Source organism: Haemaphysalis longicornis, unplaced genomic scaffold, assembly GCF_048455015.1.
Source record: "Haemaphysalis longicornis isolate Haplotype H1 unplaced genomic scaffold, Haemaphysalis longicornis Haplotype H1 scaffold_5, whole genome shotgun sequence".
Lineage (NCBI taxonomy): Eukaryota > Metazoa > Arthropoda > Arachnida > Ixodida > Ixodidae > Haemaphysalis > Haemaphysalis longicornis.
In genome coordinates, this window is record NW_027526385.1 from 151,122,076 (window position 1) to 151,224,410 (window position 102,335).

At 48.5% G+C, this 102,335-nt stretch overlaps 2 protein-coding genes across 2 annotated transcripts; both read left to right on the forward strand.

Moving 5' to 3' along the window:
- Positions 1–19,722: 19,722 nt before the first annotated feature.
- LOC144138743 (putative cytochrome P450 49a1) lies at positions 19,723–97,607 on the forward strand. The gene is made up of 9 exons (XM_077671159.1): positions 19,723–20,000; positions 40,052–40,289; positions 49,854–50,044; positions 59,011–59,212; positions 63,588–63,744; positions 79,096–79,265; positions 87,901–87,979; positions 94,296–94,538; positions 97,320–97,607. The coding sequence occupies exons 1-9, from the start codon at positions 19,817–19,819 to the stop codon at positions 97,431–97,433; spliced, it is 1,578 nt and encodes a 525-aa protein (XP_077527285.1). The 5' UTR covers positions 19,723–19,816; the 3' UTR covers positions 97,434–97,607.
- LOC144138958 (uncharacterized) lies at positions 74,281–75,641 on the forward strand. Its single transcript, XM_077671465.1, has 2 exons — positions 74,281–75,217; positions 75,409–75,641. Exons 1-2 carry the CDS (start codon positions 74,281–74,283, stop codon positions 75,639–75,641), a joined length of 1,170 nt encoding a protein of 389 aa, XP_077527591.1.
- Positions 97,608–102,335: the final 4,728 nt, after the last annotated feature.

The window sequence follows — 102,335 nt, forward strand, 5'->3', positions numbered from 1 at the left end:
GATATCTCACCCGCAACCTCACTGATGTCAAAAAGACCCTCACACGGGAAGGCAAACAACGCATAAGCTTTTCGGAAACGTTACATGGGTCCCCATTTCCTTTCTGTACCAAGCAGCAGCACCAATGCAGCAGGAATGCATTCTCCCTTTTTCACAGCGCTCTGTCATACATACATACACTGGAGGCAAGAACTGATGGTTGTAGCCTCATCCCCTCTTATCATTTTTTCAGATACACTCATTCACAAAGGTCAAGTATTTTGCAAAATCAAAAGAAAATAAAGCCTGCCACATAAGTAACAACCGGCTGTTTATTTGATATGCTCACTATGCTGGCAAAAGCACTTCCAAAATGGTGGATTGCAGGCAGAACGCAACCATGTCCTATGCCCAACAAGTCAGTGTCATTTTCTGTAGAACTGCTGGCCGCAGCAACAGCAGATTTATGAATGCAATGATACCTGTCAATCAGTTGATAAAGCGTCAAAGATATTGGCACAAGGTACGACGCGAGAAAGAATTTGCGAAACGTGGCCATGATCGATTTAGGCTGCGCAAAGGCGACTATGGCGTGTGCGTTGACTATTGCAATGCATCAACTACGATACCTTCCAGGTTTCTTCTGCGGTTAAAAAAGTTTTATCACCCAACCACAACTAAAGAGCAACGACACCGGAAAGGCTGGAGTTCTGCCGTAAGCGGTGGACTCCCAAGCACTGCCTGATGCGAATCTCATACCCCTGTCACACGGCAAACGTCATGCCGTTCAAAGTGAATGACATTAGATGTCACTGATACTCGTTTTGACCGTGCGGGTCTACACAGCGAAACAAATATCACTTGATAGCAATAGTGGTGACGATTAGCGAGCTCACTTGACAGCGATAGTGGTGACGATTAGCGAGCTCGCAAAACCGTGAAATTATATTTCAAGTGCATCTAGAATGTTGTCACAAAATATTTTTTTCGAAACATAAAGGAATATTTTTGTACGTAAAAGTAAGAAAATCACCTGTTTACATGACATCAATAGACATCACAAGCCGACACAAGTCGGTGAAAAATTCGTATGAGGGTAGCGCACAATAGTGTGCACATTGGGGACGACATTTTTTTTTTTTGCTTGTTTGCTTTTATTTCAAAAACAACATGACGGGGAAAATATAAGTTTATGAACAGTTTTTAAAAACAGTATTCTTTGGACTATTACTGAACTTTCTTCGCTAGTGACACGCCACTGCTGTCAAGGCTACTGATTTGGCTGAGGAATGAGCTCCCGAATCTCAGCCGCTAAATGTCACTCGCTTCAAATGTAATTCGGTACTCTCGTGTAGCACCGAATTAATGACGTTTAGAGTGAATGACATTTGCTCTAAATGTCACTCAATCTGCCATGTGACACGGGTATTAGCCCACACCATGACAAGAGTCACGAATGCAAGCAAAGCGCTACTCACTTGGGCGCATCCAATTCTTCGCACATTTCATGTGCAGGTCAGCCAGCCCAAGAACCTCGGCATGCAACCTGTGAAAGTGGTAACATTTGCATAAGGAATGCAGTCATTTGTGGTCGCGCTCTTTTATCTAGAGCCCGTAGCGCACACACGGGCAATGAAACCGTGCTTTCCGCCTCATGTTTGCTGAGCACGAGGTCGCGGGTTCGATTCCCAGCCGCGGCGGCCGCTTTTCTGATGGAGGCAAAAAGCAACAACGCCCGTGTGAACGAGATTTCGGCGCACGTTAAAGATCCCCAGGTGTCAAAATTAATCCGGAGCCCTCCACTACGGCGCGCCTCATCACCTGCATTGCGTCGGCACGTTAAACACTACAATCAATCAATCACCGCCTCATGTTCACCTGTTCAGGGCTCAACCTATCCACAACATGAACTTTTCATTATCAGCAGTAAAGGGTTCCCTTGTTTGTGGTTTGAGGGAAAGGAAAAGGAAAGGAGACGCACTGGGGATATTATTGAGTTCAGCAGGGAGCTCAACTGCGTACAACACAGTGTGGGGGAGGAGGAGAGAAACAATAGAGCAGTGTGTTAAAGAGATACAGAAAGAGAGGAGAAAGAACAGAAGATGGGGCTAAGTCAGTCCGTAGCACATACTATATAGCCGCTGCGTGAGGCCAGTAGTTTCCAGCTACTGCAGCAGCTGGCCGAAGACTTCCCATAGACTACGGGACTACGAGTTTGTGCATTGACAATCGAAAATCGTCGGCACATAGTTATCTTTGCCCCAGAACAAAATCCTGGCTGGTTACAATAAGCGTGGTCATAGTAATTAGTGCCGGTCTGAACTAGTAGTGATTTGTTTACATTTGTTATGGCAATCGTGAATGAATTTATTTCAAGTAGCCTTACGGCCCAGATGGTATCAGCGAGGGTAGTGGGAACGGCACCTATCAACACTAAAAAAACAAACGCATGCAGCATTATTCAGGTATTGCATTGGCACCCGCAATACCGAATGAAGTATTGAAATGCCACTCAGGTGACCAAACAAAGAAATCGGAAACGTTTCCGATGAAACGAAACGCGCTGAAACGGGTATCACGTGTGTTTTTTTTTTTTTTTTTTTGGCTGTGGCGTTAACGTTTTCCGGCCGCAATCGCGAACAGATAGCGCCTCGTTTGGGAGGGTTATCCCCCGTGCCAAACACAACTTTCTTCAGGCAGCGTTCCCGGACCCACCCGCTCGTGAGGCTCTCCGGACAAAGCTTGTTCGACAACAAACAAAAAAAAGAAAAAACAGGATGGCAAAAATTCAAACACGTAGCAGGGCAGACTTGCGCCGCCGCACAAAGTCCCGCCCCCGCAATCCCATTCTATCTTGTATGGATAGCGTGTAGCGTTGCCGGCGTCCCACCATGACGCTGCTGCCGGCGATACCCTTGCATTCTCGGCATTCGTATTCGCCGTTACAAGCCCAGCTCTTTGCACACTTTCGTGCTCTTTAAATTTGCGCCGAAACCTCACACACACAGCCGTTTTTTTGTTTTTCGCTTCCGTGAGGAAAACTGCCTGCAGTCGGAAACGCAATCCGCGTCTCTCGAGGATACGCATCCGCTGCAGTGGCCGCTGGCAACGTTCGACGCTTTCGCACAGCGAAGAAGTAACCGGAAAAACGTTCGACTCGCGCGTTGCTCAGATAAGACAGCCGAACCGCCGAACCAAGACACACTTCGAAACGAACGTGGTCGCTCGTAGGCAAAACGCGCTCGTTCCAATTTGGGCAAGGACACGTTCCAAGCTCTCCGCACACGTACGCTGCGCATAGACGCTCTCAATGAGCGAATGATGCGTTCACATCTTATTCAACGTTTAGAGGCTTCATGCGGCCTCAGAGCGAACCAACAGCCCATGACAAAACACGTGAATATCGCCGTATTACCTGATAACGTCCGCTTGCACGTCATTTCCCGAGGACTCTATCCGTTGCGGATTTGGGTCTCCGTTGCGAGAAACACGGTAGATGCAAGCACTTATCGTCGTTGTTGCGCGTTCTACGCATGAATCTCTTCTATTTGTTGCGTCTGTTTCCACTGGCAGTGTTTAAAAACGATTATCAACGCGTTAACGCTGTCACTCCGGTCACACGGCATCATCATCTTGCCGCCGGCGACCTGCTGCCATATCCTCACAGAACAGGGAGTGATATCCTGCTGCTGCTGCTGCGTCGTTGTCGTTGCTGTCGTTGCTTCCCAAAGGACTCGCTGTGGGGCGTGTGTGTTTGTTGTTCCGGGAAAAGCATGACTCACTTTTTGTCATTGTATATTATTAACATTCTTTTTTTTTATCCCAGGGAGAAAAAAAATTAAGAACAAGGTATCCCCCAAAAGAGCGGTGTTGTGTTTTTGCTTTAAGAAAAACGTGACGTCACAGCGCGCAACATTTAAAACGAGGCCTCCCTGGCGTCTGAGATGTCGTGCGACGTTGCGATTATGGGCTCTGGTGCAGGTCCAGTAAGTGTGGGTGAGTGTGGGTATCCAGCCGCACACTTTGCGATGCGGTCTGTTTGGAGACTCGAGTGTTCTGTATTCGGTGTAGAGTGGTGTCGTTTGGTAGGGAGCACGGAGTGGTAGGGACTGTGTTTGCGCTCGCACCAACGAATCGAGCGGCCGTGGCGCTTGTATTAGGAGTGGTGTGTATACTTCCTGGGTTGCCCTCCTGGGCAAGACAACTTCGTCCTGGGCAACCCTTTTCGACTACTTTCTCACCATCACGGGGAGATCGTTTGATCTCAACCCCATGGAGCGCCGACCCGGAATTGGGTTGTGAAATCAATGTTTACTCTCTCTCTCTCTCTCTCTCTCTATATATATATATATATATATATATATATATATATATAGATTTCGATTAGTTTTGCAACGGGCCAGAAAAAACGATCAGGTAAAAGATAAGAACAACTTTGCGGTTAACTTGTTTATTATAAATTAGTCCGACAGTTTCGGAAGTGGAACTTCCTTCCTCAGGGAGTCCGACAGTCTCGGAAGTGGAACTTCCTTTCTCAGGGACAATCCCTGAGGAAGGAAGTTCCACTTCCGAAACTGTCGGACTAATTTATAATAAACAAGTTAACCGCAAAGTTGTTCTTATATATATATATCAGGGTGTCGAACCGAAAAAAATACCGGTTCGGTTACGGTTCGGGTTCAGGTGAAATAATTTCGTTCCGGTTCAGTTCCGGTTCGACAAAATCACGTACCGAACCGGTTCGCGAACCGGTTCGGGAGCTTGAACCGGTTCGCGAACCGGTTCGATTAGTTGAATTATCACTAAAATTAGAAAAAAAAACATTTACTAGTTTAAAACGACCGTCAAATCAAAACACAAACTGACATTCAAAATGGTGCTGCTCCCCAAGGGCAGTGGCGCAATTGCAAAGGAAACTTTAAACAATTAGGAGATATTAGAAAAACACATGAAGTGGCGACGATTTACCACCTTCTTTATCGCTCAGACTTTCTGTTGTCCTAGCAACTATTCATAAAGCCAACGCCAAGAGATATGATGGTGGGATATATTTTCTGTCCTTTCCTTTTTTGTTGAAATCGCAATTGTCGCTATGCAATCGCCCATCACGCTAACCTTGAGGCCTTAAATTTAATCCTGCGTACGGGCGTGTTCAAATACCAGCGCTTAATAACAATGGCGCACATTTTTTATATTTGTAACAAAACAGAAAAATTCTACAACAGGCACATAAATACTACCAATGAATTAGATTATTTGGTAACCCTGAATAATTTGTTAGCTGTCACCTTATCGAATGTGTTAGCCACACTTTTGTTAAAAGTAAGCTTTAGTTACGCTCAGTCACTGCATTATTGCTCTGACCACTGCAATTCCTTTTGCAATACCGAAAGTGTGCATTACAATCAGTATGTCATCGTACCGCCTGAACCCCTACCATCGTTCCGTGTGCTACATTGCGGAATCTTATAACAGATAATGCGGTTACAAAATGAAAGGGAAATTTGACACGTGGAGCATGAGATGGGACTTTTTGGGTAGACGCTCTTTAATTCGTCCACAGCAGTACTCCCCTCCGGAACGAGTAGCAGTAGAAGCAATGTAGCGAGTTGGGCAAACGGCTTAGCAAACAGCTTAGCCACTGAGCAGCTCCTGCGGTCACACTTGTCAAGTATTAATAATTTGCAGGTGTCGGACCTTTTCAACAAATTATGAAATGCAAAAAGTTTGCACACATCGGGTGTGAGCTTTCGCTGTTGCGCAGTGGAGCACTCCTGCAGCCTGATTTCTCCAATGAAGTCGCAGCTAGGGAAGGGCAAAGTCGTTTTATATCACCTGCAAGCTGCCGAGAATGACATTTCGTTTGGTCAGCTTGCACTACGCTCGCGCCTCCAGCAGCAACAGACCAATGCTACATTGGTGCTCATTCATTTCCCCTGTTGTTACATAAAGCGTGATAGTGTTCAATTGTCTGGAGGGGAAAGTGCGCGAGCAAGTACGAAGTTGATGGTACGGGAAAGAAAAAAAGGCCTGAATTGCATTGACTGTGCAATATCAACAACAGAGGGTCGAACCGTTTCGGCATGAACCGGTAACCGTTATTTCTTTTTCCGGTTCAGTTCCGGTTCGGGTTCGGGTTCAGTTCCGGAAAAAATACCGGTTCGGTTCCGGTTTTCGGTTCGGTTCGGTTCCGGTTCGACACCCTGATATATATATATATATATATATATATATATATATATATATATATATATATATATATATATATATATATATATATATATATATATATATATCTGCCGGAATGGAACAAGAATCAGCCATGACAGGTGCACGTGACGGCATGTGCCTAGAACCGGTGCACGCGGAGGAGAGCTTGACTATAAGGAAGCTGCCGTATGAACTTCGGCCAGTGGGTTTTTTTTTTTGAGGGGGGGGGGGGGCGATACTCACGCCAAAAGACGAAGAAACGAAAGGGAAACCGATACGCACATGTGATGTAGCACTAAAAAGTGTTTTAAGATCTCTAGGCTTCAGTGGCGTCGCAAGGGGGGGAGGGGGGGAAACGGGGAGCCTGGTCCTCGGGTACTAACCCCTCGGTAAAGGGAGGGGGTGCCACTTGTGCCCTTACAATGTGTAATGCGGACGACGACTGTAACGAAACCACAGCTTTGGCCTGTTCAATTTACGTCCCCACCAGTCTATTGAAATTTGTTTCCTGGTACAATGGAAGAAAGCGAGTAGAATTTTGGCATCCAGAAATACCGTGGTAGTCGAGGATGAGCGCGGCTTGAGGAGTTAATTGGCTGCAGGGTGAGCGGAGGCAAACAAGGAACGATTCCTGGTGAGAGGGTGCCTGTGGTATGACTGCCTGCGACGCTCGGAGGGGTGTTGCGAGCGAGCTTGTTTTTCAATGGTACGACAGGGGGCTAACAAAGCCCCTTCATAACGTCCAGGACCAGGTGGCGGACGAAATCAGTACGGGGTTGCGAGGCATCATGGCCAACGAGGCTTTGGTCATGTGTCCTCGGCGGCTTTCCACGTGGCCTTATTTACGCACATGAGATGTTGTGTACGGGGTCATGGTGAACGTTGAGCATTTGCTGGAGCCTTCGTGGTGACGCGTCGGAAACCGTGTACCCCGGTCCACTGGTCATACTTTCAGAAGGAAACCAAGGGGAAAATGACTTGAAAAATAAAATATGGGGAAGATTGAATCTTGAGGAAGCGAGAAACGTAATTAAAGGAAGTCTGAAACATGCAATGAAGGTTGGTGCGGAGGAGCTAATTGTACAAATTAAGCCTGTGTTGCGAGGAGGAGCGCAAGTGGAAGAGGGGGGGGGGAGCTTTAGTATAATACCATGGGCGAGGCAAATGGGACGTCGCGATTTCTCTTGATTGCACCAGATCCCTTCCGTGCTTGTACTAACCAACCAATTCGCGATCCAAGCAATCGCGAAGGATCTGAAGTCGGCTGTTGATAGCTTATATTTTTTTAAGTCATTGTCTCGTTCATCGCGCCCAGCGGCGCCGCCAACACATGGCGATTGCACGAAAATGGCGATATATGGAAGGGGCGCATCGTGTATAAAATTAAACTAAAAGAACAACGGACGAGTAGCTTGTCGAACAAATAATGCAAGAAATGGAACAGTTATGTAGGAATTTATTTTATTTACCTAACTGTAAATCAGGTAAATCTACGTTATTTTTATTTAATTCTCCTGTAAGTTAAAACCAATATGAATGAGTATTTGCGTTGCGCACTTAAATAGAGCGGATAGCCTTGTGTTCATTTTCTTTCTATTTTATCATGGTTTTCGTGTGGGCGTCCAACGGGGTTTTAGGTGAAGAAATATTTGAAGCTGATGACCTAAATATTTTGCTTTGGTAGAGGATGAGTAGGGGATTTGCTTTGGTAGAGGATTTTTCAAGGTGAAGGATGAGTAAAAAAAAGGACAGGGCAACAAAATTAACTGCATAACAAAAAGATAAACACCTGGTACGTCACCCACTTTCTATCATTAGGCATTCGATCCGCTGGGTGCTCCCATCCCGGAAGATGGTCGGGGGATCACACGATAATTGAGGTGGACGAGAGGGGCAGTTTCTGTGGTAGTGAAAGCGTTCTGCTGAGTGCTTCGTGAACATTACTAGAAAAAAAAATGTCAAAGACTGTGCGACAAAGGACAGGACGCCCGGTGTCGTATACAAGATATTTTAGCTGAGTGCCCCTCCCCAGGCATTGTGAAGAGGAAAAATCTACTGGAACGAGTCAGGCAGCGCAACAATGACGTCCGGCTGCAAAACCGTCGCGCAGTACTGCGAAACATCAGACCGCAAAACAGACTTCGGTGAAACGTTCCGGAAGCGTGACCAACTGGGGGAAAAAGATGTAAAGAACATAAATCCTTTCCTCCGACCCCTCCCACTTGTGTACACGCGGGCACCGCGCTCCACAGCGAGGCGCTTTGTGAGTGACCGGCGCTACAACGTGACCCCAGTCACCCCTGAAGAGGGAATCGAGCTGGTTCCCAAATGTCTTGTTCTTGGTTATTACTTTTGGTTGGAGAGGGCGATATTATTTCCTCAGCTACTTGGAAAAGGTTTATTCATCTATAGGGCTACCCAAGCAACCACCGGGCGTCCGTCGGCCGTCCGCCGTACGTCCGGCTCTAGCGGACGTTCGTATGACGTCCGTTTCAGGGCCGATAGACGTATCATGTACGTCCGTTGGACGTCCGGTTTTAACACTTCCGTACCTCCAGGCGGACGTCCGAAATCGGCTGTATCTTGGATGTTCAGTAAAAATTTCTAGGATCACATACCGACAAGCTAATGTTCTTACAACAAACAGAACACTGACAGTACACCGCGCAAGGCTAGTGCACTACCGGGCCGACGGCACACACGAACACAGTGAACTTGCTTCACGTTCCGCGAGCGGTTCAATTCTTATATATCCTTCTCCAAAGAGATCGTCGTAGGAGTTGAAGTGCTTCAAAACAATAAAAAAATTACGCTTAATATTTGAAATATTCAGATGAAACTTGCAACCCACAAGCCAGGGTGTTGATGTACAAAATCTTTTTAATTGAAAAGCCCACTAGCTTTTTATTTGTTTGCTTTTATATCCAATTTACGCCATTATATGATGCTTAATAGTAACTTTTTACATCCGTTGGCGGATGTCATTCGGACTTGTACATCCGTTTCTGGATGTCCACTGTACGCCCGAAATGTACGTCCAAAAATGGGCGTACAGTGGCCGTCCGAACTGGGCCTTGGATGTTCGGTTGTGTTTCGGACGTCCCACGGACGTCCGTGGTTGCTTGGGTAGGACTTGAGCTAGTAGACTGCACAGCGACGTGAATAATATCGTTGTCACCAACATATCGGGATGGGCGCGAAGCGAACGTTTGTGAGCCAGCGTGTGACGGCGATACACTCAGGCCCGTACGAATGTGATATTTTACTCAAGAGTTACTACTTTATCGCTTCGTAACCTCCTTCGATTCGGATTTGCTCCATTGGCTGGTGGCTGCTTCACTGGTAATCCCGAACATCACATTTTATACTGTGTTCATTTTCCCAAGACTCCAATGTCAATTAACGTATTTGGAAATGTGTGACGGAATATTTTTTACAACGTACGAAAGGGAACGACGACATCGTCGCTGGCAAACATACACAAGACCAGCCGGGCACTGGCCGCGTAGACGACTCGTGTACTACCAGTCGTCTCTTTCCCCGCTAAATGTCCCCTTTCTATCTGCGTCCATTCTCAGTAACTGGACAACCATTGGAATAAAGAGACCCTACAATGTAGCTATTTCAAACGTACTGAAATGCTCACCTAGAGAAATTTCCACCGTGCAGTTACTGCCACAGTGGCTGCTTTAGTGACAAACCGGTAGGCGCAGGCGGTTTTTCCGAATTTCTGGGGCGGTCATTTTCTTTCACATTTTATACCACTTTTCCTGCACAATATTCGGAAATAGCTGTTTTTAAAGCCAGTCCGACTTTTGTTTATTTGCTGGGACAACGTCTATTTCTCCCCCAGCATTCTTTCACCAGGCTCCGCTTGTGGTCCTTCAAGCTTCATTTGTTTAAGGTGTGTTCCTGGACACACGAAAGTTGATCTAAATGAAGCGACTATTTGTCTTGCATTTGTTGCTTTTAAACAGCCCCATCATTGCTGGCCACCCTCCTCCAGGCCCGCGTGACGTCTGCACGATTTAGTCGGCACAGCGTGCTGCTAAAAAGCTTTCCGAACGCCTCTGCGACCACTTTAGTGTCGTTTTCTGACGAGGCCTGAGAGTCTCTCACACCTTTAGTGCTCTTGCAGCCATTCATTCACTTGGCATCGACTGTAAGATGTGGTATTCTCACGCTGCACCGTATCAGCCTTCACTTTTCCCCTACCCCACTTTGGTTTGGCGCATATTACACCACCCTGTGCTGCCGCAAGTAACTCTTGGCCACTTTTTTCTCGGTTGGTTACGGTGTTTTCGCGCGCACGAGCGACACACCCCGATGCTCCTTACTGTGAGGATTTTTATCCATGCCTAATTCACTGAAAAGGTCGGTGTTGTGTATTCGAGATCTGCACCCGAGTCGGCGACTGGGGTTCTCTAAACCAAGCTCGTGTAGCTATTATGGCTTATGTTTGTCTTAATAACACACGGCTTCTTATCTTGCTGCTTACTTTTCTGATATATTGACCTTTCTTTATAAACAACTACACATCAATTATCCTGTGGCTTCATTTCGCATCGCATGTTGCATATTATGCATGCTTGCATCGACATTTCGAAGACCACGCATTCAGTATCTGTGAAAAGTTTTTTTTTTACATCGGTACCTAAATTAAAGGTACAAAATTTGTCTAGACCAATCGCTCTTGTCACCAGACGAGAGCGATGCCGAGCGACAAGAGCGACAGAAATCGCTTTTGCTACCTCCGGTCGCAAGTGTAAACGAGCCTTAATGTAACAATGAAAGACATTACGTATTAACAATAACAATAACACTAGTTTTATTTTTACTAATTCGTTCGTATATGTTAGGGGGTGACAAATTTTCTGGGCCCCGGGTGCAAGTTTACCCAGAAACGCCACTGCTAGGCTTTTGCTTTCAATGCAGTAAGCCGACTCTTTTCTCGTCTTATGTAATTGCTTGTCTCTTCCCTTTTCTGCTCGTGTATACCAGCTCCCTCTGCGTCCCACCTGGCGACGCGAAGAAATCACGTCGGAGTAGGGGAATCCACGTTCCCTATATTCGGGAACAAGTTAAGAACGGCAATAGCTCATGTACGGTATCACTCCGCCCAATCGACGGACCCGGATGTCAACGGGCGCGCGCGTTTTGAAAGGAGATTGCTATGAATGCGTGACGTCGTCCGCTTTTCTCACGTAGTTTCTTTGTCGTCGTTGAAGTATTTTATAGGCATATTAAGTCCGAGAAATCACGAAAACGGCTCGTGACATGTTCAATATCCTCCCAGTAACGCACTAACTGCGCCGCGCGGAGTAACATCCGGCCGCGGTGATGAGGCACAGCGGCACAGCGGTAAGATGAGATTGAGGGCAATGGATCAACGAAGGTGGGCAGCTAAGGTTTTTAGGTACCTATACTTGAAAAGCGTGGACACGCAGTGGTTAAGAAAGACTAGAAGGCTAACGATGAAATACGGAAAGAACAGTGGGGAATCCAAAACAGCCAAGGTAACCAAAAAAGAGGCAAGGCAGATTGAAACGAATAAATGGAGGGAAAAAATGGAAGCCAAAACGTCGTTAGAGATGTACAGGGCTGAGAAGATGAACATCAGAAAGGAAAATTTCTACGATAATTCCCAGGGCAGTGCTTTGCTTTTTGAGGCTAGAGCAGGTTGCCTGCGAACTAAGAGTTTTGTGGGGAAGTATTCACAAAATGATGGGGTATGCGTGGTCTGCGGAAAAGAAACAGAAACTATGCGGCACATCGTGCTAGAATGTGAGGGTATCCATCCAAATCTACATGAAGGGAATATTGGGCTGTCAGAAGCCCTAGGATTTAAAGGTATCACAGAGGAAGTTAACTTCAAGGCTGTCGAGGGGACGAAAAGAAGATTAGAATGCTGGTGGACGAAAAGCAGAGAGGGGAATATTGCCTAGGACAGTTACCACGTGTAACAGGAAAAAAAAAAAGTATTTTGTGCCTAATCAGCTTTTTGTGCCTGCCCTAAGCAGCGCTAGTATTGAACCAAAAGTGTAAAACATAGGTATATTAGTCTTTTTTGGTAAGATGACATGTCATCACCCCGATACAAAGGGGAAACCAATAGAAATCATCATCATCATCATCATCGTCCATTTAGAAGGAGAGCACGCGTTGGCGCATATTCATCGAGTGATTAGTGAGAAGTTTAGGACAATAAAGGTAGGGAAACCTGCACCGATAACATTAGCGCCACAAAAGACTGCGGAAAGGGAAATAAGTTTGAGCAACTTTGATTGGAAAAAAGCAGAGCAAACGGTTTCCCCCCAGACAGCAGTGGGCCCGGACGGAATACCAATGCAACTGATAAACCTACTTGGACCTAAAAGTAAGGAATCGTTTATGAGGGCAATAGATAAGGTGATAAAAACCGAACAAATACCAGAGGACTGGTTAGCAAGCAGGATGAATTTAATATATAAAGGCAGAGGAGACAAAGCCAGTATTGATTCATACAGACCACTCACAGTAACGTCAGTGGTGTATAGATTCGTAATGCAGGCGATAAAATCAGAAATTCAAGCATGGATGGAAGAAAATGAAATACTTGGGGAACTGCAAAATGGATTCAGACAAGACAGGCGACTGGATGACAATCTGTTCGTGACAACGCAATGCATTGAAATTGTGAAAGCACAGAATAGAGTCCCAGTGATTTCCCTACCCCCCCCCCCCCCCTAGGGGGTGTGTAGACCCCCCCCCTAGTTTTTCTGGACACCCCCCCTTGAATCCCCAAATTTCACTCTTGTCAGTCCTTGTATGGACCTTTTTCAGTATCGATCTTTTGTCAGGATGCAGGCCTCCTCCTAGAGCACGTTTCTTTTTTTCGAGTTGTACCTTTGTGTATGTGCTATGTTTTTTTAGGGTTTCCTGTGTGTCTGGTATTCTTTTTTAATACGTGCTGGTGTTCCTCGCGTAGTTAACACCGTGCATTAGCCGCCCAGCGCGCACGTGGTCCCTTTGTCCTGCGCTTAGTGGCTGCGCTCACGGATGGCGATGTCGGCGCAAGGTTTTCTTTCTCTTTTTTGTGTGTTGTTTTTTTTTCTTTGTGTAGAGTTGTCTGTCCTTATGTCATCTCGTTCGTGTTTAAAAAAAGTATGGTTTCACCCAAGTAGTGAACACATGGGAACTTTCGTGAACTCCAGCGACTTCGGCGCACGTGCGCACGCACAGGCCGGCCACGCTGTAAAAAAAAAGTTTGTCGCACCTGCTTGTTTGCGTGAGCAGGCAAGGGGGTCGTAACAGCGAGAAACGACGAAGTGGCGTTCAGCTTGAAAGGGGCACCGAACACGTCGGTCTCCGCCGAATGCACGTGCAGATCTTGTTGTCTAGATCGCCCTGGTAACAAGTTCGAAAATTTCCTTATACGTTAAAAAATGGCGAGAAATTAAAAAAAAAAAACTGAATGGTAAAAAATAAATTTCTCTAACTTTGTTTTTTTTTCTTATATTGAATAGAAAGAACCGCCTCTAAAATGTGTATATATATATATATATATATATATATATATATATATATATATATATATATATATATATATATATATATATATATATATATATATATATATAGAAAATGAAAAACGACGTCACGGGGATGAGCGTTTGGTTAACAGACGTCTATTATTTAACTAGTGGGATAAAAAAACAGCTTTTCTAGTTTATGACCCCCCCCGAGCTATTGAGATACCCCCCCTTGATTCGATGCCTGGGGAAACGCCAGGAATAGACCACTATGGATTACGTTCTTGGACATTAAAGGGGCATATGACAACGTAAACAGAGAACAGCTGTGGAGAATGCTGAAACTCCAGGGATTAGATGACGAGTTAGTACAGTTCCTTATAGCAATCTATACAGACAACAGAGTGCACCTTACTTGGGAAGGACAGAAATGCGCCCAGCAGGTCAACATCCATCGGGGACTGAAACAGGGGTGCCCTTTGAGCCCAATACTGTTCATGCTTTACATGGCAGGGTTAGAAAAGAAACTGGAAGAAAGTCAAGTAGGGTTTAGCCTAACCCATATGCTGCAAGGCGAAGGGGTACGACAACATATTCCGGGAATGTTTCACGCAGACGACATTGTTCTTTTAGCTGATAACCAAAACGATATGCAGCGGCTAATAAATATTAGCGGCCAGGAAGCCCCTGACCTCGGGCTAAATTTCAGTGCAGAAAAATCAGGAATAATGGTTTTCAATGACGCTACCACCGCCGTAGTGTCAATCCAGCAAGGCGAATTACCTAGAGTGAAGGAATATAAATATTTGGGAGTGTGGATAAACGAAGGGGATAACTACTTAAGTACTCACGAGGAGCAACTTAAGGTTAAGGGAAAGCGAAACGCAGCTATAATGAAGCATAGAGCTCTGTGGGGGTATAACAAATATGAAGTAGTAAGAGGAATGTGGAAAGGAGTAATGGTTCCGGGTCTCACGTTTGCGAATGCTGTACTCTGCTTAAAATCAGACGTTCTATCAGGCCTTGAAGTAAACCAGAGAACGGTAGGACGTTTGGCCTTAGGCGCGCATGGAAAAACAACTAACGAAGCAGTTCAGGGAGATATGGGCTGCGCGTCGTTTGAAGTTAGAAAAGCTCAGAGTGAAATATGCTTTGAGATGAAGTTGAGGGCAATGGATCAACGAAGGTGGGCAGCTAAGGTTTTTAGGTACCTATACTTGAAAAGCGTGGACACACAGTGGTTAAGAAAGACTAGAAGGCTAACGATTAAATACGGAAAGAACAGTGGAGAATCCAAAACAGCCAAGGTAACCAAAAAAGAGGCAAGGCAGATTGAAACGAAAAAATGGAGGGGAAAAATGGAAGATAAAACGTCGTTAGAGATGTACAGGGCTGAGAAAATGAACATCAGGAAGGAAAATTTCTACGATAATTCACAGGGCAGTGCTTTGCTTTTTGAGGCTAGAGCAGGTTGCCTGTGAACTAAGAGTTTTGTGGGGAAGTAATCACAAAATGATGGGGTATGTGTGGTCTGCGGAAAAGAAATAGAAACTATGCGGCACATAGTGTTAGAATGTGAGGGTATCCATCCAAATCTACATGAAGGGAATATTGGGCTTCCAGAAGCCCTAGGATTTAAGGGTATCAGAGAGGAAGTTAACTTCAAGGCTGTCAAGGGGACGAAAAGAAGATTAGAATGCTGGTGGACGAAAAGCAGAGAGGGGAATATTGCCTGGGACAGTTACCACCTATAACAGGGAAAAGAAAGCATTTCGGTTCTAATAAGCTTTAGTGCCTGCCCTAAGCAGCGCTAGTATTAAACCAAGAGTGTAAAACATGGTTATATTAGTCCTTTCTGGTAAGATGACATGTCATCACGCCGCTTCAAAGGGGAAACCAATAGCAATCATCATCATCATCATCAACAACGTTGCTGTTGTAACCGAGTATAGTAAAACCCGTGAACTGAACGCACGCCCCTCAAATTCCACAGGAAGGTGCACACACGCAGCAAGCGCAGCCGGAGTGTCACCGGTAAATGCCGATTGAGGATATTGGTTGCAGGTTCGTGCTGTTGGGATTTTTGTTGACGTCGACGCTTACGAATTTCGCGCCTCCTCCAAGCGCTGTTCCCGCTACCCCTCCGATTTGAGGTTGACTTGGGCACGGCACTGGGGAGTCAGGAAGCTCGTCGTGGCGTGTATAGTCTGCAGCTGAATTCTCTTCGTGGGGTCCCCTCGACACGCCTACCGCGAACGTATTTTCGGGGACGTCTAGCCAGGGCTTGGCGTTGAGCTGCACATGCTAACTAAAAGCGCAGAAAAAAACGCGGGACAAAGAGAAGAACTATACACAGGACAAGCGCTTACTAACAACTGAGTTTAATGGAACCAAACCAAAGGCATGTTAGCATATGTCTCCATACCAAACTTGAGCTGCACGCCGTCAGTGAGGGTAGAGCATTTGCGCACCCAAGACGTCGGCACTTTTCGCAGGTTTTGCACTTATACAATTCCTCCACACACCAGCTTTGCATAATTGGCGCACCCAAGACGCCGGAAATTTCCTGAGGTTTAAACTTATGCAATTCCTCTACACACAGCTCTGCATAAATGGAGCACCCAAAAAGAATATATAGGAGGCGAAACGGCCCATTGCGACAAGCGCTGGCGAGCGACCAGATATTGTCCCAATGAAAACCAAGGCGGACTGCAATGCTTCGTAGCTGCGGCGGCGAAGGAGAGGGTAGCGGCACTTGATGGACGAAGTGATAGCGGCCTCACTTACCCCCGAATTCATAGACCTATCTTAAACTTAAGCAGCGAGCGTACTTCATGAAGTCCGCTCCAAGACAGCAGGCGGCTTGAACGGGTCTAAGACGACCTCCGCGTTTCATAGACGTTGGAGCGAGCTTGCTTCATCAAGTCAGGGGGTGACTTGAGCGGGGCGGCGACGGACGCGGCTGGGATCGAGAGTAACCGGGAATTATTTCGTTTGAAATGCCGATTGCGGTGGCCGCGCAGTTTCTTTAACCCTCGGCAGATGACGCTATCTAAACGTATGACGAGCGCTTGTGACATTATCTGGCCGCGCTTGGAAGCCTAGTTTCGCCTCCTATCTTATTCTTGCTCGGTGACCCAAGTTTTACACTTATACAATTTTTCCACAGACCCGCTCTGCATTAAGCAAACGAACTGGGGTTGCCCGCTAATCGCCTTTTATCTTACCATCACGTTGTGGGATTTTTAGCACTCATTTCCTAACGCGGGAACTCCTGAGTCCCTTGGGAACAAAGGTGATTCTGGTGGTTGCCTGGTATGCGCCAGGACATTCCCTTACTTTTCTAATGCAAGAGACATGTTTTATACCTACTCCCGTCTCGAATGCCTTTTCGAGCTTTCAGCTGTCATCGAAACCATAGTGCAACACGGCGGATTTTAAATGGAATTCGAAGCCCTCACCTGAGTCGACTGACATTCGGTTCGAAGGCATTCGAGATGCCAGTGTATAGCAAGAGTATTTGCACTCTTTACGCCTTGATGTCATCATCATTTTCATCCCTCATTGTGATCATCGTCACGTTTTAGACTGAGGGCCCCGCTTTTTTCCAAACGCTTCGCTTCACAGAGCACCCACGCGACATGTCTGTTCGCCTGATGCAGAACGGTAATTAAATGTCGTCATTGGCTGCGCCCCAAACCTAGAGCGACCTAAAGCATACCAAATCAATATTATTAACCAAACCATCACTTAGACCTGTGTTTAGAAAAAAAGTACATTTGAAAAAAAAAAGCTATGGAGGAAAAAAATAATAAATTGAGGCAGACCAGCTGCGGCTCAAACCCAAGCCCTCACGGCTACTACTCATTACTTTACATCGAGGCCACTGAGCCCGAACGTTGGAAGTGTTTTAGCAGGCGCTCAAAAGAATAGCGCACGCAGTGACATCACACATGTCATGCGGGTGCTCAGCGCAGCGAAGCGTTTGGAAACACGCCTGAGGGCCTTTTGCACCCACATAGCAATTTATGTTTTTACCAACTTCACATTCATCCCACCAGATTTTATCCACCGACAGACCACCCAACTAGAAGTGGCGCTCTTTGGCTTCGACGCCCTTGCGCCGTAAACAGCATTCATACAGCAACGACTTGATGATAGGGGGACTCTTGACGGCGCTTCCGTTGAAACTCGTCCTTCGACAGCTGGCCGTTAAGCTGCAATGCCACGAGGAGGACCTGTTGAGTCCATACTACTCCACAGCGATGAAGCACCGACTGTCATTTCCAAAAGTTGATACAGAACTGATAACGTCTCCGCACAGCTCTACCGATGGCCCGATAACCTATCCTGGTGTAGGTCATACATCAGCAGCCTTGGCAGATGCGCCGCTGCCCTTCTTCTGAGCGCTGGGTCAACTTTTATCGCCGAGATGCATACACCCGCGACATGAATCCTGATAGTTAGGACGTGTGAGTCAGTAGGGTGTTTTGGTGTGGAAATTTCGGTGCACGGACTTTTCAGTGCATCGAGATTTCAGTGCATGAACTCTTCCGTGCACAAATTTTTCGGTGCCAGGACATTGCGGTGCGCAAACTTTTAAGTGTGCAAACGTTTCTGCAAAAGGATTTGTGCTCCCGGTTGGTTGAAACTATCGGTTTCTGTATACCATGATTATTGCGGATCGTAGGTTGTGGATAACTATTTACTAACTGAGCTTTCTGTAATAATGCCGTGTCTTTAGAGTTTACCTTTAAAATTGCAGCATGTTTTTTTTATACCGCTTGACGGCAATACTCGTTATTATATGTGTAGCAAATTGACTGATTCTACGCGTTGGCAGATATTTTTATTGCTTGTGTTTATCTAGAATTACACTTTGTAGTGTTTCAGAACACAAAAAAGAGCACTTTCTTGTCGTGTTCTGGCAAGTCCTTTGATTAACTGGCAAAGGTTCACAACACAGCGGCATTATCGAGGCCATCTTTCCCAATTTTGCGCTTTGTCAGACCTGCGTCGCACCTGCGTTTCGATGGGACGTTGCCCTCGCCTCCCTGTTTATGACAGGTCGAACACAGCATATACACACCTGGCCTTATAGCCATAGACGGCTATCATCCGACGCTGCTGCCTCACCGCCGCCGGAGGCCTTAAAAATAAGAGTGGATAGCAAATCAGAATGTTTGGCTTGCACTAAAAACAACAAAAAGGCGCCTGGCTTCCGTTCCACCAAACGTAAATGTAACGAGGTACAAATAGTTGCGTGACATCGCTATGTGCTCGTTATAAAGTAAATGATATAACAACAGAGTTACAAATGCGTTTTTCAGGTGTATCTCGATACAACCGAGCTACAAATGCTTTTTTCAGATGTATCTCGATACAGAAATGCAGATGCTAAAAAAAAAAATTCTGAGGTACTATCGCGATATTCTAGTGTCGCGATATCAGTGCCCAGACCTGCATTTTGTAGCAACAATGGGGGAATTTGAGCTTAAAGTGTACAAGCTATACGCAGCCTTGAAAAGTTCGTGCTTCGTTCAGGAACGCATGGAATGCACAGGAGGGCATTGATAGGTGTTGAGAGAAAGAGAGAGAGAGCAATTTTAACGTATGTAGAAAAAACCCAGAGAGGTCGGCGGGATCATGTAGACTCTGGCCTGCTAGTCTGTTGGAGTAATGGAAGAAAAAAAAATGCAGATACAGGTGACAGGTACGATGATTTTGACATAAGGGTGAGGGTATACCTATATACAAAAAAGTGCCTATACGCAGTACACTCCATGTTCATCACAGTGGGGTCGAAGCTACAGTCTAGCTGTCAAACCCCTGCTTTTCAAAAATGCTATAGCAATGAAGCGAGTAAGTCAAGGACAGAGGAAAAAAATACCGCGCCCCCTGATCCTCTTGTCTGTGCACGTGTTTCTAACGCGAACGAGCCGTCACGACGAAGAGGAAAACAAGACGTTAATTAGATTTTTTTTATTGATCCGTTCGGGACCGAGCGTAAATACCAGGATGTAAGGCTCTGTCATGTTCTCTCGCCGTGAAACTGCGCGCTTGTGTCGAGTCCGGCAACCCAGTCGTTAACGGTGCTCGGGTAACAGCGGGAAGTCATGATTACAGCCGCTGCAGCACGGCGCATTCCGCTCAAGTCAACGATCTTCCAGGCAGCGCGAATCACTGCGAGTGCTTCCAGCCATGGCGATAGTCTGTCTTACGCAAAACCATTCTCAGAAGTTCCCAAGATTCCATCCTTGCCGTTAGTGGGAAGCTCGTGGATATATTTTCCTATCATAGGTGAGCAAAGAGGTCTCCTTTTCTTATTGATTTTCAAGAAAATATTGCCCGTGTTTTGACTTTTAATGCGAAGCTGTATACTGCTATGCTCCGGAGGTGGTCGATACATGTCCGTCCGTCTACGCGTCGCGTCACATCGAAACGAAGGAAATGGTGTCTCCATTTACTCGCGAATGCAATGCTCGGTTGCTCTCAATCGAATACTGGTATCTCCAAAAAAATTACACTCAAATTGTCAGCCAAGGCGACTGTATCATTGCGCCGAGTTTAATTTGTTTGTCATCATTGGTTCAGTCACAGTGAAGTTGTGAAAATTACAGAATTCCCGCCTGTCAATACATGCCGTCTGCAGAGGGAGTACGGTTATGGTTCGACCAAACGGCTGCAACTCTTGTTTTATCAAAAGGGACCTGAAACAAATTTTACGAAAATTTATCGCTATAAATACGCCAAGTTTCATTTAATTTACACAGCTCACAGTGAAGTTGTGAATATTGTGCAATCCCCTTCTGCGGAACGGAACGAACGGAGGGAGGGGGAACCGACAGCCCCACGTTTTTAAGTGCGAATGCACTTTATAAGCGACCCCGAACCTTCCGCCGTCCGCATAGCAACAGCTGCGGGTGCGCGCGCTTTTCGTCTTCCTTAGCAACGGGGGGAGATGGGCGCGCGCTGCCAGGCCGCTGACATGGCACATACCCACGTGGGAGATTGGCCAGGAATAAGTGCGAATGCACTTCTTAAGCGAGCCTGAATCGTCCGCCGGGGAGGTGGGGGCAAGTGCGAATGCACTTTATAAGCGACCCCGAACCTTCCGCCGTCCGCATTGCTCCTGCCCCCGCGTACTCGAAACTCGAAATAATACTTCGTATATAAATGTGTGTGTGTGTGTGTGTGTGTGTGTGTGTGTGCAAAATGCATCATGACAAACAACACTTTAAATCATTAATTACACTTCAATCATCATCATCAGTAATAAAACTCCCAGGCATTTCCCCGAGGGTGACCATGGTTAAGTGCGAATGCACGGGGTGATGCTATGAGGGGGGTAAAGTTAAAATCCGTTGGCATTCGCCAGTGAGTTAACGTAAACTCCCCCGTGTGATCACATTGCGATTCCCAGGAACCATTAGACTGTAAGGCACCATACAGTGAATTAATAAATAATTTAAGTGCGATGCACTTTATAAGCGACCCTGAATCCGCCGTCCGCATTGCTCCTCCTCCTCTCCCCTAGCAACGGCGCGAGGAGCGGAGAGGAGCGTCTGTAGCAACGGCGCAGCGACGTCACACCCCACGTGACCCGCGCGCGCTCCGCCTCCCGCGCCGTGGCTGCGCGCGCCCGCGCCGGCTCCCGCACCGCTCCTCGCGCCGTGACGTCACACTCCCACGTGACCGCGCGCTGGCGCCTTTGCGTCTGCTCCCCCTCTCCTCGCGCCGTGACGTCACATGCTCTGCAGCTGGCGCGCCTCTCCCCCCGTTAGGTTTGCACTCACCCTCTGCGCGCGCCTCTCCCCTCGCCTGACAGCTCCCCCTCGCCGGTACTGCGCCTCTCAAGGCGATGGCACAATTACTACGCCGTGTACTCTCGGCGCAAGAAATGCATTCGCACTTCCTCACGATTCCCTTCGGGGAGGTGGGGGCAATTTTTTTTTTAAATAAAGCTCTTGCCCTTCTAAGTTTTATCCAGCTAATTAACTACGAAGTCTGCCCAATCGTGCAAATGACGAGCAAACATGTTTGTTCCGCGCATATAGATGCGTCGATTGAGGTAAAACACACCACAGCTGCGCGGCTCGTCCTTCACAGAGTAGAAGGGCTGATGAACCTTTTGAAGTTTCTGTCATAGTATTCTGTGAACCTCCTGTTATGTTCAGATTTTCTGTATGAACTAAGGGCCGCGATGAACAGAAAGCGTTGTTACAGATATTCGCCGTGCCGTTTGATGCACCATCACAGCTGTCCGCAATGTAGGACAAAATTCGTAGATTTCAAGCACACTGTCTGAAGGACGTTCGCAGTTTCAAGAAAAAAAAAATGCAGGGCAACATAGGCTCTGGCAATTGTAATACTTTCCCAAATTTCAGCATAGTTTCTCGTATATGCGTCCACATTTCAAAAAAGACGAAAAATTTTCAACAGTTTTTCTTTTGTGTTAAATATGAAGATTTTCACTGCTGTTTTACATTACTATTATACGAGCTTGATAGCTGCGCTTAATGAGTGGTCGGTATTTTTTTTAGACATGTTCCAGATTTATTCGTGAGGAGCAGGAGGAATCACAATACTGCTCGTGATATTTTTTATTCCTTCCGTGAAGCCCACAAGGTTGACTCATCGCACTATCATCGCCGTAATAATCATGCATGCATTACTTTTAAATTATCGGTTGTTCTACAGGGAGAATTCTGCTAAATGTATTTTTTATCATAGATCAAACATTCGCCTGCGGTGGTAACTACATGAAGGAAATTTGGCGAGCAACGCGCGAGAGCTTTTCTATAAATATAAGTAGTCATGCGCATGCGGATGTGGTTGTTGGCATCCGCGTTTTGGAGGGAACCTATCTCGATCACATTGCGCACGAGAGCTTTATAGCAAACAAGACATGTACCGTTAATATTAGCGTTGTCCAAAAAAAAAAAACTTTATAGCAATAAATAGGAATTCCTCACTTGTAATTAATGTTCAAGGGTTCTTTTTATAGACGAAGTTCTTTTTATAGACGCCTCACGCTTCTAGGCAATGTACGTTGGCGTCCTATACTGGTAAATAACTGGTTAAAAAGCCAGCGAGAGTCACCCACGCACGCGAGTACGAACAAGTTACGTACGTTAATGACCACCGTTTTTATTTCTTGTCCATCTTCCTTGCCTCATCACCCCAACCCCCATATGCACATTTCTTCAGTAAAAGGCACGCAAATGTAGCGAAATGTTCCACATCCGATATATGAAAATGTTTACTGTTTTGTGCAGCATTCCGCACTGTAATATTGCCCACTGCGTGTTACGTAAACCGACAGCTCTATCATTTCTGACTGTTTTACGTGCCAGCAATGTTTATGCGAAACCACCTCTATGCGGCTAAATTATACTCTTCTTTTCTTATCACGCGACTTGAATTTATCGCCTTTGTGCGGCGTATACAACAAAACGAGTGTAAAGCACCGTAGGTAACACGTGAATTCCGCACACGACTAAAGAATTAAACGGCGCGTATTATGTTCAATATAACTGCAATAATGGGCTACACTTCGAAAATAAAGGCGTGTGCGTTGCTAGGCACTTCCACAGCTACAGCTGTCCGTAGTTATTACCGGAATGCCTTTTTTCAGCGTGTGTCCTTTGCCGTGGTGCGTCACGCGAGTTCACGGCCGTGCTTCAGCAGTTGTGCCGCGGTGAACGGACTTGGAAAACAATATACTGTTGCCTTTCTGGAAGGTCCCGGGTTCTAACCCGCGCTCTTTTGCTTCTGAAGCCGAAGCCACAACCTCACGGTCACGAGCCATTTTCCTTTCTTTAAGATGAAAACACATTGCAAACAGATCCCGTATGAATAACAGCGGGCACAAAGCAAAAGTCAGGTTGAAGTTAAAGGGACCCTGCAACACTTGCGATAAACGCTTTCAATCTTTCCTTCGCGTGTGGAAGCACTGCGAAAGCTAGAGTTATCGTCAGCAACGAGCAGCACTGCGTGATTTGCTCGTCGCACCAGATACGCCTTCCGTTTCTGCTTTGTTTTTGTGGCTTTATTTTTAAAGTTGCTATCGTAAAGCGTTCATTTCTGCAACTGAAAGAAAACCGGCCAATAGCCGCTACATGGCCTCAGTGACGTAATTCGAGCGGTGGAAAAACGTCAAGACCGGGAAAAAGAGAGAAATCTTTGAGCGAGTTTCCAAGTTAACTAGCGGGCATAGAGCAGTAATTGTAGGGGCGAAGCTCCTCTTGCTCGGGCCCTGTCCCGGCCGTACACGGCACATTGTACACGCCACATTGATGATGATTGTGGCAGGACCCCCTAGGCATTGGCCAACCAAAGATTGGCCGAAGGGTCATTACGTTCAACGCGTTCGTTGCTACCCAACAAGGAGGAGAGGAAGAAGAAGAGGTTGTCATTCGTCGCCTGCGAGCTGAAGACAAGTACCTGGGGTACGCTACACAAGATGCTCTGCAGAAGGTGACTGCCAAGGTGGCTAAAATGTCACACACCGAATTCGCCAACTTACCCATGGAGATTATCATCGTCCCAAAAAAGCCCTACATAATCACCACAAACATTGACGTCGTCGACGGGCTTATCAACGGAGCGGTGGAAAGCTTGACGTGTCGAGACTTTATATGATGTGTGGGCGAATGTTTCACGGTTTCACCAATAAGCATTTTAGCTTCGCCCCTCTCATCATCATTCACTTCGTGCAGATGGCAGGATTTTTTGGTTGAGGTACTTTGCGACCCCCAAATGTAAGTGCTGGGTGTGTTGGGTGACTACATTCTGCAAGCATTTATGATTTCAAAATAGTTGAAGAAAGTGTTGCAGGGCCCGTTTAAATACCAGGGACGGAGACACACCTGTCAAAAATGGAAATCCAGACGGGCTTGGTCAGCTCCGGCGATCAGAGTGCGCACCAAATGCAAATTCTTCGCGAAAGAGGGCCGTGATGCTGATCTGCAAGGCATGCACCATTTCCCCGACTACTGAAGTCCAATTAGCATGAGCAGATCCCACGGGAAGAGCCGTTCAAGCTGGAGGAAACGGACCCCGTGAGATGCGATGGATAGCCCTGTTAAACGGTCGACAAGCCAGTAATAAATGACATCGCGACTGCAAAGAATAGATCAGCTCTATGCTTTCAGATTTGTTGCATATATAGTTGGCTCTTAACTAACCATGTTTTTGCGAGTAAATTAGATCCGTATAGCTGCAGGAAAAATGTTTTCAAGGAGGCCAGACGTTTGAACGCGTTGCAATACGTCATGACCAAGTTGTGACGAATATGTCTCTGCAGAGAGAACAGTGGGAAGAGATGCAGCATTGCGATCAGTGAACAAGTATTCAAGAGAAAAGTGTGCTTTTGAGGCAGGCGAGAGAGAAAAAGAGAGAAAGAGAGAGAAGAGAGAGAGAGAGAGAGAGAGAGAGAGAGAGAGAGAGAGAGAGAGAGAGAGAGAGAGAGAGAGAGAGAGAGAGAGAGAGAGAGAACACTGTATTGTTGAGACATCAGGTACAGCTTGGGGGGGCGTCTCAGCCTAGATGGCTGAATGGGCCGGCCTATAGCGCCGGTTTCGTCACGGTTCATGTTGGTCAACGAGTCAAGAGCTACCCAAGGCCCACTCCCAGTGGGTGGGTTGAGAAAAGGTGGCGGAGTCCGCGTGGCACTCGCAGAAGGCGTGTTAAGGCGTGTCGAGGTCGTGGCATCTCGGACCCTCTACGGCAGGGAAGAGGTGTGGGTGGGGGTGCTGGAGTAGCGTGCTATGTGGGAAGGAGTGGGTTTGTAGAGTGCACTACAGCCGTGCTTCTTCTAGCGTAAGTTAGGCGTTGGGTAGGGGTAGTGTTCTGCGGGTGAGGCGTTAGTGTTGTGTGATGTCGCGGTTTGTGGCGAGGGTGTACCCAGTGTTACATGGCCGAAGGCGCACAAGAATGACCTCAGTCATGCCATGGTAACGTGGTGAACGAGTGCCTTGCAAGGGAGTTGCCTCCGTTTCGACATTGACGAGCCGAAACCAAACTTAACTTGTTTAATGCATAGCGAGTAGAGAACAGCGGAGATACAGGAAGCACCACACTGGCGTACTTACAACATGACAGCTCGAACGGGCAGATAAACGTCCTCCGCAATGGCTGAGCACGCACTGCTTCGTCGTCGGGAATGAGGGACTACAGCAGCCGACCAATTTTTTGGACCTGGAGGGGAACGAAAAATTGTCCGAATAAAAGAGCAGCCCGAAAAATCCGTGAGCCATTATTCCTATGGGACAACGGGCAGTTCGTCGAGGAAGTCCGGAATATCCAGCAAGTCGGAATTTTCGGAGTCCTAAAAATGGGCGACTTCTCTATTTATATTTTTCAAAGCAACGTTCAAAAAGAGCGTCAACACGTTAGAGTCACACGCACGCACAAGCAACACCACTCTCGCAGAGCCGGAGAGGTGATGGGTTAGAAGCCTCTGCCGTCAACGGCCGCTCGGGCAGTCTCCTGCATGCTAAAGAAGGTTCTGGCTGCGCCGTATTCGCGAAGTCGCATGAGCGCCGCAAGTTGTCTTTCTCTCCCATTGCCAGTGCTTTTTTCTGGTGATATTATCTTTGTCTCCCGTCACACACACACACACACACACACACACACACACACACACACACACACACACACACACACACACACACACACACACACACACACACACACACACACACACACTCACTCTCACACACGCACACACACACACACCCACACAGACATACACACACTCTCACATATGCACACACTCTTTCACCCCCGCAGGGGGCACCTTGTGTACTCAAGGTGTTTTGGTGAGTAGCGCCACCACGGTCCCGAGCTCTGCAGGGGTGCCTACTTTCGTAGGCATTTGGTGTCTTGCAACACCACGGACCCGAGCACATGTGGGTTGGACCCACCCACTTCCCGGCTGTGCGTGGCTTTGCCGTGTCCGGGGAAAAGGGCATCCTGGTGGTTGAGCCAAAGCCAGGGTTGTTTTGGACCTTCATGGCCCCCTGGCAGAGGCAACACACCACTTCGGCCCCCGCTTCCCGTAGACGGTGCCCCCAGTCTGACCCGACCTGGGGGGAATCAGCCAGTCGCCTTTTCCTGTCCTCTTCTTCATTCTTTTGCTTTCCTATCGTCTTTCCTAACCCTGTCCTGTCATCTTCTCTCTTCCTTATTTCTCGGTTTTTTCTCCAGGCGGCGAGGGTTAACCCTGTGCGAAGGCTTCACCCTAGACCCCGAGCATAGGGTTATAGTGGCGAGGTACAGTTAACGTGCGCTTCAAAGCCACGTTCCCTTGTTGGGCTCGGTGGTGGGCGACTGGTCTTGCCACCGAATTGATTTCATTTTCTATGGCTATCTTCTCAGCTCCCGCAAAACACCCTGATCGACCTCCTAAAAGGGGTCGCACCGAAGCACTCCGCACCCAATCACCTCAGGCAGCTTTCAGCAAATACCTTGTTGTACACTCGACCGACGAAAAACCTATCACCGACCTGTCAGTCTTCTTGATTGCCAAGTGTATTGAAAACATTGTTGGAAAAGACTACAATGCCAAAAAGATGCCCTCTGGAGACCTTCTTGTTGAAGTTATGCGAAAAAACCAAAGTGAGAACCTCCTGAAGCAACAAAAAATTGCCAACTTGACTGTCACAGTTACGCCACACCACACGCTAAACACTGTACAAGGCGTTATCTCTGACAAAGAACTCCTCCATGAGACAGATGATGATCTCCTTGAGGGACTGCATGACCAAGGTGTTGTTGGTGTCCGTAGAATTATTATGAGAAGAGATGGAGCAGAGATCAAGACCCGACACATCATCCTAACATTTGCTAGCTCTACCCTGCCAGAGACAGTGAAGGCAGCTTTCCTTAGCTGTCGTGTACGCGCCTACATTCCAAACCCGAGGTGATGCTTTAAATGTCAACACTACGGTCATGGAACTCTAGCTTGCCGTGGCAAGCTCACCTGTGCGAAATGTGGCGAGAATGATCACTCTTCTGATGACTGCAAAAACACAATCATGAAATGTCCGAACCGCAGTGGTTCACACGCTGCATACTCACGATCTTGTCCGTCTTTAAAGAAAGAAAAAGAGATCATTCAGATCAAAGTAACCTAAAATATCAGTTTCCCTGAAGCACGCCAAAAGCACAAGATGTTTTCGGCTGCATCCTGCGACACTGCGACACAACGCAGCTTAGCTGATGTGTCGCTGTCGTTAACCCCCTCCGAGCAACCACCAGCTCCTGCCTCTACAGCAGAGGCCTTGGTGGTTCCTCCTCCTGCTGGGCTGCCGTCCACAGCCGAGCACCCCGCCACTACGTCTGCGGAGCCCGTGGAGAATGTGGTGACGGGCGCTATCGGGACTGTTCCGGCCTCTTCCAGTCCAGCTCCATTGGCCCGCACGACACCCGAGGACATTGAGAGCATGAACTCAGGTGGCCCCACACGTACTCCTTCCCTTCCCGCACCGCAGGTTCCAACCAAGAAGCCTGCGGCCACCTCAGGAACCAATCCGCGAGGTGGATGTCGGATGGACACCATGTCGGTGCCTCCTGATTTGTCAGACGAGGACATGGACACCTCGGCATCTCAACCTGCCCAGCAGGCGCAAAATGAGCGCCGCAGCACTTTTGGCCGTGGGAAAAAACCACCACATCGTACAACAGGCCCTAAACAAGACTCACTGACATGAACCAAAATAGGCAACTTCTCAACTACATCTTTATTATCGTTAATCCATAATAGCTGTTGAAAACATAGTTCAATGGAACTGTAGGGGTCTCATAAAAAACTTGGATGATGTGTATGAACTTCTTTATAAACATCAATCCAGTATTATTTGCCTCCAAGAGACACACCTGAATCCCAAGCAAAGTAACTTTCTTAAACAATACACTGTCTTCAGGAAAGATAGAGATGCCTTTGCTCGTTCATCTGGTGGGGTTGCCATTGTGACGCGAAAATCCATTCCATCCCAGTCCATTAGACTACTCACCAGCCTTGAGGCAGTTGCTGTCCGCGTGATCATTTTTGGTCGGCTGATTACAATATGTTCCTTATACATTCCCCCGGATCATCAATTGTCTACCTCAGAATTTGAGTCGTTGGTAAATGAGCTTCCTGAACCATTTATCTTAGTTGGAGACCTAAATGCACACAACAAACTCTGGGGTTCTGGGCGAACTGACGCTCGCGGCCGCTTGATTGAACATTTCCTAGTATCATCTGGTGCGTGTTTGTTCAACAAAAACAAAAAACAGCCCACATATTATAACATTACACACAACACGTACTCACACATAGACTTGGCCATCGGTTCTGCTGTTCTTTTTCCACTCGTTGAGTGGCAGGTGGAGAAAAAGCCGCTTGGAAGTGACCATTTCCCAGTATTCCTGAGATGCCTGGACAGAGACCCTTACACTCCCACCTCAACTAAAAGGTTTAAAGAAACCGCTGCAGACTGGGAGAAATTTAGGCAGAAATCTCAACTCACATACAGTTCCATAGAACACTTGGGTATTGATGAAGCTTGTAGCCTTGTCACGGCACATATCCTTGACGCTGCAGAGAACTTCATTCCCCAGACTTCTGGTAACACAAGTAACCTAAGGCGGCCCTGGTGGAATGAAGAGTGTCGACAAGCACACCAGGCACAAAACAAGGCGTGGGGCATTCTTCGCAGGTACCCCACTGCGGACAACCTTGTAGCGTTCAAGCGCACCAAAGCCATGGGAAGGCGCATTCGCCGTCAGGCCAAAAGCAATAGCTGGAGGTCCTTCTTAACTTCAATAAATTCTTTCACCGTCACAAGAAAGGTTTGGAACAGGATAAGAAAACTAAATGGACAAAGCACACATGGCTTACCCCTTGTTGACACCACTGGTGGCACCGTAGAGGACCAGGCAAACGCGTTGGCACAATACTTCGAACACGTCTCAAGCTCTTCACATTACACAAGCACATTTATACACTACAAAAAGTCAGCTGAGCGGAAGTCCATGCGTGACCACAAGCAATCAAACGACTCCTATAACTCTCCATTCTCCCTTCACGAGCTCATGACTGCGTTGGCTGGTTGCAAGCCTTCGGCGCCAGGTGCAGATACCATTACGTACGGCATGATCAAACACCTTCATACAGACACAATCAATACTCTCCTTTTTTATTTAACAGAATATGGCGTGCTGGGCACTTTCCTAAGGCATGGAAACAGGCTATTGTTGTGCCACTGCTGAAAGAGGGAAAGGATGCATCCTGTGTTTCAAGTTATCGTCCAATTGCCCTGACCAGCTGCTTGTGCAAGCTATTCGAAAAAATGATCAACAGAAGGTTACTATACTTCCTGGAATACAATGGTATTCTGGACAGCTGCCAGGCAGGTTTTCGGTCGGGCAGATCAACAACAGACCAACTTGTCGCTTTTGAATCCTATGTGAAAAATGCCTTTGTTAACAAACAGTTTTTTATGTCCATATTTTTTGATCTAGAAAAAGCATATGACACTGCCTGGCGCTACGGCATCCTGCAAGACCTGAAATCTTTTGGAATTTGTGGGAATATGCTTAATGCCCTTGAAAGCTATTTGTCTGAACGAACATTCAGAGTGAGGGTCGGGGCTGCAGTATCCGCGCTGTATATGCAAGAAAATGGCGTTCCTCAGGGTGGAGTACTTAGTTGCACACTTTTTATAGCTAAGATGAACACACTTGGGAAAGCTCTGCCCCGTACCATTTTTTACTCCATTTACGTGGATGATGTTCATATCAGTTTCCGGTCCTGTAACCTGTCTATCTGTGAACGGCAGTTACAACTTGCCACAAACAGGCTTGTAAAATGGGCCGACGAAAATGGCTTTAAGCTAAATCCTCAAAAGAGCACATGTGTCTTATTTTCCAAGAGGCGTGGTATTCACCCTGAGCCCACCGTCCAGCTCAGTGGAGTGGCTGTGCCTGTGAAGAAGGAACACAAGTTTTTAGGGATTGTGCTAGATGAAAAGCTGTCATTTATTCCACATATAAAGCTACTCAAAATAAAATGTATAAAGGCAATGAATATCCTAAAAGTCCTATCCCACCACTCCTACGGCACAGATAAGATGTGCCTGCTGCGTCTCTACAACAGTTTAGTGAAGTCGCGGCTGGACTATGGGAGCGTAGTATACGGGTCAGCTTCGAAAACCGCTTTAAAAATGCTTGACCCTGTTCTGCACGTTGGGCTTCGCCTTTCGTCAGGAGCCTTCCGAACGAGTCCTGCACAAAGCCTATATGTGGAATGTGACCAGTGGTGCCTGGAAGACCAGCGCTTATACACAGATCTATTGTATGCCATGAAGGCAACATCCATAAAAAATCACCCTTCTTCGATCACAGACCTTGTTGCTCCCTGGGAAATGTCCCCGATTTCTTGTGATTTATCTTTTAGAGCCATTAACAAAAGAACTGCACCAAGAGAACTCATCTTGCAGCACTTCCTACATCTACGACACAAATATCCCTACACAACGTTTTACACAGATGTCTCCAAGTCCGCCCATTCTGTGTCATGCGCTGCACATGGCCCAAACTTTGCTATCACAAAGACAATGAACAAAAATACCAGTATTTTTACAGCTGAGGCACACGGCATTTTAACCACTGTGGAACACATTACAGATACCAGAATACACAGTTCCATTATTTTTGCAGACTCCCTGAGTGTAGTATTAGCTCTCCATTCAGGAAAACCAGCGAGAAACATTATTTTAAACCATCTTATCAAATCCACAATGTCTGCTTACGCTCTAAAATTGACTGTAGTAGTGTGCTGGGTACCTGGGCACAGCGGAATTTCGGGCAATGAAATTGCTGACCAGAATGCTGCTGTGGCGGCTCTCCACAGTGTTGTAGATATCCCACATGTGCCCTACCTAGACATGAAACCACTAGTTCGGAGTATGCTTCGGAGGCGCTGGCAGGTACAGTGGGACACACAAATCGAAAACAAACTGCACATTATAAAACCACACATAGGGAAATACAACACAGAGAAACGGAACAGGTTCACAGGAATATCAATATGCAGATTAAGAATAGGTCACACACACGCTACACACTCATATCTTTTAAACGGAACCCCACCACCATCTTGTGAGAAATGCGGACGAAGACTTACAGTTCTCCATGTATTGATTGAATGCTTGGCATACCATGACTCAAGGAAACGACACTTCCCAGAACTATACACCTACGATACCCTTACACCCATCCTTGTTTTTATCTGATCAACCCCCGATTAAAAGTGAACGCCTTTTAGCCTATCTCGCTGACATTGGATTTTTAGCACTCATCTCATACCATGTGTGACATCAGGGCCACCCAATGCAAATAGTGAGGGTGGTTCCGAGCGTTTTCATAACGTGCCAGGGACGTCACCGCCATCCCTGTTATGTTATGGCGCTCCCAGAACACACATAAACATCGTCACTGTTACCTCTCATCTTATTCATCTTCGCTTCTTAGAATAAGGGCCCTTTACACCCATATATACACTATTTTTATCAAGTACATCACAATCATCGCCATGGCATTTTAACAAATGTGACAAAACAAACATTGTCTTGGCGCTCTTTGGCCTCAGACGCCCTTGCGCCAATAAAATATACATAGTAGTAGTAGAACTCTCTCACACACATGCACGCACCCATGCACAGTCGATTCGTAACACCAGAGACCCCGAGTGCTCCGTGTGTAAAACCAAGATAAGTGATCAGTGTTGGCCCAAAATATTAGTATTAAAGCTTCGGTGCGCTGGTTAGCAACCTCGTTGGTTTCTATGACGCTGTGCGCCCTCATCCACACCACCATCACGGGCTTGTGGGGAGGTTCTCTTCGGATAACTTACTGCGGCGGGCTGAGATGCTTTCCTTCTCACAGTTTCGTAGCGCCTGCTGTGAGTCTGACAGGACAGTGGTTTGTGTTGGCGTCTTGGTTATTTTTGGAGCCAGGGATGTTTCTTCTGCAATGGTAGGGTTGGCCGCGCGTACTGAGGCTTTGATAGTTGGTTGCGTTTCTGTGGCGGAGGCGATGCCTGCGATGGCGAAGGCCGCTCTGTCGGGGTACCGTGCCGCATTCACATGTACGGTGTTCGTCTGGTGGGTTTTGCTGCCAGTGGAACTGTGCGCGTGCCCCTCTTCTTCCCGCGTGGAAGGTCGGGTGAATGTTTCTGGAGCGGACTATAACCTTGATTAGGGCTCGGATAATTCTAGGTGTCCTGGCCGAAGTGGAGTCGGTGTTGGGCAGTTCTATCTGTATCCATTGCAGCACAGAACTCCCCGTCATCATCTGCGCCAGCCTGTGTATCTGTGCCGTGCGACGGCCATCGATTACCTCGTCTGAGGTGTTATGAATGCCCAAGTGTACAAGTCTGTTTGTCGAAGCAGAGTGGGGAATCTGCAGGGCCCTGTGATGGGCTCTGCGAAGTAGAGCGTCGAAGGAATTTTTGCACGATTGGGTTCGGTTCACATAAGGCAGGTGATAACTCAATTTTCTGACTACGAAGCCATGTCAGATCCCTAGACTTTCTTCCTCTGTGAGCTCGTGTTGCCTTGAGGTGATTCTTCTTAGCATGACAATTGTTTGTAGCGTGTGTGACAGTAGGACGCGCACTGTCTCGGTTGTCCCTGCATTGGTCTGTATTCTCAGTCCTACTATTTTCAAGCACGACACGCTGGGCATGTTTTGTTCTCCGATGCCGACTTTGATGGGTGGTTAGGTGGCACGTTTCGTCCTTGGCTGAAGGATCATTACTTCGGATTTGGTAGTTCAGTATAGTGAGGCCCGCCTTGGTTGTGAGTTCCGCGACCATTTCGGCGCCCTTCTTTGCGTTTGACGTCGGCATCACTGCCCCGGTCGACCCAGAAGAATATCGTCTGCGTATATCGTTGATCTTAGTTTTGGGATGCTGTAGGATGCGCTGGCCATTAGGTTGAAGAGTAAAGGCGAGATTACGGCTCCCTGGGGGGGGTGGGGCGGGGGGGGGGTGGTCCCCTTGTCTGGCATCTTGAAGGTTTGTGTTTGGGACGTTTCCAGCTTCATCCTGGCCGCCTCGCCTGTGAGGAAGGATTTCACGTAGGCGAATCTACTTTTTCGTAGCCCCAGCATGGAGATTTCTGTATTGCCTCGTGCAAAACGTTATTAAAGGCTTTGTGGCGGTCGATGGCTAATATGGCCGCCTTGTATTTTTTTGGTGGGTTTTCCAATAAGGGGTGTTGGGTCTGTATGAGTTCTTCCTGATTGGGGAGGCTTGGTCTAAAGCCGACTTGACTGTGTGGTGGTATGTTGTTTGTCCTGGGGCACTATGGTATGAGGCCGTTCATAACTTGCTCCATGAGTTTCCCCACGCACCACGTCAGCGATATATCTCGGAGATTTGCGATTTTTATTGGCTTGCCTGGCTTAGGAATGTGGCGGGAGGAGGAAGTGGCCCCCCTGGGAGCATGCTTTTGACGACACAATAGCATTAGCTACTACTTCTAAACAGCTCCATACTGGCGTCTCACTGCTGCGATAACTTGAAAACGGACGTTCTGTAGAATTCCCGTCGTGCAGCTTCACCACAATGCACCCGAGTGACTGATCCGTGCCGCCAACAATGAAATTTCGGGGAACGACGATGTACAGCATACGATTTGACTAAAACGTTCCGTCTGCGCTTTGGCATGACGCAATGCAAAAGTGACTTCCTGCATTTCGCAGTGCGACAGCGCAATAGCATTTTTCACTCCAGTGAAAAATGTTATCTGCACGTCACTGTCATTCACGGAATTTGAATTTTTGGCTGCAAGAGTTACGGTGAAGCTGAACTACTGGGTTGCATTTGAGTGTCAGAAAAAGCAAATGGCTTGCAAGACGGTATACCTGAACACACGAGTCGGGAAAAGGCGCTCGATGTTTTGTTAAAGAAAACAAAAAGCGAGATACTGACCCGCAGATGAAAAGTTACAATTTAGGGTTCTTGTTTAAAAAGTTTTCCAGTGCACCTCTGTGGATATGTGCTACTCAGTGGGTATGGTCGTCGGCAGGATTTTGTGCTGAGGAAGGCAAACCCGTTGTATTGCGGGGGAAAGAGAGAGGGCGGGGGAAAGGGGCAAATTGTTCTGGTGTGGCTTGGGGGTGGAGGGGGAGCGCCCCTCTTGCACCCCCTGCCGACACCCATGCCTGTGGGTATTGTTACAAAGACTAAGGCGTACGAGTACGGGCCCCCGTCGTGTCGAGGTAGCGTGGTTGGAGAGCGGCTTGAGGGAGTGGACTCCCTTCCGACGGCGAAATGCCAAAGGGCAACCTTTAATGTTCAACACATGGTGTAGAGAAAAGCGATGGTACAGGTAGCAGCGCACTTGAGTACGTCAAACGTGACAACTCGAACGAGCAGAGAGACGTTCTTCGAGGAGAAGAAACACGTATTCTGGTGGGGGAGAGCTATTTATAGTATTCACTGCAACGGTAAAAAACGGCGTCGAACGCGTTTCAAGACGAAGAGAAAATAGGAGCACAAACAAGCAAAATCACTTTTATCAAGTGAGAGAGGTGACAAGTCAGCCATAGCGACCAGCCACCTTGTTGAGACTGCGCGTACGCAAGAGGATTTTTGCCGCGCCGCAATATCGATGTCGCACGAGTGGCGGTGCATTTACGGACGTCCAGTTTTTGTCGGAATTTTCTAGGCCAAGCTGGAAACGCGCGCGCCGCAAAAAAAAAATTCAGTGTACAAGCTTACGTCCCGAGGGAGGATGAAACGTTTTACGCCTGAAAGCTAGAGAAAACATCTTTTTTTCTTACTGTCATAAAATATTCTTTTTACATTTAAAGGTAAAGCTTATTCTTTGAAATCTTTGTGATCGAAAAAATTGGGCCCATCTCCCCGCGAGGGGGACTCGGGTAAATGCGTCGCATAGGGGGTGGGTGTATTGCGTTAAAGGGGTCCTGAAATACCTTCCGCCGATGCGTGGATGTACATGTAACCAAATAAAGCAATGTATTAGCAATCTCCTCCCGCAAGAATTTTGTTGAAGCGATGAGTATTAGCTGAGAAATCGTAAATCAAAAACCGCGCATTATCGTCGCGCCGCGTTTCCTCCTCCTTTCAACTTACTCTCCGCTGTTGACGGCGAGCGAGCCTTCCCTCCCATGATGCTGCGCTCCTCGGCGGTGACGTACTTCCGCTATTGCGCTGCTCATACAGCCGTCTGCTACGGGCAAGCTTTGTTGACACCATGAATTCCGCACTCCGCTCAAGGCTGGAAAAGCGAACGAAAAATCTGGCCCCATGTGTGCGGCGGCCTGGCCTTGCCCTATCGCGGTGTACGTTGCTGCAGAACTTTGCTATCGGCGGCACGCGACTTTTTATCGGCGGCGAACTCGCAGCCGCACGGGGAGGATCCTGCGCTCGCTCCCTTGGATGCACAGCGCACTGTTTATCCAAAAAGCGCCGTATCGGATGTGGCCCCGCTGGTGCCGGGTCTTATTTTGTGGCGGTGGTAATTCCTGCCGGCGGCATGTGAAAAAGACATTTTGAACCGATACAGAACCCGTGCACAAAACGCCAGTTCAGCTTGGGGCGACGCGTGGTGGAGAGCGGCAACGTTGGCAAAACATGCTCCGCCACGGCTCTGAGCTTCCTCGCGCTGAAGCGAGCACCATTTCTTTGACAATATCAAACATCGGTTGCCCTGGCAACAAGGCACAAACCGCTCTAGAAGTCAGTTACGGTTGCGTGATCCCGGTTCAGCTTGGGGCCCCACCTCGCGGCATATGGGCACTGCAGGCATACTACTCACTCCCATTTAGAAGTGCGAGATGCGTTTGGCATTACAGGAGGCGATGGTGTGTGTGTTCTGGACGCCTTTGTTTCGCGATGAAATGCGTTGTGCTTCTGCGGGTGGATAGTGCTTCCCATGGTCTGGATTATCTTTCTCAAGCGGCGTACGACTCAACCTCGCATGGGGTATGTGCAGTGTGCGTGGCTGAAAGCCATCTCGGCTTGTGCGCCGGAGTTAAGTGACTTGCTGTTCGTCCCCGCAAACCGCGTGCGAGGTGAGTGCCGAATTTACGAGGGGCAGGAGGAGGCAACCCATCGTCTGTCAATCGCGGTTCGGACTTGCAACGCATGTTGTGACGTTGTGTTCGTTCGAAACGCATCTCTGGATTGTTTGGAAGTTGAATAATATGTATGCGTCAAACCCGGGCATTCGGCTCAGGGCGTTCTCTGCGATTGCAAGAAAGAAGTGCCACGGGGCTTCAACGCTTTCTTTATGGAACGTACTCAAGTAAGAGAATATTCATGTCGTGTTATGGCCCTGTTGCATTTAATACAAACGGTTAAGCGTTTGTTTACACTTGTTTCGTTTGTCGTAAAATGCCCAAGCACTCCGGCACTCCGCTGGCAGATCAGCCGGCGAGCCGACGCTGAGCAGACGACTCATCTCTTTGCCGGAAGTGCGTGAAAAAGCCGCCCAATAGCAGGATGTCTAGCTCATGACGAACATCTGGGAATCGATGATGTAGACATGTGAAGATGGCGGCGTCCAAAAACACGAAGGAAAGGGTGAGAAAAAAGCGACCAACTTTGCAACAAAAGTGTGAGCTTTCCGCTGCGCGTAAAAGAGTAATACTTGGCACAGATGATGTTGACGACCCAATCTAACGATTGCGCTAGTCAATTTAGTGTGCTCAAAACGCCTTTCAGGGCCCCTTTAACGTTTAGTGTTTGGGTAGTTGGTGGCAGTGAATGCGTTGTATCAGCAGCTTCTTGACGTAGTTTGAATGAGTCAAGGATATAAGGCGCGTTCGTAGCCTTCCATTCTGTGTCGGCTTTGTGGCGCAGTGGGTAGAGCACCCTGTACCTTGCATTCCGCCCGCAGGGTCGTGGGATCGAAACCAGGCGCCGGATAGTATTTTTTTTTATATAGTGTAGGGGGAGGGGTGCGGACTACGACTACGGACGTCAAAGCGGGTGACATCGTGAGTTACTGAAATGCTCTGCATTTAAAAGCCTTAGGATTGGCATAGAAATTTAAAATTTTGACAGCGGGTGTACATGGTTCTGTCCTGTAAGGCGGCTTTGTAACAGACCGCTTAGCCTCCGCAGGGAAGCTTGACGACTGGTCTCGCTGTGCCCTGTTTAATCTTGGGCGCCGCGTCAACACGCACACACACACACGGTAGCTTACTCGTAACAGTATGGCACACAGCTCTTGGATTTAGTGTACAGGATACACGATTCGCGGCTAAGCCTACAAAGTACGTGAACAGATTTCCTCTATTCGACCGCCCGACAGCTTGTGCACTAGTTTTTTAATCTATGGGTTCATTCAACTGGTTGAATGACAGAAAAAAAAAATAGCCGACTACCCAAGCTGCGTTTATCTTGATTCTAGTTGTGCTCTTTCCTGAATGAGGAAGGTTTCATACTGTGGCAGCACTTCAATGCTGTGACAATTATTACTGAGAAAATAAAAAGGGGTCAAGTGCCTCATGTTTCCTTACATTGCATTTGAGATTAAGGTCACTCAACTTTTAAGCGACTAGAAGTGTGCTGATTGGTGTTGGACTACTCTGTAGGGCTAGTGATTGGCTTCCCTGTGCTTTATAGTTCCGATTGCCTTTGGTCCGTCCAAATTTAACATGTGCTGAAAAGATGATTTACGGAGTAGCTGTGTTTGGCTCACTCATCACAGCTTCTTCGTGTAATGGTCCGTGGGCACAATTAGCTTTGCGGCGAGGCCAAAATTCTGGCCAACGCTTCTTAGGTCTCAGTCTAATGTAAATATCGTGGAAACACTCACACTCCAACTGGCTGCAGGAAGACTATCATTAGGCCGTATGCCGTTTACTTGTCAAAATAAGTTCCCCCTAAAGTAGTCAACCATTCAGAGTACTGGTCCGCTTTCAATACATTGACTTTACGGGACTAGAAGGGTTACCGAAGATGGCTGTAGCACTTGTTTTATCGGACCTATCCCTAAACAAGTATGACGTTAGACGGCTCAAACGACTACGTAACGTGTGGGAGTTCTATTTCAGCGCCCATCCTGGATGACGAATAATTTAAAAACTCGCAAGGGAAATATACTTCAGGCGGTAAGACGATGGATGCGATAGGGTTACTTTGTCGACGATGGAGCGTAATTAAAAGAAAATGCTGCGTTCACCATTTAGTCTCTTCAAGCGCCGAAGGTCACCTTAGAGAGCGAGACTAGCAGCAACAATGCTGTGTTCTGCGGCACACGAAAAGGCGCGAAATACGAATGGGGGACAACTACCCGAGTGCGCAAGCGCAACGCGTGCTGAAATTACGTATCCTCTTTTTCCTCTTGGCTGTACACATTTTAGGTGAGCCTACCGGCCCGCCTCCTCCTTTCCACACTTCTGTTGTGGCTACGCAAGGTTCCAGCTGCATACATGCGTGTGCAGGCTTCTCACAGCTTTCATCGTCGTTTTCGGTTGGGGGTGATGACGTCATTTTCGCGCCGCGGACCCCTCATTAACATGGCTGAAAATCACTGCAGCTCACGATGCGTAGAGTCCACAGAAAATTGCTCAATTATCTTACTAACTCTATTAGATGACTGGGATAGAAGAACCCGAAGCTGCCCCAGCTAAGCCATTCCCACCCCACCACAAAACCACCGCCGTGCGGAGGGCTGCACATTTGTTTGCTAAAATTAAACCGCAATTCTTCAAAGTTTATTCGAGCCAAGTATTTAGAAAGGCAGAATTCGGAAATAAGGAACAATCGTTATTTGTTCCTGCTATTCGTTAAGACTGCGCCCAGTCGATATGCCCGCAAGCAAAGTGTTATCAAGCTGCAATTCAAGCCGCATTAGACATTTACTGTGCGATGCCATCTTCATTTGAGCACACACATTTTCATTGGAGTGGGTCAAGGAACCCACGCGTGTTAAGGACATATCAATAGAAATTAAGAGGAGGAAATGGGTGTGGGCAGAGCATGCAGTGCGAAGGCTAGATAACCCAAGGTCATTAAGGGTAGCAGAGTGGATCCCTAGAGAAGGCAAGCGTGGCAGAGGGCGGCAGAAAGTTAGATAGGCAGATGCGATGAAGAAGTTTGCGGGGATAAATTGGTGCAGAAATCACAGGACTGGGATAATTGGAGGTCCATGGGAGAGGCCTTTGCCCTGCAGTGGGCATAGGTTGGCTGATGATGATGATGACCACCTTCATTGGTGTTTAACAGCTTCGTTGTCCAATTTATGCCACCAGGACTGAGTGCAAACCCTATCAGGACATTATGCGTGATAGACAAAAGACGACCTTTCACCGTTCCGCAGGGCGCTACGACATCAGCAACTCCAACGATGCCTCGCTGGACATGTACCACCGGTACGGTCCCATCGTAGCCGAGCAGCTACCGGGAAGAGGAGTGCTGGTGCACCTGTTCAATGCCGACGACATCCGGACTCTGTACCAGGAGGAAGGGAGGACGCCGTACCGCGTGGGAGCGCTCCCCTTCAAGCTCTACCATACCGACAGGCCGGACTACTTCGCCAACGCCGGCATCCTAAATAGGTAAGCGCAGACATACAATAAAAAATGGCTGACGATCACTACACTCCCTAATGAGAAATTAGGGAGTGTAGGGAGAGAGAGCGAGAGAGAGAGTCAGTAGTCTTAGCGCGTAGCTGCTGCGTATCAGGAAGGGATCACGTCATCAGCGAAGGCATGATGGCACGCGCTATTCGCGCGACATCGGCCTATAGAGGGCGATAGCGTCGCGCTGCTGGTGTGGAGGCTCCGCTAGGCGGTAGCGGGCGAATGTTGGCTGTGGGCGCGCTTCGTGCCTCTTGAGCGTCGTATCAGGTCATGAAAGGCGCTGGCAAGAGTGGTATGCTGGGATTCGGTTCCTGAACGTTGAAGGTACTGCATGGAAGCGGCAATAAGCATTCATTACTACGTCCAAAAAGTGGCGAGCCATCGAGAATGACTGAACGGCGGAAATAGTGACAATGAACCTGTACACCATGGTTCGTAGCAACCTCAATCTTTCCCGATTATGGCTTTCACTATTGAATAAAAGCAGAAATAGGGACAAATCAGGGAGCCCCGATCTCAGGAATTCAGTTGACGGCAGCAGCTTCATTCACTTCCATTGGTAACATGACTGATGATTGCAGTTGTGGGATGCCCTGAAACTGTAACAGCACTTCAGTGCCCCTGCGTTTTTTATAACAGCTAATGAAATTCTTTTTGTTTACATTCGGAAAGCAACATGGAATTCCTGAATTTTAACCAGCGCAGAGATATAAATGCAAATGTTCAAACGGTTCTTTTACGTGCAGCTTTAGTTAAGTCAAATTTTATGAACTATGAAGGCAGGTTTGTTGATTAACGGTGTCCGGTCAGTCATTACCTTTCATCGTAAACGAAATTGCGAATTACGTTACCAGCGCCCGCAGTACAATCAACACCTCATGTGTAGCTAGATTTTTGCAAAGTGGCTAGCAGGGTAGCAGTGTGTAAACTTGGCTTCTTGCACTTTACAGTGAGCACAAATTATGTGTTACGGCTGAGCTGCTTACCATTTCGTTCCCTTTAAAATCTGACAGGTGCGTATAACAGAGAACACATGTTTCCAATATTGAGTAATGTTGCTACGGAGACAGTTAAACAACAGTAAATCACAAAACCATAAAGACGGTCAATGAAGTTGCCCAGTTTCAGGAGTGGTAAAACGTTCCTATTCATTTTTCCTGTCACGAAATAATGCAGCGGGTTCCCGGTAACTCCGCTGTGTTGCCCACTGAACCTCGCTTTTGTATCGCATTCAATTCTTTAGGTTGGTTAAAAAAAGGCACAGATAAAAGATTTGAATGCTTCGCTTTTCTTTAACTTCCTGACATGGTTACAAACGCGGCGCGAAGAGAACGCATGTAACACAAAAAGCCAAGCGTTGACGATTAGTATTACTTGCAGTTGGAAATGCCCTATGCGTCGTATTCCCGAATGGTGAAATAGCCCCCGCGTGGGGCACCCTGCGTATTCGAGGCGACGGTATTAGCTACAACGCGGACCGGGAGCCACCGATAAGCTGTGGCCAACCGTGGCGAGGTGTTTATAGGTGGAGGGTAAGAAACCACGGACAGTGGTCGTCGGAGCCCTGGTCAAGCTCACGCCGATGGGCTCCCTGTCTGTTTAGCAGGGAGGGAGCTCCGGGACCTCTCTATAAGTTATGAAGGTAACGCTAGGGAACAAAGAGCTACCCCTGCCGTGCTCTTTCCCAATATCGCACGGTATTTTTTAACGCTCCCCCCTCCAATAATCGGTCTCCCAAAATAGGCCGAACAGAAGTACTTGCTAAAGAGAAGGCAGAACATTTCCATATGTTTTTTGTAGTCCATTCCGCAGAGGACATCCCTGTTGCAAAGAATTCGGTCACTCTTTTGGCTAAATGCATCGAGTCTGTTGCTGGTTCAGATTACAGACTACGATGGTGAGAAGCTTGAATCTGGTGACCTACTTGTTGAAGTGAATATAAAAAACGAAACAAAGTGAGAACGCACTGAAACAGACCCCGCTGGCTGACTTGTCTGCCACTGTAACTACACATAGGACCCTCAACTCCTCTGAAAGAGACATCTCGGAGAAAGATTTAGAGTCTGTGACGGAGGTGGAGCTTTTTCAGGCACTTCCACCTCTGGGAGTAACTTCTGTGAAACGAATTGTAATACGGAGAGCGAATGAAGAAATTTCAACAAAGCATCTACTCCTAACATTTCATCGCACAACCCCGCCAGAAAAGGTCAGAGTGGGCTTTATAAGCTGCAGTGTCCCTTACCCCAGGCGATGCTTTAACCCCCAACGATATGGCCATGGATCACAATCGTGTCGAGGAAAGCTGCCTTGTGCCAAATGTGCGGAGACTGATCATTCGTCGGATGTCTGTCGAAGCAGCACAGCGAAATGTCCGAATTGCAGTGGCCCACACTGCTTATTCTCAAACCTGCTCGAAATTCAAAGCTGAAAGAGAAATTCTACTGATGAACATAAGGAAAACATCCCCTTTCCTGAGACGAGCCAAATGCACTGGCGGTTTTCAGCCACATTTTATGCAAACGCTGCCCGACAACAGTTGGGACGGAGTTTGGTCAGCACAGCGACACAATGCAGACTCCCTGATGACGTGTCGCTGTCTCCACCCCCGGTTGAGCGGCCACCTCCTGCGTCTGTGAAAGCTGTTGAAGCTGAGGGGGTCCCACCCCGATGGCCTTCGGCAGCTCAGAATCCTGACGCACCACCTATTTTGGAGACTCCGGTGAATGTGGTGACGACGGTCTCCGTCGGAAGTGATCCCGCCGCCTTCCGGTCCACCTCCGCTGCCGGCCTCCCGGTATGTCTGAGCATGGAGAGGACATGGACACGGGGAGCCCTGAAACCACACACATCTTCACCGCCCCGCGGGCTGCGGTCGGGAAGCCCGTGACCACTTCAGGTAGCGATAGGGGTGGGCGTCACAGAGACACCATTTCGTGCACTCCTGGAGTTTTTGATGAGGACATGGACGCCGCACCCTCTCCGCGTGCTGTGAAAGAAGCGAGAGAGCGAACCAAAAGCAGTGAATGCCGAAGAAATATGCTTCCATGAGTTTCTGGGCCGACACTAAATCAACTCAGGCAAATAAAACATCCACTTTTAAACCCTACGCTTTCATAAACACGCACACTCATACGCGCTCCAGTCGCTCGTGACCCAAAATAATGGGAAAAGAAAGCATAATTCAGCGGAACTGCAGGGGCCTTGTTAAAAACTTGGGCGGTGTGTATGATACGCTGCATTCGGATCAACGAAGTGTAATATGCTTACAAGAAACCAAACATACATACTTCCTTAAGAGTTGCTTGGTATTCAGAAACGACAGGGACGGTTGCGTATATTCTTCTGGTGGTGTGGCTATCGTCGCACAAACTCTCTGGCGTGTCATACCACCCCATTACAGACCATCATTGAGGCTTTTGCTATACAAACAACACTTTTAATAGATAGATTACGATATGCTCTCTTTGAATCGCATCGGATCATCACTAACAAACTCCGAGTTTGAAGCTCTGATAAATCAGCTACCCCAACCATTCCTCCTAGTTGGTGACCTTAATGACCATAATTCATTCTAGGGACCTTCCCGAACTGATACGCGAGTTCGCCTCATTGAGAGCTTTCTAACATGATCCGGAGCATGTACATTTAACACGAAACAGCCTGCATACCATAATACAGCACACAACACCTACTCACACCTCAATATAGCGATTGGCATTGCGGTTCTTTTCCCATCTCTTGAGTGAGACGTGGGCACAGACACATATGGTAGTGACCACTTCCCTAAAAGAATAGCATACACAGGTAACGCTGCAAACAGTTCACCCTCCAACAAAAAGTTCAACGAAGCAATGGTTAACTGGAATACATTCACAGATACGTCGAAACTACACTACACATCCATAGCACACCTACACGTGCAGGAGGCAAAGTAACTTGGTACGAAGCACATTCTCGACGCTACCGCGAAGTCCATCCCGGAGGTCGGCGGTGCCCCACGCAACCCAAGTAGGCCCTCGGGGAACGAGGTCCGTCGGCGGGCGCGGGAAGCGCAAAACAAGGCGTATCTTTCGACGATACCCGACTTCGCAAAATCACATACTTTTAAATGGGAAAAGGCTCCTGAGAAGCGTGTACGCCGTTAGGCAAAGCGGGAGAGTTGGCGCGCCCTCCTCGCATCCATCAACTCATACACAGACACACACAAAGTCTAGATACGAATACGAAAACTCAAAAGACAACCACCACACAGCTTGCCCCTAGTCAGTACAACAAAAGACACACTTGAAGACCAGGCTAACAACTCGCACACTTCCAACACGTGTCCAGATCGGCACACTACATGAAGAGTTTCATGCAACACAAAATATTCGCAAAAAATAAACCCTTATGTGAAAATAACAGGCCTCATTCCTCTTACAACTGTGAATTTAAACTTCATCAGCACTGAGCTCATGTGAGTTTTTGTGAGTATGATGCGCCGCAAGGGTGCGCTGTGTCGAGATTTTCCGCTTTTCGCTTATTAAACTCAGTTGTTAGTAAGCGTTTGTCCTGTGTAGTCCTTCTCTTTGTCCCGCGTTTTTCTGCGCTTTTAGTTAGCATGTCATATATGCCTTCTACCGGGTGAAGCCAGCATTACATCCACGATGATGCAACACCTACACGCAGACGCCCTTAAAACAGTCGTACACATTTGCAGCAAAATATGGCTTACAGGGCATCTTCCGACGTCTTGTAGAGCGGCAATAGTAGTAGCCTTTGTTAAAGAGGGAACGAGCCAACATTACCCGTAAGTTATCGCCCCATTGCCCTGACAAGCTGCCTGTCCAAGCTCTTCGACAAGATGGTAAACAGAAAACTTAATTGTGCACATTATTGAGTACAATGGTCTTCCCGAGAGCGGCCAGGCTGGTTTCAGGGTGGGGCTATCCACGAATGATCAACTCGTGGTCTTTGAAGTGTACATTAACGATGCCTTCTTCCATAAGCAGTTTTGTGTAACACTGTTTTTTGAACTCGAGAGGGCATATATATTACAACGGCTGGCGTTACGGTATCTCAGCGATCTGAAGTCATTTGGTGTTTCTGGCAACATGTTGAACACTCTTCCCAGTTACATGCCGAAAACAACATACCGCGCTAGATTTGGGTCAGCATTGTCAGAAATTTACCTGCCGGAGAATGGTGTGCCTCAATGTTGGGTTTTGAGCTGCACGTTGTTTATAGTGAAGATAAATTCGCTTCTGAAAGCATTGTCACCATCAATCTCCTGTTAAGTGTTCGTGGATGGTGTGCAAGTATCCTTTACATCAGGTAACATGTCCACATGTGAACCAGTCCAGCTTGGATCAAGAGACTTGTTTGCTGGGCAGATAAAAACCGTTTGAAAGGTAATCCTCAAAAGAGCACCTGCGTCGTGTTTTCAAGGGGGCACGGGATTCAAATGGGCCCCGATATTAAACTCAATTGCCAATTCATTACTATTAAAAAGGGAGCCCACGTCTTTGGGTTTTGTGTTAGACGAAAACCTCACATTTATGTCTCACATAAAACAGCTTAAAAATGAATGCCTAAAAATAACCTACATTCTTAAATACTTTCACACCAGTCCTATGGTGTGGACAAACAATTTCTGTTGCGTGTTTTTACGAACTTGATGGGGTCAAGATTGGAAAATAGGAGTGTGGTGTACGGGTCAACTAAAAAACAGCCCTAAACGCTCGATCCAGTGCTGCACTCGGGGTTTCACCTTTCGCGTGGTACTTTGCGTCATGCCCAGTACAAAGCCGGTATGGGGACTGCGACAAATTGTGCGTAGAGCACCAGCGAACTAATGTTGATTTGTTATACGCTTATAAAAGCTCATCAATGCATAGCCATCCTTTTAAACCTGTTTTTACGGATACATCCACATTGGAGCTCTTTTTAAATCACCAGTTTATTTCTGTTCGCTTCTCACAAAGAGTGAGAGAGGAAGTGGCTCTACTTGATGTCTCCTGTTGAAACACCTTCAAATCATCTTGCATTGATTTTATAGCCCCTTCGCACCTTCACCGTGTGGCGTGTGACATGTCTTTCATCCAGCTCGACAAAAATATGGTGCCAAAAAATGCGATTCTACAGCACTTTCTCTCACTGCAGGAGAAGTAGCAGCGTACAGAATTTTACCGCGACGCCTCTAAAACTGCCTGCACCGGGTCATGTGCCGCGCACCAACCAAATTGCAAGGTTTTTATTACCATGAATGCAAATTGCAGCATTTTCACAGCAGAGGCATATAATTTTTGTTCTGTAAACCGCATTGTTGAATATCATATTCCGAAATACATCATTTACACTGATTCATTTCGGGTCTTGCACGCGTTATCATCCCAAAAGAAATCCTAAGAGCACATTATGAGTCTTGTTTTTTGGACAATTATGTCGGAATATGGCTCAAATCTTGCAGTGACTGTGTGTTGGGTTCCATGCCACTCTGGGATAGCGGGAAATGGGGTGGCAGTTGAAAGGGCCGCCGCTCTCACAAACAGTGGACATAACAACAGTACCCTACACAGACCTCAATCCACGCGTAAAAGAACAACTTCGCAAAACATAACAAGAAATTGTAATGAACAGACAGACATTCAACTACGCATGGTAAAAGCGCTCTTGAGACAATACACAACTGCCTCACCCAAGAGACACACAGAAGCTGCCTGAGCTAGGCTACGGATAGACCGCATACACACCTGACACACTCAAACTTGCTCACCGGGTCTTCAAGGCCACTTGTAGCAGGTGTGGGGAAGGCCTACCCGTAGTTCACATCGTGATTAGATGCAAGGCACTCAGCACAATACGACTCAAGCACTGCAGCGAACCTCAAGTTCGCCGTTGCAGGAAAAAATACAAAGAAAATTCTGAGCGCTCGTGAGCGTGTGCCTCGCGGCGTCCGCCGAGTCCCGGGCTCTCGCACTGGCTTTACCAAAGAAAAAAAATCCAGTGATACCGTGCATGTAAAAAAAAAAAAAAAAAAACCCTTCAGCGCTAATGCTAAAGACGAAAAGACACTCTCCCAGGGAGGGGTCACCGCGGCCGCCGCATTTTCTAGAAGCAATTATGGATAATTTGAGACATGGCTCCGAGTGTGCAAATTTTTTCCGAGACGGCTTGCAGATCACGCCCTTGCCGCCTCGAGTTGAGGACGGAAGGCTGGTGGAAGTCTACAATGCTGACCCGCCGCGGTGGCTCAGTGGCTAAGGCATTGTGCTGCTGAGCACGAAGACGCAGTTCGATTCCCGCCCGTGGTGACCGCTTTTAAATGCAGAGCATTTCTTTAACTCACGATGTCACCCGGCGTTGACGGCGTGCCTCGGCGTCCGCAACAGCCGTTCCAGGTGCGCCCTCTCCCCCACTCCTCCTCTCCCGCATCACGCTACCCTCCTCGCTCTCAACAACAGGTCCGCACCCCTCCCCCTACACTATATAAAAAAATAATACTTACCGGCGCCTGGTTTCGATCCCACGACCCTGCGGGCGGAACGCAAGGTACATGGTGCTCTACCTACTGCGCCACAAAGCCGACACAGAATGGAAGGCTACGAACGCGCCTTATATCCTTGACTCATTCAAACTACGTCAAGAAGCTGCTGATACAACGCATTCACTACCTGTGGGCGGAACGCGAGGTACATGGTGCTCTTCCCACTGCGCCACAAAACCGACACAAAATGAAAGGCTACGAACGCGCCTTATATTCTTGACTCATTCAAACTACGTCAAGAAGCTGCTGATACAACGCATTCGCTACCACCAACTCCCCAAACATTAAGCGTTAACGCAGTACACCCACCCCCTATGCGACGCATTTACTCGAGTCCCCCTCGCGGGGAGATGGGCCCTTTCTTCTATTCTGATGGAGACGAAATCAAGAACACTTCTGCCCTGTGTACGATATTTCGGCGCAAGCTAAAAATCCTCAGGTGGTCAAACTTAATCCGGAGCCCAACACTATGGCGCGCCTGATCGCCTGCGTTGCGTCGGTGCGTTAAACCCTAAAGTAAATGAAGTCTGCAATGTTGAGAATGACTTTGCATCCGCGACGATTACTAGCACCGCAACTATGCAAATAAACAAGCATACTGAAACTTACTATCTGTCCGGCAATGCTCACCTACAAAAACTTCACCGGTCAAGTCTTCTGCGTGACGGGAAGCTTCCCTAAGTGTTTTTGCCGCGCCTTTTAACGGCAGAGTTGTCGGAGCCGAGCGTTATCCGTACGTCGCACCAAATGACTTCGATGAGCGATGACGTCACCTCACGGCGGTGTCTAGCAACTCCTGTTATAGCTGTGCATAGCTTTGCGCGTGCTTGCCTATAGCCTCGGCATGGCTCGGCATTGCTAGGCCGTCCCTCGCCGGCGCCCGTCAAGCCGTGAAGTGATGTTCCGCGCAGGAAATTTTCCATTTTTTAGGGAATTTTCGGCTGAAATTTTGGCCAAAAAGGAAAAAGGGAATTTTTTATAGATGCAGGAATTTTAGGAGTCGTGAAGTAGAAAGAGAAAATAATGCCACACCTCGCATCATTTGTTACTTTGCTTTCGTGCATAAAGTTCCCTTAACACTTACTCGAAATTATGGTTAGACATCCGCAGTCGTTTTCTCGCAAGCCACAAGCATAAAAAATGGTTTTCAATCCAGTTCGCAAAAGAGGAGAGAGCATAGATGAAACAATACTCCACGAGAAAGTGCTTCTAAAGAACAAGTCAGCGGCGGCTGAAGGGCTGAAGCCTGTTCGCATGTAATCCTGCGCAATGTACAAAAAGTATTTCGGGTGCGAATTATTCCGCGCACTGTCAACAAGAGATACCTCCAGCAGTCTCGGCACTTAAAAAAATTGCCTAAATTCACCAACAATGTCTCGTCTTTCTCAAACTATGAGCTTTAAGTTGGATCTTATCTTTAGCCCGCAAAGTAATCACGCTGTTTGGTACAAAACGTGAAATGCATAGTCAAATGCTGCTGAACGGCAGATGCTGTATAATTTAGTTCACGTTAAAATTCTGATTCTCTGAGCGCCTTCTGCGCCGGGAAGGCTAAGTAAGGTAGACATTGGTGGCACTGGCTATCCCCAAAACCGAACAGGAATCCAAATTAACAGCAAACAGAGAATGCAGGGAAATTCGGCGGGAATTCCTGAGAAACCTGCGAAGAAAAAGTACTAAAAAAAGGGTATTTCTAAACCTTGAAATGGGAATTTTTCTACCCAGTACGGAACATCACTGAAGCTATGACGTCACTGCGCAACACATGGTATAAAGTCTCGTGTACAGAGGCGTCGTCCAGGCTTGCGCGTCAGTTTGCCCCATGTGAGGTGTAACAGCAGGGGCTTCTACGAAGGAAGAGGGGTTGGCAGCTCAGCTGTTTCTCCAGCGTTGCACCTCCAGTGCTAACTTCACCAGTTTTTGTCCTCTCCGTTGTTGGGCCTTGTCCTGCTCAGTTTAGTGCCCCAAAAGCTGGCGTTTACAGTGACATGCACGATGACCCCCGTTCTGTACAGCCAGGGCGAAGAGTGGCGACGCATCCGCACCATGGCGCAGCCTTGTACCATTCGGCCTCGAACCATCCAGGCGTACGCCGAGGCCATGGGGCGGATCGCCGATGATGCCGTAAGACTAATCGACTTTTACCGGGACCGCAACGGCGATGTACCCGACTGCCATGACATCGCGAAGAGATGGGCGCTAGAGTGTGAGTACTTGTATTCCCGTATTACCGTCAGCTTAGGCATCCTTTTAGAGTGTACAAGTTGTAATTTATGCTTTCGGTTGTTATTGATTGAGCTAAGGGCTTTCTGTAAAAAAGCAAACTCTTCAAAATAAATTATGTGCGATATATAAAACTTATATAATGTTGTTACCCGAAGATAGAGAAACACAGATATCTTTAATTGCCCAGAACTAGAGAGCCTGGGGCCCGCTCTGCCGCGTTAGTCAGCCAGGAGATTTTGGTTCCTGGCGTTTTCATCGGCCATCTCAACAAGGCGTAGTTGGATTACGGGATCAGTTAGTTGCCTCGTTCATTTTCCCGTAGCATTGCAGACACCTATCAATAAAGCATCCGCTGCTTTCTACGCCTACCCGTATTTATTTATTTTCAATACTGTGAGCCTTTCCGGTCTGTTACAGGGTGGGAATACAATGCAAAGTCCCACAAAGAATGCTTCCGATTTCTTTTTTCAAAAGCCTCAACCCTATTGTTGATAAGAAATACACATTAGGTCTAGTTGTTGCACTCAACAATTGTTTATACAATAAAAGAGCGCTTAAAGACGTCCACTCGAGGCACGTAGGGCATAATAACAAAAGTGTGATTAGTTTGCGGTGAAACTCTTCACGGAAGATTTAAGTACAAGCTGGGGCTCAAGTTCAGCTTATTGTTAAAAAGTTGATATAATATTTAAGGCGTCAGTGTAGTGCGACAGTGTAGTGAGATCATCACTGGCAATCATGGCGGTTGCCGAGTGTGTTTTGTCGCAGCCAGAAAAAAAATCAGCCCCCTTCTCTGAATTCGTGCTAATTTATCTCTTATGTATTGCTGACGTGAGCACAAAATTATACTAGCATACTCTACACTTGGTCTGCGATGTTTTCCGCGATGCATGTGTGGCCAACCTATGTTTCACATGTCTGAGGAATTCTTTTCCCCAGTGGCACGAAACCCGCTGTACTCCGGTACAACTTAAAAACGACAGAGGAAGTTGCTACTGCGCCTCGTCACCGCAACCGGCTGTTCCTCCGCTGGCGCAAAGCGCGCCTAATTGCGTATTTCAGTGATTTTTCAGATTTAATCTGCTGATAAATTACTGCGTCAACGACAAAAAAACTATGCGACAAAAAGAAGGCGATGTGACGCATTAAGCGCAATCTCCTTTCGAAAGGCGCGCCAGCGCTGACATCCGGGGCCGTCGCTTCGGCGGAGTAATACACTGCGTGAGCTATTGCCTCCTTAACTTGCACCCGAGTATAGGGCTAACTGTGTTTATTGAAGTGAAGCTTTAGTGTTCCAACTGATGGCGTCTGTAACGCGAAAACGGCGTTTTCGCGCTAGAAAAAAAAAAGAACACTTCCCGTGGCCGGAATAGAACCTTAGTACCTCGCGTTACGAAGTCGGCGTCTATCAGATTGCTCCAGAACGACTTCTTTTTTAAAGACGATAGTCTTTCTTGGGCTACTTAAACCCAGAAATTTTGGTCTGTCTGCATGTCTGTGTGTCTGTATGTCTGTCCGTCTGTCTGTCTGTGACTCGATTCACCCACCCGGCCAAAAAGTAATTCAATGCCTGCGCAATAGTCTTATATAGTCATAGGTAAATGCGCCCGTCAAAGTCCGGTGTAATGTTCATACTTGTCAATATTGTTGAAGAACAACAAGACATTACGCATATGTAAGACAACAAATTGATACAGAAGTGATATTTGCAGCGTTCCTTAATAAAAAATCGTACATGTTTGATATTGGTGAGATTAAATACTTCATCAACTGAAGAAGGAAATATCACTCCGCCGTCGCCTGCTGTCGCCCGCGCCATATAGCTTCTGGCGGCATTTGAAGAAATCAAGTGGCAAGAGTTACGCAAGGTTCCACTAGATAGGTTCCACGTTCTGCTTGCAACGCACGTGGAGTAGGGAAACGCGGTTCTATAAACGTTGAAGTAGAGCGCCTCGATTAAAGCGCGTCTTCGCCGTACGGCAGCGTTCGCATCGATACACCCGGTTTGGACCAGTGGAACGCGGGAAATTTAAAGTGATTTAAGCAAACCTTTGGCGTCTTTACCTTGGGAGGAGCGCTACGCAAGAGGAACAACATGATAGGTGAGCAGGAAAGTGAAGGGAGACATTTACTTCGCAAAAGCCGATAAAGACTATCGTCTTTTGACGGCATTTGCAACGAAAGGAGCAGATATGCGGCCAATTTTTTCCTTTATTGCATGGAACATTAGCCCGAAAAGCTTTAGAATCCCACCGTATCTGCAAAAATAGTCCGTTCACTGACACATATTTTAAAAGTCAGGCAGGCACATACACGCCTCAAGAAGATGCAACCAGTCTGGCGGCTGCGATTGCGCCGCATAGACACTATACACAAGCGCACATTGTTCTCGAAAAATTGACTTAGTTCCCCGAGGTTCCTCCGCAGTGCGGTCAATCATGCGACACTTCCATAGGCTAAACAATGCTATCAGTACAAAAAGGTATAGGGCAAGTAACAGTCCTTCATCACTGGTAGGGATCGTATACTCTAGGCGGTGATGTCGATGTCATTTTTAGGAGTTCGCTGCAGAACATCATAAAAAACACAGCATCCCGGCATAAAAGTTTTATCAGGCTCGTTACACAGGCGGCAGTTAACATACCAATGCACACGTGCACGTTTACTATTGAGCAATGTTTTAAAAGGCAACATGGATGCGCGCAACTTAAAAAAGAAAGTTTTTGCAGCCACCTGGATGTACATTTTCTTGACTGGCTTGAATACATTATTATCTAAAATCATCAGGTATGGGTTGGCGGTAAATGTCAGTGGAAATGCACTTTCAATTAAAACGCACGTCAATTCCTTCCTCTAGAAACCGTACAGGTGCCCGAGAGAAAAACGCACACGGTCGAAACTCAGCCCAAACTCAGACGAAAACCAAAGAATCCGTCACGAGAAAGCTTCGCGTTGAACCATCGTCGTCGTTTGATGGAGGGGTGCATAATTTTTAAGTGAAGACATTTTAAAGTTAGGCATTTCATATTTGCAGAAGTTTCGCAGTGGTAGTGTGTGTGTACAAAGTGTATGTTGTAAGAAGCCTTGAAGGAGACGTCGCTCTCTGATAGAGCAGGGAAGAGATACGCCGTTTCTTTGGCGAACGCGCAGCCAAGCAAACCTAGCCTCAGGTATGACAATGATCATGTACAGGTGAAGAAGATGATGAAGCATTACTGAAAAGAATTACAGGTCATGATGACTACATACAAGATTGAAATAAGTGAAATATTGTGCCGCGGAGAACTACAGTGCTTAACCTAATTGACACCCCCCCCCTCGGAGAAGGCGTCCGCCCGGCCGCTGGCGTTTACGAAGTGCGGGAGTGCAACTGTTTGATACGAGAGACATGAACAACTTCGGTACTACGACAGCGACGGTTCGTGCTGGGAGAAACAGGGGTGACCCGATGGTTGACTGGCGACGTCTGTTCCAGAACTGTATATGGGCCAATGAATCGCTGAAAAAAACTTTTCGCATAGCCCGGGCACACGACCGGGAGTGCAGAGTAGAACCCGGTCTCCTGGGCGGAACTGGATCCACCGGTGGGGGGGCGTCGTACTGGTGCTTGCGGTCCTGCTGGCAGGCTTGCGTGTTTTCACGGGCAATGCGGCGGCAGTGGTGAAGGCGGGAGATGGATTCGTCACTCCCGGGGACACATCCCGTCGCAGGTGCCGAGAACAAACAAGTGTTTATTACGAAGGAGGGTTCACGGCCATAAACAAGGAAAAACGGGGCTTAGCCAGTGGTTCGTTGGCGTACAGTACTTTAGGCAACCGTAATGAATGGAAGGGTGGCATCCCAGTTTGTATGGCCTGGTCCGATATACATGGAGATCATATTTGAAAGTGTACGATGGAAGCGTCCCGTGAGGCCATTTGTTTGGCGTTGGTGTAAGGACGTCATTTTGTGGATGGCGTTTGATGCACAAAGCAGGTCTGAAATTACGCTCGAGAGGAATGCCTTTCCGCGGTCACTTAGTAAAACCCGGGGGGAGGGGGAGCATAGCGTAAGATCACGCTTTGCAAGATGAATTCGGCGACTTTTTGGGAGCAGCCAGATCGAACAGGGGTGGTCTCTGCATAACGCATCAAATGGTCGACCGCTGTCACGATCCAACGGTAGCCGGAGGAGGTGGATGGTAAAGGACCGTATAGGTCAATGCCCACCTCGTCAAAATGATCCGCTGGACAAGGAACGGGTTGTAGAAGTCCAACAGGCGCCGTTGTGGGGCGTTTGCGATGCTGTCACAATGCACAGGAGGTGACATACTTAGCGACGCACCTCGACATACCAGGTTAGGATATGCGGGCTCGGATCCTGTCAAACGTTTTAAGTGCGATGCACTTTATAAGCGACCCTGAATCCGCCGTCCGCATTGCTCCTCCTCCTCTCCCCTAGCAACGGCGCGAGGAGCGGAGAGGAGCGTCTGTAGCAACGGCGCAGCGACGTCACACCCCACGTGACCCGCGCGCGCTCCGCCTCCCGCGCCGTGGCTGCGCGCGCCCGCGCCGTGACGTCACACTCCCACGTGACCGCGCGCTGGCGCCTTTGCGTCTGCTCCCCCTCTCCTCGCGCCGTGACGTCACATGCTCTGCAGCTGGCGCGCCTCTCCCCCCGTTAGGTTTGCACTCACCCTCGGCGCGCGCCTCTCCCCTCGCCTGACAGCTCCCCCTCGCCGGTACTGCGCCTCTCAAGGCGATGGCAGAATTACTACGCCGTGTACTCTCGGCGCAAGAAATGCATTCGCACTTCCTCACGATTCCCTTCGGGGAGGTGGGGGCAATTTTTTTGAAAGCCGAGGTGGCCAGCAGCTGGGTCATCGTGGAAGGCTTCTAAAAGCTGTGGATGCAAAGCCCGAGGAGCTACAGGCACCCATTTTTCTCTAGCAGAGTGACCATTTACACGGCCTAGCACACCGTTGCGGAGCGTGTACTTTTCAAGCTGGTGGCGTAATCGGCTGTTAGGAAGCTGCGCCACCCCAGAAAACCGGTCTGTTATAGTCCGGCAGTGCGGGTCCGCCTGCTGAAGACACCAGTTGGGCGTATTCAACGGATGGCGCAGGGTCGACGGGAGCCAAGGATGTAGCTCGTGCGGCGGAGGAAACACCGCCAGTAGTGTTTGAAGTCGACCTGAGGGGACAACGTGACAAGGCATCCGCATCAAGGTGTTTTTTGCCGGATTTGTACTGTACAGTGTAGTCGTACTGCTGTAATCGCAAAACCCACCGCCACACCCGTCCGGAAGGCTCCTTCCGCGTCGATAACCAGCACAAGGCGTGATGATCGGTCACTACGGTGAAGGGGCGGCCGTATAAGTAGGGACGAAATTTTTTCACCGAGCAGACGACAGCCAGGCATTTTTGTTCAGCAATGGTGTAGCTCTTCTATGCGGAACTGAGATTGCGACTGGCATAGGCCACAACCCGCTCTAGGTTATCGCGCTGGAGAAGAACAGCACAAATTCCGTACCCGCTTGCAAGCGTATGTAATGAGGTTGGCCTGGTGTCTTCGAAATGGGTCAAAACAGGGTCAGACGTAAGCGCATCTTTTAAGGCTTGAAATGGTTTTTCGCAGTCTCCAGACCATACGAAAGGCGTGCCAGAATGAAGAAGCTGGTTTTAGCGGAGACGCGAGGGTGGCGAAGTTGCGCACAAAACGTCGGAAGTAGGAAGCGAGGCCAAGAAAACTGCGGAACGTCTTGTGTTGCTGCGGGCGTGGAAAGCTCATGACTGCGTTAATCTTCTCAGGGTCGGACCGGACACCTCTGCTGTTCACTTCTTGGCCAAGGACCTTGATGGTCGTGCTGACAAAATGACATTTTTTTTTGTGTTGAGGTGCAGGCCGGCGTTAACAAGACAGGTCATCTCTTCATCCAGCCGCTGCTGCTGAGAGAAAGTAGACGAGAAGACAACGATGTCATCCAGAGAGCACAAACAGGTTTTCCACTTCAAGCCACGTAGAACAGTGTCCATGAGTCGCACAAAGGTTGCGGGTGCGTTACACAACCCGAACGGCTTGACGTTAAACTCGTATAAGCCGTCGGGGGTACAGAATGCTCTTTTGTCCTTATCGGCCTCGTCCGTGGGTATCTGCCAATACCCTGAACGTAAATCCGGGCTTTGAAAAGATTCCGCTCCTTGCTAACAATCCAAAGCATCGTCAATCCGGGGCATCGGGTAGACATCTTTTCTGGTAATTTTGTTAAGGCTCGATAATCCACACAAAAGCGAACTGACCCATCCTTCTTTCTAGCTAATACAACAGGAGATGACCAGGCACTCGCGGAGGGACGAATCATGTATCGCTTAAGCATATCCGAGACATTCTCTCAAATTGTTTTTCGTTCAGACGCCGACACGAGGTACGACCGACGGCGTGTGATGTGAGGACTGTCTGTAGGCGGTGTGCTGCGGCAATGGTCTGGCCTAACGTTTTGGGGAAGGAGTCGAAAGACAATCGGTGCTGGTCCAATCCTGCAGTCCGCTCGCATCCAGCAGGACACCTCACCAGCCCACCAGCCGTTCCGACCAGGGCTTAGGCCGGCCAGCGATGGCGAGCCGAGCCGTGGTACCGTAGCTGGTGTCTGCTGCCGTGCGCGAGTTCCTCCGTTCCGACGGCGAGAAGGCGGGCAGCAAATTTTAAAACTGTTTATTGCATGGCTAAGTGAATAGCATAAAGTTACAGGAAACAAGGCAGCGACAAAAAGGCAAACACGAATTCTCAATTTGGCCGAGTAACACTCTAAAGCACTGCTTTTGAGGCACCGATGCTCGCGCATGCGAAAATTTAAGGAGAAAACCACAGCGGTCAAAGGTATGCCCTCGGCAAAACAGAGCGCTTTAATGGCCGGCAAACATAATATACACAAAACAACCACTTCCCGTGGAGAGGCGGGTTGCATGCTAGCCCACGCCTATGAACACAAGTGGAGGCGGTCTCCTGAGCCTGAGGGACTTAACTTATCCTCAATTACACCACGGAAGTACCCTCAAGAGCTTTGGTGAAACGGCTTTTCAACATTGACAACGATGTGTTGGCGAAAAAAAACAGGTTTGTCTGTCCGATACCAACATCGAGATGCAACTCTTGCTGAGTTCAGACAAAGGAATCTTCGAAGTTGCGAAAATGTGTTCTGGACATTTTTTTTGGCACTAATACTGTAATATTGCAGCGAACCATGCATGGGGTTTGATTATTTGTGTTTTGCTTTTACCGCCCGGCTGCGCCGGTCTGTGTTATCTCTGTGCCAAGGGAAGCGCGTGTTCCATTTTTTTCTTTCTGTGACGTATGTGTTATCTGTTCTGATAGGGAGAGCATTCCGATCTAGCGTGAACAGCCCGGAATAATCTTCGTGGATCTACAATGTTCTCGATGCGAATCGACGGTTCGAGAACCACGCGCGGCAAAAGACAAAAAACCTGCAGAGCAGACGCCGGGATATTCGATTCTGCTACGCTCGCCGACGCACGTCACTTTGTTGGCCGCTGCTTTGCCGCCTCTGTATTCTTTTGAGTTGTTAGGGGAGCACAAGTTCGCTCCAATAAACTTCTTTCTTTTTCAAAACAACTACGTCGTCCTTGGCTTCGTGACAATATTGAATCAACATTCATTAAACGCGAATGTATTGTTGCTTTCGATACAGTTTTTTGTGCAAGACTTTTATGTTCCTGCATGAGAGTAATTTTCTTTTTGAACAAACCCGGTATCCTGACTGCTCATTTGAAGACCCAAGTGAAAAGTGTCATGTCAGTTGCACTTGTTATAGACGAGCACAACAGTTGCACTTAGGCATGTCTGGAATATGTCCGCTGCTCCCAGAAAAAAAAATAGTCTAGGAGCGTTTCGTTGGATTCTTTTCATCTCCAGATAATCTGTCGTCGGCGGTGTTCGTGTTAGTATAATATACGGAGTTCGATGTGGCTGTTAGATTGCTCACGTTATTTCGCCTCAGGATTATCCGATACTATATTTTAATTTAAAAATCATATGTAACCTTAACGTAACGACACGTTCCAATGTTCGAAGTGTAACAGCAACGCGTTCCTTTCTCAATATAGGAACTTGTAACGGGAACTAGTTTCACAATTGCGATGTAGCGAGGAACGAGCTTTCGTTCCTATTTGAGAGGAATGTGTACAACACTGGCTAAATGTATCACCGCAGCCGTGATTGATACTACGTCGGAATGGCGATATCCCGTACCGAATTTGGTACAAGCCCGGCACTACTGGTGCGATGCACAACGTGTATTAAAACAGCGGATATGCCGTGGTCTACTCCTAAACCAGCATAAATGATATCACACCACCCATATTTACAGAATGAATGTGAACAATTGAGCTTCGGGAACCTTTGAGAGTACAAAAAAATACGTGTACGAAAATATTTAGCATTTCCGGTGCTCTAACACAGACATTGACAAAATTCGCGATTCTACCCTTAGGCCACTGAGACCGAACAGCGGAGCACTTTTAGAGGCTGGACGCGGGTTCGATTCCCGGCCGCGGCGGCCGCTTTTCTGATGGAGGAGAAAAGCAAAAATCCCCGTGTGCACGAGATTTCAGCGCACCTTAAAGATTCCCAGGAGGTCAAAAGTAATCCGGAGCCCTCCACTACGGCGCGCCTCAGCGCCTGCATTGCGTCGGCGCGTTAAAATCAATCAATCAATCAATCAATCAATCAATCAATCAATCAATCAATCAATCAATCAATCAATCAATCAATCAATCAATCAATCACTTTTAGCAGCTGCACAAACCTCACCTTCCCAATAAATAGGAGTGTTCGAACGGAGCCAGTAGATGGCGGATGGAGCATACAAACTGTGGTGGGCTTGTACCGATAGGAGAACGGAGTCTCGCGTCGGAATGACAGTCAACTGATGCGCTCGTTCTTTTGTCTCCAGCCGTGATGCTCGTTTCCCTGGACGAAAGACTGGGTCTGCTGGAGGAACCACTGAGGCCAGACTCGGAGGCTGCGCAGTTCATGGACGGTATTTACAGTATCTTCACGAACTTGGACAAGTTGGTGACAAGGTTTCCCTACTACCGATACTTCCCAACACCCACCATCAGGAGTTTCCAGCGCAGCGCGGACTACCTCGTGCCGTAAGCAGGATTGGATTCGGTTGTTTTGCGTAGAAAGCATTTGTGGTAATAGCATTAACGCCAAGGAACTGCTCGCTTCATGGTACTATGACTGCCGAATGCAAGTAACAATATGAGCGCAACTGGGCTCATAATGCCAGTAATATTATTAGCTGAGTATATAACGCCACACGCATTTGAGTGCTGCATTTACAGCACGTACCACTTGGAAATAGAAAAGGCCTGAATGCTGAATCCTTTGAAAACGACATATTACTAGGCATTTCCCTCGCTTTTGGTTGGTATCTGCTGTTATCTTAGTGAAACACCAGCAGAAAAGTGCAATCTGACTACCGGCGTGAAGTTTATCTTTCCGTGGATAAAGCTTTTTATTGATTTGGTGTTGACTCGAGCATGCATGTCGAGAGAGGGGAATATAATTACTTCCACTAATGAATGAGACGTTGAAAAGGGGAAAGGGGTGAAGAGTTTTCATGCACGAAGTGTAAGGGCACGGGATTAAGAATTGTGTCTATAGTTTGCTTGGATTGGGAACAGTAGCGGCGCCTCTGCTCTTTTAGTTCCTTTAGTACAGTCTCTGTCTGGTACAGTCTCAACCATCGAGCATAGGAAAGCGCTTCTCGGGCCAACTTATCAGCGGCGTCGTTTTCTCGCACACTTACGTGGGAGGTGTCGAACACCGGTTTAGCTTTAGAAACTAAATCTAACTACATCGCCTCTGTGTCCAATGACTCCATCAGATATTAAATCGTGGACTGTCCTGTGTATGCGATGGAGCGCTCAGCTTTATTTAAAAAACTTCAAAGGGGCGGCCCGCATTCCTCCTTCAACGACATACTATTCCCAAAAGGACACTGGATCGGTAGGACGGAGATCTTACGCCTTGTCCTGAACCTTTGGAGGACATTCACCTGTGTGACTTTCGGTGATTGGTTGCGAATATGCTTATAACGTGCCACTCGGGCGGAGCAATTGCCACTACGCTTCGCAAGACTAGGTTCCCCCACAAGGAACTCACTCACTCACTCACTCACTCACTCACTCACTCACTCACTCACTCACTCACTCACTCACTCACTCACTCACTCACTCACTCACTCACTCACTCACTCACTCACTCACTCACTCACTCACTCACTCACTCACTCACTCACTCACTCACTCACTCACTCACTCACTCACTCACTCACTCACTCACTCACTCACTCACTCACTCACTCACTCACTCACTCACTCACTCACTCACTCACTCACTCACTCACTCACTCACTCACTCACTCGTATCCGTAGTTATGGAAGCGGAGAAATAATGCAAATGCCCCTGAATGGAGCAGTACTTGTCCCTATAAGAAGAAAGGGTGGTCCACACTGTTGCGCGGCACCGGGATGACATCGACGAATCCCAACATTATGCTGCTAAGATTGGCATATGGTGTGAAATATTTACGCTTGGGTCTGCAAAAGGTCACACCCGTCCGCGGTTCATGTTTTTGCATACATTCCAGCGGAATACAAAGTTTGTCGTGTTCAGCTTTTAACCGTGTCACAGCATTTAAAAGATCCCTCCGTTGTTAGGCAGTAACGAGTGACTTCGGAAGTGTTTTGAAGGTGAGAAGCTCAAGGCAATCCCGGATGGGGCTGCTGCTGCTGATTTTGGGGTACTATAAGCCAGGGTACGTTGTCTTTCGGAGTTGAATAATTTTCTGAAAAAAAAATGGGCTGGGAATTTTCTACCGTATCTCTAACCAAACAGCACTTTTTTAGTAACAGCTTTTTATCCGCCTCTAACATCTTACATAAGCAGTAATGGAGAAATAGGGGATATTTGTTGCGTTAACAAAACTATTCACTCCCCTTTAAAGGTGCAGCAAAGCTCGAATGGTTGAAATTTCTTGGTCATCAGTGAGACCAAGAAAGATTGGCTTTAAAAACAGCGAGAAGCATATGTAGCGAATATTGAAAGTACCACGTTTTTGTAAACATAATTGTTTATTGCTCGCGCACACAAATTGTCTGCAACAAGGTACATCTGAGATGCATATAATAAACCTTTCAACTCGACAACACAGTTGCAAGCTTTATTCCAAAGTAGGATATGCTTGGTCCCTTTTGAAACGGGCGCACCCTGATCTTATAATTCAAATGTGAAGTTCTCGTTCAAAGGCTTTTTCTTCTAAAAGCATCGTGAACTCATGTTGAAATGTTTGACAATACGAGGCTACACCGCAACTGGTCTCTCTCACCACATTCCTAATCACTTCTTTAAGCTTCCGCTCTTGACATGGCACTTCTTCAAAAGAAGTGATCTTCCGCTCGTGTCACCGCAGTGTAATGTTTCACGTTACAAATGGTCATCATGATTCATTTAGTTGCATTTTACGCTCTTGATTATACGTGGAAATCATTAACGAGGCCGTAAATACAATAAACAAGTTTGGGTTATTAAAAATGGCTGCTTGTCACGGTAACAGTGATACCAACTTTTCCTCAGTCTTCAAAGAAATAGCCAAAATAATAAAGAGACATATTACCATGGCAGTAGTGCCATTGTCACCCCGGAAGCCCTGGCTGCGAGCTATGAATTAAGAACGGGAGTTCAAGTGATCAAATGGGGAGCTGGGTGTGTAGACGAAGTGGTTCAATGCTGGGTGTAGTGGAGCAGCTAATTGCGGACAAGGGTTTTCCCTATAAATAAATAATATTTTCCCTCAACTTTTATTTCCACCCTTACAATATCAAGCAGTCACGACTCAGAATATTGCTTGTGTGATTGGTGGCCACCGAGAAATTCCACCCGAAAAACAGGATTAGGTCATTGCAGAGGGCCCTCTAGGTACGTTTGGTCGTATAACTTGAGTGCTAATGTACAGTTGGCACACTTATAATAATGTTTAAATCCTGACCCCCATCACGTCCCTCCTGCATACATACCATCGATAAAGCGGGTTGTTTAAAAGTTTCTCAATATTTATGGCGTTTTCAATAGCGAAGCTGTTCAGCAATTCGTTGATTCCGACTTCTCACAATACTGAGTAAAGTGGTATAAAGAAAATAAATCACCGGCACCGGCAGGATTCGAACCTGTATATGGTACATCAACAGAGATACAGCCAGTCGTCTTACCCACTTGGCTATGACCTTGTTTTTTTTCCCCACAATGTATTCGTTGCACTACATATCAATGTAGGAAACCATTTTTTCAACAAATATTTACAAATATGTTCACATATAGATGAATTGATTGCAAGATAAAAAACATAACTAAACACAATGAACAATTACGTGCACTTGGTTTGAAACGGGGGAAACAGTGAACAACTAATAAGGAGGAGGTACCAGTCAGGGCGATAACCATTTTGGGCATAGATGTCTCTAAGATTAATGATCATTTGGCAGAAGTGTGATCTGGAAGAAACCATAGGCTCAGCGTGCGTATCCAGCATTCGAGTTTTCAATAAACTATGCAGCGCGATTACAAAAAACAATCATATGGCACATCACCGTCTGTGGGTGATATGAGATCGCGCATACCACGTAGAGTCAATCCAAAGTTCTTATTAAGAGTTCTTTGGAGGACATCCCGAAATAGTATCGCATCCTTACAATTTAGGAAGCAGAGCTCAGTAGTTTCCGGTACATCGCAAAGGCGACACTTCACAGAAGACACAAAAATGTTCCGATTGTGTAGCCACGTCATAACAGGCAAATGAAGTTTCGCTGTGCAGTTTGAAGAAGGACGTTTTTGTTGGGTGAGGGAGCGGCATTTTACGAACACGTAAGAACACATCTTGTCCAGAAAAGTTAGAATAAACAGTTCTATTCAGTGGTGCAGAGTTTGTAGCGGAGGTTCAAACGTCTTACTCATTCGGATGTGACAGCGAGGAGAGGAATAACGCCACCTGTTCGACACAGAACACGTCATAGGGTATACGTGGTAAATGCGGGCACGTACTTCAAGTATTCACGTTTCGTTCGTTTTTTCGGCTTCTTCGATTTGCGCCTTCTTCGCCGTTATAGCAATAAACATGGAGTAAAGGTCGTTGCGGCAGCGGAGAAGAAGCAAATCAGCTGCAATCGTGGGCTTAAACTATCGTTATGGTCGGAAGGGTTGCGTACAGCTTCACTACCTTCAAGTCTTACGCGTTAGTGTCAGCTCCCTTCATTTTTTGTAAGGTTAAAAAAGAAGACTTTCGTGGTTCGAACGGAGCTGAGTGAGTTACCAATCCCTAATTCTTTTAAACTTAGCCAGGTCGCATATTGTCTTCATAGCCCTTTAGAGAAGCAGCAAGATTAAGCTTAAATGTCAGCCCAGCCGGCTTTTTAATCGTCCTCGCTGCTCTGGTGAATTTGCACGTTTCTTCGCGCGTCCCCGCAGGAAGTTGTTTCACATAATGAAAGAAGCGGCCGAGGCCACGCGGGACAAACAAGGCCAGCACTGCACCATCCTGAGCCACCTTCACAACGTGGACAAGGTCGACTTCAAGGAGGTGTTCACCTTCCTTCACGACTTCGTGGTCGGTGGCAGTGACACGGTGAGCGAAAGCTTGCGTGTCAAGTGGACGTACCTTTTAACCGAAATCGCAAGCTGCGAATTATCAAGCAGCAGAAAAATTATTAAACACAGTGTTTCGTTATGAGCGCTTCACCGCGTAATTCTATGTTCGGGCCGGTTACCGCAACGCTTCCCGGTGTAAAGGCAGACTGAAAAGTCGGGAGGGGATGTCCACTTGTCCCGGTTGTCAGTGCATATTTTCAACCGGCGAGATAAACGCAGTATTTTGCTTAGGTAGAACCAACTTTTAGACACAGTGAACGAACTTCTATTGCCTGAGCGAAGTGCCTGATCGTCACGGCGGAGGTTGCATACATAATGATGCAAGTACAATATTTGTAAACTTGGCGCATTACTACTGTTCTTCTTAAACGTTGGTTGCCCGTGTTTCCGCAAAGGAGAAGATTCGAGTATTCTGCATGACGCAGTAGGAATGAAAACGGCGGCGCATGCCTAGAGACACCAGTCCTATTTTTAAGGCTGAAACTATTCAGGGATCTGAAGGCGGCACTCAAAGTGGCGATTCTCGGGTGTGTTGCCAGAGACGAGGTTTGCGCGTGCTCGCCGACGGGAGCCACGCAGAGGGGTGGAGAAGAAAAACCTGCATGTTTTGTCGATGCATCCGTCAATGCGACTTACGTGTCGGAGGTCCAGTCGGCCGCGAAGCAGGAGCGTCACCAGCTCAAGACACCTTACAAGCGTCGTGCTACCAAACCACCCGTCAATGCGGTGCTCGCTTCGAAGGTATACCTTAATGCCCGGCCTATGTGGTGCAAATTTCGCCAGCGAATTCGTAGCTGCGGCGACACTCGCGCGGCAAAACGATGTATTCTCGATGCGATAGAAAATTGCAACATATGTGGAACAGTCGAACGGCTCCTGTAAGCCTCGCCTTGGCATTTGGAAATTTGTCGCAGCAGTGAAAATAGGACCAAATAGATCGTTTTGCCACCCGAGCGACACCGCAACGGCGAATCCGCAGGCGAAATTTGCACCATGCAGAGCGTGGTTAACACGGCTGCCAGGATACCAGCCGACAGGGGCGTGGCAGACAGAAGGAACACGGTGTATCGGGCAACCGAGACCGTCGCTACACGTGCCGCTCGCTTGGAAGGTGTTCGCTTAGTGGAACTTGGTGGTTCAGCGGAGCTGTATGTGTTGCCTTGCCACAGTCTTTAAAGCCAAGCTTTACTACCTTCGTCCAGCGGTTTCGCAGAGGATGAGCAAGTTAACCTTTTGACCGGAGACACACCCCCCGTGACACACCCCTCGGAGAGCATCGCGGGATTCGCCGGTTCCGCTGTCGGCGCTGTGCACAAGGCCCCGTTTTCAGTCGCTGTGCTCACGTACTTGCGGCGGCCGCGACGGGAGTGGCCGCTCAGCTGATCGGCAGCCTCCCACGCATGCGCCGCTCGGTCGTATCGGACTGTGCGACTCATCTTGCGCCGCGTTCATTATGAAAAAATTACACCATCTTCCCGTAGGGAAACCCTGAGTAGTATGCGAAGCAGCCATGGGGTCGACTGAAGTTCCCATTAGTTTTCAGTTCGTCGTTTCCGGTGACGTTCAGCTTCGCGTGCCTTCGTTGTATCAGTAGCTTCTTGCCGTAGTTTGAATGAGTGAAGGGCATAAGGCGCGTTCGTAGCACATGCTCCCGTCACGGTTTGTAGCGCAGTGGGAAGAGAGCCACGTACCTCCCGTTGCGGCCAGAGAGTCGTGGGATCGAAACCGGGCGCCGCCTAACTATTTCTTTTTATAGTGGACTGCGCTGACGTCAGGCCAAACTCTGACGGGGCTGAAGAGACGCGCATGCGCAGTAGAGTGCGGACGGCGGACAACGACAACGAGGGAGGGAGGGACACAGCCCCGAGCATGAGATGCTTCGCATCTAAAAGGAACGCCGCGTTCGCCGAGAATGAAAGCGAGGCCTAGCCTCCTTCCATAAGTGTTGCACGGGACCAATCGGTTTTGAGTCGTGGCCGGCAATACAGCTACATCAAAGGTTATCAAGCGAAACCAAGACTCAAAACGACTAAGCCACGCTTTTGCTTTGCATATCCAAGGTTAGCTGAGCAAAGCCACGACCATTTTTTTATGTTCGTGGCTCAAAATCCCTAGCACCCTGTATGACGAGGCAAGCACGGCAGTAAGGCTCAAAGCTTTACGATGGGTCGATCGGCTACGGGACGTGCATTGTCGGGTATTCAAGGTGGAATAAGATATAAGATAGATTAGGCTGAGTTCGGCTTAAGGTGGATTAAGGTGAAATGCTAGTTTAAGATGGATAGATGGCTTAAGGTACATTAGGAAGATTAAGTAGATCATAATAGATTGAGATGGATCAATTTTGATTAACGTATGTTAAGGAGTATTGATATTACTTATGGCAGCTTAAGGCAGACGAATGTAGGCTGAGTTACCTTAACGTGAATTAAGTAGATAAGGGTGAATGGATATTGAATAATATTAGTTGGATTAGGACGTATTGAGGAAAATTAAGTATATTAAGGAGAATTAGGATACATTAGGGTAAATTAAGATGGGCTAGGATGTTTTAGGCAAGATTGAGATAGATGAAAGTGAATTGAGAAATATCACACATTGAGGTTAATTCGGAGGAGTTAAAAGAAATAACGTTGGTTAAGGTAAGGTATTAGTGCTGGAATAAAATTACGATAAAATCAAGGTAGATTAAACTAAGATAAGTGTGCTTAAGGTTGTTTAAGAAGAATGAGATTACAATATTCTTCCAACGCTGTGCCGTTTTCATTCACGAAAATTTCAGTTGTTTTAATGGGAAAGCCCCATTGTGCGAATAATCGGGGTTGATGTTCTAAAGAAAGTGGCTAAAGGGGTGTTCTAAATAAAGAAAGGGTGAATAAAGTAGGACATTTGAGTTCATATGGACACCGATACCGGGTGCCCAGAGTAGGAGCCAGAAGTGCTACCACCGCGCTACGTCAGCACACTCCCAGCGGCAGACCAAAGGGTTAGCCTAGCACGTACGGTGTTGACGTCATCTCGTATGAGAGGGGAAGTGAAGCACGTGAACTGAGAACAGGTGCGCCAGTCACGCAGAAATCCTGTGTGGGAAAGCTATGGGCGAAGGGATGCCGAAACGAAGTGGAAAAAACAGTCGTAAATTTTTCAGTAAAGACGTCTTTGATACGTACAGGCGCCGTCATAAGTAATTGGAGCACGGGTGCTGTGGCCGAACCACGTAGGAGCGCCGTGTAGCTGCACCGGCGGTAAACGAAAGGACGAGAACACGCATGCGTGCCTGACGACGGCGATAGCCCACCTACACATATCAAACCACTTCTTTTAAACTGGCGTCGAGGATTCTTCGCAGCATACTGGTCTCGGCGATGGCGCTGATAGCAGAGGCACATCTGACAACGTCTCTGGCACATTTCCAGCGCACGCGAGCTGCCGGAGAAGTGGCGCTCTCACAGGGATCTGCAGGGACAGTTTTTTTTCTTGAAATATTTTTGGGTGTGTATGCTATCGCCGCCATCACCGAGACCAGTATGCTGCGAAGAATTCCCGAAGCCAGGTATAGGTGGGCTATCACCATCACCAGGCGAGCATACGTGTTCTCGTCCTTTCGTTTGCCGCCGGTGCAGCTACACGGCGCTCCTATGCGGTTCGGCCACTGCTCCCGTGATCCAGTTACTTATGACGGCACCTGTACTGCAGGGGAAGCCACAGCAATTGCACTTTCAATACACGTCGGCAGAATGAAATTCCCCGAGGAAGTTTGAAGGCAAAAGCCTTAAGTGTCCCGATTCCTGCCGAAATAGCGCCGTTGTTGTTGTTGTTCGGGGAAGGAAATGGCCACCGCTCTACAGAGTAAATAAACAACAACAACAAAAAAAAAACACATCCAGGATACGGTGGGACTTCAGTACGGGTCTTCACAGGAACAACTCGAACTTTACCGACTGTGCTATCCCAAAACTGTTTTTTTATTACATGATAATCATACGATTTTTATGCCCCCTATGCAACGTATGCACCAAAACCAGTCAACATTCATCCACTGTATGAGAAGGGGAACACGTCCAAGATTCAAAGAAGAAGTCCGGAGGTCACACATACGCATCAAGAAGGTAGAGCCACTGTAGAGCCGCACTTTGGTTAGCATACACGCTTCGTAACCGCCCACATTGTTCCTGAACAAGCGACGTCTTTGAACGAGGAGGGTCTGCATCACGAGCCATCACAAGGCACATCCAAAACAGCCCCACAGGGAGGAAGAGGTCGTATGGAACGGCACTAGAACTCCACAGGAAGAAAGTAAACAAAATTGGGGGTGATGTCTATGTCTTTCTCCAGTGTGCGTTGTAGACCGTCCCGGAACAAAATTGCGCCTCTATGCAGCACAAAGCAATGGTCAATAGTTTCAAACTATTACACAACGGCAGTTCACAGGCCATGGTACGACAAATACATTAGGATGTAGCCATGTTCAAACAGGAAAGGTTGGTGTATGCAATTTAAAGAAGAATGTCTTCGCAGCCGGCTGAATGCACATACGTCTGTCACGTGATAAAATAGTCTCATAACTAACATTGAAGTATGAATGACATATGGCATGGCTGACATATGGCATAGATACACCTAGGGAACAGGTTCTCCTGTAATACATGGTTTATCTGCTTCCTGGAGAGGTCGAAAAGTACTCCAGTGATTATCATACTTTCAAAATGCTGGACGACTTCATTGCTTTCTTTAAATGCCTCCAAAAAACCTCAACCGCCATTTTTCTCATAAGAGTAAGTGAACACGACAAATGCGCACAATACCGAAGTTGAAACAGTACTCGTACGAACGGGGGTCCATATTTCTAAAAGAGAAGAAAGTGGGAAACCAGTTGCTATACAAAAATTAGGACAAGTCCAATACCTCCAGATTCTAAGTGAAGGAACCGATTATTCCTGCACATCGACTCGAAGCGTGAACTCCATTCATAGATAGCGAGTACCCTATGAACGGTCTGGACTTGCACGACGTAGGCAAGCTTTACAAAAGGAAAAAAAAAGTTGAACTCTTGAGCACGGTCAAATATAGACAGTTCTCTTCCCGTTCAAGATTGCGTCTCACTCTTGATTCCCGAAAGCGCTGGCTTCCAGTGAGAACATCAACTGTTAGTTATGTGGCTACAATTAGCTCCAAGTCCTGGAGTTCTACACAACACTACGTAATTCATCAAAAAACAAAAACAAAACAGGGCCGAGTACCCACATGCCTAGCCGATGTCCTTTTGACTTTTTGAGATTTAGGTCAGTGCCAGACACTTCACAAAACTTTGTGGTTAACCTGAGCGTTTTAAAAACACTTTTTTTTGTTGTTGCAAAAGTAGGCAATGTCGTCCGCGTGAGCTAGAAGCTTGATCTCCCACTGCACCAGTGAGAAAACAGTTGACACTTGTATTCTTAAATACACTATAACTTTGGTGCGGGGTATCTTCCGCGATGACATACCGTGGCTCCACCTACGAATGACGTCACTTATAGCATGCCGGGTTATGTTGCCGTCTTCTAGAAATGTTCCTTTTTGTGTGGTCACCGTGTGCTCTCTTCGCTGTTTTGATACAAACTATACAAAAAAGAGGTTTACTGACTAACAATCCGGGCAAGCAAACAACAATTCGCTTATTCCTGGCGACACCACCGCATCTAGGTAGTGGCCACAATCGTGACCCACAGCTCATAGAGCCAGCCAACGCCACAGAGGACGATGGAAGTGATGCCTAGAAAAATACGCTGTTAATTCATTATAAAAGACGAGCGACGTGACCTGTACCAGACGGTGTGGGCAACTATACAAGTCAAGGGAACCCGAAGGCAACACGCTCGCGCTCCACGACTTTTAGAAGAGGGTCTCCCCAACAGATCGCTGCCGGGTTGAGTAACAGTGACGTGGAAACTTAAACTTAGCGTCACCGCACTTGTTTTATCGCCGCTATTGTTGCAATTCCGAATGGCGCCCCCTAAAACAACTTTTCACGGCGCTATCAACCCCTTTCTCACATGGGGAACTTTGTGTCCGCGGTGATTGCCGATGCTGCCAGTGTAGCGATCGGTGATCAAGATACCTACCACGGCTTTCTCGCTTGATGATGATGATGATCATTGTGGTCAGGAACCATTTCTATCGGGTGGACACTGAAGTGTCCAAGCAGGGTAAAAGAATTAACAAAATATGACAAACAAAAGTAAGAAGGCGTCACCAACGAGAAGACTGAAGGTAGCACTTGTCCTGCGGTCTTGTGTGTATGGTACACAGCATGTGTAAGTACGTCCACTACACTGTCATCACTTACTGCCGTTCACTCATGGGTTCACTGCAGCTTCGCCGCAGCCGCACCGTGCCAAACCTATCGTTGCCAGAGTTGCAGTCACTCTTTCGTCGTGCGTACACCTGTGGCGTTGTCAATGTCACCCTCGAAACCTACCGCAGTGTCGTACAGTGGCGTTGACTCTGGCGGGTGGGAACAGCTTGTGGCAGTGCAGCACCAGGTGCTTGATGCTTTCTTCATGTTCACCGCATGCCCTGCACTTTGCGGCTTGTACTTCCCGCGCTTTGTCGTAGCGCCGGCAGTACAGCATCATGGGCAGTGCCCCCGCACGGGCCTCGAAGAGGAGAGCGCTGCCGCTGCTGTTGTCGTAGACACACATACGGCCCATTTCTTGCCTGCGGCAGCAGTATAGTTCCAAAGTGGCCTTTTGGTGCATCGCGGTCCGCAAGTGAGTGTTCTCCTCCCCTTTCACGCTGGCGCGCACCTTCTCGGTGATCTTATGCGGCTAGCCCACCTCGATCGGGCTGGTAGGGAAGCCAAATTATCGACGGAGGTGGTAGATGCGGTTGGCGCGCTGTGTGCGCACACCCTTGGGTCCCATGCAGCAGAACAGTCGCCGCGCCAAGCGTACGTCGTTCGTAATTTGGAGTCGCTCCTCGAACGCAATGTCGCTGGTGCTCTCACAAGCCTCGCACGTTGACCATCCCAGGTCAGCCTGCATGGCCTGCACAGCCGCTCGGCCATGGCAGCCCAAGACAAGGCGGCCCACCTCTCGCTGACCACGCTCAAGCCACCCCCGTGTTGGCGCCGACACACACCACGGCGCTCGCAAAAGTGAGACATGGAACGTGCACCGACTAGATCGCAGGCCAACAGGTATCGCTTACACCCCCATAAGTACCGTCTGCGGAAGATATGGCTGGCGTGTCTCGCAGCAGCGCGTCGTGTGTAGCACACTTATCACCAGTGGTGCTGAAAGTAACGCTAAGGTGGCAGTAGCTGTGCATCCATGGAATTTCTTCACCGCAAGGCGGCAGCACAGCGCGAGATTTGTCTTTTGGGTGAGAGAAGCACAGGACTGTTGACTTGCGTGTGTTGAAGGTCAGGCTCAATGGTGATTGTTGCTAATCCGAGGCGATGAAAAGTTCCTGTAGCTCGGCCACACTTCCAGCGAGCAAGGCAAGGTCGTCGGAGAAGACTGGCACCGGAAGCGTCCACATTTGCGAGATTCCATCTCCGGAATAGGGCCGCGTGAAATCGAGCCCGCCGCAGTAAGGGCTTTCTCTAGCCTCGCTACGTACAGCATGTATATCAGCGGGGAGACCGGGCACTCCAGTTTGAGTCCTCGGTGTATTGCCACTGGCTTCGTGTGAACCTCTCCGAAGGCAGTTGACCTCTCCGTGTGGACCTCTCCGACCTCTATAAGCGCCACAGGAGGTCAAACCATTTTGATTGCATAGCCCGCTCGCTCATGTGTTGCAGGTTAGGTTCATGTGGAACGTTATCACATGCCTTAGTAACGCCCAGAAACCATGTTACCAAGCCCCGGGATTCTTTCCGTGCAATTTCTATGCACTGGGAGAGTACAAACAGTTTGCGCTTCACCCGACGACTCCACCTGGCGCTACCTGCTCCTTGCGCGCAGGTAGCGCCACCCTTCAGCCGCTCAGCACACCGCTCACGAACGAGCAGATGCTGGAGCAACCCCACTGAGTCGCTGACCAGCCTCCGCGACCGGTATTTTAAGTGCGAATGCACTTCTTAAAGGGACACTGAAGTGAATTTGCCAAGCTCCCGTTTTTGCTTGCACTGCGTAGACTGGCTCAAATTAGCACACTTTTCATCGTTTATCCGGTTGACAAATCGGTAATTATTTTACAAAGCGCGAAAGAAGAAAAACTACCATGCGCGGTTTGCGGCGGCGGCACCAACTAAAGCTGTGACGTTAGGAGGAGGCAGCACCGTGATTGGACGATGCCCAAGGTTAGCAATCAAACAAGTTTCGGTTTCGGTTTCGGTTCTGTAAAACACAATCAATGGCGTTGTTGGATGGGCATTCTCAATATCTCAGTAATCATCGTACCGCGCTTCTGCCATGTTGTCGGCTGTAAAATGCACAAAATAAGCCTCCCAGGACGGCTTGTATTCGTAGCATTCACTAGCCGAGACCTACGCAGTGCATGAACGCCCTCCGCGTACCCGCAGACGCCCAAATGTCGTGCGCTTTTCCCCCATATTTGGAGCTTGCCTCCCTCATGCCTGTATCGTAAAAAGCGTGTTCGCACCAGGCCAAGGGTCTGTTCATTCTGGCATGTGCCCACTGCCTGCAAGCAGTCGGTACTTATGGCAACAGCACGCCAACGAGAACTCGCTAGCGCGCCAGTGCCAGCCTGCGCGCGTTTTGTGAACTAGTTCGTGTAGCCATGAACGTTGCGGCCCAAAAAAAAGTGAACTCAATATAGAAAACATCGGCGGGAAACATAAAAGTTAACTTACAAAAAAAAAAAAAATAAAAGCACGTACCCGCGGGGATTTGAACTCGTGACTTGCAAAACACTTGCGGTGACATACCTACCGCCTCAGACAACTGAGCCACGGAGCGGGGTGCGAAGGCCTGGCTAATATAGGGTATATATTATACAACCGGTGTACACTTTTATTTAGTTTTGGCATTTCAAGCAGCTTAGGTGACTATTTGTTGTACTGCGCTCGTGCAGTAAGCGTCGCCCGAGTTTCCACAGTAGCTCACGTCTAACAATTGCATTTCGTAGACGGAAAAGCGTTCGCAGATGCGTAGTCGTGCTGCTGACCGCTGTGCTTTTTCGCCCAGCGCAAAAAAGTGCTTCCCGCGCCCTAGTTTTACGCTGTACGGTAAAAATATCAGTTGATTTTATTTCCTTAGTACCTATATTGACTTCGCTGACTCTTCTCCCGCCTTCAAGAGGCCTTATATTTTCCTACTGGCGTACCAGTCAGCGAAGCGTCGCATGTGCGCTTGTGCAGCGCTTGTGTGAAGCGACCTTGACTTGGAGCTAGATACAGTGTACAAACAAACCAAGTAAAGAAAGGCACATTCTTCCATTCACAAACGTGTCCTGGCTTCGTTTCAACTAAGCGAACGAATTGCGACCAAGCAATTTTTTTTTTAACCTCCTGGACTGCGACGACCCGCCGGCGGCCGGCGGACGAAACGCTGGGCCGACTGACTCTGTTGGCCGGGGAGCCGGGGAGCCGTGCAGTCGGTGCAGTAGCGCCGCAGCCAATTGCCAGCTCATCCCCTCCTGACGTCACACGAAAACGCCACAGAAAATGGGCGAGCGTAAAGAGAGGAGGACAGCATTTTCGAATTAGTTTTTCTACTAAATAAAATCGCGTAAACGCGTCTAGAGTGGTCGAAACATGGCCTGGGGACTCCGGACTACAATTTGCGCTAGTAATCCCGCAATGTTTACATATCACTTCAGTGTCCCTTTAAGCGACCCTGAATCACGCGTCCACCGCCGTCCGTCCGTCCGCAGCCTAGCAACGGAGCTAGCTAGCGTGCCTAGCAACGGCGCCGGATTTCCGACGCGTGAGGGCGCTCGCGTAACGCCTGCTCTCCCCCCTCGCCTACTCTCCAGCTCGCAACACCCTCTCTCGACGCGCCAGCCAGGCCACTACACTACATAAAAAAACAACAGCATCCGGCGCCCGGTTTCGATCCGAGGACGTTGCGCCCGCAGCGCGATGCTCTACCGACTAAACCACGGAAGCCACTTTTTTTTTTCTTTACTGCATGGAAAACTTCCCTTAATACAGCCTACGAAAGTTAGGAGTCATCCAAGAAGATGCACATCACTGCAGCTAAAATAAGCCGTCCGTTAAAACTCTGGCAAGCAGATGCACGCGTCCAACAGATGCAGCCATTCTGGTGGGTCACTTTGCGCCGCATAAATGCTCCGCACCAACGCAGTTTGCTCCCGAAAAATGGACTTCGTTGGGCGAGGGGGTTCCGCGTGCCTGTCCGTCATGCGGCACTTCCACAAGCTATACAATCCGATCACAACAAACATATCATAGGGCACTCCAGTAACATCTCTAAAAGGCAAGAACCGAATTGTATAAGGGGTAATGTCCATGTCCTTTTTAAGAGTTCGTTGCAACACATCCCAGAAAAACACCGCATGCCGGCACGGAAGAAGAAGACGCCGTTCCGAGCGGCTGTGTTTCTCTATGCTCTCAGCTGGAAACAGCGCATCGGCCACTGGCCGAGGTACTACTTCGTCCGGAACTAACATGGATACGTACAAGATCATCCTTCCCCGTCTGCCAACCGGTAATGTTGTCTTGAACACTGTCTTCCTGCATGCGGACTTGAAAGGCCGGCCATACCGTGCTCCCGATTTTAGGGATGCTCTGGCTCGCGTGATCAACCTCCGCGACGTCTTGTGCATAGGGCAATACCAAATGAGCCACGTGTGGATGGTTACTTGCGTCTCGAGCGCCGTCAAGCAGAAGCTAGTCCAGCTGGAGAAGTTCATCGTCAAAGGATTGCAGTGTATGGTGTTTGACCCGGATACAAAGAATGTTAAGATGAAGCTACTTTGGGTGCCGCGTCACATGGAAAACCGTAGAGTAACAGAAGCGTTCGAACCATTTGGAACCACCCAATCCATTACCAGAGAAATGTGGCGGTGTCCGGGAATGGACCATATGGAGACTGGACCTCGCGAGGTGTCCCTTACACTAAAGGATGGAGTATCGGTCTCGGATGTGCCGCATATGATGGACATTTATGGGAGCCAGTGTCTTGTACTAATTCCTGGAAGGCCACCTCTTTGTTTGCGGTGCAGCAGGATTGGGCACGTGCGACGGCAGTGCCGAACACCCCGGTGCAACGAGTGTCGCCGATATGGTCATACCGCAGAAAGGTGCGTCATGACATACGCAGACAAGCTTCGTCATGGCCAGGAATTAACTACTGAAGATGACGTCTCCGCTCATGTCATGGATGTGACGGAGGTCGTTGACGCATCAGGTGAAGTTGGCCAGTCGGTGCTATCGGAAAATCTGGAGGCTGGGCCTCAAGATTCTTCGGCGGTGGATCGCAGGGAACTGGAGCCCTACCCTGTGCCACCTGATCGCGAGCGGCAGGATGATTCCCAGTCTAGTAAGCAGAACCGGAAGAGGAAATGGACACGCATTCGACAGCTTCGAATGACGCTTCAGGGGAGGTTCATGCTGCGGTACCTTTACCTGCCAGCGATGATGACAGCAGTGATGCCTCGTGCGGAGAAGGTGGAGATGACAGTTCCGTTACCTTGCCGTCCGCATCCTGGGCGGATGCTGTGGCTCTACCAGAGGATGATCCGGGTGGTAACAGCGGATCGGTGAAGAGGCCAGCTCCTGCCAACGGCGAGGACAAGTCATCGAGCGCTGGCAAAAAGCAAGCGTCCAATGCTCAAGATTCCTCCGACATGGCTGTGGTGACTAGTGGTCTTGTGACGCGGGCTGGCTCCAAAAAGTCAGGAAAATCACTGTCATCCAAGACCACCCGCAAGGGTGGCACATCTGGAGGTGAAAAGGTCGCTTGAGAAGCTCCAACCAAATGGCAAGTGTCACAGCATTTCACGCTGCCACACTTAACGTGAGAGGTCTAAGAAACAGGAGAAGGCAATACCAGCTTTTACGCCTCCTTAAACGGATGGGCGTGGACATTGCTGCCATCCAGGAGACAAAGCTCTGCAGTGATGAGGACACGGCGGCTGCATTAGAACCCTTTTTAGAACATTACAGCGTATGTGTTAGTCCCTCTGCAGGCTTGTCTGGTGGATGTTTTTTGGTTATTAGCAAGAAAGTTGAGTTTTCCATCAACCTAAGCCACGGAAGCCACGCTGATTTCAGAGTTAGGAACGCTCCTTATATCTTTAACGCATTCAAACTACGTCGTCAGCGGCGTGCGTTGGCGACTCAGCGGCGTTATAGCGGCTTGATAACTGCGTGGTGTACACGTGATACTACAAACCCGATGGAAGAGATGGAAGAGAAGGCGGCGAGGCGGTGGGCTGCGGGTGCCGAGCGCAAGCGCCGCAAGCGGGCCGACAACCGTGCAAGCCGAAGCGGGCCGAGACTTTCACATTCTCCCCCTCGGGGAAATGCGGGGGTTTTTATTTCCGCTTTCAAATCACTGCGAATGACAATCCCCGGCACAATTTTCACCTAAGTAACATCTGCTTTGTCGCATGTGGAACTACGTTTTCGCAATCAGTGTGATAGGGGGGCGGCGACAAGCTGTTTCTACCCCGGCTACGTCGGTTCGAGCCGCTTTGACGGCTGCGTGAGCAGAGACAGCCGGCGGGACGGTGTTTGCGGATCGTTTCCGCGTGCAGAAAACGCTTCATGATTTCCTGCTTCATCCATTTCTTGTGAACGACGAGCGACACCTGAAAATGCAGCTCGACGGTCGTCGTAGGCGACGATGTTAATAAAAAGAGAAACGAGCCTCAAATTTTGCTTACTCCAGTTTGGGTTGCATACGTCAAGCATACACCACCAACGCCACAATGCTAAAGTTGTTTTCGGGCAGCCTACCAAGGTCGATACAGTCACATATTCCCCAGGTAGTCAAATGACGCTCCTAAAACGCCAAGAATTACCACGAAAATACATTTGAGAGCGCGTATTGAACGAAACCTCAATTGCGGGAAGCCAACTAGGCAGCCAGGGAGGAACGGGCGATCCTACAAGTGACGTCAAAACGATCGCAGCACCAGCCTCTCCAGTGGTGGCGCTCGCGGCCAGCTAAATAATAATGTAAATAGTGGGCACCCCTCCTGAACGGAAGGTTGAATATGAACAGAAGAAGAAAGCTTTATATCAACGATTTTTTATCCCACCACGTTGCGAGCGGTAGAACAAAAGTTGTCGTTCTTGTCGCTCCTTTCATCGTTCATATGCCCATTTTGGGGATTGGATCTCACTCGGGAGCTTCGAGAGGCTAACGTGCCCATTTCACAAAATTCACCAAACTGCGAATCTCAAACGTAAAAGTTGAAGTGTAGTGTGTGTTACGTTACACCTGACCGGGATGGCCCGTGAGTAGAACAGGTCCACATTAGCCACGGAAAACCTCTATTGTGGGGAAGCAGTGGCCTGTGCCAGTCTTCTTGCTGGCATAATTCTTGCCTTAAGGAGAAGGAACGAATGCGAAGAAAGAGGCGCATACCTGCAGCAGGAAAGAAGCCGGTGTAAGTAATTCGCGCCAAAAGATAAGAAAGCAAAGCGAATAAGGGGAAGTGAATACGATGCGTCAGTAAATAAACTGTCAGTCAGTATCGCCAGGTTTTCGCCTTCAAAGCACCTATGCCGGCGTGAATGATCGAGGGAATTTTGTCGGCCAAGTAATTTTGTTGGCAAAGCACGGAAAACTGATTATGCATTGGCAGGTCAGCAACCATTACTAGTCACTTACTGACAGCAAACCAAAATATTAAATTTGCGAGCATCACCATCCGCGGAGGTTTATCGGATGAGGCGCTCCAGCTGTGCTACTGAGAACTTCCATTTAGTCGGGTTCAATCCGAGCTGAAAAACAAAAATGCACGCATGTCAAGACTTAGACACGCCTTATTATCCCCAGGTGTTCAAAATTAATTTGGACCCTCTACTATGGCGCCTCATAGCCCAGGTGAAGCTTTCGTGCTTAAAACAGCAGTTCTTTTGAACATCCACCGCGCGTTTGGCGGACCCACTGTTTATGCAGATAGGGAACCGTGGGTGGCGACATTCTCAACCCACATAGGTACAAGAACGGAACTTCCATAGGCACAAAGCGTTGTCTTCTGGTTTGCTTGGAACACTACGATTTTTTAAGAGCGGCTAAAAATGCCGCTGTTCGGCCTATGAATCTTAAGGGTACAATCGCGGTCTCTGTGCGCACTGACTGAGTTCTAGCCGGAGAAATGCGGGTTTTCTAATAGCGGAGCTGTCGTACAAGCCGTAAGATCGTTGCAGGAAGAAATACCAAGAAAATGCCGAGCGCCCGCGAGCGCGTGCCTCGCGGGGACCACCGAGTCACCGGCTCGCTCAGTGGCTTTAGTTTTGAAAAAATAAAATAAAAGAAGCTCCAGCGCTGTCGTCAAGCGCAACCGCGCATGTCCTGCTTGGCATCAGGAACACGGCGATATCGACGCATATGACGATGACTACTACTAGCACGGTGCAAGGGAACAACGGAACATGTAAATAAACAATTTCAAACTTGTACAAATGCGTGGTGATGTGTCCTTCAGAGCTCACGCATAAACGAATTCTGCAGTTTCGTTATGGTTCAAGCCTTGCGCAACTTAGCGCAAGCTTCGCCAGTTAAGCTGGGTTCATTATGCAATGCTGAGGATGACTGCGCATCCGCCCCTCGCCGCGATGAAGACGACAATCTCTTCCGTGAATATTACGACGATTACTAGCACCACAACTGTGCCAATAATGCTGTAACTTAACTATGTGTCCGGCAATGCTTACTTACAACAGCCTCTCCATGTCTTGCGCTTGAGTTCGAGCTTCTCTAAATTTTTTTTCAGACCCGTGTATTTTGCGCGTTCATTTCGTAAATGATGGCGGTTTGCTATGCTTAAGTACAGTTTACGGGAGGGTTAATGCCAAGTCAACAAGTTTAATTACGTTCTGCTTTGCACCGGAAGTGTCTGGCTTGTACACATCTGGAGACGGAATACCGCCTACGGTTGTAACACCCGGAACGCTGGCACCACGTCAGGACCTTTATTCGAGATAAATCTACATAGATGCTAAAGCGGTCAGTCCGTACCGGTCCGGTGCCAAAAGATGTACGCCCTGGCAGCTGCAGGGACACGCGAGGTGGCGGAACGTAGGATAGGAATTATGATAACGTAAATCCAATCCCCACTTCGCCAGAGGGTTCAGTTCGAACATAGACCCCATATTTTAATAGCCTTGCTTCCGCACATACAACACAGTTTTTTTTTCTTCGGCATCATTCATGTGTAAAAGTCTTCCTTTTTGTCATTGCAGACGGCGGGAGCAGCAACGTACACTTTGTACCGGCTGGCCATCAACCCCGATGCCCAAGAAAAAGCGCGGCAAGAGGTTCTGTCGTCCTCCTGCAAGGACTCCGACAACGCAACGTCCGAAAATCACAATCATCTGCCGTACCTGAAGGCGTGCATCAAGGAAGCGCTTCGGTAGGCTGGTCACGTACGACAGGTTCGGTCAAAACACGACCGTAAGAAATGGCTACGAGCATTTAAGAAGTTTACGCAAGAGTTAGCACGTTTGAATGGCGGGGTCATGTATTTAAAAAATCACATTCATACTTTGAGAGATCCTTCGTTGATGTATGGGAGATGTTGAGAGATGTATGGCGTTGAAGCTTTTAAATACAAAATAGCGCCGAAATAGTGGGGGCGGGTTCACATGGCTGTTTAAAACCAGCAAGAATAAGGCGTTAGCATTCGCTTCACGCCGCTGTTGGTTCGGTGTTTATGCCAGTGTTAGTGCAGGGTTCAGGCGTGTTCTTTCGTGAACAAACTGCCAAGCCTCGCAGGAAAACATCGCGAGGCAGTTTGACAGCTTCTGGAGTGACTCCGTGTTTTTAACTACGACTTTTATACAACAATCTGCTCCTGTTCGAGGTCTCAAAAAGTGCGCTCTGCCCTTGCCGCGCCGGCGCACTTCTGTTAGAAAAGAGCTGTGCTCTGGGCTTGAGCCTTGTCCTAGGAAAAAAAGAAGGAAAGAAGGAAGGAAAAAAAGAAACAACGAAAGTAAAAAGGAAGAAAAGAAGGAAGAGTTACAGAAACTTGAACTGTCAAACGCGGAAATGAGCACGGAACCGTCTGATGAGCGCTTATAATTGTCCCTCTGCAACTGCGCGCATGTAATGACTGAGAACTCCAGAGAGACCCACGGGAGCCGCAGTTCATATCTATCACATCACGCGTGAGAAATGTGCCTTAATGACAGTAGCCTTCCTTGGGCTATGTCAAGGCAAAAATTTACGTGCCTTTCCACTTAATGAAGAAGGATGACCAGCGTAAATGTGCGTAGTCCGAGGAGTGCCGAAAAAAACACGTTTGTTTGTAATTTTCGATTGAGCATGTACCTCTTATGTCTAAATAGTAGAGGCCGGATATTCAGATACTAAAAAAGCGTGTTTTCGGCGCCAAAATAGCCAGGCAATATGACATCATTGCCCTGCAACTTCGCAAATGTAGGCACCATAAATTTTTGCATGAAAGCAAATAATTCCAAACGAAGACATACATGACCTGTAAGTACAACAGAAAACCCTCCCAAAAATGTTATTGTTTATGATAGGTAGCTGTTAAATTGCGCAATAAAAGTACTGGACTAATTACGATTAAATGGCCTTTTTCAATAAGCGCACTGCTTACAATCGTGTTCGACGGCCACTGCTGCTTGCTCGAGCGTCGCATATAGTAAAACAGACGTGGAAAAGAATTCTCGAAAGATTGGAATACTGATAAAAAAGTTGTTATCTGCAAAACGCAATGACATTATGACACAACACAGGCAAACGCAAAATAAATGCGAGACGACAATGTATCAAGAAATTGACGTTCTTACACGAGGACTGTCAGGTACAACGTTGTCAATTTTCTCATATGCAACGATATTGTCCAAATTGTACAGGCAAGATGTCCAAACACTTCTCAATACACTTCCACACATTTTGAAAGCACTTTTTAGAAGTTGTCTAGCCGCGAAATAAATGTTCGATTTAAAGGAGCCATGAAGACAAAACACAAGTTTGGCTCATTCGAAAGGTTGCCTCGTTAGAATCATAATTACGCCACTTTTAACGTACTCTTCGCTCAAATAAGCTATATAATTAAGGGAAAAGGGAATGGCCCATGCGACCAACTAGCTCATTTCCCGCAACAGAACCTATGATGTCTTATGAGCCCAGCTGTGCGATTGGCTGAAGCCGGCAAAAGCAAACGCAATTTAGGCAGAGCATATAAGCTTGCCGAACGAGCTATTTGCGCCTAAATGTAATGCATATCCATTTTACAGCAGTAAGATTGGTGCGGTAAACAACAAAAGTCAAGAAAACACACGTTAACATAGAAGTACCGATGAGCACTGCTGTTGGTACTGGGCGCACTATGCTTGTTTTAGCTGCACAGCAGTCTGACGCTTTGGAGTTGTCTGATACGACACTGGCCGATTGGCGTAAGCGACGTTGCATTACGTGACCCTCTTTGTCAAGCATACCTCATGTTTCACGATGCGACTACTTTCTGCCGTAGCAAAAACAAGCAGGTGTAAATACGGTCAAAAACAAAACAACGGCGGAGTGCTGAGTATGCTAGCGCCACCTGGCAGGTTTGACGGCGAGCAAGGCTGCAAGGCCAAATGGCGCTGTGGAACTTTGTTTGTATGCGCGCCGTTATGACTTCATTGTAGACGTCACCCAAAACACACGATTTGGCGGGAAAATCAAAATTTTAACCTAAATTGATTGATTGCTCAGTGAATACTGCATCATTTGCTGCAGCGCAAGCGCTGCGGACGCTATAAAACACCGCATCTTTCGAATAAAACAAACTTGTATTTTGTGTTCATGGCTCCGTAAGCGTGTTTTAAAGCCCGTTAGAAGTGGCAATTTTAAGGCCCAAGTAAACGCAGCGGGGCAGTGACGTTTCTCCTTTGGCTCTTCAATATAGAAGTGATCTACTTGCAAAGAATATAGAAGTGATCAACTCGGATGCTCAACCGTTGCTTTGGAAGTAGAGTTCTATTGAATATGCTTCTAGAAACGAGGGTGCGAAAGCACATGTTTGAAGAAATCTGTTTGGAGAACGCGCGGAACGTCGTCTGGGAATCACTGTAAAAATTTGGTAAACAATAGCAAACTATCACAGTCTCCGGATTTTTGGATTAGAATTGTGCCTCATGTCACTTAGTGTAAGTTCTGAGAAGGAACGCTGGACGTCAACAGATGTTATTGGGAACATTCCGTGGCATAACCGAAACTGGGATCCTAGAGTACCCACCAGCAAGGATTCCTAAAACTTCCTTAAGCGCAGAAAATTTTCCTTTATTGTCCAAGACGTACCGTAACTTCGCACGTGCCTTTTCGCTTTCTGGTCCATCAGAAATGGCGGCGATTCTTTGCAACGCATGCAGATTTTGCGCAATGTTCATATTTAGAATTTCTCCTGAACTTGAATTGGCACTGTTTTTTCTCACGAGAATAGTTCCCCGATATGGTGCTCCCCAAGTGATTATTACGGACTCTGGAACTGCATTCACCAAGAAACTGCTGCAGGAAGTACTCACACTGAGCGGCACATCTCAACGAAAAGCCAGTGCGTACCACCCTCAGACACACGGCTTGACGGAACGGCTCAACAAAACCATCGCCGTCATGCGCAGCATGTACGCTGATGTCGAACACCCGACCTGGGATGCAGTCCCCCCTACATTACGTGCGCGTATAATACGGCCGAGCAAGAAATGACTCAAATGACACCGTTCACCCTCCTATACGGCACAGAAGCTAGAATAATGCTCGACGCCATGCTGTTTCATGACGTCAACGACGGATATGACATCACCTCCCAGCAATTCCCACAGCGCGCTGAGGAAGCCCGGCAGCTTGCCCACCTCCGCATCACCGAGTACCAGCGCGTGGACACCTCTGGCTGCGACCTTCGCCACCGTCACGCGGCATTTGCGCCGGGTGACCCCGTTTGGGCACGGCCGCTCGATGGAAACAAGCTTCCATCGAGCGGCCGTGGTTTGGGTTTGGATACCGGTCCGACGTCGAGAACCATCGACATAGCTTCTGCGCAATTATACCCGGCCGTACAAGGTGCTTCGTCAAGCTAGCGACGTTACTTACGAGGTGGTACCCGACAATGCTGGTGTTTCCGGTCGCTGTCGATCTCGACCCGAGATGGTCCTTGTAGTGCGTTTGAAACCGCACGTCTTGCAATAAGGCGACTCGGCGACCATTCTGCCTTCGGCGCATGTTTACAGTGATCAGCTTCAGCATCGGGATGATGCTATTCCGTGAGGGGGATAGTGGTACGTGTGTAATCTGTGGCAGAGCGCAGACGGCGCCAAAGCAGCGCTTTCTGTTGGCCACGCCTATCGTCCGGAGTGGGTCTACGCCGTTCTGCCGTGGGTCTCCATCATTCTCATCATTTTTATAGAGATGACGAGCACAATTATTACCGCCTAAGCCGTGAAAAAGACGAGTACATGCCCCTTCATGAACGCGGGTTCTTGTTAGTGTGTAATATATATATATATATATATATATATATATATATATATATATATATATATATATATATATATATATATATATATATATATATATATATATAGAGAGAGAGAGAGAGAGAGAGAGAGAGAGAAGAGGAGGATGGAGGGAGGGGGAGAGAGAGATTAGTGAATGCTGCCCGGTAGCATGAATAACAATCTCAAACTGCAGTCGAAGGCGCAACTTGAAGCTAAAAGTCCCCGATTTTGGGTAATCACGCGCCTATTTTGCAAATAGGCACTTATAAACATGTCGGCGCGAAACGTCAAAATAGGCATTTATAGGCACTATAAAAACGTCATAAAAGTTCTTCTGAACCCCTCATTTATGCTCACATATCAAAGCGGGGCGATAGAAATGCAACGAACAAAAGACGCATTTGCATAAAATCTGGTCTATACTAATTAGCTGAATGGAATTTGAAAGAACTAGAGTTTTTTTATAGCGGGCAAACATAGGACTACACGTTTCCCTGTCGTACATGCTCATGCGTTAACAGCAGACGGGAATTCCACAATACACTCGAACACGGTTATATCGAACTCCAAGAGGATCACAAAATAGTTCGATATATTGATAAAACGAAAAGTGAAATATGGCACCTGAATCTTACGTGAAAACACCGCACATCACTGACAGCTTTTCAAAATCGCTACAAGCGGTAGCTTGCCGATTTTCTCCTCACAGCACGGAAAATAAAAGCAGCGCAACGATGACCGTAATTTATTTAACGTGAGAACGTCTGTGAGATTCGCTTGCTTCTTTTTCTGCGTCACAAAGTTCACCAAACTGCCTTAAAAATTACGAACACAGCACAAATGAGAAAATCCGGCACGTTGCACACTGTGCCACAACAGTGGTGGATGAGAACACTGACGCAAGCTCGGCAGCAGTAGGCGTTTGGGAACGTTGTCAGTGCCAATAGTAGAGCTCGCTTTTTCGACATCGGTGATGTCCACCACAGCCTGCACACCATCGTCAGCACTTACAAACTCGTGTGCCATTGTGTCATTCGGGATGGCACATGGGAATGCTGACCGCTCTCTAACTCCCCTCTCAATGCCCTTAACGCCATCGTCTTCGGAATCAGAACACCCCTCGTGGAGCCGCGCAACATTGCCGCTTTGTATAGGGACCGGGCGGCCGTTGCATGGCACCACCGTCGTTTCAGCGAACAGCGCCGCCCGTGGCGAACCGCTCGTCAGTGGAATGCCGGTGGCGGTCAGCGCAGCGTAGTTGTGCATGGCTTTATGTCGTTTTTCTGCGATTCGGCTTGCAAAGTGAACGTAACCCCACGTGCATTTTTCAGATCGGTAAATCTTGAGTGTAGATGTGACGTTTACGAGTCATGCCATGTGTGTTATTTACGCCCATACTCAGTATTTAGAAATAGCAGACGACGCTCAATGCGCCAAGCTGGAAGTCAAGCTGGAAGTGAAAGTTCATTGCTTCATGCAATTTTTTCATGCCTGCATGCAGTTTCGCGAATCGAGGAGTATATTGCCGCTAAATGCTCCCACAAAGCCGGTGTGTGCGGCCGATCTAGGAATGCTGCGGCGCTGGGCTTTGCAGTTGATGACGAAACGGCGCCGACGTCGTGCACAAGCGAAGACAAAGTTGGAGGGTGTCTTCGAAGATTTACCTCAAAACAGAAATTGTGACGGACGCCGCTTCCGTATTTTCATTACCTACGGCTGAAACGTGTTTTATTTCATAGAAATGCTCTTACTACAGTCATCGGGAATCGTTGATAGAATAAATACCGCATGATAGTAGAATGTCATTACTTGTCGTGGAGAAGCATTGCTTTACAAGAATTGCAATGGTTGCTGACTAGTTGGTAAATTGTTTTTCAAAAACCAATTCCTGCGTGGCTGAAGGACGCAAGACAGGAGGGTGCCCGAAACCTGTACTCAGCTTCACAACTGAATGCTGCGGTCGGTTTACAAGCTGCCACCTACGCTTGAAAAATCATGCACACCTCCGTCTAACGACGATGATAGTTTATCGCAAAGCTCTATCGTATGGGTTTCCTTGGTTGCCTTCTGGATTTAATCTTTGACTAGTTGAGCGTCGAATTTGACCAGCACGCAGTTTGGTCTTTTGATCGCAGCGTCTTTGACTTTGACCATTTCCAATTCGATTTCGCACGAAGAAAGCTTTGCGTTCAACCATCATAATCATTAAACGGAGGGCTAGATGATTTTGCTATTTAATTTTGAACTTCCATGCCCCCTCTCCAAATCTAAACTTTTTCCAGCGTGTCGGAAATGTGTCTGTGGTGGAGGACTCGGGCTCATGCACCCATATTTGAGGCAACTAATCGCGCGTTTTTGGTGTCTTCACCAGGCATTACACGATTTTTTTAGGTACTCTGTAAAGAATAATTAAGCATTAAAAAACACCGGCTGACTTTAACGCTGCCACATTTTTTAACTATCGGTGCCAGCCTTTATTCTACGCAGGTGGTAAAACGGGAAGGGGCGGAGGGATGGTTTGTAGCTTGGGCTGTTGAGTTGGTGAATAACTTTGGCTCTTGATAAAATGACCACCACAAACATGGGATTTCAAATTCGGCTTTCAGGCTCCCATGCTGTCACAGTGTCGCTCACCAAAACCGAAGGTACAAAGCTCACAGTTACAGAAAGTGTAAACTACCGCAACATTTCTACGGCTACACGGTAATCCATCTCGAATGCAGGTGCCTTTCTATTTAAAGCACACGTATCGAGGTATTCCAGCGCTAAGGCTGGCGTGAAAACCGTAGTCATTGAAACCAGTGAAGATAATTTAAAGTGGTAGAAATTAATTATAATATTGCTAATAGTTTTATTCCTACTCAGATCGCGCGGAGCCAGGCGCAGAGCGCTGCAAAAAGCGCTCGTGTCAATGTAGCCCTTCCCCAACCTTGCAAGCATCCAATAAGTTTGCGTAGCCGTGATTGCATTTAAGAAGAAAATAATACTAATAATAGTAGTTATATTCGTACTCAGAACGGGTAGAGCCAAGCGCGGATCGCTGCAAAAAGCGCTCATGCTATTGCAGCCGATACCACACTTTAGACGCGTCCGACAAGTTTACGTAGTCATTACTGCATCTAAGAACCCAACAAATCAGTTTAGACTTCGTTTCATCTCACATGTCTGCTCACAACGCCACCAAAACATGCAAAGCACCGAAGCAAACACGACAAAAACAACGGGAGGCTGTGTAGTCCAATGCACCGACTCATTCCACTGAAGAGGGGAGCGCCGAGTGGTGGCGCCACCCGTCCAGCTGCCCGGTCCCTATACTGCAAGCACCTGATCGGCCGTGCCGTGGAACGTAGCGCACGCCACCGTGCGTTCACTGATCACGTGATCACTTCCTGAGACGCAGCCGCTATGCGCCATGACCGAGAAGACTGCAGTTCACGCTGCGCACAAATTTTGCTCTGGGGAGCGTAGTGATCGCCAGCCATTTGTCTAGGAAAGCAAATAAAAAATACATTGAAAAAAATTAGCAGTGGCTTAGCTAGGCTATTCCAGGATATACGTAGCGTGAGCTAAGGTTCAGCCGGTTCTTCTTAGCTTTCCTGGCTGTCTAGGAATAGCTTGATTATCATGCTTACTGCTGCTTCAATGGCACACACACGGTACACGCATTATGTGACCCGTGTATATTTATCAAGAGGCTCCGGCGCAGCGTCACCAATCACCCCATAGCTAAGCTGGTTCCACAGGCACACGCTGGTGTTGCTGCGACGCACGACCCATCGCTCCCACACCCGGTCACCCCTCGCATGATCATCAGGTGGACCTGGCCGCCACGTGCGGAACGGAGGTCGGCGAATACTCTGGGCGCGTGGGGTGCGTGAGAGACGCCGGGCAGCGAGCAACTTTCTGCGCGCCGTGTGACGTCACTGCTCGTCGCGCATGCGCAGCACGGCTCTCCAGGAGCCACGCGAAACTGTTCAGCCTCGACCAGTGTAGCTCACGCTAAAAATTTACCCTCTCCGCCTAAAGAAAGTTGACAAAGTCCGTCTAACCTTCGCTGAAAGCGCGTCCCATTGATCATGACACTTCGAAAGACCCAAATCGTGAACGAAGAACGAACCCACGCGACGATTTTTTTCCGCACCAAGTAAACGCATCTAGGAACGATCTGATTTTATGCCGATACGTTGTTTTGAGATAAAGATATACTCTTTTAGTTCTTTTTCATGGCCGATGCGTGTGTTGTCTTATCTAGAAGGGTTTTTTTGTGGGATTTTCAAGTAATCACTTTGACACAATGGAAGCAATGTATCACGCACGCGCCGTGTGTCCAGTGATGTTATCAGAGCTTTTCGGTCGACCAGCCGGTCGATAGAGACATGCACTAGTTTGTTGACAGAACGCCATACGTCCCACTAAGAAAGCTTTCGCTTTAAAATGGTCTCCCACAGAGGCGAGATAAAAGCAACCACTAAAACACTTCCCTTTATTACAGATAGCTAGAAGTTGCTGGTATTGTGTCACAACAAATTTCCTCTTGGCATTCAGGTTCCATCCGGTGGTACCAGGAGTCAACCGAAAATTGAGTCACGACGTGGTGATGTCCGGGTACAAGATTCCTGCCAACGTAAGATCCCAGTAATTGCTTCCTTGTCAAGTTATTTGTATTTATTCAAGGAGAACGTCGTTTTTTTTTCTGCTATTACTGTACTGACACGACCTGCTTTCGCCGTACCACGTGTTTCACGAATCGCAGGCTGAAGTTTTCGTAGAAAATGAAACAAATAGTTATTGTGGCTGCCCTGCCACATTGCTAAAGTAATTTCACCGGAGCGCTAAAGAACAGCTTATGGATTGGGAATGGAATAAAGACTTCATTGAATGCCTGCAACAGACACAGTGTGTTCACTGCGCCCGGACGTAGGCACTCGTCGATCCCGACTTCACTTCTACTCGCACCACCCCTTCGCTACTCGCTACGGGGTTTGACGCAGCTGCCCCATAAGGAAGGGCATCACCACGCAGCTTTCGCTCCGGTGCTGCTTTTCGAGGGCCGCCAGGACCTGCTGGACGGCTGATAGTTGGGTGTCCTTGTCACAACTGCGCATTGCTTCTTGGATCCACGGCGGTAGGTCTGTCCTGGTTGTCGCCTCGTTAGGTCGCACTTCGCAGTCCCAGAGTAAGTGGGCGGTCGAGGCCCTAGCATTGTTACATAACACGCACGTGTCGTCCGTACAGAGTTCTGGCTTTATGTGTTTCATGACGACCGGGGTCATCAGTGAATTGTTATGCAGCTGTCTGAACGTGGACGCTCTCTCCCTGGTTAGCTCGGGGTGCGGCGGTGCCAGCACCCTCCTACAATTTCTATAATATTTGGTGATACCCTGAAAGGTATCGTACCTGTCCGTCTCGGTCCACCACTCTGCAGACGATTCAACTGCTGCCGCGCGGCCAGCTAATCCTCGCGCGACTGCGTTCGCCGTCTCGTTGTGGTTGGTGGCGAGTTCCGACACCTCGTTCCCCGCATGGGCGGGAAACCACTTGATTGTAACCTTGCGTCCGTCGATGTTTACCCGCTCGAGCACCCGCACCGCTTCACAGTACAGCCAAACCTTGGCGAAACTGCGCACTGCACTCTTTGAGTCGCTAAGCACCGTCGTCGTCTCTGGGTCCACGATGGCCAGGGCGATGGCCAGCTCTTCTGCTCGCTGCGCGTCTCTCGTGACGATGCTCGCGGCGTTCACCATGACTTCCGCCTTCCCGTCTATCACCACCACCGCAAAGCACCGGCGGTCGCCGTACTCCGCGGCGTCTACGAATCTGGTGCCCGGAACGTTCAGGTGCTGTTCCAACACAGCCGTCGCTGTGGCCGCTCTCCTGTCCGCGTTGTGGATTGAATCCACGTTCTTGGGTAACGGGTACACTCGGACGGCGTTTCGGACTGCCGCCGAGACGCCGCGCTCTTCCTGCTTGCCGACGCTCCGAGGGTCGGACGTTGTTTCCATTCCGAGCCGGACAAGGATGGTCCTCCTCATTCTCGAACCCTTGAGCCGCTCTATCTGGTCGAGCCGCTTGGCTTCCGTGATCTCCTCCCACGTGTTATGTATTCCCAGCTCGAAAAGCTTCTCCGTGCTCGCGCTTTCGAGCACGCATATGGCTGCCTTGTACGCCTTCCTCATGGCCGCGCTCAGGCGGTTGCGCTCCTGAAGCAACCAGTTGTGGAAGGACGCCGCATAGGCGATGTGACTTTCGCGAAGGAGTGAATCAGTCTGAGCAGGCTTTCCTCCCTCATCCAGGATCTCTTGTTCGCCACTCGCTTGATCACTACGTCGCGGCCGCTACCTTGCCTACCAGTCGGGTGACCGTGTCATTGTTCCGGCGGTTCCGCTTCATCTGGCACCCCAGAACTATGATCTTGGCTACCTTCGGGATCGTATGCCCGTTGCTCGTTCGCAGGGGGATGTCGCTCTGCTGCTTGGGTCTGGGTTTCGGCGGGAATATCAGTAACTCCGACTTGTTCGGGGAACAGATCAGGACCGTGCGGCTCAACTGGTCGTCTATGGCGTCTGCTGGCGGGAAGACTCAACGTGGCCGTCGCATCCGCCCGGCACCCACAGCGTGATATCGTACGCGTATATGGTGTGGTGGACCTCGGGTATGGCTTCCAAGCACCTCGCGAAACCGATCATGACTAGGTTGAATAGCATCGGCGATATCACCGAGGCCTGGGGCGTGCCCACGCTTCCTATCTTCCGCTCGTCCAGAGAGTGTTTTCCCGCTTGGATTTTGGCCGTGCGTCCCGAATGAAGTCTCGCACGCAGTTGTACGTGCGCTCCCCCATCCGCAGGGCGCTGATTTGGGACAGGATGGCCGAGTGATTCACCTTGTCGAAAAAAGTCTGCAGGTCCAGTCCCGCCATCGCATGGCTGTCCTTCGTCGCGTTGTCTATGACCTCCGTCTTGATCTGTAACATGGCATCTTGGGTGTTCAGCTTGCTCCTGAAGCCGATCATCGACTGGGGGTACAGATCGTTCTTCTCCAGGTACGCCTGCCCCCTGTTCATGAGGGCGTGTTCCAGCGCCTTCCCCACGCAGGACGTCAGAGAGATCGGGCGCCGATTCTTGATGCCCGGGGGCTTGCCCGGCTTGGGTATTAAAATCGTCTTCACCGTGTTCCAGCACTTGGGTAGCTTGCCCTTTTAATCTGCATGTACCTTTTGGAAAACGTCAACAAACAAACTTTGGGGACGGTATGAGATGCACCGTGGTCAGTGGGTAGCAAAGGAAAAGTATAACGCGTCTAAAAGCTTGCGATGAAGGTACTCATTTTTCATTTACACCCTCAAGAAATACACCCTTCAGAAGGGACGATATTGGAAGATTTTGTTCACGACTAGTTTAAAAAAACAATCTGAGGAGACGGGATAAGGCTAAAAACAAACGACCTGAGTGTTGACTGTCAATTAAGGTATTTATTGCAAATACGACAATACACGCCTGACAAAAATTATAAAGAAGAAAGGGAGAGAGAGGGAGCTCAGTAACAATATTAACAGAAGGTGCTCTAGTCCGGGGCTCCATGTATGGAGGTCAGCGGCAACTGTGCCCGTTCAGTCAGCTGTCGCTGGCCCTGAGCACTTTCATCGGCAAGCCACCCACGCCAACTTGGCAAATATAGTGTGAGATATGGCCGGGAGGGTGGGATTTCGGGTGCAAGTGCAGAGTGTGTTACACACGCCCGGGTATTCCCCGCAGTGTGGACATTGTGGGGTACCCTATAGTTTCCGAAATTAGTGTATCATGGGAGGAGTGGGAAGGGACCGGGTTTGTATTTGTCTTAGCATAGCTGGGTGCCGTCGTGTCAGTGTACTGTGAGGCGCTGGAAACAGCTGTCTGGAAAGGCGTGCCTCCCGAAGACCTTCTTCTGCGTTAATGTAGCGGCTGCGTGATAAGGTTATTGTCCTCGGATGACCATCCGCTGGCGCCCGAGTGGTGAGTTCGCGGGCGAGCGCCTTACCGTGCTCGTTTCTTGGGATGCGTTCACACCCAGGAAACCAGAGCAGCCTGAATCGAGTTGAGCGGCTCTGCGATGTTTTTTTCTATTATCTGTGCCGTAGTTGTGTGCAGCTGATTGTGGATGAATGGAGAACTAGCAATGGCAGAGTTTTGTGAGCCATGTCCGGAGGAAATCAGGCAAAAGGGGGGTGCTGTGTCGGTGTGCATGCGCGGAAAGGTACAAAATGCTTTTTGTTGAAGATAAGGCAATACATAAGCAACGGTTAAATAGTTATCACCAAAAAAAGCTTTTAGGCCCCCAAGCATCTGATTTCACCGTGAAAAAGTGTTGAAGATGGGCTGCTGAGGCATGAAGCATCTTACTCGCCAATAGCGAAGGCTTAGAAAATTCTTCTCCTGTGGTGTCCCGGAAACGCTACAGCTGTGTGGCCTGTGCAATAAATTCAACCAAGATGGTCGCGTAAGAATGAATAAGTGGCATGTTATGCCACACATTGCTTGCGACAATTAACAGTGTATAAAATACGCGTTTCGTGTGGCCGTGCCTACATTGTTGTTACTGGTCGCTGTATGAATGATCACCTTCGGTAGCAGGCAAAATTCCCTGCGGTCATGTCCACGTAGCAACGTGGCGATACTTTTGCAAGGCATGCCAGTCACCTATTCTGCACAACTGCGCAATGCGGAATCGTTGCACAGACTTAACAAATATTCTAATCCTAAGCCGTTTGCGGAAAGTGTTTCTCGCATCAGGAGGTCATTTTGAGAGAGAGAGAGAGAGAGAGAGAGAGAGAGAGAGAGAGAAAACTTTTATTTGAACCATGGTTACTGAGGGTTGGTGGCGGCTGGGCGGAGGCCAGCCGCGACTTCGGTAGCTCTGCGTACCAGGGCCTCTTGAATCTCCTGGCTAGAGCTACCCAACGCCTCTCTCCATAGCTCGCTGCTGGAGATTTGAGGGAAGGGGTCGTAAGGGCAAGCCCACATGGAATGCTCCAGAGTGGCACGTTGGCCGCATTGGGGACAGTTGGGAGACGGGAATGATGAGGGGTGGATGTGGTGCAGACGAGCTCTGCATGGGAAAGAGTCTGTCTGCAAGAGTCGCCAATAGCGGGTTTGGTGAGGTGTGAGGGAGGAATGGGCGGGGGATAAAGTACGACGAGAGAGTCGGCAGTGCTCCACGATGTCGTTGAACGTGATGAGGCGTTCTTTGGAGGAGCGCGCGCCATGTCGGGGGACGATGCTCACACCAGCCTGGAGAGTGAGATCGCGGGCAATGGCATGGGCAAGTTCGTTTCCCGGCAGGCCAGTGTGAGCCGGGGCCCACACCAACTCCACCATCTTTTGAGGCGGGTTACTCTGGATGATGCGGAGGGCTTCAGAAGAGATGGTCCCCCGTACAAAATGCAGCAGAGCAAGCTTGGAGTCCGTGACTACCTTGGGCGGGGTTGGACGTTGTGTGAGGGCCAGCGCAATGGCCGCTTCCTCCGCAGTCGTGGGGGAGGTAGCTAAGATGGTAAGCGTGCTGAGGGGTGTGCAAGCGGAGTTGCGCGTTACCACCAGAGCGTAGGCGTTGTGATGACGGTATTCCGCCGCATCACAGTACACCGCTTCCGGCCATTTTGCCAGTTCCCGGTCCAAGACGCGTGTACGGGCTTGGCGGCGCGCCGAGTTGTAGACGGGGTGCATGTGTCGGGGGAGGGGCCTTGTGAATATGTTTTCCCGAATTTCAAGTGGAATATGCATGGCACTTTTAGCTTGCTCGGACAGCAGAATGCCTTGAGTAGCGAGAATTGACTTGCCCGTTTCTGTTAGTTCTAGGCGGTTTCTCTGGGAAGATAAATGGGCTTCAACTAATTCGGTGGCGGTGTTAAAAACTCCGAGCTGGAGCAGACGATCCGTGGATGCGTTAGGGGGTATCTGCAGGGCAGCGCGGTAGACCTTGCGGATGAGGCCATCGATCTTGTTCAGCTCGACCTTGGACGCTCGTATATATGGCAGAGTATAGAGGAGGCGGCTGATAAAAAAGGAGTGCACTAGGTGGAGGCGGTCTTTTTCATCTAGTCCATGGTGTCGGTTGGCTACCCGCCGAAGAAGTGCAATAATTTGGTCGACATGAGATCCGAGTTGTTGTATGAAGAAAGCATTGGAGCGATTCTGCTGGATAAGTAGGCCGAGGATTCTGAGGCGGGAGACTTTAGGGACTGTATGACCTTGTACCGTTATTTCAATTTGGGGATTTGTAGAAGCACGTGTACGAGGAGGGAGGATTAACAGCTCGGAGAGGTCATTTTGAGCCCATCTTTAGCTTAGACGCTTGCTCTTTGATAACCGTTTCGACCCTTGCTTATGAATGGTCTGATCTTCGAGCCAATATTTGCACCTTTCGGTGCATGAACGCTGATTGGACGCGCCGTTTTTGCCGGATTGTCGCCCAGCACGGCTAGCAACATTCGGTCATTTTTAGTTGTGACTTTTTAGAAAAATATGAGAGGTAACGCGCCGAAGCTACATATGGACCACGAGGCCCATCATAGTGGAGGGCTCCGGATTAATTTTGGCCACCTTGAATGCTTAACGTGGTCCGAAACCTCGACAATCCAGCGTTTCCAGTTTTCTCTTCCACCTGAGAAGTAGCCACTGCGGCCGGGAATCGAACCCACGTCCTTGGGTTCAGCAGCATAATTGCCTTGGCCACTGAGTCATCGCGGTGGGTGGTTCTTCTTTTATAACTTTTGATTGTTGTAAGGTAGCGTCTTCGCAATGAATACCTGTTTTTAACAGACAGAGCTCTTGTTTGTTGCTGTGCCTTCTCCCCGTTTTCTGGGCGGTTACTCCCCAACAAAATGCACCCTTTCGTCTGGCAACCTAAGCACGCAGGAACTGTCCCAGTGATCCCAAGGTGTGTTGACCTTCCCGCGTTTGGCGCAGACTCTGATGAGGACGGAGCCGTTCGTGGCCGGCCAGCTGGAGGAGAACTTCACGCGGGCTTCCGAGTTCCTTCCCGAGCGCTGGCTGCGACGGAGCGACCAGGACCAGAGCGAAGGTGGCAATGGTGGCAGCTCGGAAGCGTGGACCCTGCACCCGTTCGCCTCGCTGCCCTTCAGCATCGGGCCGCGCATGTGCATCGGACGGAGGGTCGCCGAGATGGAACTGTGCACGCTCGTGGCAAAGGTTACTACAACTAAGCTAAACTAAACTAAATACAGGCTGCAAGGGTACACTTCTCGCACTTAGTACGTTCTCGGATTATGGCCTTTGGCCGTCGCTGCGAGAGGGGCTAGAAGAGCCTGGTTGTCTTTCCTACGCGTATGCAGCTCGCACAAAATTCTGTGAAGGCTTTACTTTATTCTAACTCATGTGCGTGAGTTAATTGGGCGTGTCTGCATCTTTTAGTGTTTGTGTGCGTTTTTTGTGCGTCTTTGTGCAGTATTTATGTGATGGTGTGTTGCGCCCATTCAGGCCTTTTCATTTCCATATTGAGTTGCAAGCCAAGCTTAACACTGTTGGGCGAGTTGATAGTTCATTTAAAAAAAATCCCGCGCCATCTCCACTAACGTGAAACCTGGGGAGGGGCGAAGCATGCAGTTTTTTAGTGTATTCTTGGCGGATTGGCGTTTTTGAAAACATTTGGTTGGTAAAAACTCCCACCTCCCCTCGCGGCAACCCCTGTGTAGATGCGACGCATTGGGGCTTCACGTTGCAGCGTTGGACAGCGGAGGAACGGCGCTGGAACGATGGAGCGGAGCGGCGCAGGCACCGCGTTTTATAGCGCGCATAACGGTGAGGGGACGCGCCGGCGCCAGTGCGTCTGCCGCACCTATGACGCATCACAATCCACTTTATTCCAATCCAAATCCAAGCCAAGCCAATCCAATCCAATCCAATCCAAGCCAAGCCAATCCAATCGAATCCAATCCAATGCCCCTCACGAGAGATGGTTCGCTATCGGAGAGGAGAGGGGGTGAGCGGCGGAGAGCGCAGCTGGCGCGGCGAGGAGAATGAGGGAGGGGTGGACGCCGACAACGCCGGATGGATGCAGGGACAAGGCGAGTGAATGAGATGCGTTCGTATGTAAAACCTTTATTGAATGCCTGCAGGGCTTTCGCTGACCGGACCTAAGTCACCCGCTTGGGGGCGTCGCCGCTGGTCCTCTACATGCGAACAAAGAAGTCAGACTAGCACAAAAATTTCGTAAAAGTATTTTCTTTCTATTTTTGTATTATTTTTTGTTTATGTTGTTTGTATTTTTGTCGAGGTGATTGTACAGTGGCGTTGCAACTAAGGCCGCTGTGCAACGCCACCCCGTTGCAAAGGGGAAGCTGCTAAGCATCATCATCATCATTCGCCCGTTTGGGGGCGTCGAAGTCCTGCCGCTTCACCGCCTCTCAGGCCTGCTGGACGGCCCAGAGTTGGTCGTCGAGGCTGGGGCTGCACAAGGCAGCGCACAGCCGCGGCGGGAGGGTTCCGGTGATAGCACCGTGCGGATCTTTGGTACCACCCCAGAGCATGTGGGTTAAGGTGGCAACCTCTTTGCGGCAGACTTTACATTAGTTGGTCGTGTAAATTTCGGGATACATTCTGTGATAGTGTGCCGGGCTAAGGTACGTGCGCGTCTGCAGTTGCCTAAGTGCGACGGCCTGTGACCTGTCCAGCTTGTCGCTGGGCGGAGGGAAGGTCCTTCGGGCCAAGCGGAAGGCCTTGGTGATTTCGCTGTAGCTCGTCATTCGATCTTTCGTGCTGTACCATGGACGGTCGTCTCCGGAGCGGATTGTTAGCTCGCACGCCCTGGCGTGTGCTGTCTCGTTGCCATTACGATGGCTCTCGGAGACTTCCCCCATGTGTGCGGGGAACCACTGGAGTCGTGTTTGTGGTTCTAGTTCTCCGTGGACTTGGCGTCGGTTTAGGATTCGGACCGGCGATATCCGTCCTTTGGTGTGCAGTTCCTGATCGCTTGTCTGGAGTCGCATAGGACCGTTTTGCACGCCGGGTCCGTGAGGGCGAGGGCCACTGCTATATACTCCCTCGTACGCGGCGGCGTCCACAAATCGCGTACTCAGATCGTTGCCGTGGGCGTTCAGGAGAGCCTTTGCTCGGGCCTCTCTTCTGCCTCGGTTGTACTCTGGGTGAACGTTTCTAGGAATCGGATCGACTCTAAGTGTCTGCCGGATGGTGTCTGGGACGGTGACTTTATGTCTCTGCTGTGTGTGGTATCCGATGCCAAGGTTCTCGAAGATGTGGCGGCCAGCGTTCGTGCCTGCAAACAGAGATGAACACTTTCGGGGGTAGATAAATACAGCTTTGCTGTAAAAGTCTCGTGTCTTTGAAGCACGATGCATTCTAGCGCGAGGCGTAAACTAGTCTACCGGGGTACGTGTTACGAAGCGTTCTAGCGCGAGGCGTAAACTAGTGTCCCGGTGCTTTTTTAGGACGCGTTACGTTCTAGCTCGAGGTGCAAACGAGTGTCCCGGTGATTTAGTACAATGACCATATGAGACAACGGTTACGATGACGACATGAGATGCCAACAGGCCGAGCCCCTTAGGGGCTGCTCAGCCTAAAAATAGCTACAGCGCGAGTAGAAACAAGGGCACAGAAAGACGAAGGGACGAGCGGGACGGGACGCTGTACCTGTTTCATAAAATGAACTACCAACCCGCCCAACAGTACACTCTTCCAAGCTCGGGGTTGGGCTTACATCTATTACATTAAAGTTATCTCTCTCTCTTTCTCTCTTTGTGTCTTTCTCTCTTCCTCTCTCGTAACGCTTTACCTTACTGCGAGCCAGAAAACTAGTGGTTGTGACTACACGCACACGTAGTTACCCTCTCAATGGCTCACGGAATCAATAGAAAAATACTTGTTTAGCATGTGCGCGCCAAAGACAAAGAGGATAGTATTGGTAGATTAAACTTGACGTTAGAGGCTGTTGCTGATGTTTTGTTTTATGCGCAGGTGTTGAGAAAATTCAAGATCGAAAATCCCTATGGTGACATCGGATTCAGCACCGAGTTCACAGCGAGGCCTGCAAGACCTGCAAGGTTTCGTTTTGTTGAATTAAAAAGATGATGCCTGTTTCATCGCTAAATTCATCTACCAGGCATATTTTTGCGCAACCACGCCCGCAGAGTTTTAGTACCAAAAATTAAACACTATAAGGATCGCACTTTCAAAACCATACGTCTTCAACTCGAAATAAAATGTGTTCACGTGTTCCTCGTTCGGTGAAATCAAGCCAAAAATTGGGTAGCTTTTAAACCGTGGAAGAAAAAGGTGCAGAGGGAAAATTTCGGCGCTGTTCTGGCCTGTCGCTGATTGCCATCATGCTGAATGTGTGACGCTGAAATACGCTAACGTATTTTAAGTGCGAATGCACTTCTTAAGCGACCCTGAACCTGCGTCCACCGGCGATGTCCGCATAACATACCCACGTGGGGGATTGGCCAGGAATCTCCTCGTCTTCCTTGGAAACGGGGGGAGATGGGCGCGCGCTGCCTGGCACATACCCACGTGGGGGATTGGCCAGGAATCGGGCGTGAGAAGGGCTAATGCACCCGCTTAAAGAAGTACTGACACGAAATTTCAAAGCTGAGATCCGCTCTAGCAATCAAGTACAACGACAACACAAATAGGTGTCTGAGAATAAATGCATCTTTCTTTCTTTGTAGTTGTGTGTGTGTGTGTGATCTCTCTTTCGCGAACATTACCGAACCGCGCAAATTCAACTCGTGCATTCGCACTTTCACATTCCTCCCCTCGGGGGAGGAATGTGAAAATGTGAAATTTTTTTTCCGCTCTTTTTCGTTGTGTGCCCATTACTCCCAACCGCAACAGAGCACCACTACCAGTACGCTCCGATAATGATCGCCCCACCTGGTGGGCTTTATTGTCGTGCTCCCCATCTTCTTCAGGAATCGCAACTAAGGTCCACTGGTGAACGCTGATGGGGCCGTACTCGTAGAGCGTGTTGTGGACGAGCACGTTTAGCCAACTCTCTACACAGCTTCAATTCCTGTACCAACAGAACTAACACGAAATGGTTTATGGCGCAACCGTCGACGCCGGGGTTTCGAGGCTTCAGATTTCAAGAGATTTGCTGCGGATCCCTGTAGGCAGCTTCCTAGATGCAAGAGCACAACAAAACAATGCTAAATCATCAAGTCTTTACATAGGATACCAACGTCCAAACTGCACCAGAAACGTCAAATAGCAAACTTGGTGGTGGGATTCCCCGGAGTAGTAACACCTTTGCTTTTTATTAATTCTGGTTCTTCAAGGAGGCAGATGGTGGTGAAAAGCATTTACAACAGTATAGAGAAAGGTTAGGCCCACATTGGGGCGGCACATACTAGCCGGAGTCCCTATTCCGGGACCCTACTGGTCGAAGCCGCCAAACTGGCTCTCTGGACAAATGCCTTCTGGCCCCTGGGAATGAAGGTCTGGGTAACCAAGGAGCGCCGCCTCTCAGTCCTCTCGGGTAGGGTGGGTTCGGATTTCGCATCTTTTCTTGATATGATTGACACACTGGAACTCTAAGGTTAAAGAAGAAAAAGCCCCGTCCTCGTGCTTTAATAGTCGATTTGTACTATGTTCGTGAAGACTAGCACGTACCAGCGCTACTCAGAAGCTTTCAAAGGGCGCCTTATTATAGGCAATGAGCCACTGGATATGAAATGAGTTCGAAGGCCTTATGAAGGCTTTCGAAGAGGCCGTGCAGCGCAGATGTTACGGACGAAAACTTTTTGTACCCTGCTGCTATTAGCATGAGATTGCGTCATAAGTAAGCAAATATGAACAGTAGTTTTGACACCCAAAATTACAATTTCACAATAAAAGTGGGATCACAAGTAAAAAATTGGCCGCGTATCTGCTCCTTTCGTTGCAAATGCCGTCAAAAGACGATAGTCTTTATCGGCTTTTGCGAAGTAAATGCCTCCCTTCGCTTTCCCGCTCACCTCTCATGTTGTTCCTCTTGCGTCGCGCTCCTGCCAAGGTAAAGACGCCAAAGGTTTGCTTAAATCATTTTAAATTTCCCGCGTTCCACTGCTCCAAACCGGACGTCTCGATGCGAACGCTGCCATACGGCGAAGACGCGCGTTAATCGAGGCGCCCTACTTCAACGTTTATAGAACAGCGTTTCCCTACTCCACGTGCGTTGCAAGCAGAACGTGGAACCTATCTAGTGGAACCTTGCGTAACTGTTACCGGTTGATTTCTTAAAATGCGCTAGAAGGTATAGTGGCGCGGGCGATAGCAGGCGACGGCAGAGTGAATTCGTTTTCTGCAGTTGATGAAGTATTTAATTTCGCAAAAGTCAAGCATGTTTGGTTTTTTTTATAAAGGAACACTGCAAATATCACTTCTGTATTGATTTGTTGTCTCATATTTGCGTAATGTTTTGTTCTTCTTGAACAATGTTGACAAGTATGAACATTACACCGGACATAGATGGGTAGATTTAGCTGTGACTATATAAGACTCTTGCGCAGGCATTGTTTTGCTTTGGCCGGGTGGCTGAATCGAGTCACAGACAGGCAGACGGACAGACAGACATACAGACAGACCAAAATTTCTGGGTTTAAGTAGCCCGAAAAAAGACTGTCGTCTTTAAAAAAATGCGCGCAAATCCACCCTGTGAAGGTGGTTGGAAAGCGAAGCTGCAACCGACCCACACAACGATTACCCATGCGACGTCACTTGAATTCACGCACGTGGCTCTACAAAAAGTGAAACCAGAGACAGCGGCGTGTTTGTGTTCCTTTTTTTTCGTGTTCTGCGTCCTTTTCGAAGTTCTTTTTACGTTAATTACTGCTTTTAACTGCGGCATCTTACTGACCTATGTCCTGATTCACCGCGACGAGATAGTCATCGACTCTTCTACAAATGGTTTGCCCGAGCGACTTTTCAAGGGACATGCTTACAGGCTCGTCAAATGCACTCACGCCTGTTCCTCCGCAGCTTCTCGTGTCCTACGTTCTTCTCGCTGGTTCTTTTTATGCGCCGTATGAACGAACTTGCCGAGCGTTTCGCTCTCTTTAGGTAGGTAGAGGACACCTTCACTGGGCCGTCGGAAGCTCCTTAATTAGTGTGGGAGCTGACGAGCAATAAATTAGCTTCTTGAGTTTGCAGCTTACATATACCATTCAACCACGTGCGCTCAAAGCTAATAGTAGAGTCCCTAAAGGCTTTTCTGGTCACGAAACTCCGGTCGCAGTTTGATGCAGGGACAAAACTGCCGCGAGGGTCGCCGCTGTCACGGGGGGGCATTCCGCGCCCGCGCCACCCGCACGCAAAGCGCACCGCTGAAGCTGCTGCCCGTTCAAGGCAGTTTTTAACATCCCAGAGTGTAGCATGCTATCACTCATATTTAGTGTGACATACAATGGGGTCTCTGTCTTTCTGTAGTGTCGGCGGTAATTACCGCTTTAGTGCGTGAGAGGGGCGGGTGCGTTGTGATGAGGTGCCCGTGAAGGAGAAAGAAGAGGGCCGCGGAGCGCGCGGAGCGTGCAGAAGAATCGAATCAGCAAGGGTTCAGCGGACGCATTTGACGCGCTGGGCGAGTGAGCGCGGCCCTGTGATCGCTTGGAGCTAGAAGCCAGGGTCTCAACCGCTGCTGTCGCCGGAGAGCCATCGGCCGCTGGTCCGGTTACCGAAGTCTGTCTGCTGGCCCGTGCCTGGATCTGGTGACGCGCTGTGCCAGAGAGCGCGGTTCGGGGAAACACCGGCTCACAACCGCCGCTGGGCCATCGAGCCGTCAACCACAGTGCACGGTCCCTGACGTCCGGCCGCTGTCCCATGTCCGGACCCGACGTGACGTGAGACTCCTCAGCGAGCAAGCCGCGCCGTGGTGCATCGGCCGATCACACGCACTTAGTGAGGAGACCTCGTTGTACTGCTGCGCATCCTGACCATGTAGGACGTTTCCTCCCTTGCTCTCTTTAGCGAACAGTTTTCGTTAGCCTGCTACCGCATTTAACGCTCTTTCCTCTAGTCTCGTTTCCGCTTGTGTTTCCGCTACTCTCTTACCTTCTGCTCTCATTTTCCACGCATAAAGCTATCCCTACTTGCGCACGCATTACCGACTCGTGACGTTCTAGCTGGTCCTAGGCCCATTCATGACATGCGTCCTGGTCGGCGGGGTTACGCTCGCTGCGAGGTCAATCGTGGAGCCAGAGGTGAATAGAGAGAGAGAAAGAGAGAGAGAGAGAGAGAGAGAGAGAGAGAGAGAGAGAGAGAGAGAGAGAGAGAGAGAGAGAGAGAGAGAGAGAGAGAGAGAGAGAGAGAGAGAGAGAGAGAGAGAGAAATAACTTGAAAGGTGCGGCGCCGCGTCACGACTTGTAAAGTCCAAGGAACGCAATGAGATTCCGATTCGTTATGGTCCTAGAGTGTCGCCACGACGGAGGAGGTAGCTGACGAGGGGCATACAATTGTTTTTGTTATGCGCGCGCCGTGTTGACAAACCAAGAATTTTGTCGGCGTTTGGAACAATTTCGGCGGGTGTCGTGTGAATGATACTTTGGAGATACCACCCGAGGGTAGGTTGCCAGCGCTCGGAGTTGCCTTTCGTTGGTCGGTTTTAATCTGTGTTGTACTTGCGACTTGATGTTTATTATTGAGAATGTGGATCACGTGATCAATTGTGCACAGACATTCGGTGAATGTTGTGGCCTATAAGAGGCCTAGAGTGTGTTAGTAGGCCCTCCTCACTTGGTGTTGGGATATGCATTTGGAGGTGCGGCGCTTGTGTAATAAAATTGAAGCTTTTTGTGTTTTGGGGGGTCGATCGAGAGAGGGCAGATGTCGGAAGACCCCCCTGAGTTAAATATGTTTAGCTGAGCGCGTTTGGGTACTTTATATTTTCTTTTAAATTATGTATGTTAGTTAGTTGGTCAGTTTTGTATTGTAACCAAATGTCGTAGTCCGCAGAATAAAACTTAACCTCAGGGCCTCCACAGCCATTGTGTACTTCAT

Excerpts from the sequence above, each read along its gene's own strand:
- LOC144138743 (XM_077671159.1), top strand. The coding sequence starts at position 19,817 with ATGATTACAGCCGCTGCAGCACGGCGCATTCCGCTCAAGTCAACGATC. Across the intron at positions 50,045-59,010 it reads GAAGAGATGGGCGCTAGAGT|CCGTGATGCTCGTTTCCCTG; the intron begins GTGAGTACTTGT and ends TTTTGTCTCCAG. Across the intron at positions 79,266-87,900 it reads TGCATCAAGGAAGCGCTTCG|GTTCCATCCGGTGGTACCAG; the intron begins GTAGGCTGGTCA and ends CTTGGCATTCAG.
- LOC144138958 (XM_077671465.1), top strand. The coding sequence starts at position 74,281 with ATGCTCTCAGCTGGAAACAGCGCATCGGCCACTGGCCGAGGTACTACT. Across the intron at positions 75,218-75,408 it reads GCAGGATGATTCCCAGTCTA|AGGATGATCCGGGTGGTAAC; the intron begins GTAAGCAGAACC and ends TGGCTCTACCAG.